Here is a 144179-nt window from a genome sequence, read left to right as displayed (position 1 = left end):
AAAATTATTTTCATATTTACAAAGCCACGCAAATCTCGGTTTGGATGGCTTTGTAAGAAAAATAATGCAGTGCATTGCAAATTCGCTTGCTGAGTTGCATTGCACCACTTTGGAATTATGTCTCTGGACCTTAGTCTGTTTGTGAAGTTGATCAGCCAGAAATACCTTCAACCCACAAATGATAATTGTTTTTTTTATGGAAGGGCAATCTTTAGTTGTCTACTCAGTAATGCTTAAAATCTATGTCTCAACTTTGTGTGTTACAATTCATGGAGACTTCAAAATATCAGAGGGCTGTACAGATAACAGAGAAATTCAAATCAAATTGTGAACCTGGGAGTCAGTCCAACGACTCTCTCTTGCAGCCAGTCACATAGTTGAAATGTCAATTATAGCACCACAAGCTCAACGGTGAGCCGACTACTCACAATCCCAACACTAACCCTTACTCTGATGCAAATTCCTTTCCAGGCAAATCACCATGGCAAGTAACCACTCTTTGGGTCAGGTTCCAGACAAATCAAATTCAGAGATTCCGCTAGAAGCCCTTCACTTCATAATAATCCAGACTCTCAATATGGCTACCCAACTCAAAAAGGAAAAAATATACAATGGGAAAATTCATCCAAAAAAATTACAGTTTTGTTTTTACATGAAAGTTAGAGGCCACAATATGCAAGACCAGTGGTTTCAGCCCATGATCAATCTAGACAAGCAGAACACATTGAAATGCTTGCTATAAAGTAACCAAACTGTTACAATGATGCAACCAACAGATCAACATAATATTTCATGAAGAACAACTCCAAAATGTCTTCATACTATCGCCATTCGCTCAATTCCTCTTTAAGCATTGCCATCAGTCTTAAAGCCCTTAGAGGTGAGAGTGGAAAAGAAGATCCGAGACTTTAACCTGTTAACTAGGTCACCATCATTCATATAGGATTTCTTCCCAGTGTGTGTATCAAATATCATAAAACATTTGAATGAATCCCACAGGAAATTCATACTCATGACTCCAGGAACCATGCAATGATTATCCCTTACTGAAGAATCAGAGGAACAACTTCAATATGCTTATCAGCAACAGACCTAACTCAAACCGCCGACGCTAGAGTAAAATCCAAGCAATTTCAGTTGTCTGTGGGACTTCACAAATTTTCGACCAACCTGATAACAACTAAATACTACTTAAGCGCACCAGCTAGTAAGTTCCCCTCATGTAACCAATGAGTTGCCCACCTCACAGGATCAGACTTCAAATCCTCAAACATAAGACAACATCAAAGTACAGAGGCAACATCCCAGAATTGGTCCATGATGTCCAAAATCACAGCTTCAAACATTGTGAGACACAATTGTGGTAAAAATTAATTTCTTTATTGCTGTTTAAACTTTCTTCATGCCATAAAACTATGTTGTCAACGTGTTTCGCCAATAAACCACGAGCTTCCTCTAGGCTGATACACTCAACGGATTGTCCAAAGTTCTTGCCTTACTGATCATATATCAATTCAAACTCATCACTCGGTATAGGCTCTACAGGTGCAGCAAATAATCCAATCCCATATATTTCAATTCTGTACAAAATAATGCTGTGTTGAGCATTCATGTTTCCAAACACCATTCTGATAGCCAAAACCAGGGTGAAACCTGTCTTGGATTACTTTCATACCTGTTTAGAAAGGACCAGGGTTAGCAGTATGGGATGAATTGTTCTAATGGAGCAGGATCAAGACTGATGTGCATGTGGCATGGTCTAATCTGAGGTGGCATGGTGGGCAAAAGAACAATAGCTCGGAAGGCTACCCCCAGTGTTTCCCAGTGGTTTCGCACTCACCTTTTGTGTGTTTGATCCTCGCTCCAAAACCTACCTTTATTTCATTTCCGTGATGTTATTCATTTATTTTCGGATTTTAATACCAAAATAATTTCCTGAAAAGTTTTTCAAACATTGCAACTTCACTTCAGTAATTAGCTATTTCATTTTGACTTCATTCGTCTATACCTACCACACTATTGATGTGCTATGCTATAACTGCTATAAATGAACTGTGATGTGCTGATATATGAAGCAGGTCTCTAATACGTGTACTTGAAATAAACAGTATGAGAATGTCCATTGTTGAGTTTTTTCAGAATTTTTGCATGTGAACACGTGAAGCGCAATGTACATTATATGGTACTAACCTAACACTGACGAAAAATACTTAAAAACTAAATATACCCACGACTTCACAATGAACCCAAAATATCTCTCAGGATATTGAACTCCACCCTTTTCATTTAATAGCTTTCATCTGTGAATACAGCCATTTATTGGAACCGCTGGGAAGGTTTGCTTTACTTTTTTTTATAAAGTGTTAACATTTTTGTTAGTCAAGCGTGGAAGAACAACATGGCTTTCAAGTGTAAACTTCTGTTCGCTAAATAAAAAGATGAAGGCTGCCATCTCATTCAGTGACTGCTCTTACAGGATGCCCCTGGGAGAGAAGGAATGCAAGTTTGGGGCAGTTGTGTAAAACCTGCACAGTGTGTTTACACAGCAATGTGATAGATGGGGGCAGAGTAAAGTAGCCTTACTTCAGAGGCATTCTTGACAAAAACTCTTACAGTCACACAATCTTGGAGCGAGATTTACAGCAATGAAATCCTAGTAGGTTCATATTAAATCACTAATTCCCCATTATGTCTAAATTATGCATTAATCGACTCGCACATACCAGAGTAGGCAGAGTGCAATACCGCAAAAAAAAAAAAAGCAGGAAATCTGATAGCTAATTTACGATGTCAATTTAGGCCTAATTGTTTACTTTAAGTTGGCAGTGTACAAAGGTTTTTTTCCAGGTGTAATCACTCATGCATGTCAGTATTCATGATGTTGGCATACAGGCATTATGCATGCTCTGCAGCGGTGTTATGTATGTACAGTATGACATTTATGCATGCAAAAATCAAACCAAAATTCTGCTTGGTTTGCAAAAGCTGTTGCTCCCACGGGTTTGTGGGCGGCAAGGCTGGTATAGTAAAAAGTCATGGCCTGGCAGTTGCCTTACAGCGACCCCAGCAAGGAGTAGCGATGGGACCAATGTTACTGCAAGCTGCAGGCAGTATACTTCTGCCGAGGTGAAAAGACACGGGCACAATGCATGTTACACTGTGCCAGGGATGGTCCTCACACGACTCCTGTAAGTTCTGGAAGAGAAGTTCAGTGGGCATCAGTTTCCCACTAGAAAGCTCTCTAACTTCAGGCAGTCACACCAATAATAGGCTAAAAATAACAAGCTTAACTCAGGACCTAACTTACACCCACATGGGGCTGGTCTCAAATAGTGCAGAAAGTGAGAGGAAGGGCCCCAACCCAGCCGCGCCATTGTTCAGGCTGTGCAGAAACGGATGTCGCCAATGTTACTAACATTTTACAGTAAAAACACTGAAGTCAAAAGAATTTAAAATAGCTCCCTCTTCCTAATCCTACACATGCACAGCACGTGCACGGCTCACAAGTGTGTTTATGGAAATAGACAGTAGCCCACATTGTATGTGATTAATATACATACACATGGGTACATTCCAACATATATACTGTAGGCATGAGTTGCCATGGAATACACAAGAGTCCCCGAGAAGTCTCAATCTGCGCACATGAATAATGAATGGTACTCTATGCCTTACGCCGTTTACTTATGTAACGCAGTACTTTTGTGAATCGGCTCCTTTATATTCAACAACGTAAAGGGTCAGTGCAACAAGACGTCTCTCCGGATATTTCCAGGATCCTACATAAAACGTCATTATTTCCCGTCTAGTAGCCTGTATAAACGTTAGAGGTCAAGACAGGCTGTCATGCCTTGTGTTGTGGCATAAGAGATGCCTCGTCCCACCGCTGCTGACAGAAGTGGCAAGCTCCCTTATGCAGTGACTTACTGCCACACTCAGAAAGCTGCCTCTGACGTGCGCGCTGGGTAAGTGTGCAGCTAGAGGTGACAGGTGGGGCCTCCCATTAATGACATCAGGACTCGTTTTAATGGTGACGTTTGTCTATGGGCGCGCTGCTAAATATGGCAGTCACACGCTTGCCATTACACATTACTTCACATCTACTAGTGCAACTTTTCTTTGGTGTGCAGCCAAAGTGAACATGTTTCCAAAAAAGTAAATAACGGCCCCTTGAGCTAAACACCTGGCACACAAGAGGAATTCTGTTGAAAGTATTTAGGGGTGTATGTACTCCTTTGATTGCAAGTTGATGGTATATATTATCTACTTCCAGAAGCTTTTTCTCTGTCAGGGGGCTTTTACTCTCTAAAAGTGACTTTGGGATAATATGTGGTCACAACTTTAATATAGTCCAATTTACAAATGGTTTTGCACAGTTCAGGTTTTATAAGCAAAACATTTACCTCATGCACAGAAATTCTTATTCTTGATCTGCAGACTCAGAAATGGTGGCATTTCCATTCCCAAAGTGTGTTTGAAAACACAGAAATTACGGAAAATGATGGAATTTACCACATTTTAAAATTCTTAGGGTCAGAGTTTTAGGTGCCCCTGTGTAGGCTAAATTGTAAGTATTGGCGAATGTTAAGAAAGAGTATTGTTATTTGGAGTGGGCAATCGCCCATCTCAAGAAATAATAACACTAACTTGTCAGGGTGAATCCTTAATTCACTACGTTAACCTGAGCTCAACACCCTTAGGCTTAATTTAAGGCAATGTGTAAAGTATTTATGCTGTACCAAAATAGTGATAAAGTCCAGACAACAAACAATAAAATCACAAAGTGAGTTAAAAAAATAAATAGCAAATTGTAATAAACAACCTTACACCAAAACAACAAACATCCAATAAGATGAACCAGAGATATGAATTTTTAAAGTTTTAAGAAAAAATAGTGTCAAAAAGGACTAAGTGCCAATAATAGTTTATGGAAGCAGTAGACCAGGATCTAGGTGAGACTTCAGACCGACCAAAATGGAGAGTGGGTCGGATACACAAAGAGGGTATGTCCCGCTCTAAGGGGCATATTTACAAGCTGGCGATAAAAAATTATCGCCTCTTTTGCGGCCGTTTTCGGCCGAAAAGCGGCGATAATTTTATCGCCTAATTAGCAAGGCCACGCTAACGTGTGAAACCTTGCTGTAGCGTCGGGATTCCTAACGCCCAGCTTTGCATCTCTAATGAGATGCAAAGTGGGCGTTCCTGACCTAACATGACAGGAGAAATGTCGCTAAGCGACATTTCTCCTATCATCAAGCCCCATGCTATGAAGCATAGCGTCAGGAAAAGTAGCGATAACCGCTGTTATCGCTACTTTCCTTACGCCTGCTTCAGGACTGACTTAGCCATGATATCCTATGGAAGGTGGGTAGCATGGCTAAGTTTGTGAGTCCCTATCAGCAAGCTAACGCCACACTACGTGAGATTATCGCTGGAAACCCAGCGATAATCTCACGTTAGGCAGTTAGCATGAGGATTCTTATTGCTGAGGAGATAAGCGTTGCTAATACCACGCTATCTCAGCGATAAAAATCCACGTTACCCGGCGATAATTATCCTCACGCTAAGAGCGCTGAGTGATAATTATCGCCGGTTGTTGCTGATATGCCCCTAAGATTTCACCTTCTGGCTTAGTCTTTTTTATAGAGCTCCACATCCTCCAGCAAGGCAAGCCTGAAGCTGTATCTGAGGAAGGTGTATCAAAATCAGACATCTTTGCAGTGAGGTCCCCCTTAAGTCACAATTTTTCAGGGTTTTTGGAGCAGCTGCTCTGGGTCACTTCTAAGGCTCCCCGGACCTCAGAGACAGTAGTTAGAGCCAGAACTCACTACATCATAGGCCACCAGCAATGTCCAGTCCAGGTCCAGTTAGTATTTGTCAGCTGGTCATTTCAGGAAAAATGCCACCTACAGTTTGTTATGTCCCTGTAGCCACACAAGTGTTCAGCCAACTGACCATTAGAGTTCCCTTCTTTGTCTTGGGTAAAAGAAGGAATGGGTACAGTCCTTCAGGGTTCATTTCATGGCGCAACAAGCAAGGTACATTGGTGTTCCAATCTTCTGCAGGTCCAGAAGTGTTCTGAGGAGGGTTCCTGGGATGCCATATTTATGGTTAGCACTAGCCAGTGGGCAGGAATGACTGCTGCACACTCCCTAACAGATGTAGAGAAAGTTCCAAGGGACAGGCATTCACACTTTTTCTGCAGTTCCTGTTTGCTCTACTGCAGACAATACAACAGTGCCCCTTACTACTAAAATTCAAGATGAGGAAATCATTTCTTCTGCTGAGCTCTTGTGTCCACGCAGAGTTGCGGCCAGGAACACGAGCAGTCATGGGGGTGCTCACTCCAAATCAGTTCTAGGTGGTAGCTTCCCTCCCACTGGCTTTGGTCCCAGCCCAATTAGTATGGGCCTTGGATTAAAGGCTTTTCCTTCTTTAGTTCTCCCCTTGTTAGAAATGGGATTTCTGGTTGGCTAGGGCATGTGCCTAAGCCAGGCAGAAACCACCACTCTAGTCAGGACAAGGGAGTTACACACTGATGATAACCCCTGCTCACCTCCTTGGTAGATTGGCATGAGCAGTCAGGCTTATCCCAGAGGCAATGTGTAAAGCGTTTGCGCAACACACTCACACAGCAACGACACACTAGGCACACCACAAAAGAAATTCCACACAAGGTTATATAAAAAATAGCCTTTGTATTACTCATAAAACACATTAGAGCATAATCACATATGTACACTGTGCCACCTGGCACTAGGTATCACTTTACAGGGGGTTATATACATTACGGCCACTGCCATCACCATTAGAACAGGTAAGTAATAAAACAACAAGTAACTACTGGTAAAGGCACCTAGCATAAACCTATTATGCATCAATCACATTAGGCATTAACCTCCTAAATCAGCAGTGCACCACAGTAACACTAACAAGGTGCACACATCACCTTAGGGCCTTGAGCCCCACCAGAACACAAGGTGATCCCAGGCCAACTGGCCCTCCTCTGGGCCCATCTGGGGCTTCCCCGCAATGACCTCTATCCACAAGAGTCAGGGCTCTATGAGCACGTGGCTTCCACCGGCCCGTACTCTAATGGGGGCGAGGGTGCAACCCTTGTTTCGCTAATGCCCCCAAAAAAATACCCCTGTCATTGCAGCTACGCGCAATCTGGCAGTGCAGCTGGGAAAATCAGCACCAACAGTGCTTTGGGAGCCCCTCCCCTCCCAGGGCTCCTCTTTCAAACATTGTAGGTACCCGTGATCTGGCGGTGTAGCTGTAACCCAAAACTGGCACCAACAGTGTGCTCGCTCAGCCCCACTCACCAGAAAAGGGGGGGTGCAGCTCACCCTGGTCTCTTCCAATGGGGGATGTCCCCTTGGTGCTGGTGACAAGTATGCAGTTGCCCCCAACCATGCAGCGCAACTGCGATAAGGCAAAAGCATGTCACTAGGGCCTCCCCGCAGGCCCTACTCACCGGTGCCTTTCCAGACTCTTTCAATCCTCTGCGATCTCCGGTGGTGCGGCCGGACTGGATGTCTTCCTTTCCATTGTGGTCCTTAGATCGCATCTGCCTCTCCCAGGGACAGTCTCACTGCTCTTCTCTGTCACCCGGCACATACATTTTCAGCACATCCAAAACGTCCTGGGTTCAGAGATACAAATCCAGCACTCCGCCTGCTCTCAGCTCCAGGGCTCTTCCCCAGGAGAACATTCCACCAGCCTTAATCAGCCCAGGCAGGCCAACACATCGGGTCTCAGAAGGGCAGCAGCTTCAGTCCCACAAGTAGGGAACCCCAGATGGCGGTTCCTCCTGGCAGTCCTGCAGCCTGTCAGCCACCAGTTCCAAGTCAGCACACAGCTGCACACTTTACATGGGGCCACAGCCCCAATATTTATACTATGTACAGTCTTTGTTCTGCCCTGGCACATGGCTTGGGGACCCAGTTTAATCCAGTTCTGGGGGGCACTTAACAAGTGCACAACCGTCCCCCTTGACAGTGTAGGTCCTGGCCTCAGACACACCACAGGGGGGTGGAGCCAGCATTCGATAAGGAAGGCACAGATCTATTCAGGGTCAGGGGCTACTCATCCCACTACTCCAAATGCAGATCAGCCTATTCAGCCTAGTGCTGATTCACACAGCCCCTCTGGAGCCACTGCACCTTCCCAGCCCCTGCCACACCAGAGCCAGACATGCAATACATATCAGGGAGGCGCAAAGACACATAGCACACAGAAATGGCCACTTCTAAAAGTGATCACAATCAGAAGAAGGATGAATAAAACGTCAAAGACGAGTGGGCTATATTTAATGAGGTCCAGTATACAGGCCCTGAATTGGTCAAACGGAAAGGGTATACAGTTCCTCTGTTCATAAAGGAGAGAGTGAAGGATACTATCCTCAGAATTAGACTAAGTGGGGAGTGGTGTTCAATAAGCCTAAAGGGTATCGGACTGTGTGGGGTGGGGAAACCCACATTGGTGGAACTAAAACCCTCACACACCCAGCAAGCTAGGTGTCATGCTTCATCATCTGGGTTTTGCTCCTCGTCGGGTCGGCGCTGCAATTCCCGACGGGCACCCAGAGATGGGGCTCTTTGGCGGAGATCTTTTGTTCCTTGCCGAGGGTGAGTGCAAGTGAGGGCCGGGGAGGTGTAGACGTTAAGTGAGTGTGGTTAAAAAGGGTCGGTTAGTCTGAATAAATGATTTTATTAGGTCAGTAAACCACCCTGCTAAAAATGAAAAGAGAGGTGGTAGTTTTGACTAAAATGGGTCAGGGACTACTCTACTCTGCTCTGGTGGTCGACATGTTTCATGCCTACAAGGTCAGGAGGATCCAGCGGCAATTCATCAGGACCAGTGATTACAACTATCTACAACTATGTGAGGGTGTGATACTAATTATTTACAGTGATAAAAACTGCCCTCAGTAAGTGTCGGAATAACTAGACTCTTACTTTCTGGACCGGCCTATAGAAAAGGAAAAAGGGAACAAAACAAGCACCAGCGTACATTAAGACGCACACTTAGTCCAATTAATTCATAGAAGAGAAGAAACAGGAGCTAAAGACTCCTCATATGCATTTTCGGTAAACACAATTTGCATTACATATTGGTGGTCATGCATAAGTGGATGCATGGTGCAAAAACGTGCCAGGTGAGCTGATCTGGAATAAAAATATAATATAATTCATTAGAACCACTCTGAATCTTACGTAAAGTGCAACAATGCTCACCTAATGTATTAGAAAGTGCCACTCCAGTCGGTACTTGGCGAGCCTCTTGGGGATGCGAACTTGCCTACTGTAAATAAGGGTAAAGAGTGAAGAGGCAAGGGGCTCATGCTAGGGTAGATGCATGCTCCCTATTCGTAAAGATCAAAAAGGGAGAGATGACAAGCTACCGCCCAAGTCCCGTGACACGCGAAAGGCTAATACTTTGATTTAATGTATTCCGCCAATTCGCTATATCATCAAGGACATAAAAGCTGGCAAAATACCCCGTCGCGGCCCGTGATCGGAAGGACCATGACCGCGCAACGATCCGTCAACCAGTCCCAGGCCTCTGTCTCCTGAGACGCCTGGGACTGGTTGACGGATCGTTGCGCGGTCATGGTCCTTCCGATCACGGGCCGCGACGGGGTATTTTGCCAGCTTTTATGTCCTTGATGATATAGCGAATTGGCGGAATACATTAAATCAAAGTATTAGCCTTTCGCGTGTCACGGGACTTGGGCGGTAGCTTGTCATCTCTCCCTTTTTGATCTTTACGAATAGGGAGCATGCATCTACCCTAGCATGAGCCCCTTGCCTCTTCACTCTTTACCCTTATTTACAGTAGGCAAGTTCGCATCCCCAAGAGGCTCGCCAAGTACCGACTGGAGTGGCACTTTCTAATACGTTAGGTGAGCATTGTTGCACTTTACGTAAGATTCAGAGTGGTTCTAATGAATTATATTATATTTTTATTCCAGATCAGCTCACCTGGCACGTTTTTGCACCATGCATCCACTTATGCATGACCACCAATATGTAATGCAAATTGTGTTTACCGAAAATGCATATGAGGAGTCTTTAGCTCCTGTTTCTTCTCTTCTATGAATTAATTGGACTAAGTGTGCGTCTTAATGTACGCTGGTGCTTGTTTTGTTCCCTTTTTCCTTTTCTATAGGCCGGTCCAGAAAGTAAGAGTCTAGTTATTCCGACACTTACTGAGGGCAGTTTTTATCACTGTAAATAATTAGTATCACACCCTCACATAGTTGTAGATAGTTGTAATCACTGGTCCTGATGAATTGCCGCTGGATCCTCCTGACCTTGTAGGCATGAAACATGTCGACCACCAGAGCAGAGTAGAGTAGTCCCTGACCCATTTTAGTCAAAACTACCACCTCTCTTTTCATTTTTAGCAGGGTGGTTTACTGACCTAATAAAATCATTTATTCAGACTAACCGACCCTTTTTAACCACACTCACTTAACGTCTACACCTCCCCGGCCCTCACTTGCACTCACCCTCGGCAAGGAACAAAAGATCTCCGCCAAAGAGCCCCATCTCTGGGTGCCCGTCGGGAATTGCAGCGCCGACCCGACGAGGAGCAAAACCCAGATGATGAAGCATGACACCTAGCTTGCTGGGTGTGTGAGGGTTTTAGTTCCACCAATGTGGGTTTCCCCACCCCACACAGTCCGATACCCTTTAGGCTTATTGAACACCACTCCCCACTTAGTCTAATTCTGAGGATAGTATCCTTCACTCTCTCCTTTATGAACAGAGGAACTGTATACCCTTTCCGTTTGACCACTTCTAAAAGTGGCATTTCTAAATTAGTGATAATTTTTGCATCATATACTATTGCCTCAAAAGAAAGTTAAATATGTCCATTAAAGTTAAGCCAATTTCAATATATTTAAAGTGGGAGTACAGATACTGTACTCCTGTTTAGCAAGGATTGTGGTGGTCTTCAGGAAAGACGCCCCACCTTGGGACTCAACCAGGTGGTACATCAAACACACAAAAGGTGATGGGAGGAATAAGTCACTCGGTGTAACATTCCAACCCGGTGTTCTTTTTCCTCAATGCCACCTCTGACCCAGCTATATGAAAACCTGTCTTGACCCTGCTCCAATATGAGCAGCCCAGCCTGAACTTTCAAGATAGACCCTCTCTGACTGGCTGCGTTTAATCTGAGCTAGCATGGTGGGCAAGAGAAGGATGTGTTGAAATGCTACCCCGAGCAATTGCCAATGATTAGACTTATTGCAACCATTCTCCCATCACCTTTTGTGTGTTTTACTTCACCTGGTGGCCCACAGACCTTGGATCAATCCCCACACTGCGCTCACAAGCAAGAAACCGCAGAATCATCACAGAGAATAAACTGGACATGGCCACTCAATTCAACACAGTAGCCTTGTCCTGCTTCAGCACCCTAAGAATACTGATATAAATCTCCAAGTGGCTACAAAACAACACCTCTGAAAATCACCACACATGAGGTCATCACCCATGAGATCAGACCAAATCAGAAATCTCTGCCCTTAATGCACACAGGCATGGATTATCAACTTTACCTGAGGTGAAGTGTTGCTTCACTCAAACCCATTCACTCCCTGTAGCCGAATTTCCTGCTCAAGATGGAAGAAACTTGGGGCCATATGTACGAAGGCAATTTGCATTTCCTAACAGTATAAGTCACAATTAGGAAATGCGAAATGCCATTTCGGTATGTAAGAAAGGTTTGCAGTGGTGCCAAATGCGATTTCTATCTAGTAGAAATTGCATTTTGGAAAATCGCTAAATAGGAAATTGCTAATAGGGATTTACAAATACCGAATTGCTATCGACTTGTACAAAGGATTTCTAATTACGAATAGTCGCAAAATGGTCATTTAGGAAATGCAATTATCAGCAATCTGCATCAGGTGGTAATCAGGTGGAAACTAGAAAAAGGCACCCAAAATACATCTAGCTCTCTCAGAATGGCAGCCGACTATGCTTTGGTGAGGAGGAAGAGGGTTTTGACTGGCATGCAGAGAAGGAGGAGGAGAAAGGAGAGGATATTTAGGGTCACCCTGTTTGAACAGAGGAGGAGATTTTCGAGAAATATAGACTTAGTAGTGAGGTAATCCCGGATTTAATTGCTGAATTACAACCTCAGCTTCAGACCCCAACACTCAGGAGCAATGCAATTCCACCACATGTACAAGTATTGTGTTATTTACACCTCTTAGCTTCTGGCAGTTTGAAATAACTCAGCAGACTCCGTCACTGTAAGTACAGCTCAACTTTATTCATTCTGCTGGTACCGATATCCATAGCCCAGAATGACAGTTACCGCCGGGCGCCTGCAATAGAATCTTACCAACATTCTAAACGGTCAAAATGGGAAGGACAATGGGCTGGGGGAGGACGGGAAAGACCAATGGGGAAGATTTTACATTACAACACATCTCCTTCCTATAAAACATTTGAAGTACAATGAAATATAATGTGGAAACAACGATATAGTCAAACAGAGGTCTCTCTGTCATAATGGCTACATACATTTCTATATAACACATGTTGTCAGAACTGAAAGAAAAACCCAACATAATATGAAAGGTGCAACCATTATGTCATACTGTAGTCTCTGTGCCATATTGGCTTCTTGCATTGGTTTCTTAAATCCCTTCCTCCGGAACTGGAAGGAGATTGTTCATTGACTCTTTGAGCTTGCTCTCGAAGAGGGTCACACAAATTGATGCTGTTATCTCTGGCAATTCTGTCCTGACTCCAAATTTGCCCATCCTCAAGACAAACCACGTTTTTGAACACTTTAGTAATTCTTTTCCTTTCAGAATACTTGGAGCTGCCTGAAAGTGTGTGTCTGGGTAGTTTCACCCTTACCCATTCCCCCACTTCCCAGCTAGTCTTCTTCTCTGATACTTTTGAGTTGTACCTATCAATGTAACGCCCTTGATGGCGCTGTACTCTTTCCATTATCTCATCTCTATTGACTGCCCCTAAGTCATTTCCCACCAGCCATAAAGGACTTAATCTGGTGCCAGGTTCCCTTCCTTTAAGGGCCTTAAAAGGTGTAACCTTAGTTATTGAATGGGGTGTTATCAAATATGACCAAATCATATTGTCTAATTCAGTCTTTATGTCAACTCCTTTTATGGTGTTTAATTGAATGCAATCCTTGATCATTCTGTTCACCCGTTCCACAAGGCCGTTAGCCCTAGGACAATACAGTGCTGAATATTGATGTTTCACAGAAAAGGTGTGCAAAAACTCTTTCATCAACACAGACGTAAATTGAACACCATTGTCCGTAATCAATACTTTGGGTATACCTTCCCTTCTGAATACCTCTTGGAGGAACTTGATGACAATACTGGTAACTACACTCTCAACCATTTTGATCTCAACCCATTTTGAGTGGTAATCTACTAACGTTAGGATGAATTTGCCATTTAATCCCTTGATATCAATGGGCCCAATAATATCCAAAGCCAATTTATTCCAAGGTGCATCAGGAACTTCCACAGCTGAAATCTTCCCCTTTTGTATATGTTTACTTTTATCACTATAAGCACAACTCACACATTGTCTTATATTCCTCTCCACCATGGAATCCATGCCTGGCCACCAGTAGTGTAATCTGATCTTGTTTTTTGTGAGACTACAACCTAAGTGTCCTTCATGGGCTAACAATACAATTTTCTCACGTAAGTTTTCTGGAGGTACAAGTTTACTCCCTCTATACACATTATCATCCTGTATAAAGAGCTCATCTCTCACATCCCAATATCCTCTTATACTGTTATCTACTCCTGAGCATCCACTGGGCCACCCTTTAGTTACAAATTCCTTCACACTCCTTAGAGCAGGATCACTGCCAACACTCACCTTCCACTCATCTTCCTGAATGCCGTCCATTACCCTTGCCACCACAAATTCATCCACCCCATAAAAATCTTCTCCAGTGGCTTGTAGAGGTAATCTAGACAAGAAATCCGCTGCATGATTGCTGGGTCCTGGAATGTAAACAATTCTAAAGTTATACCCTTCCAACCCTAGGAACCATCTTGAAATTCTAGGTGTGGTCCTTTCAATATTTTTGACAGAGAAAGCACTCACCAAGGGCTTGTGGTCCGTTTTTATAACAAATGGGATACCCCATAAGAACACCCTGAAATGTTTAACGGCCCAAAAGCATGCCAATGCCTCCCTTTCTACTACGGAGTAACGTGCCTCCGCCTCAGACAGTGACCTGGAAGCAAAAGCCACAATTCTTTCTACCCCATTAACCAACTGGCTCAAAGTTGCCCCTAACCCCTTGGTACTAGCATCAGTTGTGAGTATTGTGGATTTACATGTATCAAAATGTCCTAAGAAAGGTGCGTTACTGATACCTTCTTTAAGGTCATGGAATGCTTTCTCGCAGTCCTTGTCCCATGCAAATTTGACATCTTTCTTTAACAATAGTCTTAAAGGATGCGTAATGTCCGCAAAATTTTTTACAAACTTGGAATAATATTCCGACAACCCTAGAAAGGATTTTACTTCATCTTTAGTAGTAGTTGTAGGTGCTGACTTGATCGCATTTATCAGGTTGATTTTGGGTTTTATTCCCTCACGCGATATTACATGCCCTAAATAGGTCACAGATCTTACACCAATCTGACATTTCTCTTTTCTCAAAGTCAGGCCCGCTCCCTTTAGCCTGCTTAACACTTTCCTGAAATTCTCATTGTGTTCCTTCTCGTCTTTTCCAAAAATTAATAAGTCGTCTTGGAAGCACAACACAGAGTCTATACCATTGAGAATACCTTGCATCGCTCTCTGGAAAACTGCAGCCGCAGAAGCCAGACCAAACGGCATCCTTCGAAACCTGAACGCCCCAAGAGGCGTTATAAACGATGTTAAAGGTTTACTATCAGGGTGTAACTCAATCTGGTGGTATGCTGATGACAAATCAATTACTGAAAAGAACTCAGCCTCACCTATTTGACTTAACATCTCATTGATGTTGGGTAGGGGATGTCTATCAATCCATATATTGTTATTCAACTCCCTCAAATCAATGCATAATCTTATAGCTTTGTTGTCAGCCTTAGAAGTAATAACAATGGGAGCAACCCACTCCGCACTTTCAATGGGTTCAATGACATTCTGTCTGACTAACTTCTCTAATTCTTGTTTGAGAGGTTCCTTAAGTAAAATAGGCACATTTCTACATTTATATGCTATAGGTTTAGCATTATCCTTTAAAATTATTTTGTGTTGGTACTCCTTCAAACATCCTAATTTCTCTGTAAACACTTCAGGGAATTCTTTAATTAATTCAGTGCATTACAACACAGTTACTAGGGAGTCATAGCAGAGGTGGGAGTGTCACAAGGGGGTCGATTCCGATCCTGTATTTTTTTTTCCGTACGACTCGTATCCGTAATTATTTCCGTACGAATTGTACAAGTCCCGTCCGACCCGTGATCGGCCCGATCCGTACGAATCGGATCGGGAAAAGTTGTACGAGATGGACCCGGACACTTTTCCGTACAAATCGTAAAAATACAGTCTGACCGTACAAGTACGATCCGGACGGGCTTTTTGATTTACAAATCATACGGAAAACGTCCCGTACACAGGGAATGACTATACCAGCTACGAAGCGAACTTGTATGACTCATATCCCGGGAAAAGTTGTTCCCGGGGTGTGAGTCATACAGGGGTACAAGTCGTACAGGCCCCCCATGCATATGTACGCACCTTACAACAACATCGCGTATGTACGCACCGTACATACGCAATGTTGGGGTATGCACCATACATACACAACGCATGGGGGTGTATGCCTGTACGACTCGTACCCCTGTACGACTCGCACCCCTGGGAACGTGTCAGAGAACGACTCATACCGCAGAGAACGTCGCGTATGACCGAGTCGGACACACAAAAAAACAGAAGCAAATACAACGAAACGAGTCGTACTGAACCACGGACACTGTAAAACAGCACAAGGAGGGTCTATTCGACTCGCACAACACCACAAAACACGTCTACAGTGCACAAAACATGGAAATGACTGACCTGGCCACATCCAAACAGGCAAACAGAGGGGCAAACTCACAACCACACCTTATATCACACCCACCAAAAATTCAAACTGAGGCCCACCCACAAATGGACCAAGAAAAAGGGCCCACACACACAAGCCATGAGCCTTTGCAACAGACTCACTGCAGCTAGTGAGCACACATCAACAACTGCACCCATCCACCTTAACATATACACCTTCAAACAACCTCCTTCACACATACCCCCTCTTCACATTCCGACCCACACCTTCACATTCAGACCCACACACTCACAACCATCCACACCCTCAACCCCACACCATGCCTAGAGACAAGAATCCAAAGTTCACAAGGGAGGAGCTGGAGATCCTTGTCAATGAAGTCATCAGAGTCGAGCCACAGCTGTTTGGAACATTGGTCAGACTGACCAGCATAGGTGAAAAATCACGCCTGTGGCAGAGGATCGTCGATAGGGTGAATGCTGTTGCACCCATCAGAAGGACCAGGACTGAATGCCAAGCCAGGTGGTACGATCTGCGGAGGTCAGTCAAGCGAAAAATGAATGACGACTACGCCCAGAGCAACATCACTGGAGGTGGTGGGCCCCGCAGACCAGTACATTTCCATCCCTGGGAGGAGAAGGTGATGGCTCTGCTTCCTCCGGTGGGAGTACATGAACTTCAAGGACTTCCAGAGCCTGGTGAGTACACAAACAATTTATGTAACATGGGGGAAATGGCAGCCACACCCCAACTACACAAAATGCACGCAACTACCCCCAAACCCTCACCGGCCAGAACCACAGTCAAAAACAACGCTAATGCCACTAACATATGTATGCCCCATTGAGAAAGCAAGGCCATGCTATGTCCCATGCTACACAAAGCACTAACCCAAGAATGGATGTCCGGTATGCTGGGAGGGTGGGTGTCACAAAATGCATTGTTGAACTCCAAATCAGACACAATTGCCCTCATCCCATATGGCCCAGGTACATACCCATGCACCATGCGCAATGCACAGGGACTGGGAACGTACTGACAAGATAGCTGTCACTTGGCCCTGGTGTAGGCAGCACAAGGCCCTCCTGTGACCAGTGCAAACACAAACACCAAGACAACAAGGTCAGATATCTAGGACAGGAACTCACACTCACTGTCATGGCAGCATGCTCCATGGGGGACAGCTACATCACCTGGGAGCCCCAGTGCCAAATCACACTACACCCACCAGCAGGCCCTGTCACACACACCCCTTACACAAGCAGACACCCCCGGGACAGGCAATGGATTTACCCACTGTCACAATGGACATGTAACACAACAAGACCAATATATAGCCGAAGAAGCATCCAAGCCAAAACTCTACATGTCAAAGACTCAGGAGAACATATCAATCTGTCCCCCGCAACATACCCATCCACAAGTGAACATTAAGGAGAATGCTAGGCACATACAACTACCTGGAGGAACAGTGCCAACTTGAATGTGTATGAAACATGGATGATGCATGAAACAGCATTAACATTGTCTGTCTCTCACACACAGGGCAATGTGATGAATCTCCCCCCAACAATGGGGGTGAAGAATCACAGTCCCAGGCTCGGGAGGAACCTGATCCCACCGGCAGCGATGCCTCCCACCACTCCGCGGATGACCCCGACCGACCTGGACCCTCTGGTGTCCAAGCCCCTGCAGCACCTGGTTCAGGAACATCTGTGCCAACCACCACCCCCATTCCTGCCACATCCCAGGAGACACCGAGGAGCCGTGCCCGCAGTGAACAACTGAGCCAGTCTGACCAGGAGGGACAAGGTGTGCCGGGCACCCAGGAGGAGGCAGACAACACCGCCACTGCCATCCCTCATGGGTCCCGTAGATCCGATGTGCCCACAACGGCAGCCCAGGCTCGTGTGGGCAGGGGTGGTGGGAGTGTAGGCAGGCGGAGGCGAGAACCTCATGGACGCATACCGGCGTGACACCAGGGAGTTCAGACAGGTAGTGGGGACCCTCACAGAGATAAAGGGGACCATCACAGAGATGAAGCACCAGCAGGCCGAGCAACACGCCAGTCAGCAAGAACACCAAGGACGGATGGAGGCAAGACTGGTTGAGCTCCTGGCGGTGCAAAGGGACATAAGCCATACACTCCGTCGGATCACCGACAACATGGGCAACCCTCCCTGTGCAACCATGCGAAGACCACCACCAGCCACAGGGAGGGAGGAGGAGGAGGATTCGTCCGACGGAGCGTCCCAAGCATCGTCAAGGCCTGCATCTGAGGGTCCCCCGAGGAAGGTGGGTCGTCCACGGAAAAGACCGTGAGAGGCAGCGGCCCATCCACATCTCCCAGGTCACCTGGCCTGGCACCTGGCCTTCATGTGTGACAGCATCACCTCATTGACTGACATTATCTGCCACATGGACTTGCTGGTCACAGTCTGACCAATGATGCCAAACACTGTGGTCTGGACTCTGCTGACTTCAAATGCCAAGGATCCCATCTCCCCCTGTGAACTTTGGATTCTATGGTCCCTGTATTGCACCTTTTTCTTTGCACAAATCACGCCCCAGACCTATAATACAAAAAAGAATAATTGAAATTTTATGTTGCAGTCATTTAGCATGAGTCCACAACATACGTGTGGGGATATGTCAAAGTATGCCTGAGTGTGGAACTAACTCCAGCCATCCATACACTGGGATCTGAGTCCGGTCGAGGACACACATGAGTCACAATGTATCATCAAATACAGACATGGAGCCCAATACTCACCCGTGATGGCCTCAAGCTGCTGAGGGGGGGCTTGCAATACTGCTTGGACAGACCAATTTGGAAGACTATCATGAAGGCGTAGAGGTCATGGGTCATGTGGAGGTGCCCGGGGAGGGAGTCCCAGGTCTGTTTGGCGAGGTGGGAGAACTATCTCCTGCATGCAGTTGTTCTGTGGATGTGATGAATGGTGGCCAGGGCAAGGTTGGCTGCACGGAGTTGGGCCAACGGGGTGTTGGATGACAGACGTCCAAGGTCGGTTTTGGGTCTGGGGTTGTGGACTGCCTCCTGAGTGTGGTTGAGGAGTCTGAAGGTGATCACATTCAGACAGTGAGATATTGTAGCTATCTCAGGTGGACGGTGATGTGGCTGGGGCGGGGGATGTTGAAGATGAGGTGTGCGGATGCACCCTGGATGTGGACAAGTTCTCCTGCAGTTTTGCTGTTGTTCCTCCATAGAGGGCGGTGCTGTAGTTGACCCGGCTGGTGTCGTGGACCTGGGGGACGGTCTGTCTTGCCTTGGAGTGGATCTATCTGTGGATCATTTGCAGCATGCGGAGGGTGTTGCAGCATGAGGTACAGATGGTGTTGAGTTGCATGGCAATTGTGAGCGATGAGTTCATGATGAACACCAGCTTGCGTGCGTGGCCACTGGGTGCTGGTGCGGTGCCCAGGCCGGTGGGACACAAGGAGTTGACCCAGCCATAAGGGGACAATCCTCAGATGATGACCTCAGTCTTGTCCAAGTCCAGCCTCAGGTGGCTGATGTTCAGCCATTCGTCAACGGATCTCATGCCTTCTTGAAGGTTGGATCTGGCAATGGCTGGGTCTTTGGTGAGGGTGAGGAGCAGCTGGGTGTTAATGGCATACAAGATGATGATGAGGTCGTGTGCGCATGTGATAGTGGTGGAGAGGGGAGTCATGGAGACATTGAAGATCGTCACGCTTAGAGATGAGCCCTGAGGCATGGGCCAGATGACCCCAGTGTACTGCATGCTGAAGGGTGGAGGCCGACTCCCTGGACCTTGCTGGTGAGCTACTTGCTGATTTAATCCTGGGCCCTCCTCTGGATACCAGTGTTGGAGATGTGTGAGCTGACAGTGTGGTAGCACATGGTGTAGAATGCCGTTGAGAGGTCAAGGGGGATTGCACCATTGTTGAGCAGGGCAAAGTTGTCGTTGGTGGTGGCAATGATGATGGTTGCAGTGGTGTGATTACTGTGGAAGATGGTCTGGTGACGGTTGCCTGGAGCTGTTTGCATGGAGGAAGTTGGTCAGTTGTTCGTTGAGTGTCTTCCTGATGACATTTGCTGGGTAGGGAAGCAGGGTGATGTTCCAGGAGATCCTGCGGTACTGCCATCCGTTGTTTAAGAAGGGCCTGGGTCTCTGCATGCCTCCAGCTCCCATGGAATGTGGCAAACTCAAAGGAGACATTCATGACGTGCTGGACGTGGGCTTCTAGGATGGGGAATGATGTGGTTGAGATGTTGTGTGAGAAGGGGCCTGATGGAGACCCAGAGTGGATGGTGCACATGAGCCAGGTGGTGTATTTGCTGCTGACGGGAGTCCAGAACCTGAGGGGGGTTTGTCCCGCAGATAATAGTGCTGTCTGCCTCTGTGTGCCAAGGCTGTCATGTATGTCCATGAGCTTGCAGTGGTAGAAAGTTGCAAGGGATTTCATCTGCCTTGCAAGGGTGGGGTGTCTTTTGGATGGAGAGCTGCTACCAGTTCACTCACAATGCTGATGAGCTCCTTGATGTCGTATGTTTTGGTGCCTCGGCCCTATCTGAAGGATCTCCACTTGTCCTTGCTGATGATATGGTGATGGCTGTGTGTGGCGTTTTCCACGGCTGTAAGGTAACTGATGGTTCTTCGTGTTGCAAGGTTTGCACAAGAGTCCAGCTAGATCTGTATGAGTCCAGTAGTTCTGCCTTGTCCTAGGTGGCTTAACTGTTGTTGTGCTTCACAGAAAAGTCCGTTAATGTGGCAAGATTGTTGGATCAGTTGCTGATCCAGTGTGTGAGGTTGCAGGGTGTGGCGGTGGTGTCGGTTCGAGTGTCCCACACAGCTTGTCTGTGGTGACTTACATCAAGCTTCTTTGGGGGATCGGTAGCGGGGTGTGGGGCAGTGTGTTGCTTGTCGGAGACGTGGATGCAAATGTTGATGGACCAATGATGGATGGCGGTGTGGTTCTCCTCCAGCAAGAAGTTACTGGCCCCCAGCCACATGTAGCCTGTGGAGGTGAGGGCGTGCATGCAGATGTACGTGTTGATGGCTCAGCGGAATTGTGGATGTAGGCCTGGAGATTTATAGATGAGTGTTACTCTGAGGGTTGCCAGGGGGTTGGTGCAAAACCGGATTTGTGACTCTGAGGGTGTACTTGTGAATAAATTGCAATTCATCCTCTGGGATTGTTGGTGCCATCCCTGCAGGTGATCTTGTATCCGTCTGAGATGGCAATGAAGAAGTTGTGTGCTGAGGATGCTTTTATCCAGGTTACTGTCATGAAGGTGATGTGTGGGGCTGTTGTGTTGAGGAGGTAACAGAGTCCAATGGCGTGCTGGTGGAGTAGGAGGCACATGACCTGGTTGTTCTGACAGGGTCTGGTAGGCGGGGCAGCGCTGTGTAGGCAGTTGGAGTTGCACATTCAGCATGCGAAGGTGTCGTGTGTGTGCTTATGGGGTTGCCTGATCGCAGGAGGTTGATTGTCTGGTGGACATTGCTTGGCGGGTGGCTGCAGCATGAGCCTGTTGTGTGACGTGGGTCATGCAAGGACCAGAGGGTTGTGCACTGTGCACGTTGCAGGCGCAGACGGTCCTGCCTTTGGCACGGCGTTGGCGCAACAGTGGCACAGACAAGCTGCTGGCTGCATTAAGAATTGGTGGAGGGGGAAGGGAGGAGCATTTTGGAGGGGTGTGGGTTGCAGAATCAGGGCACTCGGTGGGGCGGTGCTGCAGGTGAGGCAGCAGCAGGCGGAAGGGGTGAGAAACTAGGCAAAAAGTAGCACACAAAGACAAGAAGGTCAGAAAGGCACAGTGCAACAGGTGTATGTAAAGGAAGGAGTGTCAGGTTACTCATGGGTCACTCCAAGAAAATGTATGAACAATCACCAAAAATGACGGCCACAGGATCAGGCAACAAAATGCGGAGCTGCGCACAGGAGACACACCGTCAGCAGGTGTTGACGTCCCATTTTGGGGAGCAACCTGCACAAATACATACACAACCAGGTACTTCATGCACAATAGAGATTATTAGCCATGAAGAACTGCATGCATGTTGCCGAAGTACACATACACTCATATGCTCAATCATTGACAATTATGCCATAGATGACGCATGCAAACTGGCAAGAGATCTGCAGTGACAGAGATGAGGCACTTTAGATTGTGGTGAACACCTTTATTACACAAAATCACACAAAGGAAAATGCATCCATATGAACAGACTCACAGGTCAGTTGACATAACATGTTGGACATACGCTGGACCCCCCTTCACAACACGGATGTTGTAAATCCCAATGAACTGGCACACAAGTTAAGTGGATGAGCCAAACACATCCTGCTGCACACGGAGAGGCTGCAATTCCCCATAGAGCCTGTTGTTGTGACGTCCCACACTATGTCCACCCGTAGCATCCGCAATGTTTCAGAGGCAAGGTTTACACACATTGATGCCTTCATCAGACTCCACACTCCACTACAGATGACTGGCAAGAAGGGTGACTATCATGTCATGGGAGTGATGCTACATGTTATATGCTCCATGGTGAGAGGACATGTATGCATGGTACCACAACATGCACAGAAGCAGTCCCCACACATTCCCAACCCATACCACCACCAAAAAGCCTTGCTGCAATCCTTACCCAAACTGACATTTCTACATGTCCATGCATGGAACGTTGATTCAGCACACGTTGCAATCCTCATGAAGAATAGCAGGAGGACAAAGATGACACGAGCAGACAACAGGCGCAAAAACCTGGGAATGACAGACACACAAGAAGTCACCTAAAACAATTCTCGCCGCACACATGGTCAGTTACGAAACATGAACAATGTTGAACAAATGCAAATTTCAAAGAAAGTCTCTCCGCAAAACTGTGTGGCATGACATCATCACTCAAGTGACACATCAGAACACACATCAAAGTCACTTTGCATTCAGTCAGCTGGACACACACATTGCAACACATGCCACTCAATGCTACAAGCTTGCACACTCATACCCAGTGACTCACCATTATGAGAAGAAGTTGCGTATGAGCTGACTCCGGATATCATCCTCCTCCTCCTCCTCATCACTTGCCTCGTGACCAAGCCCTTGATCCTCCACGGGTGGATGTTCCTGCTCATCCGGATCCAAGATGAGTGGCACTGCGTTCTCAACTGCCATGTTGTGCAGCATGCAGCACACGATGAAGATTTTGCAGACCTTCTCCGGTGCATATGGGAGGGACCCGCCTGTCTTGTGAAGGCACCGGAATCGGCTCTTCAGGAGGCCAAACGTCCTCTCAATCCCTCGCCTGGTCTGCCCGTGTGCATTGTTGTACCGGTGATCTGCAGCTGTCCTTGGGTTACGGAGAGGTGTCAGTAGCCATGGCATGTTGGGATATCCAGAGTCCCCTACATGGAAACATCATGTAAATAAGTGGGTCAGCAGATGCCGTAAGAGCCAAAGATACCGCAACACACAGGACAAACAGAGTATACCCACCAACAAGACATGCTCGTTCGTTGTGCAGCCGCAGCATCATTTGTGGCACCCTGCTACGCCTCATGATGTAGGCATCATGTGCTGATCCTGGAATACGTGCATAGACATGGGAAATCAGCATGTTAGCAAGACACACCACAAGGGCATTTATTGAGTGGTAATGTTTTCGGTTGCGATAGGCTTGCTCCTGTGCCTGTGGTGGTACCAAAGCCACATGTGTCCCATCAATGGACCCAATGACATGGGGCATCCTTCCCAGGGCATAGAAATCACCCTTGACATCTGTCAACTCCTCAGGAGTAGGAAATTTGATGAATTCATCAAGGTGCTCCAACATGGCTGCCAAAACATCACACAGGACACGGCTGAACATTGTCTGTGACATCCCACCAACATCAGCTATGGTCAATTGAAACGTACCTGTGGCAAAAAAATGTAGGGCTGCCATCACCTTCATCTTGGGGGTCAGCGCAGTAGGATACCTGTGTCGCGGTTGGAGGTGTGGTGCCAGCTTGCTAGTCAAGTCCTCAATCAACTGTCGAGTGAATCTGTAACGTCGGATGCAGGCACGTTCCCTCATGGTAGCCAAGTCTGGCATTGGTCTTGGGACAGGCGGTGCCCTGCAGGACATTGTTTGGAATAATGAAGATTGAGAGTCTGCCAAGATCAATGTCAATGAACATAGCACATGCTAAACTGCTACTAAACATCAGGTAATTATGGAGTCTGGTGTGTGCAATACATCCAGGACACATATGCCAGCTTGCTGGCACTCCTATGAAAAGCCAGATACACCTGTTGATTGTCAAGTCTACATGACATGCCCTGAAATGAGCTGGGGGCCAGTCTGAGTGAACAGCCAGATATATCACCGGAGTGACACACATCCACATAGCTGCATTGGAAGGATGTCATCTCATCCAGACAGCTGACTGCAAGGCACACGCACAGGTCACATGTAATATCAAATGTACATATCAAACACATTGCGATGAAGGGGTACACGTGACAACAACAAAAATACAGCCATTGAGACGACGCAGACATGTATGCCTGGGAAAATATGATGTCCGATGCACACAGACCCTACAGCCGTGGGAATCCACATGTGGCATGGTGTGCGTACATGTGTGCCATGCCCATCTCCACACAGACCCATGTTGGATGCACCAACAGCAGATGCAGTTGACGGAACACTAACAGCAAGCTCATGGGAACACATGACACACACCTGACATAGACACATAGGGGGACGCTGATCGTGACATGTCAGTTGATAGAGTGTCCCTGTCCCTGGCATTAGGAGACAGGTGTGGGTGTTGATGACTGTGCCATCCCACTGCTGCTGTGCATGACACAGTTGGACTACAGACACACATGTGGCAAGTGGCAAGGTGATGTGTGCCACATAGTGCCCCATCACCCATGACATGTGTCCACAGGTCATCACACATCAATTGTGCAACTAGATGAGATGACCTGTGCAATATCACTGGCTGCCACACCTAGGGCCTGCACATGAAAGTATGCAATGACAAGTACTTGATGGACATCCTTGTGCGACTCGTAGCCCTCCATTCCTGGCGTGTGTACGCCTCGTATCACCATTGTAAGCGTGTGAAATGCACCTTACCCCCGCATTCATTACGTGTGTACGCCTCGTATCACTATTGTACTGGTGCCGTACCTGTACGTGTGAAACGCACCGTACCCCCGCATTCATTGCGTGTGTATGCCTCGTATCACTATTGTACTGGTGCCGTATGGGTACAGGTGAAACGCACCATACACCCGCATTCATTGCGTGTGTACGCCTCATATCACTATTGTACTGGTGCCGTACGGGTACGTGTGAAATGCACCGTAACCCCGCATTCATTGCGTGTGTATGCCTCGTATCACTATTTTACTGGTGCCGTACGGGTACGTGCGAAACGCACCGTACCCCTGCATTCATTGCGTGTGTACGCCTCATATCACTATTGTACTGGTGCTGTACCTGTACATGTGAAACGCACCGGCACCGTACCCCCGCATTCATTGCGTGTGTACGCCTCGTATCACTATTGTACTGGTGCCGTACGGGTACGGGTGAAACGCACCGTACCGCAGCATTCATTGCGTGTGTACGCCTCGTATCACTATTGTACTGGTGCCGTACCTGTACGTGTGAAACGCACCGTACCCCCGCATTCATTGCGTGTGTATGCCTCGTATCACTATTGTACTGGTGCCGTATGGGTACAGGTGAAACGCACCGTACACCCGCATTCATTGCGTGTGTACGCCTCATATCACTATTGTACTGGTGCCGTACGGGTACGTGCGAAACGCACTGTACCCCTGCATTCATTGCGTGTGTACGCCTCATATCACTATTGTACTGGTGCTGTACCTGTACATGTGAAACGCACCGGCACCGTACCCCCGCATTCATTGCGTGTGTACGCCTCGTATCACTATTGTACTGGTGCCATACGGGTACGGGTGAAACGCACCGTACCGCAGCATTCATTGCGTGTGTACGCCTCGTATCACTATTGTACTGGTGCCGTACGGGTACGTGTGAAACGCACCGTACCCTCGCATTCATTGCGTGTGTACGCCTCGTATCACTATTGTACTGGTGCAGTACGGGTACGTGTGAAACGTACCGTACCCCCGCATTCATTGCGTGTGTACGCCTCGTATCACTATTGTACTTGTGCCGTACGGGTACGTGTGAAACGCACCCTACATGTGTGTGGATTTCAAAATTACATAGGGACACATAGGGGAAAAGTATTAGGCCCAAAATGAATGCTGGCTGTCTTGGATACAGAGTTTTCAGTTGCAATGTGTCCATCAGGTGTCCTGGAACAGTCAGTTGGCAAAAAAATACAATGTTGCAAAGTGGTTGTTGACTTGACATGATGCTCAAAATTTGAACGATGCGAATGCGTGTCATTGGCGTATGTTTAAAGGGATTGGAGTAAACGTACGATGCGAATGAGTCTGACCAATCACTATGTACTCCTCTAAATGAATGCCCCTCAACAAGACAGATATAAGGCAGCCAGAACCCATGAGAGGGCACTTGCCTACACAACTTCGAGTCGACCACACTGCTGCTGTCTCTGCTTCCTCTGGACCATGTCGCGTACTGTGGAGAGGGCCCAGCCATTCACCCTGGAGGAGAATGAGGCATTGCTGGACTGCCTCCTCACACAGTACCCCAAGCTGTACGGGAGACCAGGGGAGCAGGTGAGTGCTGACTCCACTACCTTTGCCTATGCACCTGTTGTGTGACTGTCAATATTGTGTCCAGGTGGGACAGACATGCTATGTGAAACGAAGCATACACCTGCATTCATTGCGTGTGTACGCATCGTACCCATGGTGTCGGTTAGAATCGTATCACTGTTGTAATGTTGCCATAAGCGGTGTAAAGCACTACCTTTGACTGTGCACCAGTTGTGTGACTGTCACTTCTGGCATTGTGTCCAGGTGTGACAGACATGCAATGTTGTTTAGAGTGGGTCCCGGGGGGGACATGCTTATGTCTCTCATGCAGAGCATGATGTAGTTCCTGTGTGCACTCCTCACTTGCATTGTGCTTACTGTGACATTCACTGCATAGTGCATGACACATTCAGCCTGGCAAATCCTTGGTGGCTTTTTTTCCTATTGTCCTGAGGTGATTCAGTGGTCCCCCCGGTGTGACAGGTGACTGTACCCACAGATGTGTATGAGTTCAGTGGACCTGTGGTGAGAGTGTCCAAATGATGTGTACGACCTCATGGACATTGATGTTTATGTATGTTCCTTGTCATGTGGGTGAGTGTCTATGTGAAGTGTTGCACCACAGCTGCATGGAGGAGGCAACAGCTCTACCCATCTGATGTGACAAGTAAGCCGTGCTGTGTGTCTGACTTGCAGAGCTAGCACGACACCTGTGACACCCCACAGGCAAGTGGTACATGTGCACAGTGAGGGTTGTATCCGCTGTTGTCACTGACAGGCGAGTGATCTGTGCCTGGTGTGTCTGTCTAGTCTGCTGAGGGTGCGTCAGTGGAGTGGGACATGTGACTGCTTGGCACGTGCTGTCCATCATCCTGCTGTTGCATGTGCTTCACAGTGTGTGCCATGATCAGGGAGTGTGTCACACCCCTTATGCCACCTGTTGACTTTCAATGCCATGTAGTGCATTGGGGCTTGCACACAGGCCAATTTCTCATTGAGAATGATGCAATTCCTGTCAGCATCCTATGCCCTGTTCAACATATCAAAGATGTTCAAATGTGTGTCTCTGGGACATGGAGCAGGTGTAGTGATGTTGTCTCACTTTGTAATCCTGACAGGTAACTGCATACGAGAAGATGTTATCTGGCGGGACATCGTCAGGGCCGTGATATCGGTGGGGGATCGTAGTCGGCGCCTACCACAGGTCAGAAAAAGGTGGCAGGATATCTGGTGCTGGACCCGGCGGATCGCCCGGGTCCAGCTGGGGATCGACCCTCCTCGCCCCCACGGCGGGCACCGACGCCTGACCCCCCACATGACCCGTGTCCTGGCGGTGGTCTTCCCTGACCTCGATAGGCAGTTACAGGAGAGACTGCAGCAAGGAGGGGGTAGGTACATGGCTGTTTGTTGTGTTATGTGTCACCAGCTTTTGGAAGTGCTCTGTAGCCTGGATACACTCCCAAAGTTTATATGTGCAGTGCATTTTCTGTTCCCCAATGTCACATGGTGCTCTTTTTCATCCCTTCCCCTCCTTGACATGTGTCCCCTGGTCTATGTGTAATCACATTTGCACATGGTCATCTAGGGTGCCAGAAAATCAAAGTGCACATTGCTTTCCGCATCATGTGGGAGGGTGGTCTGTGACTTGTGTTGGTACCTTGCCTGTGCCATGACTTGTTCACTATGTTGGGGGTCCATATTTGTTGCCACTGATGATGAGTCTCAACATAGGAGTGTGGGGTTTCAACTGAACACCCTTGCACCATGCATGACCAATGTTGTGGCCTCAGACATGATGTGCATGAGTGGGAGATATGCATAGTGCCATGCTGGTTGCTCATGGTACAGTCAGCTCATTCCAGGAACACGGAGCAGTGTGCCCACTACACTCCCCTGAGACACCCTGGCCTCCTAATCATGTGTGTCATCCAACACTGTGCACATTCTCTGTGGGTTCAGCATAGGTCTGCCTCTGTGGCATTGTTCCCTGGCCTAGTTTGTATTTTTCCAATGTGTGCTACATGTGTCCACTGGACAGGGATACACCATGTGGCTTGTGCATACTCACACTGGGCAGTGCCTGTGTGGCTATTCACAACAATCTGTTGATGGTTGTTTGTCACAAATATGTGTTGCCAGCCCCACGAGGTGATGTTGTGTCAATGTAGCAATTGTTGCTGCACAGTTTTTGTAACCCTGATTAAGAGGTGTCACTTCTTGATCTGTATCAATCACATTGACTCAGGTATGGGGGGGTTGTGCGGGAGAGGCCTACATGGGCACCCCTGATTTTTCCTTGCCAGGTCTGACCTGTGTGTGAGAATTGGCTGTACAAAGAATCACCGTGCAGTGCCCCTGTGATGGTGGCCAGTGCTTAATGTTCGTGCTTTGCAGCCTGTGTCAGTTTTTTAAAAACATGATTCTTGCTCATACATTTTTGGCACCTGTGTGTGTTTCAGATACAACATAGTTTGGTCTTTGTGTGCTGACATCTGTGTGGACATTCTGGCTTGCCATGAGGGTGTCTCCACAGTACAGCTATGCTTTTTTACAACCCAATTGCAGGCCCATTAGCTTATGCATTGTCCTGGGTTTGGACATGTGTGCCACTCCACATGACAGGCAGTAGGTCATATGTGTAGCCAACTGTGTCATCTGGTAACGAATGGCCATGTGACAACTGACATAATTCAAGTTGTTAGTCAAAAAAAATTGTACCTTGGCACTCACAGCACTTGTCAACAGTTCTTCATGTTTTAAATGTGGTAATTTGATGATTTGTGTTAAGAACACTAATGTGCCTGCATGAAAGATGTCTCCCAAGGAAGTGCACACCAAACGACATTTCCACTTTCATGGAACACGCTGGCACTTTTTCAAAGAAGCCACTGTTAGAATTATGCAATGGTGTTGCAGATTCTCCATATACATGTTCCCACAGTGGTCTTGATTTTGTGAAACTCCTTTGTTGTTGGTGATACAAACTAACGAGTGTCAAGACATCAAGACCTCTGTGGGCCCATGTATATGTACTTTCTGCAACACCATTTATTTCTAACAGTGGCTTCTTTGAAAAAGGTGCAAGCTTCTTCAATGACAGTGTAAATGTAGTATTGTGTGCACTTCCTTGGGAGACATCTTTCATGCAGGCACATGAGTGTTCTTTTCACGAAATGGAGAATTGCCACATTCAATACATGTTGATTGTTTAAAGTATTGTAAGTCCCAAGGTACCAACATTTTTTCGTTTTGTATTCCAAAGTACTTACAGGTCTCTGAGTGTGGTGACACCTTGAGTATTGAGGTGTGTTAGTTTACCTTGGGTGCCCCACTACTGTTTCTTTCAGGGTAAACAAGAGGTGGCATGACTTCATTGTATTGCTGTGCTCACCTGTTCACAGACACTAGCTTCTCAGTGTATTTCTCATTCAAGCTGTGGCCTGGCGTGTTCTTTTTTTCCTTGTGTCCAAGTGGCATAGTGAGTCTACCAACTGGGCAGTACAGGGCTTACATATGTGCAGAGTAATCTAGCTGTTACTCATGATGCATTGCCTGATATGCACTGTGACCTATTGTTTTTGTGCTCAAGTGTCAAATGTATACAGGTGACTGATGCATTTCGGTTTCTTCTCCTTGCCCACAGCATCATCATCCGAAACAGATGGAGACACCTGCACGGACCTGGAGGAGGGACCCAGCGACAATGCCACCATTGCTGTCGAGTCCGAGGGAGCCAGTGGCACGGAGGGCGAGGGGAGTCAGTCCGAGGACCTGTCTGGAGGCGATACCACCTATGACGCCGACGGGTCTGACGCTGACTTCCTCGAGGAGGCGGAGGCGGCTACACCACCTGGCAGCAGCCCCACATCTGTCCCCGCCTCCTCCGTTACCATCTCCGCCCTCCCAGTTGCTCCCGTCCCTTCTGTCCGTGCAGAGGCCCACCATGTCTCCTTCGGCCCAGGCACCACACCCCCTGCCCCTGTCACCCCTGCTGCCCTCAGTGAAGAGTCTGTGGACATACTGCGGCAGTTGCAGGTTGGGCAGGCATCGGTGCCACCCCTACATGTCTGGACACTGCTGGTATTGATCTGCAGCCACCCCCATATGGCTGGCCACTGCTGGGAATCCTCTGCAGCCACCCACCCACCCCCTTGGAGCAGTACACTGCTGGCCTGGACCTACACACACACCAATATGAAGGTAACATGCAGGGCCAGACCTCACCGTACACCTGCATTCATTGCGTGTGTACGCCTCGTATCACTATTGTACTGGTGCCATACGGGTATGGGTGAAATGCACCGTACCCCCGCATTCATTGCGTGTGTACGCCTCGTATCACTATTGTACTGGTGCCGTACGGGTACATGTGAAATGCACCGTACCCCCACAATCATTGCGTGTGTACGCCTCATATCACTATTGTACTGGTGCCGTACTGGGGAGTTCCATGGCCACACTAAACTGCTCACACAGATGGTGTCGTTCATGGAGGGCATGTCAGCAACGATGTGTGACCAACACAAGATTCTGCGGTCCATGGACTCTTCCCTGACAGCAGCAGTTACTCTCCTGCAGCGCTCCGTCCCCCCTACCCTGGACTCATCCACACTTCCCTCTCCCATACCTGTCCAACGCACACCCAGACAGTCTCGAGCACGCACCCCACCAGACACAGGCAGCGCACCCCCAAGTAAGGCGAAGCGCACACCTCCTGGCACGCACACTCAGGGGATGTAGGCACACCCACAGGGTCTGGGGACAGACGACATACACGCAGCCACAGTCGCAGTCCGCAGTCCTCACAACCCTGTCCCTCCAAAACCCCTCCCCTTGGCTGCCCTGCCAAACGCTCACCCAAGCAGCTCTTTCTGGGTGAGCTGGACCTCGCCCCCACTGAGCCACCACCCCACAAGCTGTCGAGGAATTTCCCGGGCATGGGAGTTGAGTCCCCCACCACGTCTACCCCCTCCCCCAGGAGCGCTGCACCCCATGCCTCGCCCACCACACCCTCCCTTGACCCTGGGGAATCCTCAGGTGCAGGGGTTGGGCTGGACGTACTTGCAGCGGTGTGCAGCGCTGAGCTCGCCTCCACCTTCGGCGCTGACCCACACCCTGTGGTGGAGACGTCCACCCCTGCACCCACCACACCTAACCTTCCCCCTCCTGTCCCTGCAGTGCCTGGTTCTGCCCCAGATGATGCCCCACCCCTGTTCAATGAACCTGGAGGTTCATTTGTGCAGGCAAGCTAGGGGTAGACGCGGTCCCCTACGTCCCCCATTGGACTTTACATATGGACTGACCATTGGCTTGTGTAAATAGTCTATTTGTTGAATTGTTTTTTAGTGCTGAATAAAGCCTTTTGTTTTACTTTCAACACTATTGCATTTCAGGTACTTGATGTTGGTGTTGAGGCCCCTGGAGTTGGTGTTCTGGTAATGTGTTAGGGTTCTGAGAAATGTTTTTGTATGATGGTCATGAGGTGGACCATGGTATCTGTGTGCCATCACAATGTCTCTGCAAAGAATCATTGGTAGTGTGTGTTCATTTTGTTTTGAGACATTGTCCCAAGGAGTGTTCCTTCCTCTGTGGCACCTGACATCTTCCCTGCAAACAGTTGCACAATTGTTGTGCTGACCTGTGTCAACATTTCCTTTGTTGGTGACGGATCCCTTCAACAATGGCCATGCCTGCTCACCGATGTCTCCTGCTGAATCGTCTGTGCCATCCTTGCTAGTCACTGTACTTGTGTTTTAAGTATGTAGAAATGCCTTCAGGGACAAATTCACCCTTTTCAGCACTATGCATGTGTGTAATCACGGCCTACCACACAAATGGTACTTGTTATGCAGGGTATTTGGGCACCTGATTCACAATTGTGGGCATTGTATCTAGGGGAATTCCACCCTATTCCTTCCATGAGAGACAACATCTTGGTGGCTGGACCAGCACCTGGACATTCCTATCACTCCTGGGATGTGCGTGACAGTGTGTGTTCCCTTTGGCTATCTTAGGTTTGTAGGCAGTTACATGACTATACAGTCTTGTGGCATGATATCAGGGTGTGTATTGTGCTGCATCCACCATGGGGGGGTATGCATGTGTTATTTGTCCTCACACCCACATGTGGTGTGTCATGCAGTGGGTGAAAGACACCCATCTTCCTGGGAGTGTGACACTGCTGTCAGTGATGTGTTGTTATAGCACTATCATCATAGTCCAAAGTTAGGGATGCATCCATACCACCATGTAGGTGTGGTCATCTGATAATGATGTACATCCCCATATCTCTGTCCACTGCTGGTAGTCATCTGCAGCCACCCCCATATGGCTGGACACTGCGGGTATTCATCTACAGCCATCCCTATCTGGCTGACCACTGCTGGGAGTCCTCTACAGCCACCCCTACATGTCTGGACACTGCTGGTATTGATCTGCAGCCACCCCCATATGGCTGGCCACTGCTGGGAATCCTCTGCAGCCACCCACCCACCCCCTTGGAGCAGTACACTGCTGGCCTCGACCTACACACACACCAATATGAAGGTAACATGCAGGGCCAGACCTTAACCCCACATTCGTGGCGTGTGTACGCCTCGTATCCCAAATGTACTGGTGCCGTACGGGTACGTGTGAAACTCACCGTACACCTGCATTCATTGCGTGTGTACGCCTCGTATCACTATTGTACTGGTGCCATACGGGAATGGGTGAAATGCACCGTACCCCCGCATTCATTGCGTGTGTACGCCTCGTATCACTATTGTACTGGTGCCGTACGGGTAGGTGTGAAACGCACCGTACCCCCGCATTCATTGCATGTGTACGCCTCGTATCACTATTGTACTGGTGCCGTACGAGTACATGTGAAACGCACCGTACCCCCACAATCATTGCGTGTGTACGCCTCATATCACTATTGTACTGGTGCCGTACAGGTACGGGTGAAATGCACCATACCTCCACATTCATTGCGTGTATACGCCTCGTATCACTATTTTACTGGTGCCGTACGGGTACGTGTGCAACGCACCGTACACGTCCACTTCCGTTCTTGCGGTACGCAGGGGTTGCTGGACACGCCTTCCCAAGTGACCAGACCCTGGTGGTAATGTATGGGCTCCATATTATAGGTTTGGCTTTGGGTATGAGGTACGTTTCCTGCCCCTCAGAACTCTGCATTTACGACTGTTTTTGGCTCCCGTAAGAAAAGAGCCGTACGGAGTGCCGTAGAGACGAATCGTACTTGCTGGGCCGGAAACCACTGCTTAAATACGTCCGGACGTCGCGTACAGGCTGTTCCGGATCCGAATCGTTGTTTTTTTTAACCCGTACGGTCTTTTGTACGATTCGCACGGAAAGAGGCTTTCTACATCCAAAATGTGACTCTTATTAGGAAATCGCAATTTTGCAATATCCTAACTAGCGATTTCCTATTTGCGAATGTGTATGTGTAGAAATCACTATTTGAGGAATCCACTGTTACATACATCTCATTATGCGATTCCCTAATAGTGATTTCTGCGAGATTCACTATTTAGGAACCGCAAAACATACGTTTCGTACATTTGACACAACTGTTTACTTTGGCCAAGAAGTCGGAACCAGTGTAGTCCTCCATCGCCACGTGTGGATGAGATCTCCTGTTTTTTCACTGGATGTCCAGCCCTCCCTTACACATATGCCATTTGACGTGCCTCGCCTATTGGTGAGAAAGTGTTTTCTATCTGGGAATGTTTTAAAGTAAGTCGAGCCACTGCAAATTCCTTGGGCCTTTTGGCTTCCACAAAGTAATTCCATCAGCAAACCCCTCTCTTTAGTAGACTTTATATAAGTTTGGCATACTGACAATGCCAACCTCCACTACACCACCTTTCCCCGCTGCCACAGCAGGCACACCGGTCCTTTCAAGAAAGAGGATGATGATCAGGCAGACCGTGTGCTGGTCTGCGGCAACGCCGATCCTCAGCCCCCAGCCTCAAAACCGCTTTAGCTTTCCCTTAGGGTCCTAAAACCACCCTGTAGGGAGCCAGGTGCATCCCTTTCTTCAGGGGTGGTGACAGACTGCATCAGGCAGTCTCCAAATTGAAATTGTCCAATGGGGCTTTGCCCTTCTATTCCTCGACTCACTTCATCTTCTTCCTACATTAGAGCAACTTTTGTAGGACTACCTGGCAGTCTTACTGCAGGAAGAGCAGGCCATCTTGTCCAGAGGAGCCATAAAGAGGTTTCTGGCTAGGGACTGGATATTATTCCCAATAATTTCTGGTGCCGAAGAATAACAGAGGCCTTCACCCTTTGAATGGCATCCTGTGAAACGATAAATTTTGTATGCTCACATTGGCCAGTTCCTGTCTGCCTGGAGCCAGGTGATTGGATGGTAGCCTTGGGTCTGCAGGATGCGTATTTTCATGTACCCATTCTGCAGTGTCAAAGATGTTTCCTGCAGTTGAGGAAAGGCCGACAGCCCTTCTAATTTGCTATGCTCCCATTCAGTTATGTCAGTGCCCCTTGAGTGATCATGAAAGGATAGCAGTGGTTGTGGCACATCTTCAGAGATCAGGATAGCAGTTTTACCCTACCTTGGTGACAGGCTGTTCAATGCAGGGTCACCTCTGTCAGTTGTAAACAACCACCAGATCACAACAAAGCATTTTACATCTCTGGTGTTCATGATCAACGTACTGAAGTTACAAATGACTCCTTCGTGGGAGCCATCCTGGATATGGTGCTGTTCAAAGCCTTCCTTCCAGTTCATTGAGTCCAGGACATTCGGACTGATACCGATGTCTCAGCCTCTTTCCTAAATCTAAGTGAGAGTGGCTGCAAAGCTTAGTGGAAAATTGGCCTCCTGCATCCTGTTTGTTGGCTGTGCCAAATGGCACATGCAGGCTCTGTAGTGAGATCTGTCTCCGTGGGCCCAGCAAAATGAGAACCTTTCGGATTTCATCTAGGATTTGGAGGAGACTGCAAATATATGTACTGGTGGCTGTTAGAATGCAGAGTTGAAGGAGGTGACAAATGCATCACTTCAGGGTTAGTTAGGTTACCTGGGAGAGGTGGACTCTGGCCTCCGGCAGAAACTCCACTTCACATCAATCTGTTGGAGTTGCGGGCCATCCACATGATGCTGAAGGCCTTTCTGCTGTTCATCAAGGAGAGACTGGTGCAGGTTCTCACACAAAACCGCCACCAGGTGTCACTGGAACAAGCAGGGAGAGATTGGTCCCTGCTGCTGTGACAAGAGGCTCCATCAGGGTATATCCCTCATTATGAAAAACCTGACAGGATCATTGAACACCATTGCGGATGAACTCAGCTGATAGCACCTGGCAATCACGAATGGCAGGATCCTGAGGCAGGGCAAGGAATCTTCCAACAATGTTGAAAACCGAGATTAGTTTTTTTTTGTCAGACCAGAGAACATCCAGCGTCAGAGCTTCTGTGTGCTGCAGTTCCCAAGAAAGCTCTCTTTCGGGGATGCATTCGGGCTAGAGTGGAGCATGGGACTCCTGTACGCCTTTTCACCACTACCGCTCCTGATCTGAGTACCAAAAAAGATCAGAAACGGCAGGTCACAAGTCATCGTAGGGGCTCTGACTTGGGCCAAGAGGGTGCGGTACCTGCCTTCTGAGCATGAGCCTCTGTGCCCCAATCACACTTCCACTTTGGGAAGATCTTTTGTCACAACAGCCTGAGTATTTTACACCTCGACTTAGAGCTTTAGCGTGGCAGTTGACTGCGTTCTACCTCCAAGGTCATGGATGTTATCCTTGCTGCATGGTACCTATCTACAAAATCCATTTATGCAGGGCACATGTACAAGATTGTGGCCTGGTGTGGAGTCCACAACACAGTTCAGTTGCATGCTAAAGTTTCTGACATTTATTGTTTTAGTTTGTTTTGTGTTTGGCCCAGCAAGGACTTGCTTTGGACACCATTAAAGGTTTTCTGTGGGCCCTTTCAGCCTTTTTGTGTTTGTTGGACCAGGTGTCCTTGTTTACATCACCTATTGTGATGAGGATTGTAAAAGGTTTGACACATATCTTTCCCCCAAAACGTTTTGTGATGCAACAGAAGATTCTCAATTTGGTCCTCTCTTTCCTCATGTGTTCTCCCTTCATGTGATGCACAGTTGTTCATTGCGTCCCCTTTCACTGAAACATTTTCCTCATCGAGGTTACTTCAGCCCATCGTATGAGTGAGCTTTAGGCTCTCATGGAGCAACCACCTAACACCACAATTTTTTCCAAAGTGGTGTTGTGTACAAGGGCAGCCATGTTGCTGCAAGTCGGAACTCCTGTTCACCTTGGGCAATACATCACCCTCCCAATGTCCTTTGCTCCTCCTCACCCCTCGAGAGACTCGAACTTTGAGCTTTCACATTGATCACCCCTCGTTGGACCCCAACAGAGCTTTGAGCTTTTACATTGATCACACTAAAGAGGATAATCTGTTTCTGGGGTTCTCTATTTCAAAGAAAGAGAAGAGAACAACTTAGTTCAGGTGGACAGTCCTCTGCATTAAGATCTGCTTCACACTGGCCAAGAAGCAGCCCCTAGAAGGCTTGAGGGCTCATTCCACCGGGGCCAAAGCTACTACCATTGTGTTAGCATGCAGAGTAACTGTTCTGGGCAATTGCCATGCTGCAATGTGGGCATCAGTACATATGTTCACAAAGCACAACTCCCTTGACAGCCAGGTCTGATGGCAAGGGCATGTCACCTGTTCGGTCCTGCAGGACGTTTTAGGTTAAGCCCATTCCACAGTCCCTCCACTTTGGGAAGCACTGGTTTGGTGTCTACTCGCAATGTGAGGAATCTGTGGTTAGATTTATCAATCAGAAGCACAAGTTACTAACCTTCTGTAATGGTCTTTCTGGTGGATACTCTAAGTTCAAATTCCTCACTACCCTCCCTCCTCTTTTCCCATCTAAAAAGGTCCCAATCCAGGGATCTGCACACTGGCACCTCTGATTACTTTTTGGGCTCTGTATCTGAAGGCAGGGGAAGAGAAAAAATAAACTGATGTCAGCATGCAGGGGCAGTGTCTATATCAACTGTGATCCATCACAACTGGATTAGAATGAAGTTACATAGGAGCCACACAACAGCACCTAGTGGACTGTGGGAGCACTGCTGTGAAAAGCTTCGAGATCCAGTCTGGCGCCTTGGGATTATTCGAAAGTTGAGAAATATGTGGTTAGACATATTCATAGGAAATGTGTCAACACGTTGGCTGTGATTCTGATAAAACATGATGGGCAACAACATAGTGTGACACAGAACCTAGCACTATTCTGAAAACAAAATGGACATGGTTGAGCTAATTGCTGTTTATGCAGTTTATACAAATAGAGGTGCACAACATATTACATAACATACGATATTTAATAAGAGGCATTGAGCATTCCGCTGCAGCCATTGGCTGTTGCATGGCATTTCATGGAGGGCTAAAGCAGTAGTTCTTATGGATGTCTTTTTCAATTCTAGAATGATATTTGATGATACATAATGCATTATCTCCTTAAAAGCTATGGTAATGCATACATTTTACAACACATTCTGCTTTATTTGTTTTTGTGGGAAGCAGTAAGGTGCCACTTTTCACCATCTTTGCAGGAAAGAGACAAAGCTATCCTAGAACATCTGCTTAACTCTTACACAACACAATACCATTCCTCACTTAATTTGTAGCTACTTCTGTTTGGAATACTATGTTCTATTTGCGTGGGTGCACGTGTTTCTGTGCAGTCCTAATGCTTATGGTCATTCTTAGCTCTCACCTGTGAGAGTGCATGCACTATTACATGGTCTCTCGCTTGCAAGAGGTATCGTGCTGTATTAGGGGCTTGGATCCCACCCACCGCTTGCCATTCATTGGCTTAAGTGTCACACTTCTTTGAGGGTTCTTAAATGGCCAGCGCTTGCATGCCACTTCCTCCTCTTTCAAGTGTGAGCATGGCCCAACTATTGATTAATTAATTCTGATCAGGGTCCTTTTGCTGTCCATTTACTGTTCATGCTGTGATTCGGGAACTTTTATCTTCCAAATGCCCTTGTACTCAACTGGTGGCAATTTCCCCTTCCCTCTTGTCAGTGCTTGTTGCATCTGCTCCTTTAGGTCTGTGTTCAGCGCTGATTGTTGCAGTTTTATATAACCTTGAACTGGACTAGAAGGTACTGGGGTGCTGAATATGACTGAACAGTTAAATGGCATTTATTTTTTTCCCCTCTAAACAGAGATATGAAGAGATTTGTCCAGGATCACAGGATGTTGATGGATGTATGATGTTACAATGCGATCATTTTGATTGCGGTACATTACATCGCTGTTTTTACAATGCAAGTCGTTACAACGACTTGCGCTGTAGGGCGCTGGACTTAGGAATAGTTTGATTTACTATTCCAACTCTAGCCTACGTACAGTAGAGAAGGTGTTGGAATTGTAAATCACACTATTCCTTAGTCTATAGCGCCATCCAGTGCAAGTCGTTGTAACAACTTGTGTTGTAAAAGCAGCGATGTAAATGTATTGCGGTGTTTTGACCGCATTGTTAAGGTCGTTTCCTCTGCCATTGGCTTTGTCAATGGTTTTAGCTGCGTTGCACAGCAGCGTGGCTACTGTGCAACATGGATAAGTTAGGGAAAAAAGCGCTATGACTTGCCTCGTCATAACGCATTTTCCCTAGCTTAGTAGTTGTACACAGCAGTAGTGCTGCTATTCAAAAGGACTAAAAAACTTTTACAAAGTCAATAGCTCTCATAGACGAGAGACAATGGCTTTGCCAATGCTTGTTGTTCTTAGAAATACAGATTAGTCACTATTCTCTTTCGAATTCCATTGCAATGGGCTAGGTGAAATAAGATTGCTTTTGAAAACAGGATTTCATAAACAGAAAATGGACCCAATCAAGTGTCAATTGGACCTCATGTCATGTGGGAGCCGTTCAGCCATTCTTGACTTTTCAGAAAAGCACACTAAGCATTCAGCTCCTGCTGAGACCTGCTTGGGACACAAGAAGCAAAAGTGGGGACTAATGACTTATGTTAATGACAGAGGGGAAGGTCAGAGGAGCAGATGTAGACACCAGCAGTTCTGAACTTGCATCAAGTGGTTAGGCAATAGGAGGTCTGTCGCACATTTGGGGTCCTGGCTTCTTCTCGTTGGCCTGGTAAGTAGCGTGTACCCAAGAGGCATGAAATATAACCATCTTGTCTTCAGATATGTTTAAACATGTGTAACCCTACCTTTTTTGTGATGATATTGTCCTCCCCTAAAATGAAATACTCAATAGTTCTCGAGTAGGACCACTTTTGCATTGAACCGCAGAAGCACAAAGGGAGACCATTACCACAGAGACCTCTGATCCTTCAATGCACAATCATTTACACACAACTAATCTACCCTAGACTGCAAGGGAAGAGACTTCGCTGAGAACCCACACTCTTGTCTCCAACTCTGCAGCAGCCCCACTTTCAGCTAGCTCTGTGTCGCGTGCCAGGCTTTGATCCCTAATCTTTGTTCTCTCTGCCTGGTGGTCCCTCTGGCATGCGTTCCTCAGTGCTGGCTAGGGTGCTACGGGCAGCTTCACAACGTTCAGCAGGCTTAAGGGGGGATAAGAATGTATGCCTGCCTTGAGGTACATCATGCAGATAGGAGTGTAATTCACATGCTGAAGAGGGTACTCTCTAAGTAGGGGAGGGCACCGCAGACTGAGCATGAGTACACTCTGCTAAGCCGGCGTCTCTCGGCGATAGTTCATAAGTATCATCTGAGGCTGTAATAGTGGAATGAGGCACACAGTTTGTTGTTGTTCTGCTGGATGGTGGCATTTCCTGTACTGCTATAGACCTGAGGCATTGATGGTCCTGCTGTTCTCCAAAATGCCTTTCTCCAACAGTATCCTTCCCTCACCTTGGGCACCATGCCTGTGTAGACTGATCTTTGCCCATTGGCACCTCAGAGCAGAGCCTCTGGTGTAGCTCGCTGGGGGTAGGCATTTAGCATAGGGTATAAGGAGCATTGAGACTGCAGATGCTGGCCCACCAAGCATCATGTAGAGATTTGGTATAGTGATTGCTAAGCCCAAAGTGGTCCACTTTTGGCATTCTGACCTCCGGTGTTCTTCTTACAAATCTCTAACGAAAGGTGTCTTAGTTATGTAAAGTGACAAAAGGTACTAGCATATTCTTCAGCCCTATATACTCAACGTACAACATAAGAAATACAGGTTAAAAGGACTTCACAGTGGGAACCAGTTACCACCAGTGATCAGATATTGAAGAGCTGATTACCTACTGATTGTAGAGCTGATTATCATTCAAGCTATCTCATGCGGTTGTAAAAGATGACAAGCATGTGTCATGACCGCTCGACCAGGCCTTTCTAAAGGAAAGTATTAAGACATTGGGAAAGGATTTGCAGGCAGAACATGGGCAGGACACCAGGTGAAAGTTATGGTGTGGATCATTGAAATGATCTGATCGGCCTTTACCCAACCGCAAGTGCCTCCTAGAATTATTTTATGTTCTATGATTTCCCTTGACCCAAGGACTTTGCATGTGCATTGGATGGGGTGAACCTTGTCAGGAAATACCCCTGCTTTGTGGCAGCCTTTCAATCACAGAGCACTTTGCCTCTTGTTTGAAGGTGCGGATCTTGTCCTCGGAATCAATGATTAACCTTTGCTCATCATCTGCCAGCCTGCATCCTGCAATCTTATGGGTGAAGACAAAGGTTACCTGCCAGGAGGTACACTCCATTCTTGACTACAAAGGTGGGCAGGAGGCTTAACAGTACTCTCACTGGAGAACATTGCTAGTGGTGTGCAACGTAACCTGTAAGAAAAATCCAGAAAAATAATTTGCAACTGAATGCATTAATGAAACGTGTGTGGTGTAGCTCTGCAGCAGATTCATCCTAAAGCACACAGGTTTCGCTATCATATCACAGATTATGAAAACAGTGAAGACAAGCAGTGGTGGTGGTTTCAACCCTGTTTAGGTGGGTTTTTACTTCCACTATCCTTGGGCTGCGAGATATTATTAAAAGAAGTTCATGAGAATCACAGGATAATTCAAGCATAATTCACGATTGTGTGAACACTAAAGTATGTGGGTCAGATGTGTTTGCTGCTCAATTGTCCATTCATTCACTGAGGAAGTATGTACCAGCAACAAGTCATGGGCCTGAAAGTTTGCCATTCACTGACATATGGCAGAAGGTCTTCTGACACCGCAGGCGCTAGGTACAGTGCAGGAGGCGACTTTTATCACTACAGTATTAACATCAGTAAGGTTGTGTTTCAGCATACATCCCGTTGCTACGTGTACAAAAAGCACCTCACGCACTACTAGTTTTGCCAATACAAACTTTAATTTGTATTCTACAAAAGTCTGAGAATAATAGTCTTTTCTTTACAAAATGAAACATTACAAAAATACTGACAATTTAATATGATTTTTATACAATCGTTTCTAGTTGTAGTTATTTTTAATAAAAAACGACTACCATAGAACTACAATTTTTTAGTCGACTATAAAAAAATTAGATCAATGCTTTTTTAAGCAGCACAATGTAAATTACACAGGTCAAGACACAGTTTATATTCATAGTGGATATATCTAAACATTATTACATTATTTCAGAAATAATATTTTACATAGTTAATTTTTATGTTTTGTACATTATTTATATATATATAATATATATATATAAAACCATAGCTTGCTATAATTGAAATGGTAGGACGGATTCTGTTCTAATGTGCAAATGGCCAATGTATCAGGGTTTATACGATCCCTTTTTCCATGTTTGCCCTATAAAAATATTTAATGGATGTCTAACATTGTACATTTGCAATTTCATTAACTTTCCCTTTCAGCAGAAAGGTTGGACATTGTCCTATTTGAACTAATTCAATGTTTGCTATGATTTAAGGGCTCAAAACTAGAAAGTGTGGTGAATGGACAAACTACGATTGATGGCCTGGTTCAGCCGTACCGCCCAGCGGCACGAGCTCCAAACGACAGGATCAATGTTCAGTGGGAGTCAATCCCAAATTCATAGTGCTAACAGATTTAGCAAGACAGACCACAATAATTTCACAAAGCGTGAAATCCTGAGGTTGGAACCAATGGCACGCAAAACACTGCTGCATGTTGTCAATTCTAGAGGTCTTCTCTTATGTCTTTCTTCAACTCTCCATAGGTTGGAGTTGTTCATTTACACTTGAAAGATTAGCAGGATTCTCTTACAATCAGACACGCCCATAGAAGTGGAAAGGCTTGGGTGTAAGGTTCATCGCCAAGAGAGCCGATGTCACATTAGAAGCTTCTTTTGCCCGTGCATGATGAAGAGATGGCTTGGATAGCGTCTAGTGGGTGAACTTCATTCCGAACCAACGTCACAGTATGCATTTGAGCCACAGACAGAACAGTGGAAGAGAGCGGTGACTCCAGAGAGCAAATCCCAACACCCAATTCAGTGCTACATCGTTTCTACATAGTGCTATATTTTAATTTCAGCCTGCTGACTGCAAAGAATTGTTCCCGCATAGACAGACGACTTGCTCTCTATAAAAGTTCACAGCTCTTTATGGCATATCAAATGCAGTGGTCACTATAACATGAGCACTTGACACCTAATTGCACGTCCTGAACTCTGGCTCCATTTGTATTTTTTTTTTCAGTTGAAAATGATGGCCACCCATGTCCTGCATAGTTGTGAACTGAAGGCCTCATGGCAGACGTCACTTGTGTGGGTAAAAGAGAGGTCTCTCCCTACATTCTACTGTCTGATGAGATTTGAGGGCAACCATCAGTTGCCTTCAGCAGTCCTTTCGCAAGCAGGTCCTGTGCATGTTACACCATGTTGTGGTGGTTATTTCGCTCAATGATGTCCACAGGTGTAAGGTTGTCCCTCTTGATTGGAGGAGGCAGGGAGGTCTTTGCCTTGGGCTTGAAGAGGTCCGACACATAAAAGACCTGTAAATGAATTTAAGATGTTTAATTAAAGCAAATTTATTACCCAACATTGCCCAAACAAAATTAAATACTTTTATAAATTGACACAGCTAATTGAGCCTTATCGTGCAAACTGAACTAAGATGAATAAATATGGTACTCGAGTGCCATTTCCTTTCTTAATCACTGTGATCATGAGCAAACGTAATGATTTGCCAACAAATTAATCCTGATAAGAACTGTGCCACTGGAAAACATGCAAAGGGCCTTCAATGGTCTGAAGAATGTGGACCTGGAGCCAGTTTCATATGCGTGGGATATATAATCTTAATGAGTTTTACTTATTGAACATTTTGAAGGCGTAGAAGCCGAGACCTTGAGTTAGTCGTGCATTGTGGGGAGAAGAGTCGTGTGGGTAATATTATGGGGGATGTAGTGGAGACTACATAAATTAAACTGGACATCTTCAGCCTAACTTCCTTTCTGTTCCTCTTCCCGCGTGCATAAACCCTGAGACCAGGGGCTTGAATGGCAGTCGCAGGGCTACCTAAGAGCAAACTACATAGCACCTATGATCCCTGGCGATTCCTATGGTTCGTGTATTGTGTGGTTCAACGTACTAGAATGTTTATTTTACTTTCGGTAATAAAGAAATTGGAAGACATGCCATGGAGAAAAGAGTGGCTACATTCAAACCCTCCTGGCTGTACAACTGAGCACATGCTACTCTTCCACATAGTGCCTTATTGGGTAGATTTGAAACAAACACCAGCCACGTCTATTTCATGCCAGTTTAACTACATCAAGAAAATTAAATATGTTATTTTGAGCACTATTTTTCTACCATAATATATATACTTATAGAAAGCTGTTGAGGGCTATACTGGTTGTTGAAGGGCCCAAATGCAAGTTATAGGCCTGAACCACAGGGAAGGAGAGGGCCTTTAACAGCTGATATCGCATGAGGTAGAAGGGCTTTAAGGCTATTATAGCATTCGACCCACTAAAGGAAGAATGCTCTAAATTATACAGAGAGAGAGACAGAATGACAAACACTGGAATGAATTTTGGAGCAGAAGGAATATGCCGGGCATTATTAGTCCTGCTCCACTTCACTGTCTTCAGTGGAGCTCCCATCATTGCAATGTTCTAACTAGTGCTCTGTAGATAAATGACATGCAGGAGTTTACATCCCCAGTGGACTTTTAGATGCACTAACAGAACAGAACAGATCCTTTTTTAAGATCTGCTGTCGTACATATAATGCTCTGAATGAAAGAGGCCCTCTCTATCTGCGTAAAAAACTATTAAAGTATTCTCCTAGTAGAATACTTAGATCCAGCACTTTAGATCTTCTCCAGGTTCCCAGAATTCGCCTTACTCGCACCGGAGGTAGAGCTTTCTCATATCTAGCGCCAAGTTATTGGAATAAGCTCCCTCTAGCTGTACGTAAAATTCCAATGCTAAGCACTTTCAGGAAACAGCTGAAAGCGTTTCTGTTCTAATTGGACACTTCTTTCGCTATCCGGATCTTTTTATCCTCAGTACATTCTCCTAGTTAGCGCCTAGATGCCCCAGGGTGAGTTGTACGCTCTATGAAAACCATTTAACATAACATAACATAACATAACTACATTTATGAAACAAAGGCACAGACCATTAACTGATCGTGTAATTCACTACCTCTGGACCCACCTGCCTCACTACTAATTATTATCCTTCAGTCAACTTGAAAGAGGTTTACGGTGCACAGGTACCAATACTATAGTACATGTCATGTTTTCCCTCTATCAGATGCATTTACCACAAAATGCAGCTTACTAAAGAGATTAGACCTCTAAAGCTGGGGGGGGAATGGGGTAGGGTGAAATTTGATGTATTATCAAACTCAATACGTAAATAGATGAGGTATATAGAGGGCCACTGGAATTGTACGATTCTGTGTCCTTTACCACGTATTTATGGATTTTCCACACTCAAAACACAATAAATGTAACTGAAAATGCAGATCCACATGTTGCCGTACAGTGAATAAGCCCTTCTCCAAAGGTTACCTGGTCTCCTTACATTTGCTGATTACTGTATTTAGGTGTTAAAGTTCACTGATGAGGTGAAATACTTGCCCACACTATGTTAACAGGTGTAAAATGACAAGAGAATGAGGCAATACTGTCACACAAGACTGATGTTCTGGGAGTTGCACAATTGGGTGAAATGTGGAAGTGAAGTCCGCATCAGCACTCAAGTGTTCTGATGCCTTAGACAATAACTTAGCAACATGACCATTTCGCCTCTGTTAGATGAGCATTAATGGACTTACCTGTTATCAGATATTTTCTGCTGCGCTTTGCAGTAGTTATTTTTTAGTTGTGTGTAGTCTTTAATTTGTGCTTTTAACAAGGACCGATCAGTGTTGCTAGTTATACGCCCTTAACTAGTTTCGCAGAGATACATGTCAACATGTTTGTATTGTTTAATATTTCCTGTTTTTTTCGAGCCCTTCAACCTCTGTCTGCTAGGGACCATAAACTTTAAACTAAAAATCTCAGAGAGGACAACCCAGCTTGGTGACCAGTTTAGTGGATTATGATCATGCGACATACTATCAAGGGACCGCTTGGGCAGTTCAAAGCTATCAGCTTACTGACAACCATAAAGCGTGCGCCTCTCACACTTCTGCATCCATCACAGTGTTAAGCGCTACGTCTCATAATACAATATCTCCACCTCGCTGTATCACTCACGACATAGAAACACTTCCCACACTGGGTCAAAACAAAGGCAACACACCACCAACCACACACCCTACATGGTGTAGCATCCTAGCCATGTAGAAAAGCGCTTCACTGCCCACATTGGGGTAGTAAGCGCTATATAAATGATAAATTACAATACAATGCATTCCTAAAATATACCTTTCACTGCAGTCCTTGCAGCGCCACTTCTGACGACTGTGTAGACAAAAACTTCTAAACCAAGAGCCCTGGTATAATTAGCCCTGGCAGACTCTCTTTCTCTCCTTGACGATGACCGCCAGGGTTATAAAAACCTGCTTTAGTCATGCTGACCGGCCCGTGAGAACAAATGGAAGGAAGAGATATGCGGCCGCCTCTTCCGGTATACTGCGGTGACACAAACTGCCGGATGTTAAAGGGCAGCGTCCATCAATCCGAAGCGGCGGGGGGGACAATACAGCACAAACAGATACATTTACAACCTCGAAGAAACCCTGCCAGACTCAAGCAAGCCTTTATAGACCAAACAAGCCAGACCTTTGCGTCATCCGTGACCAATATAACGTACACATCAGCTCGCGGTAAAAGAGCATGTTAATGGGGAAATAAAGGCATATCCTACCCAGACGGGGGCTGGGGCGAGGGTAGTCACAGCTGCTGTCCCTTACCTACAGAGGGAAGGATCCGCAGGGAAGAGGTCTGGCATGGCTCTGCAGCCATATCTCAGTTCAAGGAATGAACAATAGATATGCCTCAAGTGATGCTCTATGCTCTAAATGCAGGGTTATATATATGTAAAGTAAAGGCCTGGACATGCACAATTTACGCCTCACCGGCATATTTCTGCATAAATCCTAACATTCTGTATTACGCTTGTTACGTGAAATGCCTCAAAGTATTAGATGTAAATCTGAGATCTCCATGGTACACACAGGTCTTCGGAGAGGGGTCATTCATTCATTCACTTGCTCATTTTACTGAAAGGCAGAAGGCCGAGGGGGCCCTGTTGATCAGATGCAAACCTGTGATGTTCATGTGAGGTACAGATGTTTTTGGGGGGACGGGAAGTGTTTTCTTTTACTCACTCTTTCCAGCAGATTCAAACAAAAAGGCCGAGGCGGCCTAGCCAAATAGATACTTACATATCATTTTTAGGGGGCATACAGATTGTTTTGCAAAAGGTGCATTCATCCACCCCATAAACATGGCGGACATTTTTGAAGTGTCCAGATCAATTACATCACACCAGGCCGCAGTTCACAAGCACCTGTTTAGCAGTTTTAAAACAAGTATGCAAAGGGAAAGATAAAAGACACCTCCAAAATGTGGCGCCATCTAGCGGCTTAAGTAGTGGCAGCTGCTACAATTACACAAGAGAAGCTGCTTCAAAATCTGTCATGAAGTTTCACAGAGGGAGGGCGGAGCCCTGGAGAAGCGAGGGGTCTGGGGAATAAAGCTCTCGGTACTCACTATCAAAATGACCCTCGTATGAGACAAAAATCTGAGCAAAGGGCTCCCCGTTCACTGAGGCAAAACACAAGCCGGTAAAACAAATGTCAATTGACAAGGAAAAGCACACAACTTTTAGCACACCCATCCAGAACTCTCCTAATGCCAAGAGAAGAGGGATAGACGTGGAGGGCAGCTTTCGCTCGTGAGTTCAAATCGCAACTTTAATGAGCGGTTTTATCATATTTCTGTCAGTAATAGGCCTGGGCGGCTTCTGCTCGGCGGGTGCCCCTGTTCCACTGCGACCAAAGGTTACGCAAACATTGCAGACGTAAAACACGACCTTCCAGGGTTAGAAAGCTATTTACGTGCGTCTGAACAATAGCCCTTTCTACACAATGCCGACCAGCCCGCGGGGGCTGTTGTTAGCTTGGGCTTGGCCCACTTCCTGCAGGAGGTGCGCAGCGCGCCCCACCCAGGGAACACTGGACAGCGCAGGGCCTGGAATGTGAAACACAAACTATGTGGGGATTTAATTTCCATGTCAGAATTTCATTTCTTTTCATTTTTCACAGGGTGGAGGCCTCGCATGAAGTTCCCTAAACCGAATTGGTGCTCTGTTTCAAAGGTGATTCTTAAGGAAGATGGATTAACCTTAAGTTTTTGTTCCATTTTAAATGCTTAGCATTACAAAGGAATTACTTGAGAGCGTGAATGAACCCCGAGGGCTTGACAGTTTTAATAAAAGAAAGAAGTCGGTCAGTCAGCTGGCAAGTCTATGCCTGAGTGTGTCATTCATTTTGCACAGCATCCAGGTTTTTCATTAGTTCCCAAATTGTAAGGGCATTTTCCAAATGGGGTATTGTTGTCCTCTGTCAATTAGAATGTTTTGCCAGACACAGCTTCACCTCTCCCATAGATTCACTTTCTTATCTAAATGTTCCTTTTAATCATATTTTGCTCAACACACGCTTAAGCAAAAACATGGCCCGCCTATGAGGAGGTGCAGCACCCTGCACTGTTGGCGCGCCCCCCGAACTCCAGGTCAGTTCGGATACTATCTCAAGCCCTGAACTTTTCGCCTACAAATTACTCTTTTCAAGTGTCAGCAAGGCTTCAACAACCAGAATGCACTAGGATATCACATGAAAGACCAGTTCATCCTACTGACAAACGTTCTGTGGGTCCCGTTTCACAATCAGAAACTATGGCAAGTCAGTCCACAATTACAGCTTCTGAACTTTCACACACTGTCTGTATGGTGCACACTGTACAGCCCACATACAGTGTGGGAAAAGTTTTATAGGATATCTAAGCATAGTATTTTGTACTGGAAGAGTTCCCTTGCTATACAACACATGCTACACATGATGCATACACCTGTACACAAAGGTGCAAACGTGTGTGTGGCACTAGACAGCCTGAAAAAGAGCCAGCACTTGAGAAAAGGGCAGCAACACCATATCTTAGAAGCTTTGATTGCTGCTCTGCCTAGCGCTATCAATTTTAATTGTAATTGCCTTTGTATAGCGCTTACTACCCCTGATGAGGTGTTGAAGCGCTTTAATGGCAAGTAGCACGCTTCTTCGGAGCCCAAAAATGATTAGTAGCAAATTAGTATAGAGAGATATTAAATCAATTTGAGCGGTGGACATGTGAGTTTGTTATCTGGATTGAAAAAGGATAGTGGAGGGATAGAGGGAAGGGTTTGCATCCCGTGATTCTTTCTCATTAATGCACTCTATAGACAAAGCAATCCTTGTTGTTCGAAGTCTGCCAGACAGAGCAGTTATCTGGTCATGAAAGACTTATTGGGACATGTTGATAGCTGACCTGGAAAGAAGATCGGCCCTTTCTTTCCATTTGGAATTTTGTTTTGTCACTCTTATTTTCTTGCTTTCTATTCAATGGTTTTATTTGTGTCAGCCCATCCATCTAGTCTTTGTCCATCCCATGGACATAGATTGTTTACCATTTCTTAGATTTACTCTTTTTATCCATCCACAAGTGTCTGCCTTTCCGGAACATTATTTTTCATTTTCTACCTGCACTCCATCAGAGTGCTTGTGTTTCCCATATTCTCTACGTTTTCCCACTTCTCCCAGCACATTTCTTTTGAAAACAAGCTCTACTTTCAACACCTTTTTCCTTCTAGACGCTCTCAGTGTGTTTATAGTTTTATTCTGATTCACCCCTCCATCTGCTCTTTTGTGTACTATTAGTTTTAAACCATTTCATCCAGGTGTTTTCAATACTCCTACATGCACATTTCAATTCTGAATGGTAACACTATCAAATTTTAAACAACGTAAACACACTTTTTTTAAAGCATTGTATGAGAGTGCATGTGCTTTAATATGCAGCATGTTTGATTGCTTCTCTCAGTGCATTTCTTTTCATAACATTCTAAAAATGTAATTTTCTACAACTTTATCCATGGAGTCCCAGTTACATATGCTTTCACTTTTATAGGGTTCCACCCTTCGAGCCGCTCTCCAGTGCGCTTTAATTCCATGTTGCGCGTTGCTCTGTCTCCATTTGCTTCCCCCACCCTTGTGTTGCTTCCGAAACCTCCGTGTGTACACCCTCCATGTTGCTTACCCCACCTGCTGTCTTTCCACCCACCCATTATGTTTAGTGCACCTGTCACAAAATGATGAAGCCAGCTGCCTCGTTTTTTCCCCCTGTTTATTAGCCATGTTGTGCAGGATCAATGTGCAGAATGGCCAAAACCATAGGCAAAGCCAACAGGTCCAAAAAGCAAGACATATTGTCTGTGCCAATGCTTGTTTGCATTGGAACGCCTCAGCTGGCAAAAACCTGATAGATGTCTTTCGCCCATGCTTTGGCAGACAAAGCTTTCTTTCCACTATTGTGTATTTACACTGTGGTCACAGCTCTGAATTGCTGCTGTGTCCTCGCGATAGCCTTAATCTCGCATCTTTCTGATAATAATCCTGGAAGTGGCAAGAGAAGGGGAATCCACTGTGTGTCGCAATTAAAAACATTAATGAGGAAGTATTCGCAAGCACCTCCAGACACACACACAAAACCACCATTCAGCACCAAATGCTTTACTCCACAAAAAAACTTCAATCCGTGTTACTACCGAAATGAAATGACACTCTGTACATGTACACCAATTAATGTGCATTAAATGTTTTTCCTTCTGCAGGCATGAAATCAACTTCAGGGTTTTATTACTCTCATGAGCCTACAATAAATAAATGCCCTTCGCTTGTCAATTCAGCAGTGTGGCACACAAAGTGGCTTGTGTTTAACTGCGGTGGCCACTACAGGCACTGGGGCATGGAGCTTGGCATTTTTGGGAAATGATATCAGATATACTGCTGGACTCAGAGGCCATTATTGCCGCTTAATAATGTGCTCAGAGTGGGCTCTTTTAGTCCTTCTGGGAAACTTCGCTGCCACGTGCCACGTGATGCTTACAGGGGAGTCATCCAGCAGACACAATTGGGCGGCGTGAGTGACGCAGCAGCATGACTTCACACAGGTCAAAGGTTATCTGGTCGCTTCCCGGAAATGGAGGGCGAGCTTGTTACTTCACGTATTGTGTAAGATTTCCATGACCAGAGTGGTGACTATTTTGTTTTTTCTTGCGAGAAACATTAGGAGAAATCCGTCGGAGACGAATACATGGTGGGGAGAAAAATCGCACGCAGCTTTGCTGGAAACGATTCCTTTGGAAACCTTTGTTTTTGACCAAGTCCCGTATATTACAACTGTGGATATTAGCTCTGGAAGCAGACAGCTCTGCAGAAAAGAATATTTTAGAAGATGGCTTTGCAATGGACTTAGTGTTTGTTGCCCTACTGATTTTCATAAGAACATTTATAAATAAAGATGAAAAATTGGTGTAGAACTACGGGGTCGGTAATGAGTGTCACAGAACAGTAGGTGACTGTCAAACAATACCTTTATTTACTAATCTAACAAACATTGGTCTGTCTTTTGCCAATGCAGACTAGACGTTGTGCTCCCAGGGACGGACAAACAAGAAGAGGAAGGAAAGCCATCAAATAAGAAGCAAGCAAATGTGATTGAATAGAATTCCAACGAATGGTAAGCAATGGGCTGACCCGACCCACTTTAAATACTGGTATTGTCCACAATAGGTCTAAGATGACAGACAGATAAAAGCAGCCCATAGGCAAGACCTAAAAAGATAAAATCCAAATCTAAGACCTGTAACCTCACAATTCAAGAAAACATTCTTGTGGTTATAGTCTCCAAGCACTCCCTGCAACAAAGATGAATATTCTGAAAGTTCTCTACGACTGTTGCCTTGGATAAGAGCACACATAGCTACCGTGGGTGAGTCGGGCTATTAACATCTTATGGTAAACTCCTACTTTCAGATCAGTACCTTGGGTCAATGAACTATGGCTTTATATTAATAAATGATTGCCCTGGTATCTAAGAGGTTCATGTGTGTGCAGAAAACACAGTCGAGAACACTGAAACGAGTTTCTTGCTTTCTGGACTCACTCGCGGTATCGGCCATTTGAACACGACTCCTGTGATCATCAGCGTTTATGGACAGTCTTTGAGATCTACAAGCATCTCCAAGATGTTGAGGCTCTGTATCTGCACACACGAGTGACCGTCCAAAGGTGAACTTCCTTCAGTTCCTTCCTTTATTTTACAAATAACACACTCCTCCTTGGGAGATTGGGCATTCTTGATTGCAACACTTAGTATATGGAACCTACGTGCCTATACTCTTGGAGATGGGTTGATACTTTTTGTTCTATTTTATGTTAAACTTATTTTGTCCAATTTCCTTTCCCTTAGGAGTTTTAACAAGTTTTATGTGAAATTGTGATTTGCTTGCTAAGTAAAAGGTTACTCCTACCAGGGAGTATTTCCCGTCTGTGTGTACCAGCATATCTGACGCTTTTTATTCATCTGATTAATGTACATAGGGTGTTTTCCCTCGACAATCCGGTTATGGCAGTTGTCAAAGCCAAGGCTAGAATTCAGGTTTTCTGGTCCCAAAGCTGACAAGTCACCAAGCCACATATCTTTGACTAAATATATATTTCTAAACCAAATAAGAGCATAACAACTTTTTGGTGACATAATAACATTTTAGTTATTTACAATACCTGTTTCAATGAGCCAGTTTCCCCCTCATGATATCTACATTTATCCAACCTGCTTGCTACCTGCTGCTGACAACAGCTCACCAGCAGTCTATGAGCAGGTTAGTCATGAGGAGTGCTGGGTGTGAGAAAACTAACTGTATAATTACATGATCCCCTATATTAGATTCACATATTGCATACATACATTTCCCCTGTCTCTGGTCACTTACTTGCCAACACTGGGAGTAAATGGCATCTTGCTAACGCCGTGCTTGAAAACCTGAACATTTACATACATGTGCTCATCCCTATACTTTAGGGAAAGTTTATATATGAGAGTAACTATGGGCCTGCAATCTCACATATTAAAGTTATGCCTATAGTACTGCAGATGATCTAGTGGAGGTTGAGGTTATGTATATTTTTTTATTTTATATTATTTACAGTTGTAAAGCCTACAAATTGCATCTGGTATGGCCTTGTAGAAGCAGTTCTGAAGAAACCCTCCCTTAAAGCTCACATGTCGCAGGGAAATTCATTGTGGTCTTTAGAATTGCACATTATTGCTTCCTTTAATCTGCCTCTTAGGGAAGAGTCTTCATACTCAAATGAGACAAACCTGCAGAGACACTGTGGCTGTCTTGATATTGTTCCCCTTCCTTCCTATTATGCGTAACATGAATGAGGATGTGGAAAAGGACCACAGAAGCCTAAGGCAAGAGTTCGTTCCTGGAACTGAAGGTCTCCTGGAGCACTCACTTGAGTAGGACTTTTAAGTGCGGTCTGTTTGCATTTACGTATTTAAGAGTTCCTTCCTGTAAGTGTTGACATCCAGGGATCAAGCACAGGGCCTCTCACTGACACAAGGTAACCTCGTCGCCACAAAGTCATATCTTACCAAGTATGGATACATAGCCTCCGGGTCCTTGGTTGACATTGGTAACATATGTGCAGCATGACTTATATTTACGGACTACAGAGCCATACATGTCTCAAATAGTTTACAGTTCTATTTGTAAACATGCATTGCATGTACACATCTGCCATAATCTTCATCTGGGGTAATACAGCAAGTAAACAGTAAAGCAGGAAGGGCTATTGCAGACCAAGGCCCTCCCATTTCAGACTGACTCAATATCATGAAGGTTGTTTTCGACCTATTCTGCTGCTAGACTCCCTCGCTGAAGTGGTGGGATCCGAACACCTGCCCCTGATTACCACAGTTTTGCTCTCTGTTTCGCATGGAAATATGTTCTCCATTTCTACTGCTTTGCCTTTCGGACCACTACCCTTGGCTAGAATAGTTCTAAATGTTGCCCAGCATTCTTTTTGTGGGTGGGACCTCACTTTGGAATGAAGGCTGGATTGACTGAGTCCTTCAGCTACAATTACCTTCTTCTGTTGTACATCTGCTTTTTTGCACAATGTCCTGGCTCTTCTCCTGACTCACATATGATCTCACTACAGGATTAACTCATGCACTTCATTTTTATTCCACAGCAGGTTGATATTATCTTTGTTTTCTTCTTTTTTCTAGCCAAAGAATTACAGACTGACTACTGCTACTCTTCCGCCAGAGCTCCTTCCACAGTGACAATCTTACCCTACACCTCAAATCTCATCATCACCTTCTGTTGATTCTACCAAATGTAGGGACCTGAGCTCCTCTGGTATGTCATTTCATCCACCGCCTTTCATTGGCTCTGGGAGTCTGCTGGAGGACGGTGTGTGTACATGTGCATGTGTGTGTGTGTACACACCTAAAAATTGTACATAATTATCTTCAATATATTCTGTCCACTTAAACATATGGTGGCAAGCAAAACTAAAAGGATTCAAAATGATTTGTCATGTGTAAGTGGGGCCATCAGATTAATGGTTCCACGTGTGCAGATGCAGAAGGTAGTCGGTACAATGACTTCTCAACTCGACTGTCACTCAGAATTTCATCTTGAAATCTGCAAGGGTAAATACTTGTTTTTGTCCTCCAGTACAGGATGGGGAGACTGCACTCCAGAAAGGATCATGAATCAGCCCCAGCCCATCTCATGCAGGTTGCAGAAGACGTGGGACAATTACATCGATGTTAATAAAGGTTGTATAAAATTGACTATGGTAATTTTACTTTTAATGGTGTGTATTAAAATATCAAAAACAACAATTGATGGACAGAATGCAGAACAATGTCATACATTCACCCCAGTACAGAGATCTGGGCCTAAATCCATCGTTTTTTTGCTCACCATGCTGTTCCATTTTGAACCCAGCCATATGCAAATCAGTCTTGACCCTGTGCCTCATGGGAACAGTCCAGCCCGAACTGCCAAGCCAGGTCCTCTCAGGACTGGAAACAAGCATCCTAGGACCGGTTTCACCCCTCTTTAGCCAGAATAGCTTGATTCCAGTGGCATGGAGAGCAAGGGACCCACGTCTGGGCATACCCTTCCCACTCGGGGTGACAAATGCAAAAATAACAATTGATGGACAGAATGCAGAACAATGTCATACATTCACCCCAGTACAGAGATCTGGGCCTAAATCCATCGTTTTATTGCTCACCATGCCATTCGGGCTAGACTGTTCCCATGAGGAACACGGTCAGACTGATTTGCATATGGCCATGTCTGAACTGGGGTGGCAGAGTGGGCTAAAGAACGGTGATGGATCAAACCCAGATCTGTTGACTGGGTGTGAGTGTTTGATTGGTTCTGATGCTCCGTCCATCACCACCCCCTTTTGTACCGTGTATTAAAATATCGTCAAAAGGCCCAATAAAAATAAATTACAAGAAATAATGCATAAGTATACTTGCTGTCTGTCCTATAAACCTAGTCTGTTAGCAAAGCCCTGGCTGTAGTCACTGGTAGAGGAAGGATCTGAGGCACAAGAAGATATAGGGACTTGCTCTGAAGAAGGTTTTCTTAAATTGGGGCACCTAGGAGTAGACTTAGACAGATGGAAGCACTACATATCATCACTCCTGTGAATATTTGTAGGTTATTTTAGCCAGGAGGGATGAGAGAGAGCACACATGTGTATTTTGTTTTTACAACATAGGTGTTAACCATTCTAATTCTCACCTATGAGCTACACCAGGAAAGGCTAGTAAGGTAGGTAGTAAAGGTTCATTGCCTTAGTAGGCGTGAGTATAAAGTCAATTATTATTGGTGCACCTGACATATGCATTCTATGTTATGAGTTATTTGTTTCACAGATATTGGAAACAAGTTAGGTGAAGTTTATTTTCACCAGTGTGACTACATCACTCCAAGACATTACAGACCTAGTTTTTTGTTTGTGGCGTTTGCATTCCAGCCTAAGGCATTCTGGGTGTTGTAGTCTTGGTTTGCTTCCACTGACCAAATTAGATTGACACACCTCATAATGATGATTTGTAGGTGAAATATTCAGGACTGGAAGGAGTGTCTGTGATTGGTCACCTTCATTTCCACATACGACATGTGCACCCTTAGGCGATACACTCTGATTAGGTTTCTCACTGGGCTCTATTTAAGTTGTATGTAGTATTTGGAACAATCTTACACCCAGTTCCTTTGGCAAAGTGTTCTACTAAGCAAGAACAACAGTGTGCCCGCCCTAAAATTATTACATCAGGAACGGTTACGCTATGCCTTTGGTGCCAAGCCGTGTACAGTATAAACTGAGTTCCAACACAAAATGCTGGCCAGACTAATTATAGCATAGAGCCAGAGTGTGGACTGAGATAAGAGGGCAAACAATGAATGTTTATGAAATTCCCAGGCAGCTGTTTCCTAGGCAGGTTTATTTCATCATGGGACTGCACCCTACTGGCAACACACTTCTCGGTCCCTTCCCACCTCCGTCCACAACATGCTATCCGCCACAGGGTCAACAACGGCAGCATCCGATTTGGAGCTGTCAGTGAACAGGAAATGTAGAAACGTCTGCACGAGCATCCTTAACTCCAGTGTCGCTGTTTATAAACTCCGCTTCAAGCCGTGAATGTCAATGGTTCGCATTATCATTATTTTTTTTCTTCTCGAGTCAGGCGGGAATATGCTATTGCTCACAGAAAGATACCTGTGAAAACCTGATTCAACCTAGTTTTAACTCTAGACAAAGAAGGTCCCACCAGCCGCGGCCCGTGGAGGGAGTTCCGTGGGGCGGTAAGGCGGAGCGGGGGAGGGGCAGGGTGGGGGGTTCTAAAAACCGGAATATGCAAAATGCGATGCAGCGCGCGCTACGAAATTTGTTTTATTTATTTAATTGTTTACTTACCTGTAATTATCCATATTCTGGTTTTTAGAACCCCCCACCCTGCCCCTCCCCCGCCCCGCCTTACCGCCCCACGGAACTCCCTCCACGGGCCGCGGCTGGGTCTCACACAAGAAACACACATTTAAGAAATCTAGGGGCATATTTACAAGTCCCTATCGCCACCATAACGTCACTTTTTTTGATGTTGTGTTGGCGAAACAGGATATGCCTTGTTTACTGGGCAGTGTTAAGCCACTTAACGTGGCTTAACGCTGCCTTGTAAATAAGGCCCCTTTCATGCTATACTTAGCGTGAAAGGGCTGGGCAATGGGTGTTGCGCTGGGCGTTCCGCCGCAACACCCATTGCCCTTGACGCTGCCCCATATTTACAAGTGTGGTGTAAATATGGAGCAGTGCCAAAATTAAGACCAGGGAAAACCTGGTCTTACCCTGGGGAAACAAGGAGAAATACTTTATTGCTGATTGTTTATGTGCAGGAAGGGACACCTTCCTGCACATAAACAATCTTACCCTGCAACGCAGGCACCCTTGCTCAATGCTGCAAGAGTGCCTGCGATGGCTCTAGACAGCTACATTTACCACAAGTGCAGGGCTGCACCTTAATGTTGTAAATACAGTGCAGCCCTGCGTTTCAGAAGTGGTGGAGCGCGGCATTAAGCGCCGTCACTGGCTTGTACATATGCCCCTGATTTTCTAAAATTGTCAGCGTTCATCGACTGTAATCAACGGATTATCCTGAATAAACCATGCCAGCAGGGCCAAACATGTTTTCAGAATTTCAAAATACAAATTGATTTGCCTGCACGTTCCAGTGACGTAAAGTGTGTGATGCAAAAGATGGGGAAACACATACAGATGTATTTACTCAACTGAATTCCAGGAAGCGGGATTTCCAGAACCCATCTCTCTGACATAGTGAGGGGGTGTAGTATCATATACCTCCCTCTAGTCTTGATAAAAAGTTAAAAGAAGGAAAACATTCATGCCTAACATCTTCTCTGTCAGGCAGATGACAATGACGAAAGCCGTAATGTTGCTAAGCAATGCGCCACAGTGCTGCCAATTGATTATATGCACGCGGCTTTCAAAAACACGAGCCAGTCTTTACTTTCCAAAGATCGCTCCAAATAAGGCTTGGAAATACTTTCTCTTCTCACACTGCCGTAGCCACAGGGCCAGACCTGCTGGCACATGTCAGGCATTTGGTTAGAACAAGTTGGCTAGCCTCTTGGTCTTTTAAAAACGAAGTTAAGTCCGAGTCTGGCTAATGGTAACCGTAAGAAACTTTCATGTGTTGCGATCATTCATTTCCTTTGGGCTTTAACAAAAGCTGCAGCGAAACAGGAGGAAGTCTGTGTGAACCTGTAAAACCTATGCTTTCCTCTTTCTGAAAACGTCATGTTTAGTGTAGACCTACCTTGCACGTGTTCTACACAACAGTATAAAAGAAAGCCCATGAAACAAGCATTGGCAAAGACAATAGGGCTGGCCCAGGTAAGCTTGTGATTTATATTTCTTTTTTAGCAATCATATCCGATAGGCATTAAATGTATGAAAGCAATAAAATATAAGAATATAGAAATGACTAAAGACGTCATTCATATGTTTGCGGAAAAAGTACATAGAAAAAGACCTATTGCTAAATTTATTTAAATAGCTGTATAAAAATATATATATCAGCAGAGATTGGCCAACCAGCCCTCGCGTTGAAGTGGACTATTTCCTGGGGGTGGGGGGGCATGACTTGAAGTAAACAGGAATGATGTCTGAAGAGGGCTCAGTCAATGCCCTTTGATGTAGGCTGCTGAGGGCAGATGAAGAGGGCAGACCAAAAGTCCCTCTATGTATATATAATTTTATTATCACTTTTTGGAAAAAAATGAGGCTGAAGAACTAGCTAAAGCCGCCTGTAGGCCCGATCTAAAAAGACGATTTAAAGATTCCCACCACTTGCTATTTCTGCGGACTCTTTCCATCCAGTCATCCTTCACGCCATGTTCATGAAGCTTTTCAGTTCCAGCATTTTCGGCCAACGAGGAATGTCTTAGGTCTGCTTACAGAAAAACTTCTGAGAACTTGCCAAGTTTCTGAAAGGGGAACTCTTGAGGTACCCTACCTTTTCTGGCAAGAATGATCCTCATGCCAGAAGGCTCGGCACTGTGGCACATACCTGTGGCACTGAACAATGGAACCCTGGGGTTAATGAGGGTAACCAATGAAAACTCGGCTACAGCCAGGGCACTGCTTAGCAGATAAGCACCCATGGCATGAGTCAAGGGTGATACAACCCCACAAAGCAAGTGAACACCAGCTAGACATTATTGATGATGACTGTGCCTAAGAGAATGAGACGGTGCTCGACCTGAACACACGTCCCAGGCCCTCTTCACTTGGAGACAGACAGGGGGGTCTGCGGGGTCCTGGGGTTAATTATTTTCTTGGGGAAATAAATAAAAGGGAATGCAGTGTCCTGCGCTGCAGGATACAAGGATCACACACACTGCAATTTAGATGCATAAACACTTCGCGATAGTGACTCTGGCAGAAATAGGGTTTTCCGAGCCTGATTCGGCAGCTATTATGAAACGTTTATTCATTTAAACTAATAAAACAGAAATAACATTAATAATGCTTATTTCCGAATACTGCTAAGTATTCCACGTGTAATATCCTTGAAGGGAATACTATTAGTTTCCCTTAAAGAATTTCCAAAATGTATTGAGCGAACACTTTGGCTGGTTCTTCAATAAGATTTGAGAAAAAAGAATATAACAATTTTTTTTCTGATATGACGAAGCAGTGGATATCATACGATTTGGGGTTGTAAACATATTATAAACCGTCCTATATAAGCATTGATTTGCACAATTGATATATAAGAGTGGGCCCCCATCAAGTCATAACATTGTAAATCTATTTCAGGCTCTCGTTGATGGCATCTTTGGAAGACTGTTTTGCAGCTGGGCTCTATTCCTACCTTATGCAGTTTGACTGGAGCAAATTTGATGAGCGATGATTATTACCACAGCTGTACATTTTTATTGGGTCTTTGCAGTTTCAGGGGTGCCTGCATGTTTGATTGGAAAGTGTTGTGCTTGTAGTTCGTCTTACATGGGAAAAGCTGTGTGTGGTGCATTAAGTACTGATGTGGTCTGGTCATGCCTCAGCACACAAGTCGCCATAGTTGTATGGGCTGTGGTTATAGGGTATGTGACAGCACTTGTTATTCTACAAGGTATCGGGACTATGAGTGCTCACATGGTTGGCAGACGTCCTATTGTCATGGCCATTGGAATCATGCGATTTTGCGGCTGTGGTGTTTTCCACGTTATTATGGATTTGCTGTATTTGCCGTTTAATCCACCATCTTCAGAATAATCTGCAGAGTTCAACAAAAAAACCTGCTGTAGAAAGTTGAAGAACCTACACCCTTGCTTGACAATGACAGTGGCTGGCATATGCGTGCTCCAGAGAGACACACTATGCCTCTTTCTTACTAATAGTGCAACCTGCAAGCGAAACTGGCATACGCATATTTCTGCCGCCTCTTCTCCAGGCTAGCGGGAACCTACTGGGCGTGTGCCCAGGCTGGCTCTTAGTCAAAGAAGATCCAATGCCAAGCCACCATCTTACTAAACGCCATGCTTAAATGAAAAAGCATAATTTCAGTTTTTACCTGTCGTGAAGAGCAAGTGCAAGCAAATAGCCTTGCGGACAGATGCTCGCTGTGCTCCAACTGTGTGGCGAGGCCTATAGCCGCATAACAAGCCATGGTACGATGAACGCCCCTTTATGCACTTCTGTTTGCAGCTCATCAGTTATTCCCACAAATGCTAATTCCAGAAGTCAATACATTGGTAAAGAAAAGTGAAAGGATACTTACTATGCAATAAGCCACCATGGCTCCTTGAACGAATCCGGCAAGCACATCAGAGGGGTGGTGCTTGTGGTCGGACACACGGGACAGCCCTGTGTAAAACGCCAGCATAAGCAGGGTAAACTGCAGAAGAGGGCGTAGTAGGCGGGCACCTCTCCAGGTAAATCTGGCCTGCAGATACAGCTGTGGATAGAGAAGGTAAGATACATTAATAGAGATACCTGGTCACTGCTTGTTCACATTTTATTGTGGAGAAGGCAGTACTTTCACAATTAATTTTCTTAAAAATGCAAGCGTTCCATTTCATGAACCATACATTTTCACATTAGTAGTACAAAACCGCAGTGATGACTTTAAAAAAGATAGGTTGCAGTGACACCACAGAGGAAAGGAGAGGGCGAAGGATTGACACCTGCCACTCAAGAGAAACGATAAATCCCAGCTCAGGAATTGAAGGCTCGTGAATGACGTCAAACGCGCATTGTCCACTAGCAGTTATCACTTTCTTGCTTCCGCTGTAACGGCGGCACCGCCCTCTCTCGCTAGATTCCTGTGGGAACCGGAGAGGCAGACTGGAAGGGGCAGCAGGAAGAATGAAGGCTTCTGCCCACAAATCAAAGCCTGCCGAAGGAAGGCAGCCCGGGAGCGCGCATGGGTGTGACCGTGCACTCCGAGCAGACAACTACCTTCCTGAGGGCGAGGAAGGAAGCGGGCAGGTCCGGACAGGCTGGGACGTGGCTATAGGTCAGACATTCCTTCCTCTCCCTGCTGCCGCTGTGGATAGCAGGCTTTGCTCATGGGAATGGCAGAATGTCTCAAAAAGAAAAGTCGGATCGCATTCAGAGTTCTTTACAATGAACCGCACCTGTCAAATGGCCTTTTTATGTACAGTAACCCCAAGCTATCAGCCTTATAAGCACAAGTTTCCCCTATTCACAGCACAGGGATTAACTACTCTTCTGATGACGTGGGAGTGAGCAGCCGGACATGAGGCCTGAAATAAGAAACACAATGGAAGAAGAAACACACATCTTTCCATCTGGAACCCTCGCACACATTACATTTTGTAAAACCACTCATTAAAAGTAACGTCCATGCGCCCTTCTTTTAAAGCCCTTGACAGATTTAAAAGTGTTTTAAGAGCCCATGACTGTCCATAGCCGGCTTTTTGGACCCTAGTCCAAGATCCGCAGCTACGCTTAAACAAAATGGCCTCAGTGGGGCAGGTTCATCCGGGGCATCACAGCCACTGTGACTTTACAGCAGCACATTGTAAGAGGGTATTTCATGGTGTGCGCAAACTATGTTATCACGTGTATTCACGCTTGATGTTACGGTGCTGGTTCATCTAAGCTGAGGAACCACAGACATAAAGTCTACCCAGTATTGGAGATGGTGGTGGCCAAAAACCCAGGTATATATATTTTCAAACCCATTTTTTACTTGCTAGAGTTCTGAAGTACAAGTTCCAAGGTGTTCAAGTATGTTAGCAATGTCAATATAGAAATGCCATTGTTTACATCATTCAGTAATCTTCTTTATAGCACCCCCTCTCCGAAAAAATGCTGTGGTCAGCGCAGGAAGTGGCAGTTTGTCTACTTCAGCATGTTATGCAATTTATAGACATCGTCCCATTGTGAGATCAAATAGACCCCAGGGAATCTCAAAGTTGTGCACATACTGTGGCCGAGGGTAGATTTCTGATAGTACAGTCTTCAATATCACAAGCACACAGAAGGTCCCATTCCAAAAGAAACAGTCTCCTTTGCAAATATATATATGTATAAATATATACACATATACACCATTTTCCTTGAAAAAGCATCACTTAGATGTGAGAGATGACTCTTTGAATTGGGGATTTGACTACTTTGTTGGGATTGTGTATATACCAAATTATCAAGCACCAGGTCCAATCACAACTCAAAAGAGATAGAATATGTCGACCAGTCAGAAGGAGGTATACATTATGAAAACCCCCACGGTGGACAGTGTAGGAGGTGGTTGGTCGGTTCGCTAGCATCCTCTGAGAGGTAAGAGTGAGGGTGTTTCTATGCATTGAGACTCAGAGCTGGAAGAATGGCTCTTCTTTAAAGGTGGACCCTGGGATTGCATGAGCCACAGGTATGCAACATGCAAAGGACACACATATGTCTGAGTAGATCGACTCTTCACCTGACTTTTGATGGGGGGCTATATGAAGCGGTGCAGGTCCAATCACTGTGAGTAAATTATGGCCTCATCCCAAGGAGGGTGCAGGTGTGCTATAATGTTTTTTGCATTGTCATCTAGAAAGTCAGGTTGGTAGTCTGAACCTGTGCATTGTGACACCCCTAACTGCCCAGGGTCATATTTTCTGCAGGAAACACAATTGTATCCCACTTTCTCGGACGATTTACAAAACGCAGTTATTGTGCCCACTTAATGTAATGTAATATAAAGGCAATTGTTGTTATATTCTTCTACAATTGCAGGGCTGTAAGCATAGGTTTTACTAAATCCCAACTCAATGCGCACATTTGATCAGTCTCAGAAGAATTCAGCAGACATATTTGCTGGCAGATTTATCTTACTAGCTTTATAATGCGTTGTGGTTGTAAAGATTTGTGATTTTCATGTCCTCATAATCAGCATTGATGGTGATTTATCATGGGCAAAGCCAACCAACTGTAGCTTAAGTATTGTTATGAATTGAGTGGATTGTCCTCTCTGACCTCTAGTGCTTCTACAAGGGCTGCAATCAACCTACTACTTTTTGCCAAAGGCTTAAGTGGTGTTATCCTGTACTTCAGTATTTCCTGGTGTTTTCTGGTTCTCCTCGACTTCCACTCTGGACTTCAAGGGTTTTCTGTTATTTGTTTAGCGTTTTCCTTACTCTTCTTCAGCAAAAAAAGAATCTGAAGATGGTGACCATACACTGGGGCATTGTCAGCTTACGTACACCTGATGTCATGTGGGGATGACTAAGTCCACCTTAGTGGTTGACGCCCAAAAGAAAAAAAATAGGGACAGCCAAACCCAACCACTAGATGGTGGGATAATACACACCATGGGACTCTACAAAAGATATCCCTTGTGTAGTCCCTCAACAGAGGCGAAAGCTTACACCCAATGTCCAATAGAAGAAGGTGATACTAAAATATTTAAAAGGGCTAATTCAAGTAGAGATTAACAATGTCTCGAGCCAGTGGCTGGAGGTTCCTGAGTCAACGTAGCCAATCTCTGAAGAACTGTACCAAAGCCTTTTACAGCTTTTATAAAACACAACATTTGCTAAGAATTCTGCAGGCCCCGTTATGGGTCAAACCTAACAATAGTCACAATGATCTATGGAACTAGAAGTATTCTTAAATGATCTGCTTGGCAATGACTCCTGTGATTTATAGATTATTAGAGCTTTTCAAAGACATTATACACATTCTGCATTTTGTGATATAATATAGAATGGTATTAAAAAGATAAGCTGATCAGATAGATTGCAAAGATAGCAGACAGGCGACCAGGGTGCCCAGTTCCTATCTAAACTGCATAAACCTTAATAGCAGGTGCCTCATGTCACGCACTCATTTTTTTAAGTTAAGCACTAGATATAAAAAACCTGTTCCTCTGGAACGACATCTGTGAAGTCTAACATTTACCGTCTGTAGTTTGTTCTACAATTCATTCACGTTTGATGCTGAGCAAGCTCTGTGGTCCAATTTGACTGGGATTTCAGTAAAGAGCTAGTCTGACATCGGATTTGTGGCGGGGCATGGAGGTTTACTTCCGGGTTCTGCCCGTCCCCGAGTTTGTTTACATGAGCTCCGAGTTGAGGCCGGTGATAAGGCTGCAGGCCCGGCTGGCCTGGAGGCCTCCACCCAGAACAATTGAGATCGCAATCAGCCCAGCGTGGCACGTAACTAATCTGGTCTGCTGGAGAATGCCAAAGCAAGTTACAATCGCGCTGATCCCTTTTCATGTGAGAGGAAATTGTGTTAGCAGATGGTTAATGACTACAGGGCCAGAGGCAGACAGGGGAGCCAGCAACGATCAACTGACGACTTTTTAATTAACAGTGTTAAACAGGCAGATTTTTCATTAATGATGTAGGAACACGAGTAGCATCACGCCCAAGGAGAGAGATTGTGTGTGTGCGTGTGTGCGTGTGTGTGTGTGTGTGTGTGTGTGTGTGTGTGTGTGTGTGTGTGCGCGTGATGGGGGCTGTATAGTGGGATGCTGGGGAGATGGAGGCGGGGCAGTGCTCAGCAGAAACTAGGAATTTTTATGAGAAATACAGGTAACACGCAGGCAGGATAGAAGAGGATAGACCGTCACATCGTGTCCTTGCACAGCAGGTCAGGTCACCGTATTGTGTGCACAGCAGACCAGGTCGCCATCACCTTATCCTGTGTACAACAGACCAGGTCACCATATCCTGTGCAGAGCAGACCAGGTGACCGTACAGCAGACAATGTCACCGTATCCTGTGCAGAGCACACCAGGTCAGCATCACCGTATCCTGTGCAGAGCACACCAGGTCAGCATCACCGTATCCTGTGCACAGCAGACCAGGTCAGCATCACCATAGCCTGTGCACAGCAGACCAGGTCAGCATCACCATAGCCTGTGCACAGCAGACCAGGTCAGCATCACCATATCCTGTGCACAGCAGACCAGGTCAGCATCACCGTATCCTGTGCACAGCAGACCAGGTCAGCATCACCATAGCCTGTGCACAGCAGACCAGGTCAGCATCACCATAGCCTGTGCACAGCAGACCAGGTCAGCATCACCATATCCTGTGCACAGCAGACCAGGTCAGCATCACCATAGCCTGTGCACAGCAGACCAGGTCAGCATCACCATATCCTGTGCACAGCAGACCAGGTCAGCATCACCATATCCTGTGCACAGCAGACCAGGTCAGCATCACCATAGCCTGTGCACAGCAGACCAGGTCAGCATCACCATAGCCTGTGCACAGCAGACCAGGTCAGCATCACCATAGCCTGTGCACAGCAGACCAGGTCAGCATCACCATAGCCTGTGCACAGCAGACCAGGTCAGCATCACCATATCCTGTGCACAGCAGACCAGGTCAGCATCACCATATCCTGTGCACAGCAGACCAGGTCAGCATCACCATATCCTGTGCACAGCAGACCAGGTCAGCATCACCATAGCCTGTGCACAGCAGACCAGGTCAGCATCACCATAGCCTGTGCACAGCAGACCAGGTCAGCATCACCATAGCCTGTGCACAGCAGACCAGGTCACCATATCCTGTTAACAGCAGACTAGGTCACCGTATCCTGTGCACAGCAGACCAGGTCTCTGTATCCCGTGCACCACAGACCAGGTGATCATCACCATATCCTGTGCACAGCAGACCAGGTCACAATATCCTGTGCAGACCAGGTCACCATATTCTGTGCACAGGTCAACATATTGCAGTAGTAGGACTGCAGTAGCACAGGTGCACTCTCAAAGTGCATCGGTTCCTCTCTGCCGCCTGCAGGCATGAGCTGTGGTGGAGGGCGGCCCTGGAGTCTGAGACTCAATGCCCCCGGGAGGGTCATCCTAGGGCATGCGAAGTTTCAAAGCACGCGGGGGCTGGGGTTCCCTTCTACACAGCCTGACTGTACAGCTGCAGCCTTCCTTCTAGCTCTGTGCCTCAGGGGGAGGTCCCTGCTAGGCAACCCCTCACCTCGTATTTGGTCTGCACGTTCTAATTCTAAGAAAGGCATCACTCTATTTTATGTTCTCTCATGGAAGCATGCAGTTTCTGGCAGTGACTCCATGGTTTTCTTGCACCCGTTCATATCAGAGAATGCCCCCATTTCAAAGCAGTGATGTCTCACGGCAAGTGTTTTTCTGGAAGGGTTCTTGCAGCTTTTCCTCTTATATTGAAGTGTGAGGCCCAAAAAAGCATTGTATAATTTTTTCTGGTTTCACACTTTATTCCACGAAGGTATTAGTTTTCTCAAAAGCATTTTGGCCTTGAAATTTGTGTTATTGATCTCGCAGACCCTGGAGATTTGCTAATTGTCACTGGTAAATACGCACCGTTGTGTTTCAGAGGTTCGAAGGAAAAGCTGAAACTAACAAGCTAAGTAGTGTCACTTTTTAAACATGAGGTTGCCACTAAAAGTGCAAGAAATATAGGAAAATGTTGGGAACCACAAAGCCCTTTTACATAGTGTCTGCATCCTTAGTTCATACTGCTGCTCTCTGTTGCAGGAGGAAGGTACTTTAATTGGATTATAATGGATAGGCGTTTAATCTCGATGGAAGTCCAGCGATTGAAGAAGTTGTTAAAATACAAAGAAGAAAAAGGAATTTTAATTTTACCTTGTTGCATTCAAAACTGAAATTGCCAAACTACAAAAAAGGTGCGATGACCAAAGCTTTTTTATCTTGCCGGTGCCACGACAAATCTACTAACACTAAAAAACGTTTCACTCGTGGCCAACCAACATCATTTTAAGGAACGTGTACATTTAGTTCTCTTTTCAAAGGTGAGTGTGGTTCTCAGCCTCACACAATATAAGCTTAGGTAACATCAGTCAACCATATCAGCGTTCGTTGTCCAAACATGTTTTTCGTTTTTATTTAGCGTTCCAAGAAGCTTTTCTTGCTTAGACCCACAGAAGCAAAAGGCCTGTGGGGTTTAGTTTAAGGTTTGCACTCCTCACCTGCTGTTTGTGTCTTCTTTCCGGAGTTAAAACACTTGATAAAAAAGCTCTGAGGGCATGAGGGAGATCACAAGAAGAAACCTGCATAAAAAGGCTGCCTAGTTTGACCACACAGAATCACTTGCAGTTTTCAATTCTCCATTTAAGATGTTGTCTTCGATGTTTTAGTATTCTCATGACGAAGACATATTATAATGATAAAATTGTGTTACCAGTTTCTATATATGCGGTAACTAATTTGAGGTACTCAGTCTGCCCAATTCAGCCATTGGCTACCTTCTTTGTAACTGACAGCATTCTTTGTTTTCACAAGGAGAACATCAAAGTTGTTCTCTTAAGTGCAAGGGAGCACTTTGGCAATGTGTGATTTTGAGTACATAGGATATTTTTTACTTGCAGCTAGGTTGCTTTTTTACATATACATATGGGCAGGGGTGTGGCAACTACCCCTCCAATAAAGTTTTACAAAAACCATTACAAAATAAAATATGCATCAGCAAAGCCAAAAGGTTGGCAGCTAACGCCAGGTTTATTGGTCTTGCCAATGCTTGTTTTACGTTCTCCCTAATAAATTACCCAATCACTCTGGAGAAAATATGTGGAGCTGATGGCAAAGGTTAATTCAGGAAGGTGGCCGTGCCTCTAACAGGATATAAATAGACCCCATTACTGACCTGGCTAAAAGACTAGATGGAACAAGATGTCCCACACACAAGAATTTACAGCTGTGGTTTCAAATCAAAGTTAGAGGTCAAATTTCTCTGATTCATGAATCTATGTTTGAACTCGACCAAATTAACTCAGACTGCATTTTTATATATATTACTGGACATTGCCAGTTAGTAAGTTTATTGTTACCCTCATTTTAGGAAAGAAATCCCCCCCAGCAATTTATGGTCCTTGGGTGAGGAACGGCTAAGCAGCTATCTAGGGAGCGCACAGCAAGGGGGAGGTACAGATGTGTGATGCTAGCATCAAAGGAGATGCCCATACTGGAGGTGGTTAGCAGGGAGACCACCCCACCCTAGACCAAGGACACCGCTTCCAGTCCTGAACATTTTGCCTACAAATTATTGATTTCAGGTGTCAGTCTAATTAGTATAATGGATGCAAAAAATATTTCAACTCCAAGAATGGAGACTGGACTGGAAATAGTTTCTGTAATTATCTAGCCCTACTGGAGGGGGAGAGACATGAGGTCAGAATATCCCAACCTAAGGTGGCAAAAATGCCTTGCACTATGCCCGGCTACTGCATCTTATGCCCTGACCTCTGAAAAATGGCCACCTGAACCTCCACAAACATAACATTTTAGATCTGCAGTGTTGTTGGTAATGCCATGTTGTTGGATGCTGATTATGGTGATCAGACTTTAAGTTTACTTTGAGTAGACAACATGTGCAACGCACCCAGCAACTTTGCGCATGTTCACTAGGTCAGTGCTCCCAGCAACCACTTCCTGTACTTGACTACATCTGTTCTCCATTTTCATATCTGTTGGCACTTACAGAAAAATTGCAGCTCCAATTTCTTAAGTTCTTGTCCCGTCCCATGTGACCATCACAATCACGTCGGCAACCGTTCCCAGCAAAAGAGCAAACTGTCTCCGCACTTTAACAGAGCTCTGGGGCATTTACACTTAGCGCAGCAATTTTCTTTCAATTTTAGACGTATAAGTTCCAGTTGTGATTTTTTTGCCATCGCGGAGGAAAATGCAGAGCGCCAACCACAAGGCATTAACTCCAACCAAAACGGCTTAGAGGCGGCCTCAAAGTGCTGGTTGTGGGTGAAGGGCAGACAGGCCTCAGACACTGAACCGTGCCAGTGATAGCAGCGGAGGGGTGGGAACATTCCCGAAGACTGAACAGTAAGCTCACATTCAATCAGACATATTTATTTTATTTTAGGAATCTGATACAGCAGGGCTGGAGCCCCAACGATCACGTGGAGCTACAGAGACGACATTTTCATTGTAGCGGGGGAATCTTAAACACGAGCTGTGGTCCACAGAACAGTATGGGGGCTGGTTGAGAGCTGCTGCTGAAAGCAGAACATGAAAGAAAGCGATGGCGGAAGCTTCCAATCACGGAAGAAAGACTCGAAAGAATTCTGCACCCCCCTACATAATTCACATTTACATTGGGACCCCTATACGACTCAAGGCACAGACAGATGAAGTGATTTGTCTGGAGTTACACAAGGCTGGACGGTGAAATACCGCAGCCAGGCGTAGAGCTCAGGTCCGGCGAATCCAAACCCAGCTGTTGAGCCCTACACTGTGCTAAAGAAGGCAGGATGAAACATGCCTTTAATTACAATGTATCACAAGTACCCCATGTAGAATCTGCGGAATTGCACACTCTTGTATTTGGCTGAGATATATATCTCAATCCTTTCAAAGAGGGGGAAGGGTGGGTCGTTTGCACTTTTTTAAGTTTCGTTCAGCATGTCATTTTGCAGGTGTGACTAATGTGAAAGGCATCCTTTTGATAGCACTTCTCGGAAACCAGCAATTTCCCACGCAGATCTGAAGGGCCTGTTTGCATAAAAATATATCCACTCCATATAACAAGTGTCCCACGTGATTGCAGTATGGAACGGATGTTTGGGTCGAAATTTGGAGAAAAAACCATACCTACATGTCCTTGTTAGATAAAATGTTCGCTAAATGTTGTGACATGTAGCCGATTTACTAAAAGTACAGCGGACATTATTGAACATTCTCATATTTTATGTGAAAGTCCCCGTTCACTTGAACCTTAAATGGTCCACGACTATAGAAGTAGAAACCGGTTTGCTTAGACTGTGGTCTTCTCTGGACTGGTCCGAATTTTATGCTCTATTATATATCCTTGGCATAGTTTCTGCAAATGAAAAAGCCTATCTCACAGCAGAAGTGCACAGAGTGAACTCTACCTTTTTCCAGGATGGGAGAAATCGTATATTAGAGTTGGTTGGACCAATGCAACTTGTAAAACAAAAATTGTTGAAGCCAATAGGTCTGAATGTAGTCGAGCATATGTCGCATTACCATATAAGATGGCAGACACATGAGAGTGAGACAGCAGGAGGGGGCAAAGATGGCTAAAGTTGTAAAGTAGTCCCTCATACAGTTCAATGAAAGTATTTGAGTGGATCAGAAGGATACACCCAAGCAGCCAATAGCACTGGTTGAGAGATGAATACTCCAGTGAGGTGAGCCAAGATGTAATTGACAAGGTCTCAAGCCCGTGGTTGTGAGAGGCTGGTAAAAGAAGGGCAATGGTTCAAAGCCGTGGATCCAATGCACATTTTACGTATACTGTAAGCAATAGGCCTGTTTGATAGCTGCATTGTCAAAACACAGACAGAAAACAGCCACATTTTGTTTGAGGCACTGTCCCTAGTAATATGATGTCCACTCAATACGCCGCTGTGTTTATAGCAAGATCAGGGAGCACTGTGGTCACATTTTCAAAGAACTGAGACTCCTAAATGATTCCACTGCCACCGATGACAGTGCCACAGCATGCCTGCCCATCAGCTCTTTGCTGTAACCTGTGAAAGGGGTTGTTAGACTGAAAGTCCCCGTATCTATGCTCCACTGGAGACTAGTGACTCCAAAAACCACAAAAAGGTTTGCCATTGGCTGACTTAGACCTCAGCTGTATCCAGTGTTGGATAATGTATCTTGGTTCCCATTGTCCTAGGAAACTTTATTAAAAGGTGAGGCATATGCTATGACAGAGAAGCATATATGTTATGATGTTGAGGATGGCAGATTAGCAATTATCCTGTTTACTTTCTCTCATCGAAGGCAGCAGAGGTTATTTGAAGTAATATCTGGTGGGGCTGCAAAACTTCATGCAATTGCTCTCGCGGAGATCGGAAAACACCTAAAATACGACCCTGTCCCTGGGTTCTGAAGACCCACTGCTTAATTTGTGATCGTTTTCCTACCCAATCAAGACTAGAAAGGGTGGACAAGCTGATCGTGTTGGGCCGGTGGTGTAATGGGAAGGTAAGAGAGGATGGTAAGAGAGGATGAAGGCAGTGGATTTCATACCCATGTACAGGTCTCACAGACAAAGGTGATGATCATCCTTGCACATGTGCACATTATAGGCCCAAGGCTCTTAAACTATCCTTAGTCTGTGGAAGCATGATCAGTCCCTGTAGAGGTGTTTCTCTGCAGCTCTGGATCCAGCCAAATACTAGTTCTAGCATGTGCCTGAATGGTGGAACCAGAGGCGCGGTGAGGAACCAGGGTAGAAATGATTGCGGACATACCCCAAATCACTGAATGGAGGTCCTCTATGGCCACATTGATGCGGTATTGTCACTTGGAAGGCCAGTGATGCCGCTCAAACAGCATTCAATTACAGACTAACACACAGTGCCTTAGTGCGTATACTGTAGTCTGCGGTGTAAAATGGAGGAAGAAAAAACACGTGGTACTTTTCAACAACACCGCTATGGAACAAATAATTCATTTGTGTAATTGCAATATTTCATAAAGGTACTCTTTTGATTTGCATCGTCTTCATCACAAAGCCATATCTCCTCAATATCATAGATCTAAGAATGATTGCCCTGTGTCGCAATTGTTTTAAACATTTTTTTTATTAGGGTATTATTTAACTTAGATGATTACCAAGCAAAGGGTGTATAAAAAGAAATTTTATGTCATAAATATTTTAAATAATTTTTTATAAGGGTGTCATTTAACTAAAATGATCACCGTGCAAAGGGCGTTTGAAAAGACGTTTGCAGGCGAAGCGAGCTCAGACGAACCGCCCTTCTACTGAGCGCTGCCGCAGCAGCTGCATGTTTGAATATATCTACAAGTTTGCATGGTTTCCTGAAACCTTACATAAAAGTCTATCGGGGCAGAAAAAGCATTTGATCTAGTGCAGTTTCTTTAACTCTTTCACTCATGGGCAATAGATTTACAAGCATCATTAGTAAAACTTTATAATAACATTATTGCTGTAGGTTTAGCAAATCATCTGTTATGGACGTGAATTCTGTGAAACCTCACAAAATCAGCTATGGCATGATGAATGGTTTAACTCCCCAAGGGATCGTTAACCTTGATGTTTTAATTAAAGCTGCCGCCTCAAAGAATCTATAAATAGAAAACCTTTATTTGCTCATTGGGGACAGCCCTTGTAGGAAAGGGAAGTAGTGTTTTTAGTTAATTAACAGCACACAACCCACATTTAGGTAGTGAAACAGCACAAATGTTATTACTATATTTCCGGCCCGGTAAAGCCACTCTGCAACACTGAAAGTTTGTCAAATGTGTAAAGTTGCTTTGTATATATGCCATTCATAGTCATTGCAACTGAATTTTCATTATAAAATGCCACTATTCGTGTTTCTTTATCTAATCCACAAAACTCCTCTCCCAATTGTTCCCCCATTTTTCTCCAGGAGTACAAGTGGCCTCTTTCCACATTCTCCTTCAATGCTACAGTATGCCTTTCCCCTTTTACAGTGGCTGGGTATTCCTGCGACAGCCTCCATTAACTCTAGTGTGCTCCAAACACCTTCATCAGTTAATGCCCGGGGACTCATTTTAGCTTCTGCATCATTGCCAGATCTCTGCATGCAGCACCTCCATTAATGAGGGGGTTTTCCTTCTACTTTCTCCATTTATTCAATTTACATTAATGCCCGGGTTACTCTTTCCACCTTTTCCCATGATTGGCAGGTTATGTTTTACCGCATTCCTATCACTGTTCAAGTATTCATTCACTCCACCATCTACATTAATACCAGGGTACTCCTTACACATTTGCCATCAACTGCGGAGTACTTCCAGGGGCATAACAGGTCCCTGCGGCACATGAGTTGCCCCACCCTCAGGGGCCTCCCCTTTTCAATCAAATTCTATGAATATCTGTGAGGTATGGGAGTGTCAGGGGCCACTCATTACATTCTGTAGGGGGTCCCATATTTTGGGTTATGCTGCAAGGGTATTCCTTCCAACGTATCCAGAAATTCCACATTTCTCCTCCCTCCTTCTTTATGAGTACAGTGTCATCCTTTTCACCACTATAGCCAAGCCGCTACCTTCCAAAATCACCACTAATGCCAGGCTACTCTTCTTTACCTTCTTCAGTCCTGCTTCTATATGGTATGTTTACTTCGGAATTGCTCGGCGCAGCATCTCCCCCATGTCCTGTTAACATACAAAGGTGTCTGCATTCTGTCTTCACTTTTCCTCCACTCTCATCTCTCCTTATTAATGTAAAGATCCTCTCTACATCTAAGCAGCATCAATCCCCTCCCTTCTCAATGCGAACATGGTAATTTGCAAGATTGATTTACTCTGGGCCACATCTTCACATGGAGATCCCATTGTGGTCTTTGGGGCACGCCAGCAACCCCAGCAATAAATAATTTAAAAAAAATTCAAAATCAGTGATTTACAGACAAATGAGAAGCATTAGTGAAATATGTAAAATACTTACCACCAAATACAGCATGGTGTACATGGAGAAGGATGCATGCCCGGAAAAGAAGGACTTCCTGTGACAAATAGAAGAAACCACAGGTTGTCAACATTTTGCTTTTGGTCCACAGACTATACAGACAAAATACCATGGCAGCATAATATAGCATTTAATTACAAATAAACGGGGGAGAGGTCATTTAGAGAATACCAGTTATTTTCAGTTAAGAATTGGAAATAATTTCTAGAGGTTGAATGTTTGCTGTTTTCCTGGATTTAGCGGTAAAAAATGAATGCACCTCAATTTCCTGTAAAAAATATTGGCTTCAGCATTTTTTCCAAAGTACTATTATCACTTGCCACAAATACAAAATAAGTTAAATGCACTTCAGGCATTATTCTTTACTCCTTCACTCATAGGCAAAATGTTCAATTTAGTGACTGCACTACTGGGCCACGCCTGCTCAGGTGGGTTAACAGTCACAACAGATGCTAAGAGGTGCAGTGTAAGAGGCTAGAGTTAACGCACCTGTTGATGTGCATGGCCAGATGGTGACATGCTCTTATATCCGCAGGATCAAAGAGTGACTGTGTAAACCTGAGCAGGGCTGAGATAGCTTCTGCTATTGTACAAACTGGAAGCTCAAAAGGTATTTAACACTATGGAATCATCAAGGTTCCAAGGGTGGCTTGGGGGGTGGGGCGTTGTGGATGCAGACATTGAAAGGGGGGTTGAAATAATTTGAGTTTGATTAATGAGCTAAAAAGCTCCACATAGTATCACCAAGAGGGCCTGAAACAAAACTTCTGAGTGCATCTGTCAATGTTGACACAGGGAGGTGCTAAGCGTGGAGAACATCACATGGCTGAAAGTCGTGGAGCAACAAACAGGCTGACCCTATGCATAAATGCTGGGTCACAGCAGGAAGATGTGGCCGAGGGTGAAGTTTCATAAAGAACACTTCAGCAGAAATGCAAGCCACAATTGAAAAGGGGGGAGGAGGGAAGTTGCATGTGGAACAATGAGCTATGCTGTCATAGAGGATGTGGAAGAGGAAATCAGCAGGAAGACAAGGACAGGGCTCAAGGTCACAGTGAATCTGGACTTGGGAGCAGAGGTCAAGAGTCACTTAGAAATCACTCCTGAACAGGAGGTGCAGAGGCAGCACAGGGCTGCTACTGATGTGCCAGCGCATGAATCCTCATGAGCGGAAGTCACATTCTAACATGTCCCGCAGTGGCTAACCCTGCCCCCCTCACCGTTACACAGATGTGCAGATGCGCAGCTAAAAACAGCAGGCGCAGAACTGATGAATTGGCAAAATATACGCATTTCTCTTTTCGGGTCTACGCAATGTCTACTGTAACGAAGACAGATGTGCCTCAACAAGACATAAATCAAAGCATGTTCTTTTTACGTAGCTGTAATGCCAGCAAGTGATGTCGCGGAGAAGCACAATACGCAACTGTGAAAATACACCAAGCGGGCGCAGAGTAAAAGGATCACCCTTCAAAAGGGATCTTGGGAAGGAGGTGGTGAACAGCTTTCTAGGTTTAAATAGGTCTGGCTTGCAGATAGGAGTTCTCAATTCTGCAACCTTTACAGCAAAGCTAATTTTCTCAACAATTTAAAGACTGAATGAGCTCCGGGAGTCTTGCAAGAACTATCTTTTAATTGAGATCAGTGACTAAGAGCCGAGTGAGACAGCATCCAAGTGAGCCAGGGTGCTCCTCAACTGTATTCCTTGCGTTGCCATTCCATAAAGTGTGGTGCTTCCGGGATGTCTGCTCTGTGAACCCGCATGCAACACTGGCAACTGGCGAAAAGACAGAAAAGTAAGAACTATATCGGGTTACTTGCATTCGTGGCCGGTGCAGGTAAGCGCGGTGGAGTGGGGCGGGGGAGGAAGTCAACAGAAGTAGGTTTTATTTATTTATTTAATTTGACCTAGTTCATCGTCTGTCAACTTCCCCCTTCCCAACCTTCCCCGCCCCACCGCGCATACCTGTGCCAGCCGCCGCTTGTTACTTGTTAACATTGCAAGAACGAGCCTGCTGATCAGTACAAGGCTTTCAACCCCTTTGCATCCCCAGGCCACACAAACCAGAGGGCAATAGGACCTGGTGGGCAGAAAATTGTGATTGTTCTTCGCACATACAGAAGCGCAGTTTACTTTTCAGTGAAGGCCATTTGCCTGCGTTAAAGGTTTGTGCTGCCCATCAAGTCATTCAAAACCTCAAATCTTTATATTTTTCGGTCTGGTTTGACATTGCATCCTTGGGGTTTGGCTCCACTTAAAGCAGCATTACTCTCTCACCCACCGCTATTGGCTATTTGTTGTGATGCGACACCTTTCTGGAAGAGTTTCTATTGGTTGTCTGAGGGCCTATTTTACATCTGTCTGAAAAGTAAATTCAATCGTAACACTATTTGTCACATTCAATTTCTTATCTCTCCTGTATGCATTCTAAACAGAAAGCAGTAATGTTATGGCTTCTTTTTCCCCAGCACTGGCAAAATCAACCGGACAGACTTTAATGTGATCAGCAACTATTGTGCATGCAACCCACATATCCATCTTCGTGAATGCCTGTGTTTACATGCATTGATACATTAAAGCAACACCTACTGGCTTTGCAAATGCTTATTTTAATCGCTGTAGGGAAACTCCCCTCACAAGTGCAGAAAATGCAGGGATGTAGCATCACACAAAGAACCTGCACCCAGGGCATTCTACGGATAGGGCTTAGGAAGATTTATTTAGGAGAAAGATAACACTGACCTGATCCTTCAATCACAAAGCCCTCCCCCAGGACCCGTTTAACGACAAGGACCGTTAGCCCACATTCATCCAATGACCTAGATTCCCTGGCGGGCACACAAGACAGCGTGTTCTTGAGATGCTTTGTCTGGAAATTATGCAACACATTTAATAATGAGCCTCTTGGCTGAAACTGTCCAGCTCCATTAACAAAAAAACACAACCATTGATGGGTCCCTCTGACGAAATTTGCATATCAATGAACAGTGAATGGTGGGATTGTATGCCAGACTATGGCGAGGGGACAAAAAGCTGTGCTTGGGAAGATTCAAGAATTCCTTTAGAGAAAGACCAAGCCTACTGGATCACAGACCCAGTTAACTGCACACTGTTGCGTGCACGGTAAGTTAATTTGCTGAGTGCCATGAAAATGTACAGTCTCTTGGTGAAATTGTGCTTACCGGGCTTCCATAACTTTGCTTTCCATCTCTCTGCATTCATAGTCCTCGATGTATCCTAAAGTGCAGTTAATCTGAGTAAAATCTGGATTGCAGACCGCTAGGAAGTGCGGGCGCAGGCGGCCGACCGACACTTTGGCTATGTCTGTGAAGGACTGGCTGATGGAGCACCCAAAAATGAAGCAGCCGACCTGCTTGTAGAGGGCTGCGATGTATGGGTTCTGGATGAAGGAGTGGGTCCGCTCCTTCAAGTAGTGGATCCGGTAGAACTCACCAGTGATGATCTGAGCGAAAGAGAGAAGGTGCGATATTTAAACAAGTGCTTTGAACTACAGCAGTGGGTCACATAAAACAGTCACAGCAGGATTAGTCCATCCTCACGTCCTGCCTACAACACAACACCTTCCCACAAATAAGGTCCTTAACCTCACGATAAATAATATTTAGCTCCAATTGTAATATCTTATAAATTATGAAGAGATTTATCACACAGCCATGATGAGGATGTAACAAGCAGAAAGAAGATACCGTTTAAGGGCTGGAGTGCTACCAAGGTACACTTGAGGACCAACGGGCAGATGTACGAAGCTTTTTTTGAGGTTACGAGTGGCCTGATTCACAGAATTGGGTCATTTGCAACCACAAAAAAGATTTTTCCAATGTACAAAAGGCAAATTGCGACCGAATTGCAATTTGCATTTGCTTCTAAATACTGATTCGGTATTTGGAAGGGACCTCCCTTTCAAATAGCAAATTGGAATGGTATATATTAATGTTTTGCGACCAAGTTCTGATCACAAAACATTACTCTTTTATCGGCTACGAAGTTGTAGTGGGTACCCATTCACAAATAGGAAGAGGTCATCTAGGTACCCCTTCCCCTTTCAGAATGTTAAACTAAATATTTTTGATTGCAAGCAGTGGTCCCACGGAGCACTTCCTACACGTAACAAAAAGAAACTTAAAAGTTTCATGTTTTAAAAAAAAAAATGCATTCTGTTTTCCTTTAAGGGCATGGGCTGCATTTAAATGAAAAAAAGATGGATTTATCAAAAAGCAATCACAGACATGGTGTTCTGCTGACCACAGCAGGCCACCATCCAGTGATGGCTGCGATTCCTAGTGGGTTGCATATTGCGACCTACCTCATTAATATTCACGAGGTAGGTCGATTTGCAACCCACAAGGAATCGCTCTTTTAAAAATAACAGTTTCATACATTAGGAAGAGAGATTCACTAATTGCAGTTTAAAGATAATCGCAATTAAGAAATCGCTATTCCTAATGTTAGTACATATGGCCCTAAGTTCCAATCCAAGGTCAACCACTCTATAAAACAGTCTGTACCTTGGCAAAGCCTTTTGTCTAGCTAGACACCTAAGCCCTCTGGCACTTGTGAGATGCAACGCAATTTAGCATTGAACTTTTGGGCCATTAAAATGGCAACTATCCTGCCACTACTGTAGTGCACTGGCGCATGCACAAAACTTTAATAAATGAGACCCCAAGTCTCTTATCTTTTGAACCCTAAAAATCAGTGATGCATTAAAATGGAATTATATTAAGTTTTACAAATTTGCAATCAGCAATTTTTATAGACACACAAAATATTATATATGTCGGTGAGCTTGTAATGTGCCAAATCACTGCTCTTTGCAAGTATTAAATATAGCCGGAGGGCCCAATGCCATTCGGGGAGTGTTGGGAGAAAGTCGGGAAGAGCCCCAGGGTGCTGAAAAGGTTGTGGACTCTCTAGGGGAACAGTTTCTGCTTTGTCTGTAGTGCTGTAGGTGTGGGTGGGGCCAGGCTCTGTCTTTACCGGCAGTCCCTGCCCTTTTTCCATCAGTGTATTTTCCAGGTGTAGAGCTGCACCTTGTAAAACTGGGTCTGGTGCCTCTAGAATGAAAATATTAGGTAGAAATACACCGGACCACACTTTGTAGCCCAGAACCATAGCCCCTGCGGGGTTAACAGAGGCATAAGTGTGCAAAAGTTAAAATGTAAGGTACTCAACTACCACCCGAGCATACATTTGTGATGGGTAGTAATCCCTCTTTCGACTAATATTATTTAGCTATTATTATTGAGGGTATTGAAAATAAATACTGCCAATGTAGCTCTGCCTGTTTTTTGTGTATAGCTGGGCATCTAGAATTTGGAAACACCTACAATATTTTAGCAGTAGATTTACTCCATTTTATAATCTGAACTAATTTCAATCATGCATCTGCAATAATTTAATTCTTTCCTAATTATCTTTTTTAATCAATGTATGTTCAGAAAGTTGTTTTTATATAGTGTAATGGTTACGCCCATGAAAAAAGATTCTTGATGATGGCAAATTGAAATATTTTGTTAAAATGCTATGATTTTATGGAAAACGTAATTTTTATTATGACCTTGATTGTTTTCAGACACTGGTTCTGAATGTTGGTGGATACATACGGAAGCAATATCTTCCTATAGTGCCTGCAGCAGAGTCAGATAATTGCTTCCAGTGTTTTATTTATGCAGAGCCCTTTAAGTGTTTCACAAAAAAGGGACCCTTAGTGCAAAGTGTTCAATGGAAAAAGCAGAGTCCCAAAAACGCTTACTGTTCCAATTATGTGAGCTCCATTACCAAGGCCTGGAAATGCCATTATTACAGCTGCACCACAACAGCAGCGGGCCAAAGTGCCCACTTACCACAGTCCTCTCTTCATTTCCTCTAGCGTGCGGATAATAAATGAAAACATGCCCGCCCTCCTGCATCTAGCGCTACATAGACCAGACACAAACGTGAAAATGATACAATAAGGCTAATCTACTCACTTTTCTCTTTACCCTCCCATTGAGATTTTTTCAAATAAACCAAGGAATCTTTCCAGCGCCAGAGAGCTTGGGTTTTCCAGGCCCGTGGCGACAAACTGGGCCAGGTCAATGTTCGTGTATGGAAGACTATCAGAATGGATACATTTACCTACAGTAAAAGGGAACACTTGCAAAAGTTATCCTTAATATCTAGAATAACTCAGAATGTGTGGACCTACACTGGACACACCGACAATGCTTTCTATAGCAGAAAATATATAGAGAAAATACTTTTTGTTGGAAAATTTGGCATTGTGATATTTGTATACCTTTTTGTAGTGACCAGAGGAAGTGTGAGTCGTGCTGACATTTATAAAGATGAATACATGTTGCAGTGTGACTTAACTAGAAACTAAAGGGCCACTCGACTCCTTTAATTTTTTCCATAGATTTGGGAACTAAGACACATGAGGATACAGAGACTTATCAATTACCACACACTTCAGTCAAGTGGCAAATGTGGAATTCAAAAAGATCTGATGCCTCAGGCTTTGCAAAGTAATTTTCACAATAAAGCATTAGGGTTAGCATTTTCTAATGAACGTGCCATCAATCTGACAAGCATTAACCTACTGGTGAACAGTCACACAGGTTTCACCCATGGTAGTGCAAAATTGTATGGGCAGACAGCTCAGCTACCAGAGGCAGAATTTGATAAGGCTTATTTAATGACTCCCAGCTTTAGAACCATCCCTCGGCAGAAGAGTGTGATCCTCTACTATTTATACCATCAAGTATTAAGACACCCCATGCATATCTTAATCTATCATCTGCAAACTATGAACAAGTTATCACCTTAGAGAGCCAGAACAGTGGTGCAAACCAGGGGCCAGAAGTACGACCATTCAGTTTAGCGAGCCGCAAATTGCACAAAATTGTGACTCGTAATTTGCGACTCGCTAAACTTAATGTACAAAAGTGTCTCAGACACTGTTTGCGATTCCCAATGGGGTCGCAAATTGAATGCCTCATGAATATTAATGAGGCTGTCGCAATTTGCGACCCCATTGGGAATGGCTAGCACTCCTAGGAATAATGACCATCATGTCTGTGGCAGCTTTTAAATATAGCAGTTTTTTTCCAAATGCAGCCTGTTTTCCTTCATTTAAAAAAGAAAAACAAAACTTTTCATTTTCATTTTTTAAGGGCAAGCAGTAGCCCCTGGCACCACTGCCTGCTCTTGAAACATATTTACGCACCCTTACACAAAGGGGAAGGGGTCACCTGGGGACCCCTTCCTGTTTGCGAGTGGTATACCACCTACTTGAAGTCGGTGGTAAACTGTGAATGTTTTGCAGCCGCAAATGAGGTCGTAAAACAACAGAACATGGCATGGTGACTCTCTATTTGGAAGGGACGCCCCTTCCCAATAGCGAGATTCACAAATGCTATTTTGCGAGTCAGTAACTCGCAAAATAGCATTTGTACATGCCTGGAACCTTTTCTGTGGTCGCAAACAGGCCGATCTCCTGTTTGCGGCCGCAAAATAGGGTTGTACATCAGGCCCTAGATATTTTAAAGCAAGTGTGTGGGCTGAGGTCAGTGCATTCCTCCAGAGGACACAGTGTTCAAGATGGGTAAATCTCCACCAAAGCTTTGGTATGCCCTGTGCAGTTTGCTGAGAATCTGATTACAATGGAATCATTTCTAAAGGTCCTAATACTTTTGGCAATTTGATACATCATCTATGCAATACTCCGTTTCACCTATGCATGGGTCACACCGCGTTCAGCAAATGATTGCATCTGACTTTTGTGACATACAAAGATGGAGCTATGGGACTTCTTTCTTCACTTGAAGGCAAGTGCTGAATTTGGGAGAGCTGAGCTTCTAGTTAAAAGAAAGGTTCCCGGAATTGTAACTTTCAATAAAGTTCAGGGCATAGAATGAAGTCCAAATGTCTCACCTCTGCAGAAGAGGTGATGGTTAAATCAGATTTTGTCACCTCATCATACACACCTTACATTTGGCCATAGACTTGCAGCTTTCGGATTCTATTCATTAACTAAATGTTTTTGTACCCATGCAATAAAAGGAAAAAGGCCCCACTTTTATTGCGTATGGTTAAACTCCATTAAATCATGACACGCCCCTATGTGCCACGCTAGAAGGCAGCATACTGCCCCCTCCTTCTTCCACAACTTGGAACTACAGATGGAAACTACCACACGGAATACATCTTGCAATTAGACTTAGCGGGGAAGGACGCTTTATCCCTTTGCGAACCCCAAAGAGGCGGTTTATAAGGTGTTATTATTTAACAACTGACATAAAAGCCTTTCAGGAGCCACATAAAGGATTTAGAGCTCCATTTAATTGTGAATGTCTAGGAGGAATATATGAGGTTTTGTGGCGGGTGGGACCTGGGCACCCATCTGCGCCAGCTGTCTTGCAGCTGTGTGGGCTACCAGCGAGTTGAGCTTTTTGCACTTATTAGCTTGAAGTCAGCCATTTTAGTGAGGAGTTTGTGTCATGTTGGGTTTGTGTGGCAGCCTGTGGTGGGAAAATTGTTGGTGACAAGAATCTTAATCTCAGCCACTGCCTTGCTATCCTTCTCTCAGTGCCACCCACACCTCTTATTCTGGTGTAAGCCCTTTAACCAGATGTTTGGCAGAGGAGAAGGGGGCAGGGGTGCACACCTGCATTTCACTTGCCTCATGATTAGGAGAGGTGTTGACCACCTGGGAAGCATTAAGTTATTGCCACCAGCTGCCTCATTTTCCATTGTTCGGTGTATAGAAGCAGACCCATAAATCCATTGAGGAACCAGAGTCAAAGGTACTTTTGAATCAGCAATGTTCCAATGAGGTGAAATAACCCTTTCTGGTAATTGTAGGTATGTCACTTACACGAAAGTCAACAAATGAAAAGGGTAAGCGCGATATACCAAAAGCAAGTATGGTCGATTGTATCTGATGTTATATCATGCTGATTTATAAACTAAACCGATTTTGGTTGAAATCAACTTTCTTTTTTCTCCATTAATCTTCTATGAGTTGAATAGTCTGTAGTGAAATTTTGAGACATTTCCAAACAAAAGTTTACTTAATATCAAAACAGCAATGGAGCTTAGCACCATGTCCCATTCAGGAGACAGCAGTCTGGTCTATGTACCATCCTAAGGGGCCATGCTTTTGAAATACCATGAACTGAAAATGGATCAACACATCAGTGGGTAGATATGGCATGGTCAGCTGTCCATTAGTTAATAACTCATATGATATAGAGACGTGAGGTTGTAGAGTACAGAGAGAATTTGGAGCCTTAAGTACCAATGTATTTACACAGACACAGAATGAGTGAAACCCTTCAATACATACGTCCCTTGGTGTTGCTCTTCTGATTCCTGTTCAGGCTCCATCAGTATTTATTTCGACAAGTTTTGAATCATTGGTCTATGTCTCTGCATCATTTCAAATCCACGGTGGAGCTACGTCAGCTAATGCGGAATGTGACTTAGGGATTGCGTCAAAAGAATTGATGCCTCACACAAGTTTTTACATATTTGTCTGCTCTGGAGGTTCAGATTTGGCCCCGTACTGTTCGGTTTCAGAACTGACACTATCAAAACTTTCAGCAGTAGAACTGGAGATCCTTGGGCCAGAATTTAGCCTACACCCCAGGACACGGCCACACAACAGAGGCATGGCTTTTTAAAATGTAGGTTCTTTTGAAGAGATACCTACTGTGCTTCTGTGCCCATAATGTTTGTGATTGATGCTTAACACTCAATGTTGTTTGTGGAATTTATAATTTACAACTTGAAATGTTTTTGGTATTTGAAGCACATTGCCGCCTATTCACAAAGGCGTTTTGCCATATGTGCATTACAACACTCTTACGCACCTTTGTGAATTGGCCCAAACCATCTAAAATAGGAATAAAATGTGAATATTTAAGGGATATTCATATACAAGCAGTACAATTAGAAAGCACTTTTACTAAAATGGAGTTGGACATTTCGGGTCTGATTTAGAAAGGCATGTTAGAGTAAATTGAAGAGTATTCCTCTAGAACCACTGCCCTTAGGCATAAATGTTTGTGTGAATAGACACCTTTGTGTTGGTGCCCTCTTAAATAGTTGGTAATGCGCAAATTAAAGAAAGATTAAATTATGTCCCTGTGTATCACTCAAACAAGAGAGGACACAGCACTTAACATTTCCGAAGAATCGCTAAGTTTTCATGCCACTTCTCTATTGGTGGCTTCCTTAATGTATGGCACATATGAAGGAGAATGCAACTAGAGAGTTATTACATATTCTAATCCCACATACTTCATTTAAAATACTGATTTCAAAGCCGAAGGATGGATTAACTAATGAGCCTCTTACATTCGACCATAGTTTGAGTGCACAACACAATAGTGGTGGTGACTATTCAATATGTCCAATATATGGGCGAGACTTTGGTGATTTCATAAGGTAAGCTGTTGGAATCCTACACAGTGGTAAGAAACCTGGGGGACAACCTACAGCCTAAGTGTGGATTGAATCTGTTAGAGGTGAAAGTTGTGGCAAAGAGGGAGGCAAGAAAACTACAGAAAGACGGTCAATGCCCAAGTGGTCAGTCGCCCGCCTTGAAAACTCAGCCAGATTCATGCATTTGGACCAATAGTGCCCCTGTGTTCTCGCTTTTTCACAGTGTGTCCATGAAAGGACAAAGAAATACAAAATGGACACAGAGATGAATGCTGACAACATAATGTGCGCGGTTAAATCCCACTGCTGTTTCTCACCTGAACTCGGATATGACAAGGCCAAGCGGTGCATCATTCAGAGGATGCAGGCGGGTACATGACACTGCTTGTAAAATGAAGCGTGTATTAAACAGGAGTCCGTTTTTTCTCTTCACTTTTGCATGTATTTCAGAATATAGCATCGTGAACAGATATAATTGACTTGTAAAATCCATCTGAAGCAAAGGGCCCGCAGAGCAATGTCCTTAACATTATTGAAAAGTTATTAACACTTGAGAGATCTCAATGTTTGTGTGCCTCAGTTCACACATGATGTAGTTTTTGTATATATTTACTCAAAACAAATACATGCTGAGCATTTCGCAGGAATGAATTTTCGTCTGTGATTAAATGTAAAGGTGTCCAATTACCTTGCTTTTCCAGGTCACCTGACCTTTGTTCAGTCACGTGTTAAAAGATGAGATATTGTAGCAGCCAGAAAGACATATTTTGGTCTGCAGTATCACTTTCACACAGCCGCTGGAGTTTCTTTACACACCATCATATATTTTTTCTTTTAGAGTTTGCGTTCAGTATTGAAACCCCCTGGTATTCCACACCCCGCCCAGTTACCTCTTTATCGGGCCCCTCCCTGAACCCAGACAATACATCAATCTAATGTTTCTAGTTTGACAACAGATTGATTAACTCGTTTGGTTGGTTGTTGTTTTTGCTCCACGTGTTTCCTGATTGAAACCCAACCCTCCTGTTTATCAATCACTCCCAGTAATTAGAAGCAGACTGTGAGCGAAGGGAAGATGTGGGCAGATTAGGTGAAAGAGGGGGTGTTTATGGCTCTCTTCAAACTCTTATCGTCTCAATTAGTCTCGCGGTGAAGCTGGGGACCCGGGTTCTAATCCCGGCTCCGGCACTTTATCTTTGATTTTGGGCAAATCGCATAACCCCCTGCATGTAAAACTGCGAGCATTTATAGATATAAAGGAGCTGTATATTTGTGAAATGTCATGTCCACGTGCAAAGCTGATATGTAAAGTCCCACATGACATACAGAGCTCAGTTTTCTCTTTATTCTAGACTAGCTTTCTTCATGTTTTAATAAAATTATTTATAACCTCAAATTAGATAAGAACTTACATTACTAAAACGTTGGAATACTTGCTTGATTCAGTTAACACAACATTTCATAACAAATGATAAAAACACATGTTTATAAACTCTGTTTCCTCTTGTACTTGCATATATTAAGAAAGCAACATTTGACAACAGTAACAGACTACCAGACAGCAAAAGCATGCAAAGCAGCACCAGCCAATTTGCCCCAAATTAACAGTTTTTAGACAGAAGGAAGAACGCGTGAGCACCAGCTACATCCAGCACAAATCCGTGGGAAATAAGCAGATGCCATTTCTGCCAAACCTTAATGTATTAAGACTTTTAGAGTATATCTGGTTCCCTATGGTTACCTTATCTTAGAAGGTGTGCCATCAGTATTTTAGCCAGATTTGATGGAGGTGTGTGTGTGATGGCGGGGCACACAATCTCCAGCGGATTGCAAGTTCCTGAGCTTGGTTTGCTTCTCTTGCCACAGGTAATCTAGGGAGTATAATATTGCTGATCTGCACATTTCAAAGGCAGACGGGGCAATTAAATCCAATTTGTCTGATTACAGCATAAATATTTAATAGAAGAAGCCAAGGTTCCTAGATTCGGCTTCTTTTCATTTGCAGATATAGTCAATGGTGGTTAGCCAAGCGGCCATGTTTGAACGTGCTGAACGTAGAGCGCACCAGAGGAAAGCGATGCAAGGTGCAAGAAAGGAAGGAGCATTTGGATTGTATGATCGCAGACTTACAGCAAGAATGGCAATGAGAATGCCAGCGGCACAGAGCACAGCATCATTAATGGTCTCTCCTGGTTTGGATGGGTACTTGATACTTTCATCATTGCAGTAAAAGCCCCGTCTGTACGGCTGGATTGTGCTAGTCTCAATAACCAGGAAGGGCAGGCCAGCTAGCGAAAGAGCAAGAGAGACACAAAAACACATCAGTAACATGGACACACATGAACGACATGCAGCACAGACCCACTGGGACAATGCAATACCCATACACAGTTCTCTTCGGAAAGTGTCGTTTGTTTGAGTCTTACTCTACAATCGTAGTAATACGCACATGGGTTCATTGTCCGATCAAACGCAAATTGAGCAAAACATATTGATAGCAATTAATTTAGGCATCATTGTGTATGTTTTGCAGGGTCCCAGCATAGTCTTCTGTGCCACAAATTGGTAACTTACAGATATGAACGTCAGCAGAACTCCTACTGCAAACAGCACGGGGGTAGGCACAGTGCTTTTCAATAGGGGGTACTTGATGGACTCATCACTGCAGTAAAAGCCCCGCTTGTAGGGCTTGATATAAGAAGTGGTGTTCATCACTGCTGCAGGGAGAGTGACTGTGTAAACAAAGTGTAGAGCATGAGTGTTACTATCCTGCATGATGAAACCAGGCAATATTTGGTGGGCATAATTCAAGCCAACAGCATATAATGAGTGGAAAGGAACCTGCCCTGTGGCTACTGGACAACTGCATTCAACACTCAAGGCATGCATCAACATTTTTAAATCTGCACAAAATTTAATAAACAAATACAATGACTTTTGAGAATGACTGTTCAGTTTTTGTTTTCGAAATGCTATACTGATTATTTAGTGTTTTCTGGCAAAAGGATCAATTGATTCATGACATCAACTATTATAGAATTGTATTTGCTTCTGATCCTGCATCGATTACTTGAGGGGAAAAAAATTAACCCATGTTACGTTGCATCTTACCTGCCTCCTGCCATGTTGGCACATCACCCCTTCAACAATACTGCAAAGAATATTTTCAGAATTCCCTGTGGGGGCATCACTCACGAACCCCTCTTCCACCCATGAAACCAGAATCTTAATACATTTTCAGTGGTGTCTGAGGCAGTTTTGAAGGTGGCAGGCAGAGTAGTGACTATGTCCTCTCTGTTGAGGAGGAATGGGAATTTTTTTTGTGGACATGTGAACTTTGTTCACTTCCAAATCCCTTCAGAACCAGCAGTGACCAATCGCGTACAGCTCATTCTCTGCCACTGAGCTGAAAAATTCTGAAAATGGGTTTGGGAAACCACTTTTTTACAATATAATTTTAAAAGCAATGTCACCAAAAAAAACAAGCAGAAATATGAACTTTGTGTATCTGGTTCTAAAAACATTGCATTGGCTTTAAGACCGTTCTTCTAAGTGCCTTGTCCGACTTGTTTCTAATTTCAACTCATCAGAAAACAGGTTAAGGGAATGATGGGAGATGTTTTTCTTCCTGACCACATGTCCGGCGTTTAACAAACATCGCTTGCCCCACAACGTTAATTTTATTACGGAGACATAGTGTTACATCGCGTACATTAGGAGAATACAAGTATCTTTATTTTTTTCACAGACTAACTTTTCTAAACAACTTTTCTGGTAGGAATGACTAAACATTCAACAGGATTGACCAACAATACCCTAGATCTGCATACCCTCGTGGATAGCTAACATATATGTGCTCTCATTGTATAGATCCATGGTTCTATATGGTTGAACTAAGTAATAACAGTGGTGGTTCTAAGACATGGAATAAGCAAGAATTTATGTCTGGTGCAACCAGCAGAGGGCATAGGATTGCTCCTAGAAGCAGCAATGGGCGAGATAAGAGTGGAACATTCCCTCTATGTTTTCTGATCATGAAAAATAGTTTTTTACCTCTATTGCCACTGCGATAGCTCCAAGTGTTGTCACCAAATGTGGTCACTTGTTCTCTTCTTAAAGATCTTATTACCTTTGTGTTTTTCAATTGGTGGAATTTGAGTCCACCTGTGGCCTGAGAAATCCTCAATGATCAATTGACCATCTTTTATTGCTGCTCTGCTTTGAAAAACATAGGGAGGACTTCACAAGTTTTCAGATGAATAAAATAAAACTGGCAGTTCTGGGGATATACCCTTCTTGGAATGAATGTAATTTAATCATAAAACAGCCTCCATTTATAGCATGGCAGTAAACAAATCAATGCATGATCATCTTTTCTCATCACAACAACCCAACAAAGAATTTGTTTCCAGTGGATTCCTCTCATCCATATTCCGCTACTTATATCATCTTAAACCCCGTACGTACTCTTAGCGTTAAAAAGTCCACTGGGAGCCAGCTAGAACCTGATGTCAATATTTGGGTTAGAACCCTCGGTACTGTAACAGAATCTCTTCTCAAAGCCGATAGGGCCTGATTTGATCCCACATCACCCCCTACTTAATTCCCTAAATTCCACCTCATCCCGGGGACCATGCAGCGTACACTTACGTGGCCACTGCTATTTCTCTAGCTCTTCTAATAGTTTTCTCATGACATGGCTGCAGGCCACATGGCGTTCAAATAATCGAATACAGCTGCAAGCTACGAAGGCTCTGAGAACATGCTGCTCTCTTCATTTAATATTAGGATTTCTTTTTTTTTACTTGATGCAAGAGAATGTACATCACTTGTTATGTTCAGTGTTTTCCAGACAATAGAACACCATGGTCATAATACATGCACTATGTGTGGTTTCCTTTCTTTTAAGCAAACAAAACAGTAAACACACACAGATGGGCTTGTTTTGGTTGTGTTTTCTCTAGTCTGGGTTTGTGGTGCACAGAGGATATTTTCAATTCAATGGCGCCTTTTTTATAGTGAAACCATAACCTCAGGTTCTCTGCCTTGACATGGGAATGATGCAAAACTAAATATAGTCCTAGCAACGAGCACACAGCTTAAAAACCACACGCTCTCGCTTGTCCAAGACTCTCTAGAGCGGCCTAGGAATGACATTTGGTGCCTAAGTATCATAAACATACAACAACTGCACTGGTTACAGAACAGACCAGGCCGAGGCCAAGATAATAAGAATGTGCATTCACTACTCAACCATTAAATTAAGGCTTTTTCCTAAATTCTAGGATTCTGGATGAATGTATTAACAACTTGTGAGAATGAGTTTAAAGCATGATTTTTTTTAAATGTAAAAGGACCATGTTGAAGAATACATATATAAATTTTTCCCTCATGCTATAATCTTTACCTCGGTGGCAATAATAATACATTTTTAGGGTACATTTCCCTGGTTGCTTGAAAGAGTTTGTCATTTAATGGAATATAGATGGCATCTCTGTGGCTCCTGCTCGAACCAAACCCAACACGAAGGGAGCTGTACTGGATGCTTCTTCACATCCATGATGATGTCACTACAGCCCGCCTAATGACATCATAACTTGTGTGAACCATAAACTCACCCAGGCCAATGGGACTCAAGTGATGGGATTAAGGAAGACCAGCAGCTGAAAATGCAGTCCCCTATGGAAACGCTCATATAATCTGCCCCAAGATAGACAACGAAAGAGCCCTAGACAGGTTGCACAGGTGATAACCCTATTTTCTTTAAATCAATCAACGGCTATCTTCTGTAAGAACCATTACTCTGATCCACCACATAGTATCGAGGATTTACAGCAGTAGCTACATTTTTACCTGATTAACATTTTACACTCTTCAGCTATTCATTGTACAAACTCAAATAGTTCTTAGTCCCTGTTTCTACCAACCCTATTGCTTGAAGTGATTAGAATGTATATATGTTAAGAATAAAATGTAAAGCCTCTCCTATTAAAAGATATATAGTTTTTCATCCAAAGATGTCAATATCATATCTTTATCACTATCATTTTCTGCTGTTAATAGGTCCTGAGTTTAACAAACTTGAAATTATTAAAAGCTGAGTCTGCTCAAGAAGGAGTCCCACCTATGACCCCCAAGCTCTGCTCAGGTTTTTATGCTAGTGCATTGCCAAGCAGCTCTCTCTGGATAAATGTAGTTGAGAGACATGGATGCGAGACTGTCGGTAGTCAGCAAAATAGAGTGTGAATCTAGACCTTCTCTTACCAACAGTCAGTTTTGTCAAAAACATATTGTTTTTGCTAGCACAGGTAGATATTTCCTTAGAGGGAGGAGGGGAATGCAAAAGACAAACATGTCTTTCTTTCTGATATCCAATTCTATTCAATTGAAACATTTACATGTTGACAAAGTTAGACACACGGAGGAGTGTGGGATTTTCCATCTTTGACCGGACGTCCTAGAAAAGCTAATACTTCACAAGGCTTTAAGAAACAAAGCCCGGACCACCCACTCTTAAGGCCACCGACGAGGAAGTATTTGCTTGGTAACACAGCCCACTAAGCCATATTAAGTTGTACCCAGGGGATTCACTATTTGCAGCAGGTCAATGCACCCCCTTTGCAGTGGTTAAACCACAGTATACATGTGTTCTGATCCTACTTGGAAAACTCGAGGCTCCTTCACTTAACTTAGTTTTCCATTACAGCTGAGACATGGTATTTAAATTAAACATCATTGAAACAACGTATAGCTCTGCCTTTGAGCTGGAAGAATCAGCAGAGCAAGCACCACTCCAGAGGCACGCCTGTTCTCCACTCAGGGATCTGCTTTAAAAGATCCCTGGTAATACGGATTTAACCAGTTGCCTGCCGAATCGGGACTATCTATCTGCAGTACCTCTGTGGAGCTGGGTATTCTAGCCTGATCTACAAATAAAGTGCTGGATATGAAATGGGGCATAACCATGGGGACTTAAGATCAGAATTATCAATTTCACGCTAATCCCGCGTTCCGAAACTGAAACGTATGGTCCCAAACAAAATAACCTTGTCTGCCTGGAAGCACCGGTGCCCCAGGTATTGGTAATTGCAGAGCTTCGGAATTACATGGAATATGTCTGGGGCCCTCTTAATAAGGCCTAAGAGCCCGTCCCTTTATAGTGACTTTTCAACGAATATACTGCTTTGTGCTGCATTCTCTGGAGCCAGGGACTCACCATGACTTGCAGGAGTGGATCTGTTTGTTTGGGAACCCAGTTGGTAGGGTAGCTCTTCCTTCACAATGGAACTCAAAAATAACAGGGTATGCCTTCGGACTTCCTTCAACTCAGTCTAGACTCTAGGGTATTTTTTCAGGCAAGAGTTAAACTTGCAAAATCCTCATTTTTATGAATACGATGTAAAGTCACTTGTACAGAATTGTAGAAATCACTTAGTCCTCTCTACGGATGACACAGATCAGTTGTGAACACTGAGCTTCATTTAAAAATGCGCAGTGATTTACTGTATAAAGGGGGTGCCAGAGAGGGACAGTATTACCACAGACTATATAGAGGGAAAGATCACAAGCACATATTAAAGATACGCTTGGCAAGAAGACAAGAGATCTAAGGATTGATTGAACAGGATGGCCCATCTAAGCTTTTCTCAAGGGTTGGTGAGATTGTCCTGCACCCAAAGGCTTTTTTTCTGTTTCACTTGTGCCAATTTTTGGAGCCTTCTCTCAAATACTTAATGTTTGCCATACACCTAATTGAAATGCCCTACAACTGAATACGTGATGTTAATCATTTTATGGTGGGTCCGTGATTTGTGAAACACTTTTAGTTGGATCCCATTGAGGAGGTATTCTGCAGCCATGCAGAAATGCACACAGTACCCATGCCCTTTTGGTGTTCATCCTTTTAAAGACAAGGGCCTTTGGCACTTGGGAAACTCCACAAAAGCATGGCAGATATCCTCCGTATTACAAGGGCATTAAGCTCTAATGCGCATGTAATGTGGTGGGCGGTACATCTGACACCCTTGGAGTATCCCAGCACTCTAAGTAAGGCCCTAACTCCATAAGTCGAGTGTACCTTAGCTTGAAAAGCAGTGCTTAAAAGTCTATACTAGGGATTCAAATCAGGCGGGCCACATACATCCCTAGCTCCATTATGAGTTCAGCTGATGTGAGCATTTGGATATTTCTCACTTAAATCACCTCTTTTAGTATTTATTGTAATGTTTACAACACCACAAATGAAGGAGATCTGCATTTGGTTGATCCCTACCTGCAACGGCACTGACGGGCTAAAATGGATAGAACTAAATATAGCACAGAGTAATTAGCGCAAGCATTAGATCCATCACTTTTTGTGTTATGAGAAACTCTCTAAGTAGGAGGGGTAAGCCTGTAGTCCCAAACTCATTGTGCCAAAGCATCACCCCCTCCCCCCCCCCCCCCCCGTGGTGGGGCCAATGCTAAGAGTAATTCTGGTATTTGTTTGTAAAGGCACAAATTACCTAAAAACAATGGAATGGAATGTGGCAACAGTGGCTAAGATATATGTACACATTCCATCCATCACTTTTTGCGCTGTCTATGCTAGGGAAATCATCCTGCCAGTGTTTCCCACTCTGTGCCACTCCGCCTATGCCCGCATGTGTGGATGAAAAGCATACATCAGTTTCCTCTGGAACTGTCCAAAATCATTATTAAATGGCATACCTTATTGATTTGTGTTGAAATAAACCGCGAGCGGGGTGGTGGCATACCACACATCTGGCAGGTTGCACACACAAGGTGTTGTGAATATGGCAGCAGCTCCTAGATTGCTGAGTGTGTAGCAGGACAATGATGGCGCCAAGCTGCTGTTGAGGATTTATAGAGAGGCTGGAACAGCAGAGTGAATAAAGCAGAGATGGGAAACTCCTCCCTTCAGAAAACCACCCTCAGCAGTTTTCTACGGCAACACAACAAACGTAGGTCAGTGTGTACAGCAGCCAAACGTCGGCATTCCTTCCGTTTCATGAAAACATTCCTCGTGTTCTTACACAAACAGTTTAGCTGTATCTTTCAACTCTGTTACACAGCTCCGAAACCGCAATAACAGTTTCAGTTCGAAGCCCGGGAACAAAGTTCACAATGCGGTCCAGAGACGAAAACCTCAGGAGTGAAAGCGTTTTTTATTGGCAGCGCCTCTATTTCCCAAGAAGGAACAGCTTCCAGGCAGGAAACCGTCCGCTGCAGTCTAATGCGGAAAGTTCTTGGAAGCGTCTACCTGATATTGCAAGAGTCAATGTTTGCCCGTCAGCATGACTACATGGCAGACGCAGTCCAAGGAGAGACGCTGCCCCCCGAGGCGGGGTGTAATGATTTCCTGTTGGTGTGTGGTTGTGTTCAGAGTACCGAGAGGCTGGTGTCTGCTGTAAGCCACGAAGCCATTTGTCAAAGCAAGTCATTGCAAGCTTCTCCAACATGGGAGAATGCAGAAGTACAGGGGCAGCTCGCACCCCCCGTCACTTGTGAAGTAAACGTGAATACACAAATATTCACAACAGGACACACGTATCTTCTGTGCTGTCACACACTAGTAGAACCCAAAAGTTAAATGGAAGGCTATTATTGTTGCTACAAAACATGCCCAGGTAACGGCATGGCATACACAGCTCCGGGGGATTGTGCAAATGTACATGGGATTAGGGTGTGTGCATGCGCATAGCTGATCCCTGAGTGTCTTAATAGACGTGGAGCCCCCCTCGGTCCTTGAAGGGGTCCTGAGTGTTCCCACAAGGCTGAGTGCGGTCCCTGGCTGCACTATCCCATGTGTATACATTCAGGTCCTCCTTGTGGGTGGAGCAAAGAGGCCCCAGGAGCTAAAATAGGCTGCACAGTGCAAGTTCTACTGACTGGTTCTGAGCAAAAGGATGCCCAACGAGTCTGAGGGAGGGGACATCACCCTCTCCCCGGGGAAAGAGGCGGGGGTGAGGGTCTGTGACTGGATCTTTCCAAAAGGGATTATTAAGAGGCCTTCCAAGCCGCCTCCCTAAACCAATCCCATGTGCATGCTGGGACGAGGAATGCACAAAAGGTAGAGAGTTTGATGGGTGGTCTACACTCCTCACCTTACTTTGGTTGTGCTTGTGCCTAGTACTGGCAAAGGGGAATTCCATGATTATCATGGGCACACTCATGAAAATCTGGGGAAGCCCCCAAGTTAATGATTGTTAATGAATGGGACCTTTAACAATGCCTGAATATTCAGTAATAAGAAGGGGTTTTCAAGAGCCTTACATAGTGCCCCAGGGTGTCTGCAGAGAGTGCTGCTTGAGCAGGCCATCCACTGCTGTGTGATATGGCCCACCACAACAAAGCGCAGCATGTAACATTCGAGTCATCAAATGAAAAGTGATATTCAGTGAAGAAAGGAAGTTATAATGTGCTTCCCTCGCCTATTCGTTGCGGCTAAGAAATTATACTGGAGAGACTGAGAAAGGGTTCCTTCCCATTCTACTAACATATTCCAAATGTGTCCCAGAAGTACAACAAGCAACTCCCACTCCCTTCGTTGAAAAGTGCTGCCCTAATGGCTCAACACTTAATTTTGTTAAATGTTATCATACCGCTGCCTCAGTGTCCAAGCTACAGAAATGCAACACCATGCATTGGCTTACATTCCAGAGTTTTGCCTGGTGTTCACTCTCACTTCTTCATAGCTGACATTCTCACTTGTGACCCCAGAAGAATTTTGAGCCTGATTTAGATCTTGGCGAAACCGGTTACTCCATCTCAACGGGGATGGATATCCCGTCCGCCAAAATATAACTCCTATAGGATATAGTGGGATTTATATTTTGTCTGACAGGTTATCCATCACCGTTGTGAAGGAGTAACCCGTCCGCCAAGGTCTAATTCAGACCCTTTGTCTCCTAAATCTAGAAAGATGCTAATTTACCAATATCGTTGACACAGGCCTGATGATGGCCCATGAGACATAACATTATCTAGGTTGAAACATCAGCTATCCTGCACCTTCGACTATCCCCATAACATTGCTCCATGTGACATTTCAGAAGGTGTCTTTTTGACTCATTCCTTTATGTTCTTTAAGTCAATTGCACATTGTCTCACCACACAACACACTACGTTATCAACATGTTGTCATTGTATAACAATTTTATACCATATCCTGCAAACTACATGAACATGCCATCTTTACCTGTATTTTTGTGTGACTTCTATGTTCCAGTATATTTGCTGTTGATAAGAATCTCTGTACTTTCACGGGCCTATCTGAAGTAACTTGGTTATTCCTAAATGATCAAACATTTAGTGTTAGTGGCTATGAGGGAACTACTGTATTCTCTCCTGTTTCTATAACACCCAGGTTCCTAGGGATATTGGGTTGCCCCTGTTTTCTCTTACAACACATAAAACAAAAGGCAAAGTCTAGCCATGATTCACACCTTGAGTTTGCACTGCTAATTTTGCTCAGTCGTATTTTTTGGGTGTTATTAAAGGTGAAATAATTTGTTGGAATTACATTTACTAGTGGGTGAGGGGCTGAGGGGTGCAATATATATAATGAAATATATACACACAAGCAACCAGAGCCTATATGTAGTTTGTTTGGGAGAATAATGAAATCCTAGAAACACAAAATTCCTTGCAGACATTTACATGCTCCAAACAAACTTTCAGTTCCTAGAGAGGATATCTCAATGCACCAGGAGACATAAACAGCAATATAGTGTTTAGCTTCTGTACCACACTGAGCTCTCACCTAAGATTGCTTTCATTGTTTTTTTACCATATCCTAGGACTGAGAATACTTAAAGGTTTCCACCTCTGCATTTTTGCTAGCCCTCACCATATTCTCATTATAAACATGGAACCTGGCCCTGGAGCTGCCAGCAGCCACCTGCAAAAATAAGGCCACCATACAATTCTGTAACAAAATACAAGCACTCTCGAGTCCGAAACCCAGAAAAGTGACCAAATGCAAGTATTTTCCTCCCTTTTTGACATCTTTTGAGGAGACTTCATGCTCATTTTTGAAGGACTGCAGAATTAAGGGGTATTACAGGACTCTTGCGAGGAACTGGGAATGAAGCTTTTTCACACTTTTTCAAGTTTGAGTCTTGTTCCATGCACGCTGCCAAGTGGCAACACGTGTTGCGCTGTGATCAAATGGATGAAACATACAGGCCACTCACTTAAACACAGATCAAAGCGGCGGCTTTGCCAACATTCATATTTTCTTTTTATTCAGTCGGCAAGAGGTACACACTGGTAAATCAACATGATCCTTTTTATTACTAAATTTCTTTTTATTTAGCATGTGTACTAAATGTTTGATCTTCCCCAAAGCTCTTACTTAGCTTCTCAATTATGGATCTAAATAAATCACAGAGCTGCTCGCCTGTTCCTTGTTATGAAATTTTTAACAAGCTCCATCTGGAAATGCTGAAGGTATGAACACAGCTAGGGTAACTTCAGAGAGGGCATTGCTAAGCAGGGGTGGGACCACAATGGATGATAGGCATAATTTATTATAAAAATAATGAGTTGTGTGCCCATGCTGGCATATGACAGGCAGGAAAGATTCCAATCAGAAATCATGGCATGGTTAATTTCTCAGCTGGCATTAATGTCTCAAACGCCACAGATGCTGAGCGAGCGAGACTGAGACTCACCACACGCTGAAGCACATCTGGGCACCGTGACCATAAAGATTTGCTCCATAGCACCTAGAATTCTGAAATGAATAAATAATTCAGGCAAATACTATTTTTGGGAATATCAGATGACTTCTTGTAGGTCTTCTTTCCATTGTGGAAAAATTGACTACAAGAGTTGAAATAATCGCTTTGCAGAAAACTAGTGTTGGAGGTTTCTTGCCTACGGAGACCTATCCTATCACCATAGATATGAATAAAATATAAGTCATTACAGAATTTGCAGATGAAGCCATCAGTGGAGTAAGGCAGACCAGGCCTCCCTGATTTGCTGGGACTGGGACAGATTTGCTGGAACAGTCGTGGACTTTCACCATATGCCATGGCGAATTTCAGTACATTTACCATACCTCCCGTTTTTAAGATGAAACGCAGAGGGGGCAATATTTAATGTGTTCCAGTGCAAGGTAAGTTAACAGCCCTTATCACGTAGTAGTTTAAGGAGCACCGAGGATAATGTGTGCAAATGTTGCATTTTGTTACTCTTAGTGCCTCAGTGTCTACGTTTTCTAATTGGGGAATGATGTCAATCAAGTTATTCTGTGCACCTCTGCCGATGCCAAATAGTAGTCCTACTTTTATGTTTGTGGCTTGCATTGGTTTTTGATATTCAAAGTCTGGTTTCTCTAGGTGGAGTTAACTAATAGCTGCAGTTTGTCGATTTTCATAACTTTGGATGGGTATTCCCACATAAAACCTCAGTAAGAACCAATTACTTCAAAAGGTACGTATGACAACATGTATTCAGAGTTTTCAAAACGTAATTGTGATGATTAGTCTATATTATTAATCACTTTTCCGCCACAAATATGGAGGCTTGCTAAAATGGTCAGAAACAGGAATTGTTTTGAAGAATATAGGGATTTCAAGAGACTGGATGAACAATCCAAGCTTTTGCTAGAATTCTTGGCAGAGGATCCTAGCGTCTGAACCTTGAAATGAAACCTTCTGGACAGACTCACTTCTTTCTGTATTGGAACTTCTACAGAGATGTCCTGAAATTTCTGCATATAGTCATTGATATAGCAAAAGGAAATACGAATGACACGGTGGAACGTTACAGGTATACAGATTAACAGTTTCATGTGGAAATCTTTGGGGTCCATCTTTCCACCCTGCTGGTGAATGTAAGAGTCCTCACAATGAAGGGCCTCATCGATAATCAGACTCGTATGCCAGACTGCAGAAAAAGTCATAATTGCTCATGGTATCCCCGAACATCGATGGGTGAGGGAAGATCCGCAAGGTTATACAGATGCTCCACTGATTCATAGATCCATGTGTTAAATGCAGGGTAAGGCACTGAAACATGACTGAACAAGAAGGACCAAAGCCGGCTAGGCTGGTCTACGTATTTCAGAAGGTACATTTCTGCTGTTTAACCTTCGAACATCTATTGAAAGCGCTGTCACATCCACAACAGGCGGGGCTCAGAGGCAATGGACAATTATACAAGAGAGGAATGAGTCCTGTGTTTTGATCAGAATACTGTTGTACATTTAGAAGTTAGCCATAGAATTACATGTTCCTATTGAAAAAGTAGGAGTGCCAGGAGTTTCTAAGGTTTTCCAAAAGTAACAGCCACAACAACTAGCACTCAATGCATTTATAATAGAGGACATTAACTCATCATAAGGGATCACGGAAAGACTCTAACTGAATCATTAACAGCACACTTGCTAACCTCTCATGGACTCCTCGGGTTAATATTCTCCTATTACATTGCATGTGTTATATTACATGTGTTATATCACATAACAAAAATATTGCATCCACTACATCAACCACTCCAGAGCTTGCAAGGTACATATACTGCAAGCAGATATGGAGGTTAGAATATTAATATATATTTCACTTGGTATAAAACAGCAGTAGCCAATGTTGTGGATGGGATATTTGTGCAGTTGAAAATTACTGAGCTCAGTATAGTGTCCAATACCCCTTTAGGCAAATAGGTGCATGTCACAGAAATACAAAGGAGATCAACAAATATTGTGTGGGAAGTGTACCAACTACATGCATGTACAGTCATAGGACCCAACTCGCCAACTACAGCCAATGCGGGTCAGCTGAGCATTCCATTGGTGCCCATGATACTGAAAAGGTGGCCGTCCAGTCCAGGACATCACCATCCTTGTTGAAGTTAGACTGAATTTTAAATTCACATATGACAGTATGATATGGCAGTGCTTTCAATAGATGTTCGGAGATTAAACAGCAGTACTGTAACTAATGAAATTCCATTTGACTAATACTAGAGGATTTTAAAGGTACTTTTACTGCCAGATCCTGGGTGCAGTGTGCTTGATCGTACTGGAATAAGGAACTTACTCATGAGAAAATGAAGGAACATATAAAGTGTGTTCTGACATTTTCCTCATTGTTTTATGCACCTGCTCTGTATTTACTTATCCATGATCAGTTCCTTGGTTTATTTAAAACTTCAATAAAGTTCAATGTTCGAAAGGAGGCTGCTTTCTGTACAGGAAATACAAGGCATTATTCATTTTCTTCTTGGTACAGTCATCAACAAAGCCTGATTTGATTGACCAAACTATCTGGTGTTGATGTCCATAATTTCGGCCACTACTTCTCAGTTTATACAAATGTTTCGTTTTACAGGGCATCATTAGGGAAAGTAAATCTGAAAACAGTTGAAACACTTGTTCTGTATTCAGTTGTAAATTCAAAGGAAAAGAGGCATGCCTTAAAACCTGTTAAATGCAGTGACTACGAAGCGCTTTAACTGTCTTTTGGTAAATACTCCTATAGATATACAGCAAATGGTGTCCTTTTTCAGCAGTGAGTTGAATTGTATACCTGAAAACATAACTTTTTTAATGCTCCTGGATAACTCTAACATCTATTGGTAAGATTTTGATTGTTTTTCATATTCTTTATCTATACGAAGAAGTTGAATTTAAATTTCGAATTAAATCTTAATTCACAGAATATGGATTTGCTGAAGTTTCTAGCCATACATTCCACTCACATCAGTAGAAAATTTCGTAGGTCTGTGGGTTTTACACCTGTATAGCTTTACAAAAACGTGGTAAATGGTTTTCCCATGGAAGGAGTAGTTGGGTACGTTTGAACCTTTTTAAACATACATTCTCAATTATTTCCCACACTAAACAGACATTTAGTTCAGAAAAAAAGTGGCATCAACTGTGCATTTACAATGTGAAAAGCCCCCAAACAAGATTGGTCCTGGGATAATCAGTATAACATTCAGTGCAGTTGACATTTTCCCTAACCCTAAATCATTAGGAGGGCTATTGGCGGGAACAGCATATACCTGGAACATTATGAGTTTTATGCTTTCCAATCTTTTTTAGCAAAAGTGTCTTCTAAAGAAAGAGTAACTCATAGAATAGGCACAAGTCTATTAATTATAGACCTCTACTTTTTTATGTGAAATGAGAAACTAAATTAAGTGATTGTGTAAGCAAAAATGTAGATGCTATCACGCCACTCTGTCTTAAAATTGTGTCAGCTTATTCCAGTCTCTGGTATAATTAGAGATTCTAATTAAAACAATACATATTAATGGGTTTTTATTACCTTAGTGAAGGTTATTCATTCAATTGTTTGGAGTTATCAAAAGCCTTGGTGGGTTGTTAATAGTTGAAATTATTAAATATGCCCACCCCAAGACACCATCCAGTGTAACTGGAAATACATTAATTTGAGCAAGATTTTCTGAATAATTTAAATGTAGCTTCAAAATAAGATATTTGAAGCTTTAATGCAGAAGTTTATACTCTCGTTTGCAAGATTTCTGATGAATCTATAACAATATTAGGATATATTGAACTTTCTCACTGGGGGCTCAATGCTAAAAGCTTTTGCAGTGTGCTGGTCTGTTTTAAACTCAGCTAAGGTGTGATGTACTCCTAAGTTACCAAGAGTTTCCAAGAGTAAGATGCACTCAAACAAAATATGTTTGTAAATCAAGCTATAACCTATCAGACCAGAATGGGAAAACGATGATACTGAATGAAATTGGCATAAGAGAATATTTTAAGAAGAGATATGACTATTCACTGGTCGATTAAAACCAGTTCCATCTCTAAGCATCAGTCATAATTAACTAAGCTCAATAACTACGAACTCCAACCGATCTTAACATGAACCCATAAGATCTGATCTATGAATAGGAGCAACATAGCTTTCCGTTTGTTCTTTCATCTTAACACTTGTTAACCAGCTTAAGAAGATTCAAAAAATATATTTATACAATCATCTTATTATTCAATTTCATAAATAATTAACGAAATTTCATTATTATTTCTTCGGCTAGCTTTTCGAAACACATCTTAATTTGTGGATCTATGGCCTCCATAGACAGTGTCTCACATTTTCCATACATGATTAAGCCCTGAATGGGCTATGATTGTATAAATATATTTTTTGAATCTTCTTAAGCTGTATAACAAGTGTTAAGATGGCGCCTCCTTATAGTATATTCTTTGGAGTCTGTTGTTTATGTTGCTGCCAATGCACCGGAAGGGAAATGTGTATACCAGGATATAATAATGTTGAACGCACGGCACTTTGTACAGTGAAAAAAGGCGCGAAGCCGAAACACGTTCTGTGCTTCATCTCGGTGAAATAAAATAACTGAGTTTCACCTTCGATCGAGTGCGGTCCCTTCATTTTCCTGTCGGGGTGAAGTTTTTGAGCCCGATGTTATGAGTGGAGCCACTGCCACTTCACGGACCAGCACCCACTCCTGAGTGCTTCAAGCGACCTTGGTGGAATTGAGATATATATATATATATATATATATATATATATATACACCTAACCCTGGGCGTAGTTCGCGAAGTAGCGCAACGCGTAGCTACGCAAAGTGCACTTCGCACTACGCGAGCTACGCGCAGCACTTCGCGAACTGGGTAGTACCCTGTTCGCACTGTGTAAGATGCCGTTTTCAATGATTGCACAGTGCGGACAAGCATCCGGCACTGTGCAATTATTGAAAACGGCATCTTGCACAGTGTGAGCTGTAGTTTTCTACCGCTCTGGTAGATTTTTACTTGAGCGGCAGCTTTCTCAACGCGGTGGGAAACCTGACCTCCCCGCGTTGAGAATCTCGCCAGGAGGTTTATTTTCCACGCTCGCGATCGCCAACTTGATGTTGCTGATCGCGAACGAGGAAAGAGTCTCGCCGGGATGTCATTTTGCTTGCTCGCGGTCGCCAACTTGACGTTCAGGACCGTGAGCATGCAAAAAATGACCGCTGCACTACGCATCGCTACGCGTGTTTGCACTGTGCTACGTGCAATTTGCGTAGTGCGAAGTAGCGGAAACTTCGCAAACTACACGAGCGTAGCGTAGTGCTTTGCCCAGGCTTAATGATAACAGGGTGTTGACAGATTGTGCTGCCATTGTCTTCCCTGGCTGGTTCCCAGGGCCTAATCTGAACCCTTAATAGAAGTTCAGCCATTGTATCCATGTGTTAGTAGCTGTCTTCCTTGCGAAGAGGACAAGTGCATCCCAACCATCAGCTGAAGCCCACGAGAGATATGATGAGAGAATGGCGAATGATAACCCCCTCTATCTCAAACTGATTAGTGTCTCCAGAAGCCAGTGCTGACAGAAGAAAGATGCAGTGAAATGCCTTTGTAACTAGTCCGCTGATACTACGAAGAGCGAGGGCGGTGAGGATGTGTGCTTTACTCCTGCTAAGTATTCAACATAAAGCCATTATCTGGCTCCAACATATGGGGGTGTCGGAAAATGCCAGACGGCAATCTAGACAACTACCTATATCTAATCACAGCAGGCAAAACCGATTTTATATAGGCACATAATGAGCCTACTGTTTGTCTGGAGATGACATATGCATTGTTGGAGTGAATCACATTTGTGAATTTGTTGTGCATCCTATACTGTTAGTCTATTGTCAGACTGTCTGTTACGGAAAGACCTTCAGGTCAATCCAGATATCATTGGTGAATTGCTTTTATTTGAACTATTTACTAAGAATTACAGCTTTCATTTCAAAAACCTCATCCAATTCTGTTTTTGGAAGGGAAACATGGGGTTCCCTTTATTGTCCCTGTCTTGGTGTGTTGAAACTCTGGGGACTCTAAAATCTAATTATGATTGTTCATTGAATCCACATTTCACAGGTAGTCACCTCCAACTGAGTCTGCTTTCCTGCTTTGAGACCACACCTCTCAAGAAAATTATGAAGCCCTGTTGGTGAATTGAGACACATGGCTTTGAATCCAGCTGCCTGGTTCATACACAACAAGCCCTCCGCCGTATTTTACCACTCACCGACCTATCCTCTAAAGAAGTTGCCATATTGCTTTATCTTTTAAATTTAGAAAGAGTACAATCCACAAAGTAAATATAACTTAAAATTCCCGAACTTCCTCAGAAACAGCCCATACATTAGCAAAGCCAGATCTATCTAAAGCCTGTAATTGCTTCTGTCATATTGTGCCTTAAATCAGAGGATCGCCAAGTCCAGCATCCACAGTTAGACTGGTGTGTGATGTCATTGTGGGATATGAAAACATAGACTGTCCTCCGCCAAATTCCATATTTGTAAATATAGAAGTTTATTCTTTATGCCAGATTTTCCAGTGATGGCGATTAGCCTCATATTTCTGCCGTCTTCCAATTCGAACACCAATGTGGTGTTGATGTGTGTCTGAGAGACCACTCTGAGGTGACCTCTGATCACAACTGGAGAAGTTGACTAGCAGAATGGTACCCACATGCCTAGTCGCACAGATAGTCGCACAGACACATGGCAAGCCAAATCAAAACGTAGCAGCATCTGAACTTCTATATTAGTAACAACGGCATTGTCGCATAAGGGTGTGGATCACTCGATGTGATTGGTCACCGGGCTCCCCAAGAAGATGAGGATCTGGTGGACACTGTCACAATTCAACACAGTCTGCGAATCAGAGGTTAGTGATTCTGTTTCCTACCTACATTTCAAGGTTGAAAAACAATCTACCAATCCTTGTGGCACCATCAAAAATGACATATTAATAACACAAAAAGGTTCTGTTTTTAAGTGTACACTGCTGTTTCAACCTCAAACTGTAGCGCCATCAGAGGCAGGACATTGACCAAAAAAACACAACACACTTTGTATACGTTTCCTTCCTGAATTGGTTTTAGAAGGTTATGTGAGTTGTTGTTCACTTACATCACAAACTCATGGCGGATAAGGATGACTCCGTCCAAGCACACTACTCTTTTTTTACCTTCATGCATGTCCTTCATGCTCTTAATTCAATAACAACATTGGAGTTTGTGCTAACTACAGGGGTTGCCACCAGACTCCCGTTTGGGACTTAAATCCATAGCTTGAATGCCATTGTGGCCAAACTGCCTGGCTTACAATGGTGGTGTTTGCAGACGTCAGCAGGCCCACAGCACGGTTTAGGGTTTTAGCAACCTTTCAATGGATTTGAAAGGGCGCAGGCCGTGTTCAGGCACGAATCCGCTTTGTGCTTACCAGCAACATTGTTTATAAATTGCAGAGAAAGGCATGCTTCGTAAACATTTCTTTCTCCAAACGTGTGCTCCTTGCGCTCTGTGGCTGCCACCGCGCGGTGGCATTGTGTGTGCAGAGTGCTATTGTAGAAACACAAGTGTGGAGGGGGGAGGGGAGTTGTGCCACTCCACAGGGGTTGGGCGGGGGAAAATACGCGAGTTCGTTCACCTGCAGGTCTGGGGCCCATTCAGCCCTGCCCAAGGAAAAAAAATGTAGTCTGCGGAGCCATAAAAAGTCCAGGCTAATTGCTCCTGGATGTGAGCTGGGCACACCCTGCATACCAGCTGATAAATAAAATGCGTCTGTGCGTCTGACTCAAACACAACGCAGGAGGGTAGGCCAATCCGACGGCTCTCGATTAGTTCTTTAGCAGAGAAAACATACGATGGGCCACGCTGCGTGGTGCTTCAAACAAAAATATGCAAGTTACACTTTTCTGCGTTTCCCATAAATATGGCGTGCTTGCACATTCCGCTAGAGCGCTTCGGCGGCCGAAAGCCGAGCCCGGGCCCCCACGCTGAAAAGCCCCTTTGTTTATACCGCAGCCTCGCTGCCCAGATCTCGGTATCCTGAACTTGAACCCCCGATGCGTGTGCACGCTCGGTGCCTTGGCAGCGCCAGGGCCTCGCCAGCAGGTTTGGGGCCTCAAGCCGCCCACAAAGCCTTGGTGCTGAGGCACGTAGACCCGCGGCGAGCGCTTTTTCAAGTAAGACAAAAAGAGCCGAGGAGGGGAAGAAAGGGTTTGCATTGTCAAGAGGCTACAAAGCGATCCGCATTCATTAAAAGCTCACAGAAGGGGCTGGTTTGTGCGGCTACCGAAGATTAACAGCGGTCCAGCCAATCAGCTCGAAGTGATGTACAGGGCATGCATTGCAAAGCCTGGGAAACGCGGGGCATTAGGGACGTTGGCAGAAGCTGACAGAGAAGTGCAAAAGGCTTCTCTCTCTATCAGAAAAGACCCGCCGTAGGCCCAGGGACCTGCCAAAAGTACAGCAGGTGCAGTGGCACCCAGGCCTAGCAGGGCAAAGGGCATACTGCACCCTAATAATGCTGTCTTTTAGTTATCACCCAATCACGGTGCTGGGGGCCTTTTCTTTGCCCGTAGTATATAGCCCATGAAATCACCGCGACTTCACTGTCGCGACTTCACGTTCACAGGTCATTTTGCAGCGATATGCCAGGACACTGCATTGCTTTTCATGATGCATGTTTTTCACACAGTCATTATTCCCCTCCCCAAACCTGTGTTACGACCTGATTTGGAGTTTTGAAGGTCGGAATGAGGAATAACTTGTGGTTGCTGTTTAACCACGCAAAAATCCACAATTGTTGTCCACTACCAATATTTAAATGTCAAAGTAAGGAGTAAACCCCAGGCAGAAATTCCTCCATGTTGCTCCTGGAGGGATTTTATGGGGTAAAATCCTATGTCCAAGGGCAATTTACTCTAGGCCTGGACTCAATCCTAGAGCACAAACACCATTTATGCCCCCATTTAGCTTAGCCAAGAAATTCAGAAAGGGGGCACTGATGAAGTCCTACTGACTACTTTAAAACACTATCCTGATTGCACATATCTTCAAGGGGGGGCCAACTGAACGGTGGCTCTAAAATGCCAAATTACAAAAAATAAAATCAGCCAAACTAAAATCACACAATGCAAGTCACTGAATCATGAATAACCAGGGTTGGGCTTGACTTCCCTTGCCTCCCATTTCCAAAATAACCTTTCTACTGCATCAAACATGACAGGTACTTATGGGTGCTCTGGCAAGGCAAGCCCCACCACACCATTCTTTGTTTTCGAAATGCAACTGCTTTGTTGTTGTTGTTTGTTGTTGCTTTCCACGTGACTAAACTGTCTTATAAATACTGTGAAAGATGTTTTATCTTGGTTTAAAGAAATATTAAGATTTCTATTGCGAGTGGCTCGTTAATGGGTCAGGAGATATTGTTACCGCCTGGCACAGTATCTCACTGGGTCAAAGAAAATAAATACATTACAAGCTGGACCCTTAAGAGCCACATAGGAATGGGGAATAACTGGAAGTTTGATTAGGTGCATCCAATTCGTGTGTACTTCCCCCATTCCAAGCTAACTTTCCACCTATGGATTTCAGCAGTTTTCACTGCTGAGTCCCTGGAGAACACCATGTGGGTTCTCAGATTTTCTGAGTTCTTTGTAATCCTTATGGACCTGGTAACTCTAGTAAACAGGCCCAGCGAAGATCACAGGCAACACATAACGATGGTCAATCCGCGCTCAGGCATACTAGCAACCATCTGCTCCTTTGTTTGCAGGCTTAGACATTCCAGTGGCTGCATTGCCTGTTGGAATTTAAAATCATTCCTTTACACCAGGCGGAGAGCGCTGTGCCAAGTGGGACCCTTCACAAACGTCAGTTGACACCGCGGCACAGCCCATCTGTAAATCTAACTGCAAAGCTTGGGCGAATGGCAGCTTGGTTTACAGAAGCGTGGAGTTGGATCTATGTGAGACTTACCAACCAAACAAACAGCCAAGGAATTGAGATGCAGGCTCATGCTTGGGAAGCTTGCTAACATGCTAATCAGCCGACTCTTCAATTACCCACTGAATAGGGCCCAGACAATAGGAGAGAGGTGCACTGAACCCTTTTCACATTGCATGCCCTCTTCTCTCAATGGGTTCTGTTACCCTGGTTTTCCACTCCATTGTGGGTGGCTTACACGAGAAGCGAGCAAGGACGCGCATTTGGTACCTAAGATGTGACAATAGTAAACTTCATTTTTCAGTATTTTAAAGTAGAGTCAATGAAGAGCACATGCGCAGGCTAGATTTTAAAAATTTGCACTGCATTTGGCCAGCGCTGCGATCCACTCCAACACCAAAACAACGCGAGGTGGTGGAGGAATCTGTCCTCCGCCTCCGTGGGCAATCGTGAGAAACGAAAATGTGGAAAATCGCTTTCTATATTTTGAACCATGGTGTCCATTTCGGTCCATCAATTGTAAGGAATAAATCGCATTCAGGCGCCTTTGTGACCGCTTAAAAGTAGTGTGCAGTTTGGACCATCTGTTCTAGAAGGAAGGCCTCTGGGTTCTTGTCCTGTTGCCATGGACACTGCACCCATTCAAAAACTATTGTGAAGACTTTTGAAAAGCAGTGGTGGGAAAAAAAAAACTACTGGCACTTGCTGCTGTTGTCGCTTCTGCAAGGCATGGATTGGCCTTCGAGCAGGCATTCAAAGAAGAACTAAAATGCATAGCATTGTCCGCTGTGTTTTTTTCTAATTGTGCCAAATTAGATCAAGAAGGGTACCCAGCATATTTTGCACTTTGTTTAAATTCCATGTTGTTCCTTGCAGCTTTTTGGATGAGGTATACACGAAGGAGACATTAAAACGGCGTCTGTTGTTGGCCCATCACATGGAACTAACTCTTGAAAAACAACCAACTTTTGTAAAAACAAAAAAATATGTGCCCTTGTTTGGTCACCTTTCAAATACATTTTTTTATGATGTTAAACAGGAATGAGATTTTTGAAGACTGGGTGCCTGTTTCGTGAAAAAAGTAAGCTTTGTATGCTTAATTATTATCAGTAAAACGCGATCATGATAATGCCTTCTATTTGCAGTAGTAATTAACAATGCTATTTAATTTTCGAAGTTTTCTGGCCCTTCTGATATTCTTTCACCAGCTCTACAAGAAATGATAGCAGAGTCTCATTTCAAATGGAGTTACAGTAGTGGCTTTTACAAAAAGATGCTTGGTTTTCCATTTCAGATCTTATGATGGAAAGCCCCACAAAGCCCAGCTCTGTATCTCAGATTACTGATAAAGCTAGTCTGCCTGGTAATGAAATCCATTATCTAACCCCCTGAATTCCATCTATGCTCCATTGCTTTTTCACGTCTGCTCCTCCCACCATGATTCAAGTTTCTAATGGAGTTTGTTTCAAAGTGCAGTTTCTTAGGCTTAAGGAATATGTTGTGCAAATTAAGTGTATGTGATGCTGTTATCTATGCAGTTGTCGATTTTTATATACATTTCAATACCTCCGCGAAAAGAATGCATACATAGTTTATGAATTTGAAGGCGAGTGTAAACATTAAGTTTGACACCAAGAGATTATGCGAATGTAACCCTTACCTTGAAGTTGCCATTGCTATAGTAACCTATGCAGTCCCAAACATTAGAAATCCAAACAATCTATAGATTGTTTCTAAATTCCCCTAAAATTAAGAATTTAGAAGAGCTGAATGGTCACCATGGCGTCTCTAGTAATTCAGTTTGGTACGGGAACATTTCAAACATGAACACTCATATTACTGAGCATGATCTCCACAGCTGTATTTTAAAGAGTGATAGTCCTGTCACTGAAGAACGTGTCAAATACTTAAAAAGACAACTGTTGACTAGGTATAACTTAAAAAAAACTATCACAGAAAACAGAAAAGGAAGACGGGAGACCTGTACAGGATGCAGTCGAAGACCTCATCTGTAGAGGATGAAAGTTCAAATGTTTGGACAAATACTTGGGAAGGCCCAACAGACCAAAGTTGGATCAAAGACCTGAAGGACAGCATGTAGAACCTCCCATGAAGAACAAAGCAATTCACACAAAGATTGAAAGAAGTCAGGGTACACCAAGGTCTAGTGTAAGGCAGACTGTTTTGAGCCATTGAGGCTGGCTTGAATGGAAATCAGAAGCTCAGTGGGAGACACCGCACAATGTATGGAAACCCATGAAATGCCTGACTGTAGCAATATCTTGCATGGGGTTTAGCTACCATTCCAAGTCGGTGCTCTCTGTATCGGGTGTTCCGGCTGTGCGGACAGTCCAAGACAAAAGTGGTAAACAATGACTTGATATCACGAGCTGCCAAGATTGCCCACTGGCCCTTGGCCATCCACTGTGATTGGCAATTGGATATTAAGACTCTGGCTTCGATGTATTTATGTTCCAGACATTGGCTACAGCACAGGGGCAGGCGTTCCTTTAGCAAAGCTCAAGGGCCTCCTAATTGCAATATTTATTGCTAAAATGGTGCACCTATTTCAATGTCAGTTGGTTCCAATGCAGCCACAGGGTTACCAATGACAGACAAGTTGAGCGAGATGAGGAATTCTACGCCAGCAGTGCCTGAAAGAAGACACAAATGTGTCTCATTTATACCGCGATTACACCTCAGATTATACACCGAGTTGCAGTACCACTGTGACTCTGAAAATATGCTGAACAGGAAGAAGTAAGCAGTGTCCCCAGTCACACTCCCCATTAGAATGACAGATAGAAGTCAGTGGCCACATTCTCAACTTTTCTCTGTGGTACGAAGGCCACCGAAAACTCCAGCATGACAACAGAAGAAAAGTCACTCTGACCATGAACCACATGAGATCCTCTGCCATGTCCACACGGCAGTCATGATCCGACGCACCACTTAAATTCCCAGCTGAGTGGGCTGAAAATGTTAAAGACAAGAGAGTTTAACACCGATGAAGGACCAACATGTTTAAAGAATTTGCTGAAATAAGATTGGCAGTGGAACAAAATCTGTTTAAACTCTTCAATGGCCAATCACTGCATCCCTGAAAACTGAAACACAGGGTGTATTGCTAGGATCAAGGGACTATTCGCTGTGGCTTCAAAGTGTCTACTAAACTGGCAAACAGCCAAAGCAACCTTTCAAAACATTTAGAAGACAGTGGACACAAAGGATGGTGGTCCATCTAGTGCAAATGAAAGCTAAAGCAGGTCAGAAGGCGAACGTGACCTGAGGGCACTGAAAGCAAGTATTGGCATCTAGTTGCAACTGAAGTAGATTTAGGAAACAGGAAGAGCCCATATTGATTAGGCTTCTGTCTGCATAAAAAGGTGCACCTCACTCCACCTTTAAGCAGAGGGACAGCCCCTTATGTCTGTGCAATCGAGGAGTACTACACTATTCACTAGACTGGATGTTTCCGGAAGACAGCTCATGGAAGTGTCAATCTTCATGATGACAAATATTTCATCATCAAGCTGATGATTTACCGAGATGCGCCTGCTGGCATTTTGTGAGTTGCACAAGCATTAATGTTCAGTGTTATGATTCATGGTGCATACCCTCTGAAGTACAAAGGAGGGTTTAAGTAGCGAGCATAGATTAATTGTTGCTGAGAAACAGATTCAGTGACTGATTAGATATTAAGATATCTGTCTCAACCTGTCTTTTAGGATAAATGAGCATCCATATCTGATTTAACCCTGCTGTTTTCACCATCCCTTTAGGTTACAGACAAATTAACTAAAGCCAGTGGTGTTGTTTGGCTGCTGTTGAGAAGTGATTGACAATAGCCTGATACATCCCCTGACCAAGCAATAGGCAGGGCCCATACGTAGTATCCAAAATCTCTTTCCCTTAACAATAATTAACTAATGGCCGATGTGTGCCAGTTGACATGTTTAAAAGACCATCCGAAGAATCATAAACATCTCTGAATAGCGCATGCCACAGTCTTTCCTGCGAGGAATATATCACGCCATTCTTACGGCACTACCACATCCATATCATTTTGAAGAACAGAATGTTAGGCCACTGATAGGCCACACAAACGTGGTCATCTGGCACATTGTTGCCAGCTGCTTCCCAGATTCCGCTGTGGCTAGGGTGCAGCCAGATTTACCAATGGGGGAATGATGCAAACCCACCAAGGCAAAGCCTGCTTTCAAGACTTATCACCTCATTCTGGATTCTGCTGTAATCCTGTTTTGGCCAGGTACAGGCGTTACCAGCCAGATAGGAATTACAAGATCTGTGGTAACTTCACAGATCTGCAGAATGCTCCCGACATGGGTAACTCCGAGGGGTTGTTTTGCTGGGGAGATAACAAGGACCTCGTAATGAGGCCATCTAGTTTCACCAAGGACCAGACATAAGGAATTAGTGCAACTAACCACAAAATAACTCATTACACCATGCCACATCACCATCCGCAAAGGCAAAGAACAGCTCCCCTGGCTGTGCTGGTCCATCAATTCCAGGTGAACTGGACTCACCTGAGAACAGGAAGTGATCATTTGGTGACGCAAGAAGAGGTACTCACGGATCATGGAATGGAGAAGTCAGATGTCTAAATGGCTCAGGCTGCATAGTGCCTATGAAAGCTCATGTTCCTTCGTCAGGCACTTGATGCATTGCAGTCACTTAAAGTATGAGCATATTCCTTTCCTAAGTTCTCTTATGCTTGGTTCATAAACACAAGACTCTTAAAGTAGGCAGGTCACTTTTCATCAACTGTGCCAAAGTAAGAACTATATGTGTAATTAAGAAAATGTGAAAAGATCAAAAATGCTTGATATCTAAGCGTGAAATGCAGAAGTATATTCCTATTTATGCAGAATTGACCGGGATAAATGTCAAGTTGTTTGAAATTGAATTTTTGCTTAGATAAGTCTCCTGGAACCATGCAAGCAACAACAACAAAAAATGCTTGGCATTAGCATGTGGTTCTGCCCACGCTGGAGGGAAACATAAACAAGAATTTTGAGTATGTAATGCATCATGAAGTGTAAGTCATTCATGGCTTATTTCCATTTAAATCCGTGCTTGGTATAAAAGTTTCTTAATTGGGAAATATCCTCAAAAACAACATAAAACATCCACTATCCAACATACAATATGTTTGTATGACTGCACGTACCATGCTAACAGAGCTGAGTGATCTCAACTTCTTTTTGGAAATGTAGTTTCTGTATTATCAAAGATGACAAGATGACTTTGTCACAATGAAATTAAAATGTATTTTTACATTATCAGTAGATTTTGAACGTTTCTAACAGTACCCAATTTCTCAGAGCATTTAAGTGCTCATGTTTCTGCAAGAGCTCAAAATGATAAGTATAGTTTATGTCATTAATTCTATATGGTCACACAGCCAATAGACAAGTAAAAGTTTCAGATCACATGCACAAACTTTTAAAGTTCCATGTGGATTCACATTTCTTTTCACCCTCGCATTTTGCAGAAAAACGCACGAAAGAGACAAGTCTGAAAGAAGTGTATTCGATATCTTCGTCAGAAATTCAAAGGCAATCAACTGACATGTTTGTCTATCGTTTAGATGGCTGAATAACTACAGCTGCCTATTACACCACAGATATCCTACGAACTGAGTAGGTACAGTAAGCTGCTTGGCATTACGCTCATCACCATTTACAAAGATCTGCCCTGGAGGAGACCCGAATATGCTTGCAGCAATCTTGAGATGCTCACAGGTGAAGAGGATTTCCAAACAATTGCTGATGTCCATCTTTGAGACTGTGCAGGAATCCATAGATACACTACATTTCCTCTGAATACAATAAATGGCTAGTGTGAACCTGTGGATTTCTGGGCATCTCCTAATTTGGTACTGAACCCATTACTTTTAACCTGCCCATGGGTAATGCCAGCCGCGGCCCATGCAGGTAAGAGCAGTGGGGCTGGGGGGGGGGGGGGGGGGGGGGGGGTGGTTTAGACAGATGATGACGACGAGGGAAAATTATGTATTTACTTTATTTTCCCTCGTGTTCGTCTGTTGAATCCAACCCCAACCCTGCCCACCACTCTTACCTGCGCTGGCCGCGGCTGGGTAACGATTACGGAAGGGATGATCTTTGCTGACAATAGATGTAGGTCTTCGAAGTATGCCCTGGAAACATTGTCATCCCAGTGAGGAGTTACAGTTTATTACACAGTATGACACATTTTTGCCTCTTCATGTTGTTAATTTCTTTTGCACCTTTGTACACATAATCCGAGCAATAGAAGATTGATTCCAAAAACCAATGAAATCTGCTCCAAATATAGGAATGCATAATTGAAAGCAAGATGGAAAGCAAGAGGCCAAGTTGTAGAGCATTCAGAGAGTACCACAAAGTTTTGAGAAGCTCATAAACTTCACAATCCTCAACAGTTGATGCAGTTTGGGCTGGCCTAATCCTCTCCATGACAGATTTGCATCAGGGTGTATGCATTCTGCAATTGCCTAGATAAGCTTAAAATGATAGAATGAAATGCTACTAACACAGGAATCCCATTCTTTGTAAAGTTTTGAGTCATTCCTAGTCTGCACATTTTTGTTTTATTACATGACAAAAACCACATATCAATTCTGACTTTGTTCTTCTTTAGCATATTGTTATAGCTTAAGAAAGTAAAGGCAGAACAGCAGACACATGCTCTGGCCTAAAGTGCTAACAGGCGAAGAAATTGACAAGCATGTGTTTTACCAAAATGTGTAACACAACATAATATAGTCACAGCATAGGTAAAATGTAACACTTTATTAGTATTGCATTCATTGCTTAATCTTTGCCAGTAGGCCTGCATCACACCTAACGCAACACAGTATGTTTCCTGTTTAATGTCAACTTGTTAACACTAAATTAAGGAAAAACAGTGATAAATTTTGAGGCAAAAACTGGAAAGAGATCCAGGACTCTGCCTACTACCTTTAAAGATGAAAGACGGTTTAGGAATTACCGGCAGTTTCATGGTGGTTGGCATACTGGTAAGTTTGAAAGTTATATTTTGTCTGGCATCATAAGGAGGCAATGTATTTATTTTAATCCCCACCATTCCTCCAGCCCGTCTCCCTCCTCATCAGTAACCCTGTAAAATAGGTCCAGATGTTTTTCAAAGGTTCTTTGCTGCAGTAAAGCAGGAAAGCAAACATTTGTGTTAACTTTATTCACTGGGCAGACACATTAATCCAATCTTTTAACAAAATATGCTGAATATTTGAGATATGTGTTTATCGAGAAATTAGTCTATTTGTTTCATATGTTAAACCTACCAAGAAATGTAACTACTTCTACAGTATAGAATCTGACAATAGAGACGGGATGCTTGTGTAAGACCCATACTTAGATTTACAAGCCCACCACAGACCCTGTTTAGCCACTTGATTTTTTTTACTTTGCATTGCCATAAACATCCTGCTGCTATTACTTCCCAGTGACTGTCCCATGTACTCTGTGGTTTTCGTTGAGGTTTTTACCTCCATCTCTTATACTGGAAGACCACCGATGTCGGTCTTTTGGATAAAAACTATCTGTTGATACATGACGCCTCCTAGTGACTTGTCAAGTTTTTCTACAGAGGAAGATCCACTACAGTTCTGTAGGTAGACTTCGACCCACACTAGGAGTTCTGCGTATAACACACAACTCTGGATTGATTGGGCCTAAGTTTAAAATCGCATCAATTTTCAGCAAACCTTGAGCTGTGTTCTCTCAAGGAATATTTAGGATCCAAGTATATGTGGAAGTGGTGTCCAATGCAAGACGACCATGGAGTATCTATGGAACTGAAAATGGCTTTTAATATGAAATGTAACTAATAGTATAAGTAAAAAGACTTTTTCTTGGTAACTCTACTCAATAATAACATAATTATCTCTCAAAGAAATGCATAATCAACACTGGAACGCTATGATATTTGCCACCACAATTTTTCTCTCAAGTGGGCGGAAGTGGCTATTTAAAGGGGAATTTATATAGGTTTGTGTATGCATCTATGAAGTACTGGACCTCTTTGATGCCAACCGCAATGCCATCTGTATTTAGACAGAGGTGATCAAGACATTTTACTGATAAGACTGAATGGTTCAGGGCAACCTTGGATGATTTCCAAGGAGTGAGAGATAAAATATTCTTTGAATCAGCAAAAAAAATAATTCTTCCAGGTTACTGTTCCCTCCTCCTGCCCATCCCATCTCCCCACCATCAACCTGGTGCAGGAGGCCAGACCACCAGAGTTCATTTCATGGTGATTGATTTATACCAATGGCCTCACTGAGATGGTCATGGGCCATACCCAGAATGTATTCAGGGTTTATGTATACAAGATATTAAGAAAGATGCGTTCCGCCCCTGACAACTAGGGACTTTTGGGTAAGCGGGACAAATTATTTCAATTGGAAATCACAGTTCAATATCTGTGCCTTGAAGGTTTTTGGACATCCAAGTACATAGGTCCACTAGACAAAACAAGGGGTGTTCTATCAGTGAAAGATAATAACAAATACAACAAGTTACAAAAATGACGGCACGCTTTATCTAGTTGAAAATATTAGAAAATGGACATCCAGAATTTCCAACAGGGATAAAACCTGTTTCTTGCATGGAATGTTGAGCAAGTATGCTGCGATCCCCACTTGTGCATTCTCTCCCTTCACATGCACACTAACGCAGACTAGAGGCAGACAATACTATTACCCCCATGCGAGTGCCTGCACGCATCCCACTGTTAGGCCGAGCTCAGAATAGAGAAAGGGTTAGTGCCTTTAACTAACTCTTCCACTGAATTACAAATGTTTCAATCCAACAAAAAAGTGGTGCAATGCCACAGTATTCCACAATCACAAAATGGATGCCTCCAGCGAATTCCCAGGTGCCAAACAAAGCAGAAAAGGGCCGAAGCTCTTCAGATGAACGCTCCTCTCCCCCCAGCCCCATCCCCCCTCTGACAAGATAAACATTCTCCCGCTGACGGCGGATTTGTCTGCCTCTGATTTGGCGCTCTTTTATCAGGCACGAGAGACAAGAGATACAGTAACTTTGGCCCAGAACTCTCAAATTACCTCTGCTTTGTGTCGAAAGGTAGATACAGGGAGGTCGCTTGTCTGTGGCAGCACTGGAGACAATAGTTTATTTTTAACGACTCCCCCTGCCCCGTCCATACACGTTTGTTCCCCCAGGAAGAATAAACGTCAACAGTACAGAGGGAATCTTTTCACTGAGGACAGACACACGTCGTGCACAACGTCACAACTTCCAATGTGCTCCTGATTAACCAAAGCAGCCATTTCTAAAGTTGGGCGTTTTGTGGTTAGGTTTGTTTTTTGCATTTACGTGATAACGTGTTGTGTGACGCCACGCTTGGTGCACTGCATGGAAAAGGCTGACGTGTGTTTATGATTCTAGCCGTGTCAAAGTTCGAACTATAAATGTTTTAGTCTGCATCCTAAAGGCTTGGCTCATATTCTCTTGGATTATAGCCGCCACATTTGATACAAGTCTGAGTCTCCTCACGTCAAGCACAGCGGCATTTGAAGATACCAGGAAGGTCCTCGGAACACATTTCTTCACCAAGGCCCATATCTCCGTTTCAGATTACATTCCCATTAGCTGACACAAACGGGCATCGACCACAAAGGCAGCCAGAAAGTAAGCCCTTCAGATTAGCAGAGAGCTCAAGAGAGCATGCAGAGAGGGGGGGTGGGGGGTCTGCAGATAATCCAGCAATCAGCCCCACGTGTTGATCTTTCCATGGGGCACATGTTTCCATCTGCAGGGCAGATAGTGTGCGCCATCTAAAATGCACACCTTCTGACTCTGGTAACTAGACAGTCAAAGATACTACCTTAATGTTGCTTTTCATGACAACAAGTACAGTATGTCTGTGTGCAAACACATGAAACACACCTTTGAACCACAGATGCTCAAACAAGGCCCTGAATCAAATGAAACCAGCTATACCTACTTCAATCAAAGATCAAAATCCCTCTCCGAATCACTACAAGTCACAATGCTTCCTTGAATCACACTCTCGTGCAATAAAAAAAGTGTTTATGCTCAGAGCTGTCCAACCTGGAGTTGCAGGGGACACTCAACAAATAGTGGTATGTCACATTGACGTATAGAACAAATATACGATTGGCTTGATTTGAAAACATCTCATCCGGCCACAAGATTGTCTTTGCCTGCCACTGAAGACCACTGAAATGCTTCAAGTATTGTGTGCCAAGTCGCCTGTTATGATCTTTCGTGGCACATGCAAAACGGAGAATATATGCACATGTAGGAGGCGGTGCAGTGATCTGCTCAAGTGAATACCTTCGCCCTTCAGCCAGCTTCAGGTAATGTCTTTTAACACTTCAGCGTCATGGCATCCCATGATCAGTTCTATGAGGTGTCGGTGTATTCACTTACTCGTTTGTTCTCTTCTTGAGTTGTTGATATCAGACTCATGGGCAGTGCAGTTAAGACATCTCCCCAGGGGCAGAAGAAACTGCATTGCAACTTTGGTTCAGTTAAGCTGACAATTTTGGGGGGGAAATTCACATATTTGGAAAGGTTTCTCTTTTTCAAGTGTTTGAACAATCATGAAAGAAGCACATTTTGCAGGAGAAAGTGCTGCATAAAAATGCTTTGGCTGCAAGACTCTCCCACAGTAACTTGTTTGCAAGAGACACAGTTGTGTGAAGTTACACCGTTTGGAACATTTCACAAATTCAATAGCAGAATTTTTAATTCTGCACTTGCCTTACTGGAGCAATTTCTATGTGTGCATACATTGGATTTCCTCATCACTTCTCCTCGTCATCATGTTATGCACTACGTGATGCCACCAGACAGACAGATGACTGGAGGTGTAGTCATTTAAAATTAGGCATGGCTGACAGTTCACGAGTTGCCCAATTTTCCCACTATCATCTATTTTATATATGAAATATTATACGAAACCTGCTTGTCTTTGGTAGGAAAAACAGAGCCCAGCTACTCCCATTCCCACATGAGAATGATTGGAAAATTATTATGTCTCTTTCCTTAATCCCTTAAAGTCTCTAAGCCCAGTAACAGAGACCAGATGAGTCACTGACTGCATCAAAACAGAACAAAAACAACAGGCTTACAGTGGTTTCCCAATCTCCTCCGCAATAGCCTTAGATACTCTGGAATTTTTAAATTAAATGTATATCCTGCTGTGGTATTTAAGTTCCACTTGGTCTCCAGATGGAACAATTAAGGGCAGCATTAAGAAAAGAGATGGTGGAAATTAAATGTAAATGCGTAATCTGGCCACATGATTAGAACGCAGTGTAATTATGATGCACCAACAGGTTTAAAGCATGGGTAATTGAAGGCCTTATATCCTCGCATCCACACTCAAACCGTTAACGCCTTGACCAGCCTCCTATTTCAGGACTTCTTTCTAATACTGATGATATTTATAATCAACTCCTTTGCATTAATTTAGGAGAAAGGCACCCAAATAATGAAAATTAAACTCATGACTGCCAAGGTATCACAATGTCATCATGATGAAGTTCCCCATGACGAATAGCCTGAACCTTGGCTGACAAATTGAATTGAAGGGGCATTTATAAAGCGCATGGCTACCCTAGAGCATCCCAGCATCCCTAGAGCATCACATTTGACGTGATTCTGACTTTAGATATGTTGATATTAGTCCAAACTCTTCCATGGAGCGTCAAACTTAAAATTGGGGGGGGGGGGGTGAGGGGGGATACCTCGCTGAAAATCCACCCACTCATGATTTCTGCTTGTATCTTGATACTAGGGTTAAATCCCTCAGACGTTGCTGTAGGGTATTGCAGGGTTGCTACAGATTTTTGTATGGGGCAGTCACCATGATAGATGGGTTTTCATTTGAAACTTACTTTAACTTTGCAGATGTATGGAAAAAGCTTTTTGTCATATAAGCAAGCAGGAAATAAAGTTTAATTTCTCAATCTGCGGCCAAAAGAGACCCACATTCTTGATACCAACACTAAAGAAATGGAGAACCAATGTTTTCTCCACTACCTTTCTTCGTTCACCTTTTTTACCCTCTGCTATGCCCCTATGTCTTTAAGAACCATGTCCTTTGTCGTACTCATGTTTGAGATATCCTACAATTTCCACCCTACCTAGACCTCAAGCTACTCTTGGGTTCCTCGTGGGGCTTAGCTTCAGCTGGCCGCATGCCATGAGAAGGATATACAAAAAGTCCTGCTTTTTCAGGGTAATTCACATGGGATGGTCATTGTTATCATTAAAATGGAGAGAGTGACCATTCAAGTTTCAGTATGTTCCTTGCTATTGAATAAAACACAATGGCTGGCTCTGGCATGCTAATGGGCTAGCTATATATCAGGAAGATTGTTCTCAGAAATCTGCAAAAAGGAACATGAGAGAATATCCCATACAATTGTCCTTGATTGGAGCAACAACAAGAGGTCCTTAGGAAAGCTCAGCAGAAGCATCCTTGGCATGGTTGTCACTCGGTTTATTAAGGGGGATTGGCACAGACTCTGGCAACGGAATTGGGCAGGGAAGGTTGCCACATTATTGACCCTTCGAACATGGTTAAATAAAAGACAACTATGTTGCCCATATTTTGTTGTCCTTATTGAGGGTCACATGACGGGGGACAAATAAGTGTCCAAAGTCACAAATGCACCTTGTGAATAAGGGACAGAGCAAACTGGATGTGTATTCTATCAAACAAAGAACAATGCACCTGCTTCGACAGGCATTTGCAGTAGAGACACTCAAAGGGGAATCTGAAGGCAATTAACAACAAAATAATACATTTGCAAAATAATACATATATGCATATATACATATACACACATATATATATATATATATACACGCATACACAATTGTACATGTATCAAAGCAAGATGGGCACACATGCACTCAAATCATCTTCTCACTCTAATATACCACTGCACTACTGAAAGTCCCTGTGAAGCACATCTGTGCACGCGCATGCACACACACCTCCCCGCAGGCTCCCCTTCGCCAATTTGGTTAACAGTACATCCAACTTCCATTCACCAGCTGTGCCCTGCTATATATTGCACAGCTTGGCACGTGCAATGTGCAAACTAGCTGCAGTCGTCCAGCACCTGGCACCCAATGCATCTAAGATGGCGGCGCCATACCATGCAACATAGCCCCATAGCATCCTGTTATTGCTTACAAGACCAGAACGCAATTATGCGTCAAAGGAAGATCTTGAAATCTGAGGGGCATATTTACAAGCTCTGGCGCATCTCCGCAAATCAGCAGGCATGAGCCAGAACACTTACGACAGGCAAAACCACCCGTGCGCCACCACAGATGCGCCGCATTTACAATGCGGCGCGCAGTGGCGCACGGATGTACAGTGGGTGTCGCATCCCCCGGCGTAAAGGCGGCGCATTGCTGGAGTTGCGTCGCAAGCGCAACGCGGCTCCAGCAAGGCTCGGGGGCGCCCTATGCCTAACATGCTGCGTCACTCCTTTCGCCTGCTTCAAGCAGGCGCAGGGTTTTGACGCAGCATGGCCATAAAAGTGACTCAACACTGCGTCACGTTTACGAGGCGTACCTGCGAGGGAACGCCCAGCCTGCGCCGTAACGCCCACATGAAACCTGAAGCAGGTCTTCATGTGGCGCAGGGCTTTACAACGTGGCACATCTTCCAAGATGCGTCACGTTGTAAATAGGGCGCAACGTGGCGCAAGTTTTATGCCGCCGCTGTGTCACAGAAGTGACGCAGCGGCGGCGCAAATGAGGCGCAAGGGGCTTGTAAATCTGCCCCTCCATGACTGCACACAAGAGGCTGAACTTGGAGACATCATGCAAGGGTCAGGCATGGGGCAACGGCACAGGAACTCCTGTCTGAGGGTTTGAGAGCCTTCTCCTGTGGTTGAGCGCACTGTTTGTTTGGGACAAATGCCTTCAAGCATTCTCGGGTTTTATTTTAGAAACAACCCCTCCATGGATATTTCTATGGCACCAGTTCTCCGACTACTTGTCACAGACATTTCACTCCATACCGCAGCAACACGTAAAGAAATCAAAATTAAACAAACGCGCCGTACTTCAGGTGCCCATCATCTAACACCTGCTGCTTCTGGAAACGCGATCTGCGTGAGCGCCAACATTTTGCTTTAACCCATGCTGTTCCAGATGCATCGGGTAAATAACAGGCGCGTTTAACCACAAAAGTGGGGGCAGTACTTACTGCCCATGACATTATAACTTTTCACACATGCGGCTGATTTCGTATGTATACGTTTGATCTGCAAACTTTACGAAAACTATAGTCTTTGTTTCAGAGAACGGGTGATGAATGGCCCGAAACCATTGAAGTGGAAAGAGTCTATATGTCTGACAAAGTGGGATCGGGGGTGGGGGGCGCCTCTCTTCACGCGCCTTCACACTATCCTGTTCGAAGATTACACTGGCACATCAGGCCCCTTCCAGGGCTTTTGTGCAGGCCACTATGCATATGCGAAATCACAACAAAGCGGGCACGCTGTTCTCAGCGCGCGGGCCCTTTCAGATGCAGGGGTGCATCTTGGCCGCGGCGTTGGGGGCGCTCCGCTCCGAGCACCGCACAGCAGCAGGCCCGGCTCCGCCGCGAGGCCGGCCAGCCTGGTTTCAATCAGCTGCATTCCTTCCCTCTGGCTCCACACACGCAGATAGCAGTCTCCCAGGCACCTCTGCGCTGGCCTCTCGTGCACACTCACACTTCATCTGGAAAGAATTCCATGCACTGATACTCCGCCTAGACACAATCTCATGTGCACTCACACTTCACCTGGACAGAATTCCACGCACTGATACTCCCGCCTAGACACAATGATTCTCATGCACACTAACTCTTCCCTTGGACACAATCTCATGCACACTCACACTTCATCTGGACAGAATTCCATGCACTGATACTCCACCTAGACACAATGATTCTCATGCACACTAACTCTTCCCTTGGACACAATCTCATGCACACTCACACTTCATCTGGACAGAATTCCATGCACTGATACTCCACCTAGACACAATGATTCTCATGCACACTCACTCTTCCCTTGGACACAATCTATGCACACTCACACTTCAATTCAACACAATCTCATGCAAACTCGCACTTCCCCTAGACACACTATCATGCACACTCACAGTTCCCCAGGGCACTATCTCATACTCCTCTCTCTTGACATTCAAGGATAGTTGGTGACCGGACTGTGTTAACCACCTTATCTTCCATGCTGTATTTTTTTTATCCCTGGTTTTGCTTCCTTACTGCCTGCCTACTATGTAATGCAATATCCGTCTGTTTTTCTTTACAGTATGTATGTAAAGCGCTCTGATACCTACGGGCCAAGCTAGCGCTATATAAAACTTTTAAAATAAATAAAAATACACACTCACAATTCACACACACACTCCGCCTAGCAACTATCTATGCACACTCACACTTCACTTCGACACAATCTCATGCAAACTTGCACTTCCCCTAGACACAATATCATGCACTCACAGTTCCCACAGACACTATCTCATACACACTCACAATGCACACACACTCCGCCTAGCAACAATCTATGCACACTCACACTTCACTTCGACACAATCTCATGCAAACTTGCACTTCCCCTAGACACAATATCATGCACTCACAGTTCCCACAGACACTATCGCATACACACTCACAATGCACACACACACACACTCCGCCTAGCAACAATCTATGCACACTCACACTTCACCACATTTCACTTCGACACAATCTCATGCAAACTTGCACTTCCCCTAGACAAAATGTCATGCACACTGACATTTCCCCAGACACTATCACATGCACACTCACAATGCAAACACACACTCTGCCTAGCAACAATCTATCCACACTCACACTTCACTTCGACACAATCTCTTGCACACTCACACTTTGCCTAGACACAATCTCATGTACTCACACTTTACCTAGACACACTCACACTCCACCAAGACACATTCTCATGCACTCTCACACTGTGCCTAGACACAATCTGATGCACACTCACACTTCACCTACCCACTCATCCTACACAGTTTCATGCACTCACACTTCGCCTAGACACACTCACAATGCGCCCTCATACCCCCCTAGATAGTCTCATACACTCTAACACTTCGCCTGGACACATTTTTGATATACACTCACACTTCTCCTAGGCACACTCACAATGCACACTCCGCCTAGACACAATCTCACGCACACTCACATTTCGCCTAACACACTCTGCAGTACACGCCAGCGCCCTTAGACGGTTTGACACGTTTGCTTTTCAGTGAAGCCCATCAGGGGTGTCTCTGTCTGCATACTCGATGAATCTGGTTAAACACGGCCCCTATCTGTGCCCCGGGGGGACGCCAGGCCAGGCGCGAGGCCTGTGGAGACACGTGCATGCGTCAGCGCGCGTCACATCCCCGCCTGCAGATGTGCTCTGCTTCAAATATAACCCACAAGGAGGTATCTTTGTTGTGCTTATCCATGTAAACACTGCCGCATAAAGACTTCAATGACAAATTGTTAGCTTCGTGCCACCCACGTAGCGCTCCAGCGTCCCACAGGGTGCAGTCGGCTGGTGCAAGGGCGTGTGGCTGCACTCTGCATGTCTGTGTACTTCTCCATCTATGGCGTTTTACAGATGCCCGATGCCTTCCAGCTGTTTCCCTCTCTGTGTGCGTGAATACATGTGTGCTGTTTAGTAGCGGGCTGGCATAGAATAGTCTCTTCGGAGTCTGTGCAGCCCGTCCCTTCTGAGGCTAGCCTGCGCGAGGCTGGGATCTGCGTGTTGCACTCTGCCTGTGTTTCTATTGATATAGCTATGTATGCTGTTTAATAGGGCTGACATGTCCAACTACTCCAAACCCTGCTTCTGAAGCAGCAGCCTCACGGATGAGTGCTGCTGCCCTGTGCGTGAGTGAGGCTGCTCTTTCCATGATGTGTGGGGCTGCACTTTACATGTGTGAGGCAGCACTTTACATGTGTGAGGCAGCACTTTACATGTGCGAGGCTGCACTTTGCATGTGTGAGGCTGCACTTTACATGTGCGAGGCTGCAGTCTGCACTCCTATGTATTTTCATATTTGTGCTGTTTATAAAAAAAGGCTAGACACGTTCCACTCACTTAATACTCTGTATCTCTGAAACGCTAGAGCTCTCTGATGCTAGTGTGCCCGAGGCTGCACTTTGCGTGTGTGAGGCTGCACTTTGCGTGTGTGAGGCTGCACTTTGCGTGTGAGGCTTTGCTGTGTGAGGCTGCACTCTGCACGCTTAGGCATTTCTATATTCGTGCTGTTTTATGAGGTCACACATGTTACAGTCATTTCATACGCTGAGTTTAAGCCGCCAGTCCTCTCTGAAGCTAGCCTGTGTGAGCCTGCACTTTGCTTGCGCGAGGCTACACTTAAAGAGTGCGAGGACGCAACCTGCCTGAGTCTGATAATATGTTTCCCATTGTATAGCGCTCTAACATGTTCCTGTCACTTCAAACTCTGGGCATCGGAAGCACTAGCCTTTTCTGATGCTAGCCTGGGTGAGACTGCATTTTGCATGTGTGAGACGGCACTCTGTCTGCGTGGGCAGCACTTTGTGTCAAACTGCATGTGCATGCATTATTATACTTATGCTGTTTTATAGAGGTCTGACCTGTTTCAGCTCCTGCATACTCTATGAGTATTGACCACTGGTCTTCTTCAGGACAAAGTAAATCCTCTTTGGAAGAGTAAGTGGAGGACGCTGCACAACTGCATTTCCTGCGATGCAGACACATGCCCATCTTGGAATCACATCTAATAGTAAAAGCATCGAATACAAGTTATCCTAAGTAAATATTCTTTCGTGGTCCTACGCATCATAACCACTGTAGTCACCTCAGAATATCCCCTACTACTTGCAGATCCCTCCTAGCAGACACCAACTTCTGACCCACCGATGCCTTACTGGTCCTGGCATCAACAATCACTGACAAAAGCTGTCACTGCCTTCAACGCAGGGAACCTATTCCATAACATAGCTTGTCACACTGCAAAAATGTATTCAGTGGCAGTAATTAAACAAATCGCAGAACACACTAAATTTCTTTGTTTCTGTTTTGGACAGGTCCCACCGAGAACACTTTTTCAACTGAATGCCTGAGTGTGTGTGCGTGTGTAAATATGTGTTTCAGTACATATATGTATTCTACCAACACACTCACAAAATTATATACCACTTCGCTTATTAGTTTTGTTATTATGGACAAATAAAACATGGCACATTAAAAATGAGCGCTGCATTTAGTGGGGTCATTGCGCCCTTAAAAGAAACAGCAGAAAAATACCCAATTAGCGATGGCCCGTTCGAACATCTGTTTTTGGTTGGAAACGGGCTGGTTCCCCCTGTGAACCCTGTTTGTTTTACACGACGCCCTGTCAGGCAGCAGGGACAGGCACGGAGCGCCTCGCACACTATGTTTACAGTGTGTGAGGGGAGAGGAGAGCCGAGCTCGGCACCGAATGTCAGGCCACCGGGGACCGCCTGCCTCGGATAGAGCGTCACTGTACTGCCCGGGCTCACTGTAGCGCCACTGTGGAGCAGCGGCAGCAGCAGCGCCCGCTTCCCGGCATCCTCGGCGGGGCGGCTGCGGGGCTCTCGGCCCCTCGACTACCAGCAGCTGCTCGAGGGCGAAGCCCACCAGAATTATTACTGTGCCTTCCAAGGCATAATCTCTAAGGTAGTTTTGGGGGTCTCTGACAGGTCCAATTTAATTTTGGGGGCTGGGGCACCAGGAGGCAGCCCATGCACAAAAGATGGGAAACAAGCAGCAACAGACTGGGGTCCCTGTTGCTAAGTATGCACCTCCAAGGCTTGGGCTGGGCATGGGGGGCGGTGGACCGAACACACCGGGGAACAACTTGTTGGGTTCCTCTATGAGGCGAGGGCGCGCGCAGGAGCGACATCCGCGACGCAACAAAGAAAAACACTAGGAAAAGTTGCAAAGTGCAAGAGGAGCCGGAGCTGCACTCACCCATGATCAGGCAGAAGATGTCCAGGCAGATGAGCACCACCTTCTTGCTGCTCTTTTTGCTGTTGTTGTTGTTCAGCGCCGGGGTGCCCCCGTTCCTGCTGTCGGGTACCATCGCCTTGTCGTACTTGTAGTTTTGCATGTTGGGGTGTGATGCGCTCCCGCACACAGTGCACCGCGAGTGGAGGCGCCGACCTTGGCCTCGGACGCGGTGAGTTTATCAGAAACAAAAGTCCCGGGCACAAAGTCCCTCTCCCTGGTGGAGCCTGCGAGGCACAGATCAAACTTCAAACGTCTCTGGCACCGGAGAAAGCAGCCACAAAAGTTGCGCAAAGTGCGACCCGGGGGTGTCCTGCGTACGTGGGTCTGCAGCCCCCTTCCCAGCTGGTCGGTGAATGAATGGAGGTGGAGTGGGCTGGGTGGCAGCGCTGCTCTCTGCTGCACAAAGCCTGCCCGCCGGCGCTCTCTGGCATCAACAAACTCCGCAAGCTGGACGCTGCACTTTTTATTTCGGAAACTCCTTTGCACCCCCTTTAAGTTACTCGCCTCGGCTCTGATGGGATTTACAGCGGACAGCCCCCTTCCTGAGGCTGCCTTTTACATATGATAATTAAGACCACATTTCTTCCCTCTTTCCAAAACTTGGGAAATGCCGGCTCCAGAGTTAGGGAGCCCCTAGCGGTGACCAGGGAGAAGTGAGAGTACGAAGTCTACACAATGGGGGATGGGTCGAGTGAGCTAACTTCTAACGTGTATACTTTTCAGCGCTCCATATTCACATTTTTCAAACTGTTCTTTACATTTTTAAGTGTTGTTTGTTCTTTTTTTTATTCTTTTCTTTTTTCGATTCATTTACTTTCCTCGACCACAATTGCAACGTGGAAAAGGAACGGCAGGTTATAATTCTGAAATTGTTCCTGACAATAATGGAGTATTCTGGCTAGGAAGATTTGTAGGGAACATCAAGGAAACGAGTTAATCTGTGCTTGACAGATACTTGAACATCATATTTTTTTAAGAAACAAAAGTTATAAATGCTTAATATGTAAAAGATGACGAGATTACTTGCATACAAATAGAAAAATAGTGAAAGTTGCACAGCTAGGCTATGCTGTAATCCAGTGGCAAGTTATTTGATATAATATATATGCCATTGGTTTAATGAGGTATCTTCAAAAGAAAGTATGACAGGTAACAGTGCTTCGGGGCATTAATGTAACTTTTTGATAACATCTTAGATTGCACAGAGGAATTGAAGTCTATAAACGATACTTAGTTGATTTCGAAATAGACATTACACCGGAGTGTCACAGAAGCACAAACTCTTAATCCAAAATGTAATGCAAATATAGCAGTAACAAAAAAATGGCAAAGTTAAAGGAGCATATCCCCTCATTCTATAACTGGGAGAGGGGCTGGCAGACGTATTCTGTTCTGGTTCTCTTCCACCCCAGTAGCCGGTGATGTGTGGACATTTCTCAAAGATGTTCAACAATCACAGACGAGCCAGAGCTTGTTTTGGACTTCTCTTTACTTTAAGGTCGTTAACATACTTTCCCAAAACGGGACGCACATGTGTGACTGTGTGTGAGGGGATGTGCTTAAATATAGCAAATGTTTATTATTTATTACACAGACAAAGGCTCGCACAGAACTCTATCACAGGTCCACCCATAATTTGCAGGTTCCTGGTTTCCCTTGATTAAGTTTTAAACAGCAACTGGCAATATTTTTTTGTGAGTGCAGGTTGCTGCTGAAAATAGATGTCTCCTTAGTTAATTTTGAAAGTGTTGGGAATTAATGGATGACCGCAATATTTCCATTCTTGAAAAAAGCAAAAAAGGTATGCGAAACTCATAATTTTAACATGAAATCCCATATCAAAAATCTATTCTTTGTTAAGTATGGGTAGTAACTGTTACAACTGCATACATTTAGGGAAGTTTGTGCAAGAAAAACCTCAACACTTAGCAGGACCTTAAACCCAGTGAATAGGACACGTTACAACACAAACTTTTACAATGCATGCCTTTACAACACGGTTTTTACACCGCAACATCGATTACAACGCATTATTTTCCAACGCATGCCATCACAACGCATTTTTAGAAACTACATTTACAACGCATTCCATTACAATGCATACCATTATAACGCATACCATTACAACGCATAATACTTTTAGGGCAACAGAAGGGTAAGTGTTGGATAGTGTAGGGGTAAAAATGACTATTCCCACTCCAGTGAGTACAACAGTAGGGTAAGTGTTGGATAGTGTAGGGGTAAAAAATACTATTCCCACTCCAGTGAGTGCAACAGTAGGGTAAGTGTTGGATAGTGTAGAGGTAAAAATTACTATTCCCCATTACTTACCTAATAATGCTTTGTAATGGCATGCGTTGTAGTGACATACGTTGTAATGGGATGCATTGTAGTGACATGCGTTGTAATGGCTGAGTTGTAATGGCATGCGATGTAAAGGCAGTTGCATTGTAATGACTGCGTTGTAAATGTAGTGTGTTGTAATGACTGCATTGTAATGGTTGTTTCCCAACCCAGTAGGCCCTTTTTGTGCTTAAACCCTCCTCACTAAAGGGTATATCTCAGGTTCTGTATGCACCGATGTGCAAATGTGAACACTCTAGTACAAGACAGGTACAAACTGTCAATAGTCTCACTGTCCTTCACCAGGTGCACTCACGTCTATGCACCTTGGCCTGAGTATGGGTCTTGATCGATGTGCACTGGTGCTGTTATTGCAAAAGTATCAGGACTTGTTACAACATCAAGCATAACCTTTGTACAGAGTTTGAAGGCTAAGCATGTATATTCCAAATGTAACAAAAATCATAACACACATGGGTGCTCACACGCATGCATGTGCACACACACACACACACATGCACCAGCGCACACACACATGCACGCACACATACACACACACACACACACACACACACACACTTCGAAATCCCCACACAAGATGTGTTACTCTAATGCATGGCACAGACATTACAAATTATTTAAACTCACTTGCAATGTGCGTATCAACCCGCATTTCAGTACTCGAACCTGCTTATGTCAGACGACCCTTCTGTCTTTTGGTTTCACGAATACTAAGCTACAGCAGATCCAGGGGTTTAAGTGAGCCGGGTCCTGCCAGTGCTCTGCACCGGATGTTCTAAAAAGCAGGTGCTGAGACGGGTCCCTATCGGGCTCTCCTTTTTTGCCATCACCCTCAGGGTAAAAAATAAATCTTAACTCTGCAGCAGTGCCACCCTTCACTACCTTTGAGGTAACTTCAAAGAGACCCATTATAGTTCTTTCACAGTCTCACCAAATCAGAGCTGAAGTATTTTCAATGTTATATATAGCGAAGTTGTAGTTGTTGCTTATTTGTCTTATGCAACTGACAGCCATTGATAAAGCCAAGTCCTGGCCTGTTGTAGGTTCAATGTTACTTGTTGTATTATATATCTGGTTGCAATGACAGAAGCAGCAAAATACATGTCGGGCGGCACACTCTGCTAAGCATAGGTGTTTAACGTATGTGTTTTAAAGCCACGCCTTCATTACATCGGCCACGTCCCTTTGAGAACCCCCTGTTTTTTCACCCACTTAAAGCCCTGAACGGCGCAGCAATGAAGATACTTCTATTGGGGCTGCAGTGACGTGACCACAGATTATGTGTGCATGGCGTCCAATCCAAGGTGACTCCCACAGTCTAATGATTAAGGATACAGAAGAGAAGTTGCCTTTTTCTTTTGCGTTCCATCAGGCTAGAAAGAGAGTAAACCTTTTTAGTCCTTCTTTTAAGTCTGCTAAAAAGGGGCATTTCTGCAGTCCTTCTTTTAACAGGCACTCGAGCAACACAGCTCTCCTTGAGCCATGCTATTGTACATCTCTCAAATCACCCTCTTTGGTTAATCTTTGGATTGTGAGATATAGATTGCACTCATGGTGCTCAAACAGAACAGACCATCTCTGTGACTGTCAAACATTTGGTAGAGATGCCAGCCTTTGACTGGCACAATCTCTGTCAGGTGATAACACCATTCTGAGCTTTTCCCTGGAAATATTGAAACAAAGAAATGCGGATCTCCTCAGAGAGTGATGAGATGACCACACTTTCTCTTGTGCACTGATTCTGGGTGAGATCTTTGATAAGGCGGTGAGCTGGCCATGGGGATGCTTTTCACTGGCCATTTTTAGAGTAGATGTTAACAATTATATGACTCTGTAGAAGCTATAAAGTCTGCTTAATTGTGCCATCTTGAAGCTTTATCTACCAGAAGCGTATTTTGTGCGCCTAATCTTGAATATGGTTAATAATCCATTTTGCCACATATTGCCACATAGTTCCAGGTTTATAGTACTGTGAAATACAGCCATTATCATTGGCTAAGATAACTGGTTTTGCCAAAAGCCATTAGATGGATGGCTGCGCTAGCCCGGCTGAGATTCAAAGACTGTGGAAAATGTCTACATTACCCGGTTCTTTTAAACTGAATATTCACAGGCCAGCCCTTCCCAGAAGGAGGCCCATATATAAGGGCACTGAAATCTAAATTTGTGAAGGGAGTAAGAGGGACCATTAAAAGTGTGTAACAGAGCCGGACACAATTGAAGGAATGCTTTCAAATATAAGGGGCAGTATAAAATGGCCAGAAACCTCGTCTGTTTTGAACTTCTGTTTTTGCAAGTATTTTTATGTATTTTAAAAGAAGTTGTGCTTTTGGTCTTCCATTTACATGTAACACTCCCTGGAACTTATTAAAAATTGCAAACTGTTCCCAAGATGTGTTGCGTATTGTTCATTTATTGTCACGTGTTTTAAAAACCATCCCTTTTCGCCTTCACCCGTTAAAGTTATTTTTATGTGCCAAAGATAAGGTAGCATATGAGAGAATGGGGCATTCCAGTGGTAACAGTGAACGCCTAAGAGTACACGCCTGGTCATGCTTGAGCTCTTTAAGTATTTAAGCGCAGTCTTGAAAGATATCACCTTACCAATTATGGGATCAGCCTGATTTGGAATCCTTTTGCAGCAACTCCCACCGAATTTGCTGAACACCTTTGCTTCAAAAGCGCGCTGTGCAACCACATCTCATTCAACAGCTCAAGTTAACCTTTTTAATGCTGCTGCACTTGAATCAACAGCGGAGTGTTTTTACTCCTGGCAGACAGATTGCTACCCTTTTATTTTCACAAACCCCAAGGTGGATCAGAATGACCACACTTCTGACAGAATTTAATGCACTCAAAAACATCACACAGCTCCTGGAGGAGGTTACAAGGGGCGCCCTGGTTCACGGTGCATGGATATGGAAATAGCTGTCAGTCTGAGGGGTCTGTCCCTCTTGCTACAGAGGCAGCGCCTTTGAACTGTTTCGCATGGCTTGGACTCGGGATCCATTTCACACAGAACAGTGATCAAAGTTCAGGCACCTGTTTTGTGCTTTAACTGCTGGAGGTTTTCATCTCTCCAGCAACTGAGGTGATTTGTTGGCCAGTGCAGGCACTGGCGAGGAATGCACTGACATCAATGAGTGCAACACAGCATCAATGAAACAGAGACCAAGACTGGTGCAAAGGCTTTTACTGCCATATGCAAAGACACATTTCCACCTTCCTACCCAGCAACAGGCCACCTTTGACACCTTTTAGATTCAAAATTGCATTCTGTTGGTTGTGGCATCCCCAGTATAGCTTTACCAGAGCCATTTGAATGATTAAACAGAGGACCAATATATGTGACAGGAATAACTAAATTATGTATAAAAAAGGCAAATTATGCAGCATAATGTGGCACAATTTGTCCTAATAGCAGGTCCTTTTTTTATTTTCTCACATGTTAACACTGTCTCTGCAAAACTTTCGCCATATTTCAGGTACCAGTTTGTCATCCACATACTGCAATAAGCCACTGAAAGGTAACTAGTCTTCATTTGCAAAGGGCCTTACACTTCACAGTAACACAGGTAGCCACGTTGTTAATAAAGTTTGAGCTGTTTGATCTGAAAGCAATTTGTTTTTGTTAAAATCTGCAAATTAGACACCAATGATAGATTATGTGGCAAATGCGGCAAATCTACAATTATTTGCAAAACTCAGCAGCATCACATTTCAGTGGTCTTGAGCTGTACCCAATATATGACTCTGTCAAAATCAAGAACTAGGATAAGAGCGAAACTAAAATATCTTGGTTGGTTTAGGTATGCACTGCAGAGTTGCATGCCACCCGAGGGCCACCCATGTAAATCAATACAGCTCTTCTGAGATCAGTAAGTTGAGTAGTAAACCTGTGGTGTCACATTAGTCATATACATTTTGTAGTGTGGGTGCACATTCTGGAGGCCGGATAGTACACTACTGATACATGGATTAATTCTTGAGCCAGGGAAGTTTGAGAAACTACCACAATTAGCAGGAGGAAGCTCTCTGACTTCTATTACTCATTGGCAGCAGCTTTCAGAAACCAACGACTAGTGAAAGTGGCATCACAAATTGTTGGGCCAAGATGTTATCATAGGGAGGGGCACCATGCCCCCGGGCCCCATCACCCCATCACTCCCTTGCCACTCCTTGGCAAGACATGTTCTTCTTTTACCGCAGCGCGGGGACACACTAGTCAGTGTAACCATGCGCTTTATACATTTGTTTATTATTATTATTGTTCTTTTTTCTAAACAAACTTTATTGCTGATCATTCAAATCTGCAATATGGTAAGAAACAGTAGTTGGTAACAGGCAGAACCAAACGGCCACCACAATGAGCAACTAATAGAGATGTACTCATGTATTAAAGACCAGCAGTCAGACAGCTTAAATTATTGGATTTGTAAAGCAGCTCTCAGGGAAAGCAAGCAAACATAGAAAATGTTGTCGATAAATGTCGTCCGTGAATGGAGGCGGGAACTTACTCTATCAGAAAAATGCAAAGCAGTCCTAGCCAAATGTTACTCAGGATAATATGTTTTTGTTCCATCACTAGCACTCTTGTCACACTTTGCTAGAGGACTAATGGTGCAATTAACACTTTGGTAAAATAAATGATTTTTTTTTTAGAGTGCTGCGCCTTTTGGTCACTTTTTTTAAACGTTTTTATAATGTCTTTGCTGCTCATGGCCGCTGTGTAGCCTGCAGCCTCTTTGTAACAATGTTTATGCAAGTGTGGCAAAAGAAGCAGAGGGGTCCCTTCCTGTACAAAATACAATACATAGACGACGTTAAAAACTTTTCCTGCTTTGTATGTGTGCTGTACAGTGCAGCACACAAGCAAAGTTTGGAAAGCCTTGAATGCCTGATTTCAAGGACGTCAACTTTTGATGCAAAACCCTGTTTACATTTTTTGATAAATATGGATTTGTGTCAAAAACCATGGGTGGTTGTATGGGAACTCCCATGTATCATCCATGGAACGCACCCTTTATGCTAAATAACACAAAGCAATGCTTTACGTTGGTTTGTGTTACTTTAAGGCTACTTTCCATTTTGCACTGGAAAGTAAATGACAAAAAAAACATTTTGTACTGGTTTGCGTCAGTTCTGTGATGCAAACCCAGCACAAAATGTTAGTAAAACTGGCCCGAGTGTCCTTAACCCACAGACTTAACCTGCTAAAAGGAGGTGCAGTTTCTTGGTGAAATAAAGGAGGCGGGGAGGAAAATGATGAGTGACCAGGGGAACTGACACCGCCATAATTAATTCCTCAGGCAATTCCTAATTTCTAAGGGAACCCTCAGGCTCCAGCACATAATACATGGAAAACCAACCATTTTGCGTATTAAGCATTGCCTCCAGCAACAGTAACTCTGGGGGAGGTTAAGGGATAAGCTCAGTGGCAGCCTGTCTCCTGCCAAAGCGGCGGGGCGGGCGAGGCCGGAGGAGGGAGGCGGGAGGCAGGGAAGAGGGGACAGGGGACAAACATTTTTAAAAAAGAAAGAAAAAATGTACCTTCACGCCGCCACTAACGCCGCCTTTTGCTGCATCACGCCCTTCCTGATTCTGGGCACAGGCTCCCAGAATGCCCTGCGGCCAATCCTGACACTATATGAAAAAAGGCATCAGTATTGGCCTGAGTACCGGCAACTTGTGCTCCCAGGCAGACTGGGGGCCTGTGCCTACTCTCTCCAGCCCCAACAACACAACTGGAGCTGGAGAGAGCTTCACTGCACATGAGGGGTTTGGCCGGCCTGAGGCGGCAGGCCAAGCACCTCATAGGCAGTGTAGGGAGTGCCCACCACTTTCCCACCTGCAGTGTCATTCTCTGGACAAGTCTTGGGGCGAGTCCAGGGGATTCAAATAAAAAGAGTTTTAAACCTCTTTTTTTATCGTTTTATTTGCTGGTGGTGGCGGGGGGCATGGGGGTGTGGCGGCGCTTCGGCACTCTAATTGAGCGGCCGCCCCTGAAGCTCTCAGGCCATGCTACAGACACTAACAAGGCCATGTGTGCTTGGGTGTTTGGATTAATCAATGCTTTATTACTGCCGGAGACCAGTTATGTTTAAGCTGTTTTGGGGTTTTTAATGTGCTCTCATCATAGTCATTGCAGGAACATGGAACAGAAAATAAGGACCAGCAATTGACTGTTCTTCCCATAAACACACAATGCTATAGTAAAAAGTGTTTGATTAATGAAGTCAGCAATCACATCATACAGTCAAACAAACCCGATTCAGGTGGGAGATTTCAGATTTTTAAACCAAAAATGGCTTTAATTTAGCTTCTTCCCACCTGGAATTGTCCCACTTTAATGCATGTTAATTGGAAAATTATATCCCCTGACGATTTAAAAAAAAAAACTCCCTCTTTCTGCTTTGCAAATGTTGGCATGTATCTCATACCCAACCTCTTAGCTCACAGCAACGGCCGACTTTGCAATGAAATGAATTCCCCGACCCAAGAGCATAAACAAACAAACTATGGAAATACGCAAATATGTGCTAAATGGTTTGTAAGTATGAATGTGGGCCCTGCCTTGTTTTCGATGCTCACAAACAATATGTCATCTTATTTCAGTGTAACCACCCGTGTTGTCCCACAAGTTCCTCTCCTCAGCACTCCGTGAGGACGGCCCCAAGATTGCCATAGTTCAGCCACTGAATGTTTAAATCAGAGAGCACAGAGACCACAGGTACTCATTGGGTTGTGTATTTTAGGTTTTGGGGGTATGTGTGTGTAGTTTGGTCTTGCATGTCAAGCTTCTTTTGTGCTCCTTAAAGTGTTTTTTTCTAAATAAGAGTTTCAACGGTCAGTTCATCAAACTGTGAGTGAAAATGTGTTGCTTTTGCTTGTAAACATACATATCCAGCACAGATCTACTGCACGGACTCTACTGCTGATGCATCTTCAATGACAGATTTTCAAAACCCCCCAGGTGTGTCTTTGAGTTCATTGGCTTTTCCTCGTGCACCCCTCTGGTGAAATCCAAGCTGCATGTTAGAACAGAGGAATGTCGACCAGGGCCAGACTGGCCATAGCGGGCACTGGGCGTTTCCCCGGTGGGCCGCCAGGGTGGGGGGCGGTTTTGAACCCCTGGGGGCAGTTTTTGTTACCTGGGGCCGGTTATTGCAGCATAGCATAGCTGCAGTGTTTTCCACGCACAGCCCCCCCACCCGTGGCCGGTCGGACTCAATTGCCAGGGCCAGTTTGCGTTCCCAGTCCGGCCCTGATGTCGACACAGGGTCACATGCACAGGTTGGGGTTAAGACAAGTCCATCTAGTGGCATCAATTTCCAACTATAATGGCAGAGGCTGCAGGGATTGGACATTGAAAATGTCTCAGCATCACATTGGTAAAGACAGCACGTGCCTTTCGGTAAAGGGGCAGATTAACATCCATATATGGTCTACAGTAGGTTACCCCATTAAAACCATCCTCTGATAAGTACATGGCCACAGCACATGCTAATGAGGTACAAAGAGGATTCCTGCAATACTCTTCTTGTACAAAAATGTGGCTTTTTTATTCCCTGTGAGTATCCATGTGGAAACGCTACTTTGTGTTATAACGTGTTACTATGGACTGATAACCTCAAAAAAGTACGTTACCATGACACAATATGTGGTACAGGTGGGCGAGCCACTAAAAGCTCGTCGGAACCTCGAGCCCATAACGAGGTGAGCTTTCATGTAGCCTCTGACTGCGCTCCCTGCCCCTCTCCACCCAATCCATGATGTGGTCTTACGGGCAGAGCTGCCGACTTTGGAACTGGAGAGTCAGGTTGGGGCCTCTGAATCTGCTCAACATCCTGTGAATCCGGGTAAATTACTCAGGGCCATATTTATCAAGGGTTGTGTCGCTTTTGCACCACGTTGCATGGTGCTAAACCGAAGCAACACTTAAAATGTAATTTATCAAATCACTCAAGGCCCCCTTGCATGGCCCTAAGTGCCTGATAAATCTTGAGTAATGCAACGCTGCACAAATTGCTGCATTGAGTTACTGTGCCCCATTGATTTTGATACATTTACTGGTAGACCTCGGAATGTGCCGAAATGCTACGCCTTTCGAGGGGAGACATAATAAGGAGAACTATCTTTATTTCCCCTTGTTACTTCCTCTTTCTATGTGTGCTGCATTCTGCTGCACACATAGAAGTAGGAACATGCCATAGGGGGATTGTTGTTTTTGTGCAGGAAGGTGCCCCTTTATGCGCAAAAACAATTCTGCTTGCAATGCAGGCACCCTTGCACTATAGTGCAAGGGTGCCGGCATTGGTGCTATGCAGCACATTGTGTGCCAGGGCTGCGAAAAGGCAGGAATGCACCATATTGTGATACATACTGCGCATTCACTTCCTTTCCCTATAACTCAGCGCAGCAAGGTGACTTCCTGTGCTGTGTTACTTTTTGTTAAATATGGCCCTTAATCTCCAATGCTTAAAAACAATGAATGTGACCTTGTGCAATGTAACTGATGTTCATGTAAAGCACTATACATTTGTGCTATGTAGAAAATGCACACAGGTAAAAACACAGCCTTAACGTAAGGAAAGAAAACAGATGCCCGTTTACTAGTAGATCTGCTCAAAAAGAAAACAGAAAATCTGGATAAATCGTTGCGTCCCTGCTTAAATTGTGTGATTTTAGGCAAACATATTTTCACCAAAACTCATGTCTTCATTGTTGCGCATGAAAGCACTTTTCAATATGTGAGTTCAGAATCCAGATATATAAAAACCTATTGTGTTTGATTTAATTAACTAGAATGTTGTTCTGTGAGACTCTGGGACAAGTACAGGGTTTTATACGACAATTGTCGTGGCTCCTGTTTCACTAATGGTTCATGTCTAGAAACTATCACTCTCAGTGAGTACTTCTCAGTGCAGTACTATAACGTGATTTTAATGTCAGAAGGGCAGATTTATGTTCCCTGGCGCATCCCTGCAAATCAGCATGGATGCGCCAGGGAAGATGCGTCACGCAAATTTGCCCTTGCGCCACCGCAGATGTGCCACATTTACAATGCGGTGCATCGTGGCGCAAGGACAAGCAGATACGTGACGCAACTGCCGGCGTAAGGTTGGCGCAGTGCTGAAGTTGCGTCACAAGCGCGACACAACTCCAGCACTGTTCCAACCTACCCTATCCCTAACATGGTGCGTCAAGCCTTACGCCTGCTTCAAGCAGGCGCAGGGTTTTGACTCATCACCGTTGGGAAAGTGACTCAGTGAAATCTTATAGATTTCACTGAGTCACTTTTCAGGGGCGTTCCTGCGACGGAACGCCCTCCCTGAGTAGACACGCCCACATGAAACCTGACGCAGGTTTCATGTGGCGCAGGGCTTTACACCGTGACGCATCTCCATAGATGCGTCACGATGTAAATGGGGCGCAACATGGCGCAGGGTTTACGCCGCCGCTGCATCACAAAAGTGACGCAACGGCGGCGTAAAAGGGGCGCAAGTCCCTCATAAATCTGCCCCAGAGTTTCCAAATGTTAAACAAATGCTGAATTTTGAAGATACTGTTTCCTATTTTATGTGACGTGTGTTCTATGATTTACATAACAAACCTTTTCAGGGCTCAGCCTGTGCGCGGGCTCTAAGACCCCAGCCAGACCATTGGCTCGGCTCTGGCTCGGCTCTCCCAGTTAGTTTGTTGGTTTACCCATCTCTAATGGGTGACTACGACATCTCTGCAGGAGAAAATAAAAGTTATACTTCCAACTCACAATTATATTAACGGTACACTGTGTCTGTGTGTTAAATGCACTTGGATTGAGTGAGGACCACAGTATACAATTCGATAACAGCAGGAATCAACCAATCGCAAACAAGCAGGGGTCAGCCAGAAAGAATGCAAAAAAAACAGTAAGCTCTCACCCGCACCCGTGTTATTGATGCATAACTCGCTGAACTCGTAGAGATGCCCTGGCCACGTCGGTCCTTCAGCTTTAGGCGTCTCACACGTTTTTTCTGACGCATCAACAGCTCCATCTAGTGGATGAACAGTCCCTAACAGGCGCAACTTCCCTAGCTGTCTTTTTATTCTCATTTTCGTAACTACAGAACGGGCCCAATGCACCGATAATCAATACTTCCATGACCGAGTGCAGACTAATTTTTGTTGCCTTACACCAAACTACACAATAGGATGCAAAGACAGCTGTGTCAGCCGCATCTTTCTCTGTGTACTATTAATACTGTAAGCCATTTGCATGAATTCACATACACCCCCTGCCACTAACGATCACATCTAACTTATACGCATTTAATCTACAGCAAATGCATGGAATGGTTTTCTAAAGAGCACTAGGCTAATCTCATTAACCATCAAAAACCACTAGAAAAGACCTCACCAACCTCGAGTGTCGAAGCAGCACAGGGTAAAGTGCTCTATCGCCTTGTCAAGTGTAGTAAGTGCTACATAGAATGCCATTGTGATACAATACATTATTCTCCTAGCATACACTGATAACACAGCACTCAGCAATTGGCCAGTCGATTGTCATTTTTACAGGCTGCAAAATAATTCCCTTATACTGCCTAACACTCATACACTCACACAAAACAAAACTAGCTAATGTTCATTTCCATCACCAAGTAGTGTACCAGTCCACAGCAAGGTTCCTGCCTCCACCAACTGAACATGCATGATATAACTTCAGAAATCTATCAATGGACAACGCAGAGCTTTGATTTAGTCCACCATTACAGGTCCCACCAAGCTACACACTTTGACTGCTTCTTGGCACTTCACAATGACAATCAGAAATGGGATGATGTTAATAAAGTCTAGTCCAGCAGATCTTTCACCATTTCTCACTCTGATGTACGCCACCTCGGAATTATAAACTTAAAACAAAATATCTCAGAATGGGCAACTCAGTAATGTATCCTGCAAAGTGGAATGTGGTCATAACAAAACCGTAAACGGACCAGCAGAGCTGCTCAAAGTGGCCACCTTATTAAAAACCATAAACTGCGCCTCTCGCTCTCACACTTCTTCATTCTTCACACCGCTAACCACTGCATCCATACCTCAATAACAGAACCTCAGTGGTCCTCACACATGGCATGGAATCTAGGATCACAACAAAGGCAGCACAATTCTAACCACACACCCTACATAGTGTTCCATGCTACCTTTGTAAGCAAGCACTTCAATGCCCCACATAGGAGTAGTAAGCGTCATACAAATGTTGTAGTGTAATATCAACCAATTTTAGTATAACGTGACATTTTTGGACTTGAGTATTCCCACATGTGGAATTGTACGCACAGTAGATGTTCACAATTGGGAAGTCAGTGCCTATGTTCAATTGGCCTTTTCCCCCTCTTTTTTCCTCCATGAAGAACAGTTGGTTTCTGTGGTATCCTAGGTTATAGAACCATCTCCACTAGTGGTTCTGTAATCTAGGAACTTGTGTTCTGTAACCTAGGAGCTTGTGGGCCTCCAGGTGGACTGCAACTGAAGACTATGGCTTTGGCAGCTGCTTCTCGGAGTGCTCCTGTGGATGAGGTCTATGTTTCCTGCAATATTAATAAAAGCTATCTTCAAACTCTCTACCATCGCCTGGATCTTAATTATTACAGTTTTATTTGGAGAAACCAATTCTCCTGCACTGCCCTGAGATTTTTTTCTCCTCTTACCACCACAGAAGTGGATGTATTCAAGAACTTTGCAAACTCTCTACCATCGCCTGGATCTTCATTATTAAATTGGCGACGACTTGGAGCTACCCACGTGTCAACAATCCTGTTCTTTAACAGCGGAAACAGAAAATTTGAACTGAGATGAGAGTCAAGCTTAAAAGTATCCAGTCTTCAAGAACTCTCAAGGACACAAGACCTCAACACTGATACTCCGACTGATTTTGCAGCAAGTGCTTTTAAAGTTATTATCACTGTGAGTCAAACCGTTACTCACTCTCTCTCAAGCTCGCTCTCTGTCCTTCTCGCGCAGGCATTGCGCTGCTTCTTTCCGCTTGCAGAGATCCTTCTGTGACGTCATTGGTTTCGTGCTCCTCCTGTTGGCTCCTTGTGCCTGGTCACTGGAAGGCAACGTTTCACGTTGTGTGACCACACCTGCGGCCATCTTTGACTTGAGGAAATCTTTGAAATTGACTCTGAAATGAAGCGCCTCACGTCGGAAATCTTTTAAAGAGACTCTGAAACGTAGCACCTCATGCTGCGTGACCACATTTGTTGGCCATTTGAAAGAACAGTCTTGCTTCTTGTGCGCTTGCATGAACATCTGTTCTCTTCTACGTGCCCTACTACACGGTGATATGCACACCTTTCATCTTTGCGTGTCATTATTGGCTCATAATATCAATGCGGTGACACGCACACCTTGTTCTTTTCCTGGTCATTTTACTACTTGGTGATGCACACACCTTTTGTACATTGTGTGTCATTATTGGTTTAAAATGTCAACACGAGGATGAGGGAACCAGGGATGGGAAAAGCTCTACGTTGCTACATGAGATGTATGTAAAGGTGGCGTATCACTGCATAATAATACTATTACGAATGTTACAACTTGAACAATCGGATTGCAAACTGTGTCTTGAGAGTGAAGCCTGTATTGACAAAAGGTGTACAATTATTGTGAATAAAAATTGTTTAAAAAAAAAAAATGTCAACACGGTGACACGCACACCTTTGTTCTTCGTAGTCATTCATTGTTCATTGATCAGTTCTACTACATGGTGATATTAGTCTCCAATCAACACGGTGACACGCACACCCTTGTTCTTTGTTAGTCATTATACTACACTGTGATGCGCACACTTTTCATCCTTGCGTGTCAGTATTAGTCAAGATTTCATACATTTTATTAATTTTCTTCCCTCACTTTCAGTGGTGCACACCCCTATTTTCACATTTTGCATTTCTTATTATGGCTATGCAGAATTTTCCAACTCCTTAATTTTTCTTAAACTCGCCAGGTGATCCGCCTTTAAAGTGGTCTAAATGGAAGAAGGTGTTTGCTCATTATGCAAAAGTGTGTGGTGCCAATCTAAGTGCGGAGAGGAAAACATCACTTTTATTACATTGCCTTGGCTCTGAAGGCCAAGAGGTTTATGAACATCTCCCAGAACTCACAGAGGATAGTGTTGCAGACCGTAATGAATATGAGATTGCTATAAAGAAACTCGATATTCACTATCTTCTTAAATTAAGTATCATTCTGGAGCGGTATCACTTTGGAAAAAGGATGCAACATGAAGGTGTGACTGTTAAACAATATATTACTATTCTATGTAAATTGGCTTCTACATGCAGTTTTGGAGCATCCTCTGATGAACGCCTTAGGGATCAGTTCATGTTAGGGTGCAATTTAGAAAAAGCAAAAGAGTCTATGTGGGGAAAAAATAATCTATCTTTACATGAAGAATTAACTATGGCTAAGACTTCAGAACATTCAAAGGCTTGTGTGGAGGTGAATAAAACAGGTGCTCTAACTACTAAAGTTAGCGATGCTAGTGTTAAGGTTGTAGTAGAAAGGGACAAGGACAAGTTTCCGAAATCAAATCAAACCAACACCAAGTATCTTACACAAAGCAAATCTTCTTACAAAGTTTTTGTAGGAAAGTGTTTTCGGTGTGGGGACATGGGACACTTGGCTAATAATAAGTTGTGTCCAGGATATAAAGCTACGTGTAAGAATTGTGGCAGGAAAGGACATGCCTCAGAGTGCTGCAAATCGACCACGTCATCAACCAAGAACAAAGTTAGAGAAGTAGACTGTGATGATGATGACTCTGTGGAAGAAATAATTATTTTAGAAAACTTGATGGTCCACTTGAAAGTGTATTCTGATGCTTTTTGACTCAGGTGCAAAGATCACTTTGATACCATTTAAGTTTTATGAAGAAAAACTCAAGAATGGAGTAAAACTGTCAACACCTGATATTAAGCCAAAGGGTTACGGCGGTGAACCAATAAAATTAGCTGGGTAATTTTGGGGTTCTATAGAGTTTAAAGATAGGATAATTGCAGGAAAGATTTATGTTTCCATCAAAGGAGATTTGTTGATAAGTTGGGTACACCAACATGATCTTTTTGTTTTCCTTGATCCTAATGCAAAACCAATATTTTGTTTAAGAGATAGACCCACTGTTAATTCAGTCCAAATTGTTGTAACGACTTACTGGAGAGGTTTTCTGATGTCTTTAAGAATGAACTTGGATGTTAAAAAAATTATGTTAATGAAATTAAGTTAAAAGAACATGCCGTTCCCAAAGCTGATAAGGTAAGGAATGTTCCCATGGCTGTTAGAGATAACATGAGACTTGAATTAGACAAGCTGGTTGCCAATGGGATAATTGAAGAAGTGGAGGCTTCACAATGGGTCTCCCCAGTCGTGATGGCCCATAAGGCCAATGGGGAAGCTCGTCTTTGTGTAGACTTGAGGGAATTAAATAAAGCTGTGGTTGTAGACCACTATCTCTTACCCAACATTAGTGAAATGCTTAGTATGCTAAATGGTGCGAAGTACTTTTCGTCTCTCAATCTCAATTCGGCTTACCACCAAATAAAACTTACTGAGAAATCTCTAGAATTGACGATTTTCACCACATCCTTTGGTACTTTTACATTTCTAAGAATGCCATTTGGTCTAATATCGGCAGCTTCAGTTTTTCAGCGGGGAATGGAAAGAATATTGAAGGGTGTGGTGGGAGTAAAGAACACAACACAAGGCTTTGTGAGGTTTTAGATACCTTCTTGAAGTCTTGTTTGACTCTCAAATGGGCAAAGTGCAAGTTTGGAGTTCAAGAGATTGAGTATCTAGGTCATCTTGTCACAAGCAATGGAATCCAACCTAAAAAATTGTTGGTTGATACAATTGAGATTTTGCCTTCTCCGAAGAATAGAGATGAATTGGTTAAGTTCTTGGGAATGGCCGAGTTCTATAACAAATGTATCCCCAAGTTTGCTGAAAGATCATTATCTTTGAGATCTTTGTTAAAGAAAAACACTGAATTTGTCTGGTCCAATTTATGTGAAACTGAATTCACTGATATCAAATCTAGCTTGAAGAATCCATCTGAACCTGGGAGTTTTGATGTTGAGGATGATGTGTTTGTGATGACTGACGCTACCTCTACAGGTTTGGGTGGCGTCTTGTTGCA

The 144179-nt window shown here is 44.3% G+C and overlaps 1 protein-coding gene across 2 annotated transcripts; it reads right to left on the bottom strand.

Moving 5' to 3' along the window:
• Positions 1-43459: 43459 nt before the first annotated feature.
• On the bottom strand, positions 43460-127252 carry PLPP3 (phospholipid phosphatase 3). 2 transcript variants are annotated; one of them, XM_085602516.1, is made up of 6 exons: positions 126596-127252; positions 87353-87510; positions 77512-77792; positions 74308-74365; positions 61182-61358; positions 43460-43767 (listed from the first exon to the last, which is right to left on the bottom strand). In XM_085602516.1, the coding sequence occupies exons 1-6, from the start codon at positions 126732-126734 to the stop codon at positions 43645-43647; spliced, it is 936 nt and encodes a 311-aa protein (XP_085458642.1). In that variant the 5' UTR covers positions 126735-127252; the 3' UTR covers positions 43460-43644. The 2 variants fall into 2 exon arrangements, with proteins under 2 accessions (XP_085458642.1, XP_085458641.1); XM_085602515.1 differs by lacking the exon at positions 87353-87510 and adding an exon at positions 86909-87066 and having other exon boundaries at positions 43470-43767; positions 126596-127147.
• Between the last annotated feature and the right edge of the window lie 16927 nt (positions 127253-144179).

Source organism: Triturus cristatus, chromosome 4_2 (genome assembly GCF_964204655.1).
Source record: "Triturus cristatus chromosome 4_2, aTriCri1.1, whole genome shotgun sequence".
Classification (NCBI taxonomy): domain Eukaryota; kingdom Metazoa; phylum Chordata; class Amphibia; order Caudata; family Salamandridae; genus Triturus; species Triturus cristatus.
The sequence above is the reverse complement of the archived record's forward strand: the minus strand, read 5'-3'. Positions and strand labels throughout refer to the sequence as shown.

What these genes read in the sequence shown, in the direction of transcription:
- PLPP3 (XM_085602516.1), bottom strand. Translation starts at nt 126,734, where the DNA reads ATGCAAAACTACAAGTACGACAAGGCGATGGTACCCGACAGCAGGAAC. An exon ending in AGCAAAGTTATGGAAGCCCG is followed by an intron (nt 74,366 to 77,511) that starts GTAAGCACAATT and finishes TATTTGTCACAG; the next exon opens with GAAGTCCTTCTTTTCCGGGC. An exon ending in ACACCATGCTGTATTTGGTG is followed by an intron (nt 61,359 to 74,307) that starts GTAAGTATTTTA and finishes CTCTATCCACAG; the next exon opens with CTGTATCTGCAGGCCAGATT.